The 112,276-nt window shown below is 38.9% G+C and overlaps 12 protein-coding genes, 1 long non-coding RNA gene and 1 other non-coding gene across 19 annotated transcripts; 5 read left to right on the top strand and 9 right to left on the bottom strand.

Moving 5' to 3' along the window:
- Positions 1 to 4,974: 4,974 nt before the first annotated feature.
- On the bottom strand, positions 4,975 to 5,724 carry LOC103712932. Its single transcript, XM_008799646.4, has one exon. The coding sequence runs from the start codon at positions 5,663 to 5,665 to the stop codon at positions 5,237 to 5,239; it is 429 nt and encodes a 142-aa protein (XP_008797868.1). The 5' UTR covers positions 5,666 to 5,724; the 3' UTR covers positions 4,975 to 5,236.
- Positions 5,725 to 6,913: 1,189 nt separating this feature from the next.
- On the bottom strand, positions 6,914 to 15,800 carry LOC103712941 (DNA (cytosine-5)-methyltransferase 1-like). Its single transcript, XM_008799658.3, has 21 exons — positions 15,199 to 15,800; positions 14,994 to 15,034; positions 14,794 to 14,890; positions 12,135 to 12,242; positions 11,906 to 12,037; positions 11,699 to 11,798; positions 11,399 to 11,607; positions 11,241 to 11,306; positions 10,807 to 11,052; positions 10,539 to 10,597; positions 10,397 to 10,463; positions 9,950 to 10,279; positions 9,773 to 9,841; positions 9,518 to 9,604; positions 9,341 to 9,428; positions 8,706 to 8,827; positions 8,494 to 8,598; positions 8,376 to 8,419; positions 8,239 to 8,308; positions 8,059 to 8,162; positions 6,914 to 7,348 (listed from the first exon to the last, which is right to left on the bottom strand). Exons 1-21 carry the CDS (start codon positions 15,658 to 15,660, stop codon positions 7,168 to 7,170), a joined length of 2,787 nt encoding a protein of 928 aa, XP_008797880.1. The 5' UTR covers positions 15,661 to 15,800; the 3' UTR covers positions 6,914 to 7,167.
- A 3,806-nt stretch (positions 15,801 to 19,606) lies between these two features.
- LOC103712949 lies at positions 19,607 to 24,039 on the top strand. Its single transcript, XM_008799671.4, has 2 exons — positions 19,607 to 20,278; positions 23,718 to 24,039. Exons 1-2 carry the CDS (start codon positions 19,642 to 19,644, stop codon positions 23,933 to 23,935), a joined length of 855 nt encoding a protein of 284 aa, XP_008797893.1. The 5' UTR covers positions 19,607 to 19,641; the 3' UTR covers positions 23,936 to 24,039.
- A 3,255-nt stretch (positions 24,040 to 27,294) lies between these two features.
- Positions 27,295 to 40,932, bottom strand: LOC103712958 (dentin sialophosphoprotein). 2 transcript variants are annotated; one of them, XM_008799681.4, is made up of 8 exons: positions 40,460 to 40,932; positions 39,314 to 39,658; positions 38,645 to 38,904; positions 34,062 to 34,203; positions 33,495 to 33,866; positions 33,221 to 33,352; positions 30,162 to 30,290; positions 27,295 to 30,019 (listed from the first exon to the last, which is right to left on the bottom strand). In XM_008799681.4, the coding sequence occupies exons 1-8, from the start codon at positions 40,589 to 40,591 to the stop codon at positions 27,629 to 27,631; spliced, it is 3,903 nt and encodes a 1,300-aa protein (XP_008797903.1). In that variant the 5' UTR covers positions 40,592 to 40,932; the 3' UTR covers positions 27,295 to 27,628. The 2 variants fall into 2 exon arrangements, with proteins under 2 accessions (XP_008797903.1, XP_038983051.1); XM_039127123.1 differs by lacking the exon at positions 40,460 to 40,932 and adding an exon at positions 40,434 to 40,452.
- A 4,407-nt stretch (positions 40,933 to 45,339) lies between these two features.
- On the top strand, positions 45,340 to 55,625 carry LOC103712966 (casein kinase 1-like protein HD16). Of its 5 annotated transcripts, none has more exons than XM_008799717.4 (17): positions 45,340 to 45,551; positions 45,657 to 46,208; positions 47,361 to 47,498; positions 47,653 to 47,726; positions 47,817 to 47,886; positions 48,042 to 48,097; positions 49,168 to 49,239; positions 49,392 to 49,486; positions 49,716 to 49,782; positions 49,892 to 50,021; positions 50,136 to 50,354; positions 50,469 to 50,599; positions 52,462 to 52,636; positions 52,720 to 52,810; positions 53,875 to 54,032; positions 54,797 to 54,985; positions 55,303 to 55,625. In XM_008799717.4, the coding sequence occupies exons 2-17, from the start codon at positions 45,750 to 45,752 to the stop codon at positions 55,360 to 55,362; spliced, it is 2,184 nt and encodes a 727-aa protein (XP_008797939.2). In that variant the 5' UTR covers positions 45,340 to 45,551; positions 45,657 to 45,749; the 3' UTR covers positions 55,363 to 55,625. The 5 variants fall into 5 exon arrangements, with proteins under 5 accessions (XP_008797939.2, XP_008797922.2, XP_008797930.2 ...); XM_008799700.4 differs by having other exon boundaries at positions 50,457 to 50,599; XM_008799708.4 differs by having other exon boundaries at positions 47,650 to 47,726.
- Positions 55,626 to 58,291: 2,666 nt separating this feature from the next.
- On the top strand, positions 58,292 to 65,706 carry LOC103712991 (calcium load-activated calcium channel-like). The gene is made up of 2 exons (XM_008799731.4): positions 58,292 to 59,061; positions 65,417 to 65,706. The coding sequence occupies exon 1, from the start codon at positions 58,414 to 58,416 to the stop codon at positions 59,029 to 59,031; it is 618 nt and encodes a 205-aa protein (XP_008797953.1). The 5' UTR covers positions 58,292 to 58,413; the 3' UTR covers positions 59,032 to 59,061; positions 65,417 to 65,706.
- A 421-nt stretch (positions 65,707 to 66,127) lies between these two features.
- Positions 66,128 to 72,204, bottom strand: LOC103712998 (metal tolerance protein 4-like). The gene is made up of 7 exons (XM_008799744.4): positions 71,833 to 72,204; positions 70,409 to 70,581; positions 70,077 to 70,275; positions 69,313 to 69,491; positions 69,047 to 69,197; positions 68,342 to 68,475; positions 66,128 to 66,695 (listed from the first exon to the last, which is right to left on the bottom strand). Exons 1-7 carry the CDS (start codon positions 72,041 to 72,043, stop codon positions 66,516 to 66,518), a joined length of 1,227 nt encoding a protein of 408 aa, XP_008797966.1. The 5' UTR covers positions 72,044 to 72,204; the 3' UTR covers positions 66,128 to 66,515.
- A 4,443-nt stretch (positions 72,205 to 76,647) lies between these two features.
- LOC103713703 (probable protein kinase At2g41970) lies at positions 76,648 to 79,635 on the top strand. The gene is made up of 7 exons (XM_008800716.4): positions 76,648 to 76,845; positions 77,691 to 77,944; positions 78,053 to 78,179; positions 78,259 to 78,532; positions 78,823 to 78,955; positions 79,031 to 79,117; positions 79,343 to 79,635. The coding sequence occupies exons 1-7, from the start codon at positions 76,761 to 76,763 to the stop codon at positions 79,460 to 79,462; spliced, it is 1,080 nt and encodes a 359-aa protein (XP_008798938.1). The 5' UTR covers positions 76,648 to 76,760; the 3' UTR covers positions 79,463 to 79,635.
- Positions 78,109 to 80,595, bottom strand: LOC113463138. Its single transcript, XR_003386877.2, has 2 exons — positions 80,402 to 80,595; positions 78,109 to 78,576 (listed from the first exon to the last, which is right to left on the bottom strand). It is a non-coding gene; the product is annotated as an uncharacterized LOC113463138 (long non-coding RNA).
- Positions 80,261 to 80,342, bottom strand: TRNAS-GCU. Its single transcript has one exon. It is a non-coding gene; the product is annotated as a tRNA-Ser (tRNA).
- A 412-nt stretch (positions 80,596 to 81,007) lies between the features above and the next one.
- LOC103713005 lies at positions 81,008 to 81,658 on the top strand. Its single transcript, XM_008799755.4, has one exon. It carries the CDS (start codon positions 81,057 to 81,059, stop codon positions 81,330 to 81,332), a length of 276 nt encoding a protein of 91 aa, XP_008797977.1. The 5' UTR covers positions 81,008 to 81,056; the 3' UTR covers positions 81,333 to 81,658.
- Positions 81,659 to 81,873: 215 nt separating this feature from the next.
- On the bottom strand, positions 81,874 to 87,698 carry LOC103713013 (serine/threonine-protein kinase GRIK2-like). The gene is made up of 12 exons (XM_008799770.4): positions 87,592 to 87,698; positions 87,140 to 87,500; positions 86,773 to 86,847; positions 86,616 to 86,660; positions 85,973 to 86,047; positions 84,638 to 84,725; positions 84,394 to 84,518; positions 83,395 to 83,490; positions 82,933 to 82,999; positions 82,714 to 82,829; positions 82,553 to 82,631; positions 81,874 to 82,277 (listed from the first exon to the last, which is right to left on the bottom strand). Exons 2-12 carry the CDS (start codon positions 87,392 to 87,394, stop codon positions 82,129 to 82,131), a joined length of 1,170 nt encoding a protein of 389 aa, XP_008797992.1. The 5' UTR covers positions 87,395 to 87,500; positions 87,592 to 87,698; the 3' UTR covers positions 81,874 to 82,128.
- Positions 87,699 to 90,733: 3,035 nt separating this feature from the next.
- Positions 90,734 to 100,438, bottom strand: LOC103713020 (extensin-like). Its single transcript, XM_008799776.4, has 7 exons — positions 99,838 to 100,438; positions 98,941 to 98,996; positions 98,812 to 98,857; positions 96,684 to 96,767; positions 95,300 to 95,419; positions 92,576 to 92,655; positions 90,734 to 91,215 (listed from the first exon to the last, which is right to left on the bottom strand). Exons 1-7 carry the CDS (start codon positions 100,393 to 100,395, stop codon positions 91,107 to 91,109), a joined length of 1,053 nt encoding a protein of 350 aa, XP_008797998.2. The 5' UTR covers positions 100,396 to 100,438; the 3' UTR covers positions 90,734 to 91,106.
- A 3,336-nt stretch (positions 100,439 to 103,774) lies between these two features.
- LOC103713710 (peroxidase 15-like) lies at positions 103,775 to 106,289 on the bottom strand. The gene is made up of 4 exons (XM_039127121.1): positions 105,909 to 106,289; positions 105,420 to 105,611; positions 104,503 to 104,665; positions 103,775 to 104,406 (listed from the first exon to the last, which is right to left on the bottom strand). Exons 1-4 carry the CDS (start codon positions 106,134 to 106,136, stop codon positions 103,985 to 103,987), a joined length of 1,005 nt encoding a protein of 334 aa, XP_038983049.1. The 5' UTR covers positions 106,137 to 106,289; the 3' UTR covers positions 103,775 to 103,984.
- Positions 106,290 to 112,276: the final 5,987 nt, after the last annotated feature.

Here is a 112,276-nt window from a genome sequence, read left to right as displayed (position 1 = left end):
CATGCACAACTATCGCATCAGCGTGGGAAAAAAAAAACCCGTAGCGTTCGTTGTTCCCGTTCCATTGTTTCGTCGCATGTTTGTTGCTTCCGTCTCTGCATAAAATCTTAACAGGAAAGCTGCAAAACCTCTGCGTCGGAAAGGCTATCAAAGCAGGCACCATTATAATAACATGGATCCATTGGATGAAATCTTTGATTGCTGTGTGTGAATTAAGAATTCGAAAGGCATCTTGGGTTCGTCCCATTAGCAGGCTTGTTCAAGCTAATTCCCCTATGGGGCATCTCAAGCTTAAAGGACTCAAGCCAGATGTTGAAGCCAGGTTACGAATGAGCTTAATGAAGTTGTTTATTGATGAAAAAGTGATTGGTGGCTTGGGCCTGGGTCGACAATCAACTCTTTCTAGCTGATAACTATATAAAAAAAAAGCGTGTATACTTAACTTTTCTATTGAATCTCTTACAGAGTATCTGACATGGCACAAGCTGTTAAGAAACAGGAAAATTATACGTGAACTTTATAATTTTGTTATAGTATTTCTTTCTGATTTCCTGCCGCTACAAAAATTATTGCAAGAATCTTATCGCTGAGAGTGAGGTGGAAACAAGAAGGATGAAATCTAAAGATTGGTCGGGACAAAAATAAAGCTCAAAAATGTCGAATTAATAGCGAAGTCCCCAAAAAGGCGGTACCCAAATGAAAAAGAAGAAAAATAACACTAAACAAACAAGGAGGGGAGGCGGCGAACATAAACATCGAGGAGGGGGCAAGCAAGCAAGGGTGTATTTTGGATACCCGGGTCGAGGTTGAGGCTATTTTCAGGTGATGCGAGAGGGGTATTGTGTGGTTCCTCCAATATCTCAGCCGGCTGCCATCAAGGATTGAAATGACCGAGTTTTTGTAGGCATACACAAAAGCTTTTGAATTATATTGGCAGAAGAGGGTCCATTTTCCCACTACCATGCACATAGTTTTAGTGACAAGGTGTCTCTCGCTGTTTGCATTTTGTTGCTTCCAATGGTTGTTCAGCATATGCTCTTGGTAGTCCGAGTTTGGTCGTCCGCATGATCGCCACAGTGAGAATGAGAGGCTTCGTACATTCATGTCATCTAAGTACATTCATGTATCCAGAGATGGTTACTGGCCAGCAGACCGGCTTGTCAAGAAACTACTAAAAGCCTGTAAGTTGTCAGCATCTAGATTTGCTGACGAAGTTATGTGTCTCAAGTTAAATTGCAGTAGATATGTCAGCATTTAAGATATCTCTGGATAGAAATAGTAGTCTTGATGTTCACAGTGCGTCAATGGTCATGACTTTGAATATTGAAACTATTAAAATATAGAGTCAGAATTTTCATAGAGTCATCTCGAACTTTTGATAAGTCATAATGAAAGGAAAAAAAAACAAAACAAAGAAATCTTCAAGGCGGCATCACTCGTGAGAAATTCATCAACTCTGCTAGTGTCTTGCAGGACTGACTTTCAGGATTCAAGAAAACTTGGATTGCAGGGAGACATTCAACTAAGATAGGTTAAGAAACTCAGAAATTTTGCATCATGATGTAATTTCTACAAGCACATGACTCATACATGATGGAGCTGAACAGGTGTAGTTATGTAGTGCCTGTCCACTATGACTTTCCTAAAGCTGCTGGAATCAACGAGAGTTTTGGCAACTAGGCTAACCCAGAGTCACTTTCAAAGAATTTTGGTTCCTCCAATTGGTGAACCCTCTCCTGGATCTGCTGCAATGTTACTGTAGATAAAGCTCTTCCAACAGATTTGGATTCATTGCAATTGTCTCATCCAATGGTTGGACATGCATACATGCATGAGAAAAATATACTTGCAAACAGCTTATGCTTGAAAATTACTTTCCAATACATTCAGACCTTGCAAACCGTTGGATGTGATAGGTGTCGCACGGCCAAGCCTATTTGAAGGCAACACTTGGAACCAAGACATGCACCAAATTTGGCTATCAACTTGGGCCATCACACTCTTCTCATGGAGCCCTACGCAAGAAATTCTTTACTCTATGCTTTTTTACCTCCTTTATTCCTCATCCAACAGCATGGTCGGTGGCATGTGGCACCATGCCATTGGTAGGTTGCTTTTATACCTTGAATCCTAGCCATGGAAGGACTATGGTCCATGGACTGTCAAATTGGAAGGATTTCTCCAAGCACAAGAAAAGCTAACACACTTTCTTCCAAAGGATGTTTTGGTTCTTAAAAAGGCATGAAGCATCTAGGTAGTTAAATCTACTATTCTTTTATTCTTTATTGACAAGTTTTACAAAATGCTCCTTATTGCTCCTCTATGTTTTGCGATCATGAAGCTGCATTCCAAATCAACATTTGAACAATTTAATGTAATCTAATATCTTAAGTATTCCGATTTTCGGATGTAAGCAAGGAGTCGGGTCCTTGCAAAAATTTTCATACCTTAATATCATCATCAACAAGCAATGTAAAAGGGTTTGAAAACAAGCATCCTAAGTATAATTAAATAGCATAATTTGACCATCCAACTAGGGTCGGTCAGCCTTCCTAGATATATAAGATACTAGATGGCAGGCAATGAGATGCCTGATTCCAAATTTCTAATATGTACTATATAATTTCAGAAGCAATTAGGTTTATAAAGCTAGATAAGCACTACAAACAGAAGTGACTTAGAAGTATCAATATACCGACCGACTCTTGTACCATTAAGGGAGGGAGCAGGGGTAACTTTTTGAATGTTAAGCTCTTATTAATAAGGTGCCGAGCAACTATGCTAATAGTTATCGGCCATTAAAATCATGAAATCAAAAATGCGCGAACAACTTAGTACAAAATTGAATTCATTTTGGATCGATTTAAGATCATCAAGCCAATCAAAAGTAGACTTGTATCTAAGATGATTTAAAACTAAACTCAATCAAACAATAAGGAGCCAAGCTAGAATTTCTTATTTCAAACTGGTTAATAAATTTCAAGCTAAGCTTGATCGAGCTCGCCTCAACTACACACCTAAGTGGTAAATGACTCAGACAATTCGAAGGGGGAAGTTATTAGGTTCGAGGTTCGAAGATCGATTTTTGCAATTCTGACTTAACCACACCAGAATTTGTTTTAAAATAAAAATCAAGCTTTAGACTAACTGTAGATTATTACCCCTTAAAGTAAAGCACAAGCCTGTCACTATATAAGCTCACTGCACTCACCTCCTCCCTCACATGAACTTAATTCCCACCACCCTGGTTGCAATCCTAATGCTCTCATACCCAAGCCCCTCCCATGTCACTCCACCTCTGGCTCCTCCTTTCCATAGTATTCATCTCCCTTGGCTTCTCATGGTATGCGAGCTATGAGTCAGTCTTGGAGAGCCTGGTCGACCAGCTCAGGCTCGCCATCATGGTGCTGCCGCTTGTGCTGCTGCTGGCCGTCCACTGGCTATCGAGCAGTGATAGAAGGTGGGTCCCGTTCTTGATCCAGCTTCCGGAGAGGGAGTCATTCCATCGAGCTGGGGGCTCACCGTGGGGCGTCGGGCTGCTTCTGGTGCTCCTCATCTTCTTGATCTCCTACCAGTCCTACTTCCAGGACCGTTGGTTTCCGCTTCTTAGCCGGCGAAGATGATGAGAGTGATGGTGTTTGGAGGAAGAACAAGAGTGGAGCTGGGAAGTATTTAATGTAATTACGTACGTATGAAGGTGAAATGGAGGAGTCTCTGCTCGCTTATTATTAATCTGTAACAAAGCTTGATTCCTTTTGTTTTCTTCTATTATGGTTTGCTATCAGATTGGCTGCTGTTTTCTTCTTATTATAATTACATATGAAGGTGAAATGTAGGAGTCTTGTCGTTTATAATCTCTAACGAAGCTTGCTTCTTTTTGTTTTCTTTTGCTTTTATTATTGTTTGCTGACAGATTGGCTGTTGCTCGTTTCTTCTAGGGTGGAAGATTCTTACTCTTTTTTCTTTCTTTTTTCTTACTATTACTTTAGAGGATTCCAACAGGATCCAAACCGAGCTTTTAGCTTTTAGTTTAAGCCTCATATCCAAGGAAGAGGATCTAATTGCTTGCCAGCTCCAAGTATGATGCTCGATAAATAAATATTTTTGACAGAATCACTTCCCAAATATGATTTAAAGTCGTTGTCAGTTTCTCAAATTCCTTAACCCTTGCTGAATTATTCAATATATGCATGTTTTTAAGGTTTGAGATCCTCTTGCCAGAATTAGGACGCTTTCATGTTTCCAGTCCCCACATGCACGCACGTACATGTGTGTATGTACGTATGTATGTTTGTGTGTATATATATATATATATATATATTATTTATACATATTTATAAAGAAATTAATTTTTACAAGTCACGGTGAGCCCCCACGGTGAGCTGGGGCATGCACCCACGGTGAGCACAGCTCGATGGAATGACTCCTGGCTCATAAAAAAGTAGATTTTACAAGTCCCACATAAATTTTAATTTTTCTAGGAGGTGAAAAAGTCACTTTTCCAACTCTCTTATTTGAAAATTTTACCATACTCTGCCCCTTCTGATTTTATGAACCAAACCACATTTATCTCTTTCCTCTTCCCAAGAACCAAGTATATGCTATGCATCATTAGGTGCCCAAACTATTTCAAAAAATAACATCAATAGATATACCTGCATATATCCGGGACACTTCTACATTTAATTCTCTATTATTTTATTTACTTAGTAATTTAACTAATTGCTGATCTAATATATACTCTTTACTGATTATTTTATTCTAAATAAATTCTACTTGGCTCCTGATACTACTTCGTTCTAACATTCCCCCAGTCTTGTGCATGCAAGTGCCACACAAGTGTTCATCCAAAGAGAGACATTTTAACGATGGCTAAGATCCAGTGATCTAGTAAGGAAGATTTGCCAGTTCTCAGACGAATTTCATTTAAGAAGAAAATTAAACTAAATCCCATTAAATATAAAAGAGGAGCAATAGATAAAAGTTTGATTTATTTATTTGAACATAATTGAACTTGTAAGATAGGTGCACACACATACACACACTATTATTAATAAGTACACGAACGAAGAAGCGAGGCGAGCGACGCATCCCACCGGCCATACATAAAAACCTCCATACATAAAACTCGTACACGTACCCTTCCCGGTCCCACAGACTATATATAACAACAATAATACCAATTTCCAAAACGATCCAGTACTCCGCGGTGAGTTTACGTGACAAGCAACGAAAGTCACTTCGCTTCGCCGGCGATCTTGGCGGCCTCGAGGTCGGCGGCCTGCTGGAGGAAGTTATGGCCGTCGTCTTCGACGGCGATCTGGATCGGAGACGAGCCGAGGCCGTCGGCGATGGCGAGCATGATCCGCCGCATCTCCCGCCGGAACTCCTCCCGATCGACGGTGCCGCTGTGGTCGCAATCGAACTGCTCGAAGATGGAGTCGTAGAGGGAGGCGACCTCCGCCGGGGGGGTCACCACGTCCACCCCGAAGTGAGTCTCCAGGAGCCGGAACGTCTCCAGAGCCCGGCGGAGCTCCGCCCGGGAGAGCACGCCGTCGCCGTTGAGGTCCAGGGAGGCGAACCGCTCGTCGACGCTTTTCTGGAAGGCCGCCTCGTCGCCGACGAACTCCCGGACTGTGGAGCCGTCCAAGACCAGTACTCCCATCTCTCTCTCGCTCCCTCGAGAAGGCTTGGTCTTATCTTGGAAGAAGAGGGTTTGCGGTTGGGGTTTTTATTTGGGTGTGGGTGGGGGGATTATCTTGTGGGGGGAGGATGTTAGTGAAAGTACGAGAATGCCATTTTGGGATCCGATGCCATTACCATGGGCGACGGCACTACCGGTTTCTTGTGCCGTGGGTTTCGATATCTATATTGCATGGATAAAATTACTCAAGTTTCTAGCGATACACAGAGGCACTCCCCTTCTTTAAAAAAATTCTATTAATTTTTTTAAAATTTTTAATTTGATCCAATGTCATCATTTCCCTCATAATGCTCTATATAACATCATTAAAGGTGTTCATAAAATAACCAAATTACCCTTGCCCTTGTTTTTATTCTCTCAAATAACCAAATTAAGAGGGTTCATATCGTTCTTTCCCTGGTCCGCTCTTTGCTATCATTAAGGGTGTGTTATAAAATAACCAAATTGCCCTTTCACGTCGTCGTACTCCGCTCCCTCGGCTGCGCCTCCGTCTCGATCGCCGGAGATCGGCAGCAACTCCTGTTCACCCTCACCACGACCCACCCCCTTCACCTACTCTCTGCCGATCCCTCTCCCGATTTCTCTCAATCAAACCGTCTCGTGCTCTATGGAACGATGCCTCATCGATTTTGGAGTTGCACAAAAGCGGCGGCGCGTTCCATTTGGTTCGACTCCGATCGGCGCCCAAGATCCAGGGAGTCTAGCCGACTTTCGGCAGTGGTGATGCCGTGAACTTGTCCGCCAAAAGCCTCAGACGGTGACGGCGACGTGCGCAGCGATGGATTTGAACGGAGCGGAGTCATGGTGGAGGCAGGCGCCGGGGACGGCACAATGGATTCGACATCATCAAAGAGACCACCTCTCACTCATTCAAACCCAGCTAAAGTTCTTTCCCCCTAGATTCGACATCATCAAAGAGACCAACAATTCAACTAAAATATCCTTTTGTCAAATAAGGTCTCTCTTTGCCGAACGAATTTAATTCCTACTTTTGTTCTGGTCAAGCTTGCTAAAAATATTGAATTGACTGATCTCCTACGAGACTCTGTTGAAACATTGTAAGCTTCAAACATAACTCATCTAAAAAAAATAGTAGAAATATGATGTTTGAATTCTTTAGTACCCTGTAAATGCCAAAAAAGCTCTTCAATGAATAACATAGGACTAAACATACACCCGTACGGATTACACTAAGCAAACAATGGCAAATGATCAACAAGATGCAACAGTAGTAAAAGATCAACAAGATGCAACAGTAGCAAAAGATCAACAAGATGCAACAGTAGTACAAGATCAGCAAGTTGCAATAGAACAAGATTAACCAGATACAACAAGGCACTCTACTGTCAGACTGCTTGCAGTGCCATATGAATGTATCAAAATAATTAAAACAATGCATGGCAAACAATTATTACCATGGACTGAAATGTATTTGGAAATAATCACATATACACCATCCAAGTTTATTCTACAACTTCATCAGCTTCCACTCTTCTCTCTGAAGAGGACTGATCCAAGCGAGGAAACTTTTGCGGAAGCGTAAAGACAGGCTGCTGGCTGCATTTGCCTTGAAAAGCCAATCCCAAAGAGTATCCAAGTGCTCGAGCAACGGGTACAGCAACAGCATTTCCAACTTGTATATAGCTGAAACAATTAAAGAAGTCAAACTTAGTGAGGCATTAAGCATTAAGAGCAATATCACAACCACTAAAAGATTTGAAATATATATATATATATATATATATAGAGAGAGAGAGAGAGAGTTGTCTGCACTTAAGTGAATCACTACTCAAATCCAGTTGAATCTATACTGACCAATAAAAATCCTGCATTGCTGATCCAAGCCGTTAGTATGATCTACTACCTCTAAACTACTTAGAATCAAATATTATATGATTTAAAAACTCCTAACTTATGCATCAAATGATTAATGTGTGTGTGTATATATATATAATTCAGTATTATTTAGCCTATCCATTATTGGATCTTTTAATGCATAGACTAAACATTTCCAAATCATATAATTTTGGTATATCAGTAATCTAGAAATAGTCGATGACATCCAATCGCTTGGATTATCCAGATCTGACCAAATCTAAGTGAAGATCCACTGAGGTGCAACCCAATCTCTCTCTCTCTCTCTCTCTCTCTCTCTCTCTCTCTCTCTCTCTCTCTCTCTCTCTCTCTCTCTCTCTCTCTCTCTCTCTCTGTGTATATATATATGTGTGTGTGTGTATGAACAAAATATATTTCTATCTCAAAGCTAACCAAAAGTTTTAACACAGCAACAAGGGAGGAATAGCTCTCATGACCAGACAAGTTGAAAATAACTCATCAAATGGAAAAGTAATTACCGCTCTTTAACAGGGCCACGAAGTCTGTAAAAATCAGGAAAGCCCTGGAGCCTTGCATTCTCCCGAATTGAAAGTACTCTATCCTGCTCGGGATGTAGCACTGCCTATTGACACTTGAAGCATAAGAAACATGATAATTCATAAGCAAGAAAATAGAACATGCATTTTCATTTAAGGTACCTGATTGTGAGGCTCGGCTCTTGTTACAACTGTAGGGACAGTTTCATCCCACCATAGACGTCCAAAAGGTCTGTAGCATATTTCAAAAGTGAGTTCCAATGCAAAAGAAGAGAATCAAAGACAGCATGAGGACTTACTTCAAAGATTTCCCTTTTATAAAAGTCATAGCATAGTCAGGGACCTGGCATTGAAAATTCATCAGACACCACAATACAGAAATTTTAGAACCATAACACGAAGAAACAAGAAAGTTACCAAAGGTTTCCCCGAGGGTAATAATACTCTCTCAATTTCCGGATCCCATTCAACAGCTTTGTCAGGCCCAACCTTAACCCCAGGCAAATCCCTAAAGTTTGCACCCTGCAAGGGAGAGGCAAACCATTAAACAGACCCATCACAGGAGTATCTCGGACAACAAATAAGACATGTCAGCTGCAATACTTGATTCAGAATAATTGACAACTGACCTTCCTTTTGGGAATCCGGCAAACTCGTAAGTAATCATCTTCATTCAACTGAAGGGCCCTATGATCGAAAAGAGTGGCCTTCTGTGAAGGCCTACCAGCACCAGAAGCAGAATTGACCAGTTCTGCGTGTGATACCAAAAAAGCTATCACAAAAATGTAGGGCGCAGGTGCCGGACAATAACAGACAAAACTTTCAAGCTATGATACAGTATTAAGATATTGTGTCACACAGGAATAACTACTAGACTGCAGTATTCAATTGCAGTTACTATATAGATTTATCATAAAGGCAGATAATTGGAATGCCAAAAAGTAAAAAGGTTATAACTAGAACATTTTCTTCTAAGATAACAAGTTTCTTCAGAATAAACACAGGAAAATATGGAAAATATATACTATACAACTCCAGTAACCAGAACTACACCATTCGCACATCTCACATTCATTATGTTTTTGTCTCACAACCACATTTACGGGTATAACTGAAATAGCATTATATCTTCACATTCTACAGCAGACTCTTGAACTAGTGCATTGTTAAGAAACAAGTACATCTATAGTTTACATATATGAACATATTATTAGAAACTAAATGGCAAACTAACAATTTTTTTCCATTGGTTGAGCTAGCACACCTTCTCTTGTAAGCCGAATAAAGTGTTGAAATACCGTCCTTGGAGGTCGTCCATATGGCATTTCATCCCTTGTTTCATCATTGCCAACCTAAACATACAATAACATTGGAAATGAATAAACAAAGAAATAAGTTCATTAAATACTATTCCAAACTCTTAAATATAGACATTTTTTACCGGAGGAAGATCAGATATGGCATCCTCAAGTAACAAGGCACGTTCAAGCTGCCGATGTTGATTTTCATCATATGCAACTATATTTTGCTACAAGAACAATGAAGGTTGGTGATTGTTTATAACGTAATGAAAACGGCATTTGATTTGTAGTCAAACCTCAAACTCATTGAGCTAATAAAATAATGAAATAGGCAGTTCATCTGCAATCATACCCCCAAACTCATTATGAAAAGGCATTATAATTTCAAGTCATACCTCAAACTCACTAGGAGTAACACCACGCACAACAACATCATGCGTAGGTAATGGAAACTGAGGAAGAATCTGATAATCCAAACAAATTAACAGAATAAGACATTCATTGGAAGAACACAAAACCATGGTGGCATGAGTACCCCAAAGAAAAACAAGCCTTGTCTAAAGAAAACAAACCTCAGTGGGACGAGCACCCCACAGAAACACCCGCATCCGAAATTGTGGAAGTCCATAGCAGCCTGCAACCATCATTCCCAATCTGGCTTGGTAATTCATTGCAACTAGCCTACTCAAAGCATATCTTCCCAAAAATCCATGAGCAAACTTGAGGATATCCACAACATTCTCCATGAGAACATATTTTGGCATAAGAAAATCAACAATATCCATGAAAACAACCATTTGTTGATTTTTTGGGTCTTCTAGTGGAGCTTCGTAATTTCTAAACCGATTAAATCCACTTATTCCTTGGCACGGAGGCCCTCCACATATCACATCAACCTTGCCCTGAGGATTGAAGACATAAAATGAAGCAAATTATTATCAGGAAATGAATTGACAGAACGCTCAAGAAAGGTCTGTCTGATTATGAGTTAATAGCAGGAGAAAGACAGCAATACTTACGGGCAATGGTAAGATATTTTTCTTGTATCCATTTATCACAAAGACTTTGATATGTTCTTGACACTTGCTGAAGCATAATAATTTTAGAAATTAGAAATGCACTGGCAAAACAAAGGCAGAAGACCATATGCAACATCAGTACCTTAAACCATCTATAGGTTCCCATGTGTCTTCACTTGGACCGTAGCCCTTCCATCGAACCTAAACAAAAGAATAGTTGGAAAAAATTAATGTTAGCACGCACTGCAGTTAAAGATGCTATTTTGAACAGACCATGTCCCCATCTATTTTCATAATAAAGAAAACTTTTGTTCCACATTGAATTAGCAATAGACAAAGACATTCAAATTTGAACAGGAAGGACATGAAATAAGCTATGAGGACACTATGCAATTACACCACTTAATTACCTTAAACTTCAGTCCAACTTTGCCTATGTTGCTGGGATCACCATAACATATCCCAACTAGTTTTCCAACTTCAAATTCTCCTTTAGGAACTTCAGAAGAAATGCCAGACACATCTTCATCATCTGAGCTGCTTGATTCAGACTCTTGGGCAAAAAAATTCTCCATTCCAACGAGATTGTACTGTGTGCACAACTTCTCCCACTCTCTTAGAAGAGCCAAAAAGTCTTCTGCCTTCTCATTTCTTACCTAAAAGAGTTCCATACATATAACATGGCATATTATATATAGCATTCAGAGAATTCAAGAAATAGAGGAAAATTCAACAGAGCAGCTCAAATCAAATTCCAATAATCAAACAACAATACCCTAATCAAAAACAAGATCTAAATTGAAGTATGGGTATAAAATAAGAAAAAACCGAAGCCCAGCATTACCTCTGTGTGAGGATGATTTAATTTCAGACTTTCACATGCATATGGGTTTACATCAACAGCCCAGCGCTGCATGAGACTAACATAAATAAGCTACAAGAATAACAAAGGCAATAGTAGAAAGCAGAAAATATACATAAATGTAGACTAAATATACTCACTGTTTCAAGTTTTAAACCAGAGAGATTTGTGCCAAGACATAACCCTGTTGACATGGCACCACAACCAGAATATAGGTCCAGAAGTGACAGTACACGCTTTTCCCCGGAGGATGATGCCTCTGAATCTGATTGACATTTGCCTTTGCAATTATTTGATGCATCCTCCGAAGATATAGTTGATGATGTCTCGCTGCCAGCCCTCAAGTTTTCTGAAAACAATAACACAGATCACCATGAGTACAAAAACTACGGGAAAAACAACATCAGAAATAACAGAAGGTAAGAGATATTAAACATTACCTGGGGGTAAATTTCCAAAGGTTGAATAAGGTAAAGAATAGGACATATCATAATAAAGATCACAAGGTGGGATGCTATCCTCCTTTGCCTTCAGATCAATCTAAGATGATTTCAAATCACAAACCACTTAGTATGACAATCTTGAAAACAAAACAGATAAAAAAAGAACTTATTTCAGGCAGAAAATATTGAGCACTTTATAATTACATTTGGTTCCACATGAACAATTCTAATCTTAGAGACAATGCAGTCCAATATATTGTCATTTTTCTCCTCTGACAGAAAAACTCTTCTAGGGTCATGAACTGTTTTAGGGCCATGAGCAAGCTCCTTGATAACCTAAAAACCAAAAAAAGTAATGAAACAATTGACGTGCATTTCTTATAATATTGAGTTTTTAATATAGTAAGGAATAAATAATGAGGAGATTACTTACAGTATCTTCAGCCCTAAAGAACCATTGAGCTGTAAAATATAATTGCCTATCAATTGTTTCAAAAAATTCAACAATTCGGCCAATGTAATCTGGCTCCCCATCACCAGCCTGAATAATTGCAGATTAAGTTAGCAAGAAGGCATGAGATGGAGAAACTGACAAGAACAACCACAACTAAAGGCCTTTTGTTTTGAGAATTCAAGCCAAAAAAGTAATTTGATTATACAACATGCAGTAGCCTATTCCCCTTATTCTACCCTCAACCAGGTATACAAAATAAACCAAGTTTATAATTGGCAAGCAATTGATAAGAACTATAAGTAGAATTGTCACTAAGTAGCAAGAAGTAAACCTAGACTCTTAGTAAACCTATCAAAAATTTGGGTAGATCATATTTTCTACATTTGCTTTGAAAAGAAAAGAAAAGAAAAGACAGAAATATAGGAAAAGATTCCATATTCACATTACCAAATCTGCCATAGCAAGAAAACCATCATTACAACAGTCCAATTCAGATATTCCAATACAAACTACACGCAGTGACCTAAGGAAGCTCATGAAAAAAAAAACAGATCCTAGAGGAAACTGAATAAACCCAAATGACACGAAAAAAATCCAGTGAGTTGAAGCCATAAAACCATCTGAAGAAATACAATAGTACTAAAAAGGAAAAGGAAAAACAATACCATATGGCATCTGTATCACATCAACTATCATAAATCCAAAATAGTATGATAAACGTGTCATCGACTGTCATAAATCCAAAATTATAATAAAGAACAGGTTATCATTGCCACAATAGGAAAGCTACTTTTTATGACCACATGTCACATAGCCACACATCTATGTGCACAGGAATAGTTCATAAGGCCTACCATTTGCTGATATGGCAACTCCATGATCTTTTTTAGGGCATAGACAACCCTACAATCAACCAACCTCCTTCCTTTTTGCAGCAAATCCCACAAGCTGAACCAATTTTCTCTTACACCATGGCAAGAGAATTGTTTGTGTGCACATGACAGAGACCAATAGCATTAGTCTACATCTATTAATTATGTTAATGGGGACTTATTACTTAGTATTATCGTCATGCACCAATTTTGTGCATTCATATTAATGGATTTTAGCAAGGTTTACCATACCAATCGATACTGGTGCATACCAACCATACCAGTATCAAACGGATATATAGTACGAAAGATATACCGACACTCAGAACATCGAACCAGACCCTATGCTAGGTATACCGATACTCTAATAGGATGGTACCGGTACAAGGTCCAGTACTGAAATGGCAACCTTAGATTATAATTTTTCTTACATTATATTATTACGTGTATCATAATTTGTGACTTAAGATATTAATAATTTATGAACTGTAGATAATTGACTATGAAATATAGATAATTATTTATGAAATGTAGAAAGTAAGGGTATGCCTTGATGCAATGGTAAGGTCGCTTCATTGCGACCAAAAGGTCACATGCTCAAAACACAAGCTCTTCACCCACATGGATAAAGCTGCATATATCTAACCCACCGCAAATCCCGCAAAAGTAGGAGTCTCATGCATTGCACCGCCCTTTTGAGACAAAGATTGCAGTATTTAGATTAGTTTGTACAGATTTAATACTTAAAGACTACAAAATACATACAAAGAGAGAGATGTCTGCCAATTTAAATTTAAATCCACCAAATATGGATCAAGTTATATTTGATTGACTACATAAGTGAAAGTCCTTATTTCTGCTAAAAACCTTAAATCTTGACATAAATTCATTCTAACATATAATGCCAACTTTATTAACATTAGCACACACGAAGCGTGTCATGATGTCTGCATTTCCATGCATACCCACTCTTGCATCTCATGTTTCCCCACTTCACATGCACTCCTTATGCCTTTCAATCCCCCATCCCGCATGTCAGTTGAAGCATGCAGCTGTTAACATATGGACGAAAATTCAAACCCTTCTCCTTGCATTTTTTTCCAAAAAACACACGCATCACACATACCACACTCTGGTAGGGCCATAGTTATAACAAAGTAGCAGTTACACTATAGGCAGCGACCTTTTATTAAGAATACGTTGATGTGATAATTAAGGAAAAATGCTAACAAGTTCCCTAGGGCATTGTAAACAATAATTGCCATCAGTATAGAATACAATATATTTTCTGATTGGACAAATAATAGTATATTATGATCAATTAAAAATTCAATGAGGTAAAGATTTTAAAATTATTCAAACATATGGATTAACATGTCTGCTCTTCCTTGACTACCTGATCATAATAGTGATTCATTTCAAGTCCAAGGAAGAACACTCAACCGCATTCAACTGTCTGTTATTGTCTCAGTAAATGGATTTTTAAATTTGTACTGAATCTTATTTTAAGAAAGCATTGATGATGAATTTGAAGAAGATGGATATTGTCCAGAAGTTAAGAGGTAAAGCACGAGGGATTGTAATGGGATGCCATTTGAGCATCAGATATTAGAGATACCGAACTTTGACAGATACATCAGTTGCATCTCATAACACATCAAAGGTTTGGAGTGATTATACTGCTAAAAAACTAGTGAACTCATATGGAAGGGGTGTCAACTAAAAGCAACTGAACAAAAAAAATCTAATGCTGCGACAAAACTCACTTTTATGTAGGCGTCATCATTTAGATTGTAAATGACATTGTCTACCATTGCTTGCCAGTAGTGGCGCCTAGCTTTCACTACCTCCTCTTCGTCAACCCTGAATTAACAGTAAAGGATTCAGAAATCAGCAAATAATGGAAAATAATATAAATGTGAAGATACAACTAGGAGGATCCGAGTCATTTATCTCAGAAACTTACTTTTTACTGCTCCCAGAAGCTGGTGCCCGCTTCCCAGCATTCTATCAATGCAAATTTTAAAAACGGCAGCAATATAAACTCAGCAATCATATGAAGATCGTCTCTTTAATCCAAGAAGTGCATGAACTTTGTTGCAACTAAGACCTAGATGGAAACGGAGGGAAAGAAGTGGAAAAGGAGAAGACTCTTTATTTTCCGAACCTACCTTCTTGTGGTATCTTTCAGGCCATCGCTTCTTAGCTTCATCGTCAGGAACCGGGTCGCCGACAAAGCAGTGCTCCACCTCATTGCCATCCCCTTTTTTCTTGGATTTCTTGGCCGGCGCCGCCCTTTTCTGGGGCGACAGGCTCTGTTTCCCTCCTGCATCCTCCTCCCCTTCATCAGCACCAACCGTCTCGACGTCTCCCAAAGCCAGGATCGGCGGCGTCTTTTTAGCCGATCGGCTCCGTCCGAACTCTTCCACCTCCATCTCGACTGCCTCCATGTTCTCTAGTAGCAAAGGCTCCTCCGACGAAGATCCGCCGCAGGCGGCGGCGACGGAGGAGGAGGAGGAGCAGGCGCGCGTTCTCTTGGATATGGACGCCTTGGCAGGGACCGTATGCCCCACCTCCTGCTCCGCGGCCCTCTTCATGCGGCGCACGCGCTTCTCCGCCGCGGCCGTGCTCATCGCCGGCTGGAGTTAGTGGGGCGGAGAGAGAGGTAGAGGGATAGATCGGCGGGGGAGAGCGAGCTCTGGCGTGGGCGGAGGCGGCGAAAGGAAGGGGGAAGAAGGATTTCTAGGGTTTTGGAATGGGATTGGGGGATCGGAGATGGGTCGGTGGGTTTTGAAGGGGTGGGCGACTGGGATCGGATGGGCGGGAAAACGGAAATTTTGGACGGGGTTTAACGAAATTAAATTTTCACGTTGGAGTCCGACGTTTCGGGGTGGCAGCCTTTTGGCGAAGGGGTTGGCTCATAACAGGCGGGATCCTCCGCACGATTCAAATTTGAGTTTTTTATTTTTTTTTAATTTCTTCTTTTTATTTTGCAACATGAGGAATTTGGTCGCGACTTTCAAGGCATGAAGCGACTTTCCAAAAATTGGGCCCATCTCAATCACAACGCGGGACACTTCTAGCAACGCTAGGGTCACGTTTTAAGGGATGAAATGGCCGTTAATTGCTAGGTTAAGTGTGGATTTGGATTATTTCTAGAAATAAAATGGCTCCCATGTTGTCTTGGTTGTTTTCTAATGATAGAAAAGGAATTTTTTTTCTGTGAATGGCAAGTAAAAGGATAATAGAAAATTTTTTTGTATGATAGGTGAGTAAATTTGACTTTATATATATATATATATAGTGGTCGTTAATCGTTACAGTGAGATAGGCATGAGGCTCCTGCCATCACAAGAGATGGAAAGTTCAAATATATACAACCTTATCCTCATACAGGGATAGGAATATATACATAACTAAGACCAATAATAGACATATAAAATTACAGTTATTAATTTATTTATATAGTGGTCGTTAATCATTACAACAATATAGGCATAAGGCTCCCGCCATTAATGGAAAGTTCATATGTATACAAAATTATCTTCATGCATAGATAGAAATATATACATAACTAAGACTAAAGGAAGAGACGTAAAATTACAATTGTCAATTCCTTGATATAGTGGGTGTTAATCGTTACAACAAGATAGGCATGAGGCCCCCACCATTACGGAATATGGAAAATTCAAATATATGCAACCTTATCCTCATGCATGGATAGGAACACACATACATAACTAAGACCAATGGTAGATATGTAAAATTATAGTTGTCAATTTATTTATATAATAGTTGTTAATCGTTACAACAAGATAGGTATGAGGTTGCCGCCATTACAGGATCTAAAAAGTTCAAATATATGCAACTTTTTCTTTGCACGCATATGCTATTTCTATATTTTGAACCTCTGATGTATAAATCATAACAGAACAATCTTACCGTTGCATTAAAGCTTACTTTTTATGTATAGATCTTGTAAAGTAATAAAAAGCTTTCGACTCTTGACGTAGATTCTCTATTGTCGGGATATAAAGCATTACTCTCTATCTCATTATTACATACACAACATCGATTCATACTATTTGAGTACATTAGTGGTGCAATCAGCTTGTATTGGTCAATGCACAATTCCAGGGCAAATGAAACACATGTAACCATAAAACATGCATGCCCAAGAAAGGGGTGGTTTTAACAACCCAACAAAAAGATAATATCACTCCATTACATTATACAATATAAAATAACACTTGTCATCCTATTTATACAATAGTTGTCAATCATAACAATATGATAATAGCTAGATGACAACTACGATCTAAATGCCCATTATTTATGGACTGCATGATTCTTTATGTATGGATTCTCTCTTGCTAGGGCATGAGACGTTTGCGTGCGCATGCAGGATAGCAACCCTAGCAACATAATCATCCCATTTGCATAACAGTCATTAATTGTTAGAGTAGGATAATAGTTAAATGATAGCCATAATCCAAAACCCTGTTATTGTAGAATTCAAAACATAATAAAAGACTTCCAACTTTCAATGCATGTTTGATATTGTCGAGAAATAGTCTGCTATCTCCACCTCCTAGCTAGGTGCATGTTGTTGTTGCTTGCAAGATATTAGTTATGCAATGTGTTTATGCTTGCGAATGCGCAATTAGGGCTGGCAAATTCTAATATGATATATATCCAACCTAACATAAGCAAATTTGGGTTTGGGCTAAATAGGTTTGAGTCGTAAATAGGTTAACTCATTTTAGCTTGTTTACCTACCTAAATGGACCGAACAGGTCCCATGCAAGCGCCCGCTAGGCTGCTACCCATTTAGTTTTACCTCGGAATGGCTTCGTGTTGTAGAGATTTTCGGTCTTTTCGAGCGATTGAGACTTCAAGTCTTCTTATTCTGCTTTATGGTTATGGTTAGGGTTTCTCGACGAAAGGAAGAGCACCCCCTCTTGGTGAAAGGAAGAGCCCTCACACGGCACTTGAGCTCTTCATGGTAGGGTTTGATTGCTGCATTTCTCTATCCTTCAAGGTACTTGAGCTCTACCCCTCTTATTTCCTTCTATCACTTTTTTCTTGCTCCATATCTACATTTTTATGATCTAGAAATGGCGGATCCTTGTGAAATGCTTGATGTCATATTAGAAATTGAATAGAATGAGCTTGCACTTCCCTTTTTTTCTTCTTTTTTTTGCTTATATTTTGTGTTTTAGCCTTGGATCATTGTGTCTTTCCTTTTGAATCTGCGTCTGCAAGTTTGATCTCTTAATACTCGATTTTCACTAAGTTTTGCTTGAAAAACACTTCCAATTTTAGAGGATTTGGTCTCTACTTGTGCATTTCTTGTAACCGACTATGATGATTTACTTGTTTCTTAGATTGTTTTGTTTTGGAAATGTTATTTCGAGGAGTTGCTTTTTCATTTATCAACTCTGCGACTTTCTTTTATTTATTTATTGGTAGCTCTTGCTTCTTTCTTATAAGATCTTGTTGCACATGTTATGTGTCTAAATATGATGCTATTGATGAATTGATACTTGAGTGTCGGTGAAGCTTTGTAGAATTAATATTTTGGAGCTTGATTACTCTTGGATTTTAAACTCTGTTTAGATCTCTTTATATGAGGACCAGTGGAGATGTTTGTTTAGTCCTATATCGGCTATACACTGAGTAGATCTTTAATACTTATACAAGAACACAGTACCTAAATAATACTTTCCAGCTAGCTTTGTTTAGAGAATGTCCTGAGTCGTTACAAATAATATCAGAGCAAATCTAGCCCATGGTTCATATGAATTAGGCGAAACTATAGTATAAACCCATTAGAGCTAACCACAAGCCGATTGCGGTACTTGTGATTAGATTTGTAGTACTTGTATAATTAGATTCGTGATTCTTGTGAATGGATTTGTGATTCTTGTGAAATGCACAAGTAGAGACCAAATCCCCTAAAATTGGAAGTGTTTTTCAAGCAAAACTTAGTGAAAATCGAGTATTGAGAGATCAAACTTGCAGACGTTGATTCAAAAGGCAAGAGGCTATGATCCAAGGCTAAAACGCAAAATATGGCTAAAATAAAGAAGAAAGAAAAGGAAGTGCAAGCTCATTCTTTTTTATTTTCCTTTTTTTTGTCTCGAGGGGTGGGGAGGTGAATACGGGAAATTACATCTCAAAATTTCATCCTTTTGAACCTCCATCTATACGCATGAGCTGAAATTTTGACCCTCCCAATTTTTACGTAATCTAGAGTGAGAAATAAAAACCTAATATTGATGAAATCCATCTTTTATTATTCGCCATTAAGTGTCCAGAGTATAGCTTGTGCCGTCGCCCAACCAAGCATGCCCGGTGATCAGCTATCTAGTTGCCCTCCTAAATACATGAATGATCTTGGATCCCATCACAGTTAAAATACATGGCTGATCAAGGATGAAGAGGGGATCCAGGTTTCTTTATCCCCTCCAGCCAAACTCTTGAAACTTATAGAGAAGCAAGGAGGGTGATCAAATTTTATCACATGCATCTCACGTGCGATAACCCCATCGGTTTATCAGAAAGGAAAATAGAAGGAAAACGAAACCGGACTGCGTTTTCAATCAGCCCCGATGCTCATCGACTCTCTCTCCGTCTCTCCCATGGCTCCACCCCGCCTCGCCTCCTCCTCCTCCTCCTCCTCCTCCTCCTCCTCCATCGTTCCGCTCTCTCAAACCCTAAACCAAACCCTAACGCTAATCTACCCGCATCCCCGCCGTCTCGCCTTCAAATCCCGCCATCCCCCACCTGGGCTCTCGTATTCCCCTCCCCTCCGCCTCTCCTGCACCTCCGCCGTCGCCGCATCCGCCTCCATGTTCCCGTCGGAGGACCTCGTCGAGAGGGACTGGTCCTTCCTCGAGCCCGACTCCGTCGGCTACGACCAGGAGTGGGCCGAAAAGGCCCGCCGGATTATCGCGGCCGGCCAGATCCACGAGGGCTCCCGGGTCCTCGCCGCCCTCCCCACCATCGGCTTCGCCGGCCTACTCGCTGACCTCTCCCCATGTGAGCTCCTCCTGGCCACCCACGAGTCCCTCTTCGTGCTCGCCATGATCAAGGAGAGCCACGACCGGGTCCGGTGCTGGCAGGGGGAGATCGCCGCCGTGCCGGAGAGGTTCTCGCCCTTCGATGTTGTGTTCGCGTGCTACTTTCCCGGGTTGGGCGTTTCTGTCGACCAGCTCTTGACCTTGCTACCTGGGAGATGCTCTCCAGGTCTGATTCTTTTCTCTCCTTCTTCTTCATTACCTAAAGCATCGGTCTCCAGTCTGTTCAAAGTTGGTTTCTTTAATTCATATCAGGTCCAAATTCTCTGCATAAACTCCTTGAGATCCTAATTCTGGACTCAAAAGTTTAAAACCCGGACCCTTGACTGACTCGCATATGAACTTGTGACAACCACATTCCAAAACTAAATTAAAAATTCATTTGTTTAATTCTTTGTATTGTTTGAAGTTGGTTTCTTTGATCTGTACTCTGTAAAACCAAGAAATCTCTTATAATCATAATCTGAAACTAAACAAAAGATCACAAGATAAGTTACTTGGTTCTTCTTTAATCTGCATCAGAATTGGAACCTGATGGTGGATGGTATGTAGAAATGTGTGTAAGCAAGACTGAAATTTGTGCATTCATGACGAAGAATGAGTAATTTTTGTACTGAAAAAACTAAAATTGGGACTTTATTTACTTCAGGCATATTATATTTTCTTGCAGTTTTATCCTCAATTTTCATGCTACTCTTAGTAGATTTTGACCCTGCCTTAAATAGGATTATTACCGATAGATTCTTTAAATGAATGTTGGGTCATGAAAGTTTTTAAGTCATCATGATTGTCTTTTGAAGTGCTATCAATGGCTTTCTATGCAGGCTTCCATGGGTGACTTATATTTTAGAATTTTTTTAGTTATGTTTTGTTAGGAAAGTGGATTATCATATTCCCATAGTTGTTTTAGTCAAATTTAGATATATAGGAGGAGAGAAGAAGGTGCAAAATCAAATTATGAAAATAAATTCCAGACCTCTCCATCTCTCACAGTCCCTCTCTCTCTCTCTCTATCTCTTGTTTCGGCTTCAATCCGGGCTCATGATTGTTGAGGAATTCCTTCTTTTGTTCACTTATCGATTTCTATCCTCTAACCAATATAATTTCTTTCTCAATTCTGGAAAAAGAATCATCTTATAACAATTCTAGATTCAACTCTTCAAGGTATTGGTACCAGAGCACAAAAGATCCGCTGTTGCAAGACCACATTCTTGTCCTAATTGAATAAGCTTGGAGTCCAAGGAATCTCTCGTGTGACTCCACGGGAACTTTAGTGTGTAATTTATGTTTCAAAGGTCTTATCTTTAAGTCTTAAGGAGTCTTTTTGTCCAACAGTCACATGAAGCCATTTTGCAGAGATTTCTTAATATATGAGCTGTATAGTTTATCTGCATGAATAATGTAGTTGCTTGCAAGTATATTGTCCCTCCACCTTCTTAAACATGGAGAAAAAGATGTCATTTTCCCTTCTATTTTTTCTTTTCCTGTGGTGCTCTATTAGGGCTTTAAGGAGGAGAAACAAGAATGTTCGTAGTTTCTAACATTGGCAAAAAATAATTAAAAAGTAATGTTATTCCTCTGCTTAGTCATTTTTCATAAATGTGAGGCCTTGTTTTATAGTCCTAGGTGCTAATGGTATTGCATGGACACGGATATGAGAATCAAGTTTAGACAAATATCCAAGTTTTTGACCCGGCAAGAGGAAAGACACGGGGATATGTAGGACAAAATATAATTTTATCTCTAAGTATCATTTGTTTAAATATTAAAAGGATATTGTTGGTTAAGGTCTTTTGATATACAAGTTTCATCCAAACTTTCTAATTAACTTAAAGGCTACAAGAAAAATGATATTTTGGATGGTTATTTCCATATCTACATCTTTGACTAATTTCTGAAAAAGAACAAACACTCTCGTATAATGTTAAAGTGGAGGGTCAAATTCATAGTTGAAAGAGTCCAACTCGCCACTTGTCTTCAAAAGCCGCAACTTGAGAACTTCATAAGTGTCCAAGCGTCTTACATGTATCCAGTTCGGATACAATCCAATGACTTTTTGAGCTGGACGCCGGTGTCCAGATAACCCAGGGATGCTAGTTGTTTACCCCACCATTGGAAGTTTGAGGTTTATTAAAAGAGATTTGTATTTGAAATGAAATATTGATCTTGAGTCTATATGTGATGTCCGATCAAGTCACATGAATTGAAAATAAAGGCTTTTATTTATTGGAGTCTGTTAGCTCATTTTAGTTGGTGTGTACCCTTATACGTGATGTAAGTATGGTAGCTTACTAAATTGCATTTTCATGTTAGCAGTTCTGCATTCTTTGACAAATTTCCTTTTGAAAGTGCACCTAGGTTATTTTCTTATAATTTTGTGATATGCGACAAGTGAAACTAATATTGTTGGCGTGCATGCTAACGTTGTTTGGCATGCAAATACGGTTCAAAAGTAGTTCTAGCAAGCAACTTGGAAAGTTAGAGCATACTGAAAATTGGAAAAGGGAAAGGATGGTGTGAAGTGGGGGTTGCAGTTGTGAATGTCTAGATTGTGGTTTTTTATATGGTGTAATGGATTATGAGTAGACCTATTATGATGAAGAAGGTTGGCTATTTCTACTTTTTGACCTGTTATGATTAAGAAGGTTTAGAATTGAGGCATAGAAGGTGGCTATTTCTACTTTTTGCTGTGAAGTGAGGGGTTGTAATGTCCAGCCTAAGGTTTAGTCTCATGGTTTTAGAAAATGACCAACTTGGCTGCCTAGCCTGCCTATCTAGGGCTCTATGGGCCACGCCTTGGGAGTTCACATCATTTATGAGTATGGAATGAGATGGATTTATAAATTATCATCAGATGTTCCTAAGTTAACACTTGCCATTGACTTACTACATCTTTTCGGATATGTTTTGCCTCACTTATTGGATTATAAATATTTTTAAAACTATTTTTTAAGATTTTCTCCACTTTTTTTTTTTTTACATTTACTATTCTTGGGCTGCAATGACTTCGGTACTTACCCAGGTGCTTGTGCACCCCTCCCCATCCTCCAAAAGCAGGCCCACTTGCCTGCCATATACAATCTTTCAAAACATGAGTTAGTCTTCAATGAAAATAATTTCTGCAAACATGGGAGCTCAGTGAAATTTTTGGGATTCTTTTCTTAAGGACTTTTAATTGAAATGCACCTATATTCTTATGTGCGACAGGTTCTTTATTTTGATTGTGTGCCCCTTGGGCACAGATTTGGTATATGCAATTTGCCTTTAGATTTTACTTTCATACTGTCTCCTCAGTAAACATTGCCTCCTTGGCGATGAAAAATTGATCAGCTATCTAATGTAAAAGTTCAATTTATATAGTTCAAAGAACTTGAATGATCTTAATAAAAAATGCTGAAGCCTATGCCGTGTAACCTAAATCTCTATCCCTACATTATTGAGAACCCTTGAACTTCAAAGCTTAATTTACAGTATCCTTCTTTATTGACATGCAAATCTTAGATGTATAACTTTGCATTCAGAGTCCTGCAACTTGATTCCGACAGCAACTTCTTCATTCTCAATTTATGGATTTTATTGTCCTACAATTATGATGAGATCTTATATAGGTGCAAGACTGGTCATTGGCTTTGATCGAGGGAGGGAAATCATCGAGCAAAATCATCGGCAGCAATATCCAGATATGGTCACTTTTGACTTGCCTGACAAAATAACTTTAGCCAAGGCAGCCACTGATCATTCGTTTCAGATAACAGAATTTGTTGATGAACCTACGTTTTACCTTGCTGTATTGAGACTTCAGGAACGGGGAATCCCAAATCAGTAAATGCTGTGTATGTTTTTTTAACTTGATGTCTAGTGGATGTCTTTTGTATTGGAAATACATGATCTTAACTGTAATCCAATAAAACTATGTTTCCTTTCCCACCATCTTTTAGGTGAAGATTGGCCATAATTTTTAAGAAATTGGCATGTCTTAAGAACATTTAAACAAAAAAAAGGAAAAAGAAAGAGAGCAATTTGACCACTACCTCCATTTCGTGCATACAAAAAGTTCCTCCTGTACGTGTGAGGATTGGTGCTACTCTTCAATTGAGGAGCAGGGCAGCATCAGATGGGCTCAAAGAACCTACCACATGTATATCGAGACATCTCAAAGCTTAAAGTATTTTTCCTTTTTTCTTTTTTTCTATCAAAACTCAAAAATATCTTCCTTTTGTTTTTTCATTTTTGGTGTTGCAAAGAGGTGCACTCTCCAATTCTCTACTTCCAAAATATTTCTTCTTAAAGAGTATACTTGGCTGTCAGAAAAATTATATAAAAAACATGTTTTCCTTGAAAGACTTGCAAATTCAGAGAAATTATTACTATATTTTAAGATTTTTCTATATGAAAATAATTTTATTTTGCCCTTCTTCACGTATTTTCTTACAACCAAATATTTCCTAGTAGTATATTTTCTGTGTTAAAAAAAATTTAAAAAAAAAAGAAAAATCTAGTTAAATTTGAACAATCGTTTTCTATATCATTAGTTATTCCCATCAGCCATCCAGCCAATGAAATTTAATATTTCCAAATTTTTTAAACCTTTTCCAAGGAACCACCCTAAAGAAAATGTCAAAACTTAGGAACCTCAAAACTTGTTGGCTCGTAAACTAATCCATGAAGCCGATGCTATATATAGATGGTATAATGCTTGCCGAGATTTCTTACCTGTCAAATACCCACAAAATAGAGCAACATTTTCTTTTTAATAGAACATAGAGAACAATGTCTCTGATGGCTTATCGTGGCTTAATTGGACACTATATGATATGAAACAAAACTCACACCTTTCGACTTCCCGTTGTCGTGAGGGAAGAAGATCAAAATGTTCACCCCTTTGGCGGGACTCCTATAACAGCACTCATGGCATCGGAAAAAAAAAAAAAAAAAGAGTTTGAGACACTCTTGGTGGGACTACAATTATGCCTGTAGGATATATTAATAATATTTACTACCTTGTCAGAAAAATTGTCCAATAACTTGGAACGTTTGTTTTATAAAATATATCTATGGGAAAAAAAAGGTTTCTGAATCCTTCACAACTAGCATGAGATAGCCGGTCGATGTTAGCTCAGCTAATTGACACCCCACTCCAATTGTCCCTAAAAGCTCATCATATATGAACTACCAAGCCACGTAATTCATGCACCAAGAATTCCAAAGGCAAAACTTAGGGATCTTTTCCTGCCCCTTTCCTTTTCTTTTATTCTCTCTTCTTCCTTTGGTTTGAAATAATGTTATCCGACGAAAGTGGAGCACAACCACCATCCTAAGCCATAACCATTAACATGTTGTTTGTTAAAAAAGATTCTTAATGAAAACAGAGGAAATCACCATTCTACAGGTGCCAGTCCTATTGTAGGCATTTTTCTGAAGGATAAAAAGACATCAAACTTAGCAAAGGGTAAAAACTGATAATCCCATTCCAAGTATCTTACGATACATCATTGTGAGTTGTTGCAAGTCATTCAAAAGGGTTGGTTTGCTGCGGTCCAGTAAACAGCAAGAGATTTTCTTCAGTCTAATCATTGCTTCCTTACGAGGCTCTAATTGTCTACTGTGTATAGTGAAAAACAACATCCATAAAACCTTCATTTAAAATCCCAAACCCACCATTGTGAATGCTGCACCGAATATATTAACAACTTGCACCTTTTTAGGGGCCTAATCTTGTCTGGAATCTCCATTATAGTCCAGGTGCATGTGTTCAAATAAAAAATTTTCAGGTGGCAATCCGCTCCAGCGCATGATTTAGAAGAAAAAGATATGATGCCAAAAGTGCTAGATTTTATGACCTAGGTCCTGGTTGAAGAATAAGTTAGGATTTAGGAAAGAGCCCATGAAAAACTAAAAGGGAAATAAGAAGTTTGCTTGCATGCTCAATTGTCTCCACAATATGTCTTAACAGGAGACAAAGCAGCTTGCCGGAGATGATGGAAGAGAAGGGTGCGCTAGCACCCGGCGGGGAGGCAGGTTCGTGCACCAGCCAGATCAAGTTGTTAGCGGACAAGTGCTGTGCTAAAGTAGCGGCCGTTAGTGCCGTGAGCTCCCAACACGGCCCCCCAACACAAAAAAAAAGAAGGTAAAAACAGGAAAAAAGTTTAACATTCAGTGGTACGGGTGAAATTAGCTTACAAGTTACAACAGATAGCAGAAATTGGTCAAGGAAAATTCTGAAACTGTGCTGGACATGGAAAATTTATATCAATGAAGGAAGTAGGATTTCAAAGTATAGCCATCGTCAAATCACATAGAAAACACATAAAGATAAACTGCAATCATTTCAGAACACATTGACAGTTTATTTTAGAACCAATTGATAGTTCAGCAAGAAGAAAGAGAGTAAATCTTTTCACTAGAAATGGCTATGTATCATCAATTTATAGAGTTCTCTCTGTGGCAATAACATTCCTAGAGAAATCAAAGAGGTATTACGAACACCTAAAGATGGAAAACCCATGAATGATTTTTTTTTTTTTAACAGTCAACACAAATGTATATTGATGCAGCACAAAGTGCACCCAATAGAAACTACAACCACGTGGAGCATGCCAAACTTCTTAGGAGCCAGCGGATTCATAGACGTAGACTTTGACAAGCAAATATTTAATTTATTCTCCATCCTATGAGATAGCGTGCAAGCAAACAGAATTCCGGGTTTTTATGTAAATTGCCCATTATGGACAATATTGAATTTTAGTCAGATTTCTATATTTGTAATAGAATAATTCTAGCATATTTCCTTATTGTTGATTCCTATTTCGAGTATGATTCTATATCGGGTTTAATACGCGAACTAGAATTAGGGATCATTTTCTATATACGTGCATCTAATACATTGTATACCCTTTTGATATATTAATAAAATTTCTTCGAGAGAATTTTCTTCACCAATGAAGGGCTTCAATCCAGTTTGCTTCTATTTGTTTGTTAATCTTCAAAGTGTAATCCCAACAATCAAATCACCCCATCACCCCCTTTCCTACTATATGCCTTCATATTTTCACAACTTAAGAAAGTAGCAAGAAGAATATGAACTCCTTAGAAGGCTGTAATCTAAGCACATTGTCTAAAGTCTAAACACACATTAACATGTGTTCATGATGAAGGTAATCTTACAAGAACGTATCCTCTCAGATAATACAAAAGCTAGTTCTCCACAAATAAACTTGCAGAGAAATGAGTTTTTTATGATTTCAAAGAATGTCTACAGCTCGAATGTCAATCAATATTCCATTCATAGCAGAAAGCTTTCCTCACTTAGCGGTAAAAACAGAAAAGCTATATCACTCGCAATTTTTTCTACAATCCGAAACAATAAAGCACAAATTGGAAGCATCGACAAATCAAAATAAAATAAAATTTTTGAGAAAGATTATTTTACCACATACAAGTGCTCACACTTTTCACAACCGAAGCAGTGAAGCAGACAGAATGCTCCAGCAGAACTCTTGCAACCACTCTAGAGACTGCACTAGAAGAACGAAAAGCTAACACCATTTCTAGCAGAAAATAAGCTGTATTCTTCAATCTTTGTCTCTTCCTTTGAGCATGTATGAGCCTGAGCTGCAGGTAACTTCGAGACAAATCCTCCAGTAGTTTCTTCTTTTATAGAAAGTGAATTCAGATTGGACCCGGCAGCAACCCCATCCACCGGACCACCAAAGTGAAACAACGAGAAGGATGGACTGTCATTATGGGATCTAGAAGCATTTTCAACACTATCATTTTGTCCCCCTGATGGTGTTTTTGAAGGCACCTGTCTAGTTGGAAATGACTTTTCCAGAGGATGGTTACTTCCTGTCAGCTCACCAACAGCATCGACTTTCTGGAATCCACATGAACCAAGATTCTTGTATCGCTCCTTTGAGCTTGCAATGTTGACTCTATTAGCAGTCCGATACAAGGAATGTTGGTTTGCATCAAATGCAGGAACTGATAAAGGTTGAAGGGTACTGTACTGCATACAGAAATCCGAGGATTGATATCCAAGTGGGCTAGGGAGTATATATTGGCTGGGCTGGGAAAATGGCATCAATCCATTGGTAGGAGTAGCTGACCAAGAAGTTGCACTATGATTATGATACCCCATGGTTGGAGAAGGAAACAACGGCACATGGATGCTTTGATTATGCGCTGATAACATGTGCTGCTGAGAAGGGCCCATATTAAATCCAAATTGACCATTATCAGAATTGTGAACAGATTTTGTTGAACTTTCTCTTGAAAAGTTTGGCACCATACAGCTCTCTGCTGCAAAACCTGCAGTTGTCCTGGTGAAAGAATCATATCCATTTGTTCTGTGATTGCCGTCTGCAGTTTCATCGTGATATTTGTGAAAATTATTGCCATCACATATTGATATATCTCTGCCATCTGATTGTTGGCTAGCATCTTCTGAATCTGAAGTTGATGATGATTCTGCATTTTGAGTACTTGAGGAACTGGTGCTGGTGTCCCCCTCGCTAAGACATGATGAGCAGTTATCCGAACTAGAAGAGTTCGTTACAGGATCACAAGCATTATGCATCAAAAAGGTAGACATGATGGGGCATGAGTCAACTTCTTCCTTTGCACCATTCTTGGAATAGCAATCCGACTTAGCTGCTGGGACAAATCCATTCTGGTTACCATTCTGGGAGCTTGAAAAGGATTTATCGGAGTCCTTCATGGTATTCTCATGAAGTTGATAACTTTTCAAAGTTTCAGCTTTTCCTGAACTTACAGAATGCTCGGATGAGCAGAAATGAATTGCTTCAAGTACATTACAAGGTTGCTGGCGTTCATTCTTATCCTTATCAAATCTAGCTTCTTCAGATGGAACAACCTTAATAGTAGCTCCCAAGGTAAAGTCAGGATCAGAACTGCTTCTAGAGCACTTTTTGCGTGTATTCAGTGGTTCCCAAACCTGTTTTGTGTGGAAACTATCCTTGCCATGTGTGCCTCCAACATGCTTTCCCTTTGAAATTAGTGTACTATCTGGCACATAACAGCCATTATTGTATCTAACACTTCGATTGAATGACCTAGGCATATCCAGTGTAGCTTCTGTTTTATTTGCAATCTTGATCTCGCTACCTGACCTGACTGTAGAAATGTGATGCCCATCCTTTCCTTTGTAATCAGCCTGTTGGATGCAGCTACAAGCCTGGAAGTCAAATCTATCTCGCATTCTGCTGTTTGAACCGTGGAATTTATCACTGTATTTCATATTGGAATTTCTAGCACTGCTCTTCACAACCCTTTCCCTTGATGGCCTGTGAAGCCCATTCATGCCCCTAGATGAAGACATCATGCATCCATTTGAATCAGGCTCATCTTGCTGAATGCTACTCTCATTGCTCATGCTAGATTGGCACATGTCATACCAACTAGAAGCCTGATCCACAAGAGAATGAGAATCTTTTCCGAATCTCAATTTTCTCCTCGATGATTTTGACTGCTCAAGTACAAAAGAGCCATTGCCATCCCTAGCACCAAGCTCTCCATCGACATGACACTGATGCTGCAGACTATCATTCTTCAGGTTCTTCATACTGATGTTCTCAGTTGAGGTTTGTTCATCTGTACCATTAGGAGAAATAGGCCTGGGAAGCAGAGTGATATCTCCTGGTTGACTAACTGAGTCCCCAGACTCAAAAGGATTTGGTGATTCATCATGTGAATTTGTGGGCGAGTCATTCAAGAAGGAAGCTGAATCCTCACTAAGTGATTTTGACTCAACAAGTTTCTTGTCTCTTTCCCTTTCTTTTCCTTTAAGCCTCTCTTTTCTTCTAAGCTTTTTTTCTCTTTCTTTTGTCCTCCTCCTCTCCTTGCGCTCTTCTTCTTCACGTTTCTCTTTTTCTTCCTCCTCTAGAAGCTTGGTCTGTAAGACAAATCAGATGAGGTTGTAGAAATTCAACAAGAATGTGATGAACTCGCCACTTCATTGAAATTTTGCCCCTTATTTATAATGAAAATAGTAACTTAAATTTTTCAACCAGATAAATAAGAAAACATCAAATTACCTGCTTTTCTAAGGTAATAATCTCTTTGCAGGCAACATGAAGACGTTCTTCCAGCAATTTTAGGGCAAGACAAACAAACATACTGTGTGCATTTTGTCGAGCTGTACCTTCTCTGAAAGCCTTTTCTACCTAGAAGAACCTGATGAATTAGTTGCGAGACATACTGTGTATGCATGATATGAAATCGAGAATTACAAAACTGAAATCTTATTGCTACGGTTTTGCTTTGTTCCTTTATTATTTTCTGAATACATTATATAATACTGCTAAGATATATGTGTATATAGTAACAACAGTGAAGGTAGAATGCTACTGCCTCAATCAGCCTACATAAATTTACGAGGGGATCATAATCTAAAAGAGATACAGCCCATCAAACCAGATGAAATGACATATTAATCGGCAAGATCAAATCTGCAGATATAAATAATTAACATTAACTGATCATTGATCCAACTTACATCACGGCCATAGTCCTTGTGCACATTATAAAAATATGAAAACTTACATTATAAAAATATGAAAACTTATAAATTCCTAAATCTAAGTCATTGCTCAATTTTTGTTCACTAATTATTTTTTGCTATCCGGATGGTTTTCTTAAAGTCAAGACACAATCTCACAGGATTTGGACATTAAAGGCATGGCCAGGAATAATAGCTGCTTCCTTGCCTGAATTCTCCATGGTTGTAACTTTTCCGCTTAAAGTTCCCCAGCTAATGTTGCAGGAGAAAATGATTATGATGTCCCCATAAACATTAAGATTAAGTTACAAACAAAGAGCTTTTTGGTTCTTAACCTACTCCAAACTTTGTCTGCCATATCATGTGCAGCCTACAAGGAATGAGTAAAAATAGTAACACCAATACTCGTAGTATCTCTGTCACATCTAATAAATTGCAAGTCACAAGGATTTTGCTTAATCCTTAACCCAAACAGAGACCTTTCTTCCGCCTTCTTCACTATCATCAACTTATTGATGCTTGTTTAAAGTTTCTACAGCATCATGTATTTTCTTATTTAAATTCGATGCATTTCTTCATTTTAATTCTTCAATTTGACACAAAAAAATAAAGGCAGAGCAAGCCACCATCATCCACAACAATCAAAAGTAAAAAGGTCAGGCCAGGATTTCCAAAAGAATTGATAACAAAATTCAAGTTTATACTCAGTCAAAAGGAAGTCAACAAGGTTTGAAGGTGTTCTTGCTTTCATAGGTTGGATATAATCATTCCACTTAAGACAATGTCATGAAACTGTGCTCTCTAAACGTATCAATCTACCCATGTTATGTTATATATTTGATCACATCTATGAATTATAGTTCATGCTGGCTTTTACATGTCTCCTATCTTTATTCCTCTTCTCCACAATTCCTCGCATCACTACCTCAATAATACCTAGCTTAAACCATTAAAAAAATCATAAAATCACAATTATGATGCCTAGAACAGTTTTATTCAAGCACACCAATAGCAGGAAACGAGAAAACATCAATCCATACATGCAGGTCAGCAGTATAAGTTAACATTATTTTTACATATGAATCCACATTTCAGTCACAGCTTCACAACGAGTAATAAGCTACAAAAACTTCACAGCTTCTTAAAGTCGGATCTTCCAGACACAGTAACTATTTAAGATCTTATTTTGCTTTTTTTCTTCTTCTGAAGATCCCCCCGGGGGGGGGGGGGGGGGGGGGTAAGAGTCCTTATTTTGGTTTACCTGCTAAGAAAGCATGTTATTTCCTGATTAAAAATAAAAGTAATTCCAAAATGTTATCCACTTCTAAATTTTCGTAAGTGGAATACATCATCCCTACAAACTTTGTAAAAAGCAAAAGAGGAATAAAACCAACTTCATGTGGTTAGGATAAGGATTGTCGGTCACGGTAGTCTCTGAATCTTTAGGTAGCAAACAATTTAACTGTTATGTGAGTTCAAGTTGGACTAGCAGATGAACGATACATGCATCTATTAAAATCATCAAAGTTTTCACTTGCTAATAACCATTTTTTTTTGGTGCAAGCTAAGTTCATCACCACATGGATTGAGTAGCCAATGTAATCTAGACAGCTAATGTTCATCAGCAATCTCATGCATCCACAAGTCAAAATGTGTCTTATTTTTGGAAATTGTGGAGTCAATTATCAAGTTGACAACAGTGTAAGTCTGCAAGTCAATACAGTGAATGCATTCTATTGCTATAAAATAACAAATATGATAATTATGAAATAGAATAGACATCTGTATAATTAAAATCCAGTTTAGAAATCATTTATCTTTAATTTTATCAATGGAATAGATTACATAATCTGCCCCCGTGTCATGATGATCTGCTCTTGAAGTCTAGGCCCTCAACACAAATCAAGGTCTGACACTCAAATCATAGTCCACATAACAGTACGAGATGTTGTAGGAACTTCTATAAAAGTTTAGAATATCTCTAAGAGAGAGTGGATAAGATGACTTGGAAGAAAAAATCCATTTTATTAATACTCAAATCAGCACATTCAAATCCACGATAAGGACTTGCTTTGCAGAGAACTCGGTACAGTTCACTAATTGGAAAGGCTAAATATATGCAAATTGTACCCCATTTTGAAAGGGGCTAGGTTATTTTAATAGAGTACTACTGCAACACTACTCATATAATTGTCTAATGGTAATAATGTTTTGTTCTTGGCACACAGTTTCTCCATCTTACACCACGAAGATGCTAGTACCAGTCCCACATGAAGAAGGTGGTGGGGTAACATTAAGTGGACAGTCAGCCACGGAAAAATGAAATGGATCCAAATTCAATACACAGCCAACCCTCAATAGATCGGACGAGGATTGGTGGTTGTGACTTGTGACAATGACTGATGACATAGTTTCTTCATTCAGGCTGTACTTGGAATAGCCTCAGAATAATACAATTTGCCAGATCAGTAACAGAATAAAAGGAGATTACAATGATGGTAACAGCAAACGGATATGAGCTTGTAAAAAATTTACAAAAAGTGGAAGAAGAGTGTAGCATGTGGAGAGAACAACAAGCTGCTCTGCTTAAAATACCTGTTCTTTGAATATAACTGTCGCAGCATCTAGAAGAAATTCTCGTGCAAGTTCAGGACTCTTGGCATGCTTCTGTGGACGGGTTCCCTCACTGTCAAGTTCATTTCCATCCTTGTCCATAGCATCATCATCCTGCTCTTACAAATCAACAAAAATCAGCTAGCATGGACTATTGAAAAATCACACCCTTTTTTTCACATCATCATCCACTAGTACTATTAAAGACAATTCGTTCTATAAGCATTATATACAGCAGGCCCTCAATTGAACATACCTCTTCTTCCTCAGCTTCTTCGGCATGCTCAAAAAACCTTCTGATACTTTCCCCCTTAGTTATTGTTACAAAACCATCCCCTACTATTAGTCTGCGATGGACACATGGTTGTCCCTTCAATGCATGTGCCTTTACACAGAGCTCAGTGCAGCGACCATCAAGCTTCCAAGCCCTAAGTGTAATAAAGCATGCACTCAGACCACCAAGATCAAGTCCATTCACCTGGACCTTTCCATTCATTCCAACATCTTCGAAGTCTAAAATGTCTGATTTCCCTTCTCCTGTTCCAACTGCCCATTCAAAATGATGATATGTTCCAACTGTGTCCGTAAATGACTGGTGCCAATCAGCTTGGATGGTGTCCTCTGATACCTGAAAATGATATGACAAAAAATCCAGGTCATCTGATGGCTCAATGAGGAAGAGTTTTTATTCTTGCAATTCTCATCATGCTTCTGTAGAATAAATCATATTTCTCCTAAGAAACTGCCTGTTAAATTGTTAAACAATATGAACAGGCAAGTAAAATTTAGACATGCATCTTTGAAAACACTGGCAAATGCAAACCTCATATTGGAAAGCTGTATCTGCAACACAAAACCAACTAGTGCATCGGGGTTCCCTTCGCATGCGCTTTAGTTCCTTCAACTCTTTGAATTCACGAATGACATTTCTTCGGCAATCTCTGCAAAACCTCTTGCTCTCAAACCTGTGAAAAGAAAATTGAATTCACAATAATGTTAACCCGTTCTAACTGTGCATATAATTCAAAAAACATTTACCCAATAATGGCAGTTGGACGAAATTCAATTTGACATTTAAAGCCACTTCAAGATCATTAGCACTATTAACTTACTACTAACACTAGCCCAACCATATCAGCTAACAGAATATTAACTGGAAGTAAGAGAGAACCATCTCATGGCTAATATCTGGAACCAAGCTTCATCATGGCTAGTTTTCGAAATGTCCAACCTATATATTTATATATTGAAGAGTTCCACATTATGCATCTAATGTCAAAGGAATTGATCGTCCTATCTAGATTAGCAAGGGAATAAAAACAAATGATACCCCATTGATTCTCATAGGTAGGTCAATGTATGCTTCTGCTAGCATGGATTGCAAGCAAACAGTAATCTTGGCGTTCATCCTAAATTCAACAGTCCAACTTCTTTAGCAAACTCAATAGGGCAAGTAAAATAGTATAAATAAACGATAATATGACCGGTGGGTGAAGAAGAAAACTGAACAACGGCAACCAACAATAGATAATCTAATCTCTTGATCTTGGCAACACACTGCTTCCACTGAAATAATACATAATTCCTGAAGAAGATTATACAGTATAAAAAACTTGGATTAGCATCAATATGGGACAACTTAGGAGTTAGTAGGACTGATGATCATATCATATTCTACCTTACCTATATTGTATGTTGGGTCATAAGAACCCAAAGTTTGTAAACATTGGACTATACAAGTAGAAACTACACATCCAGCTTCTCTTAGGCATGAGGCCAATAAGTTTGTTCTTTGACAACTTTCATTGACAGTGCTCAAGGAAACAAAAAGTTTTGAAGATGAAAAAACTAATCCCAGTTTCTTCCATGTTAACTCCTCCTTTGGTATGTGCGCTCCTGTTTAGTCTTATAAGGGAAGGCTGAGAACCATCTTTGGATGAAAGAAACTGGAGGATAAAGTAAGCTAACAAAGGAAACGCAACTACCCTCTTGTGTTCAGCTTAGAACATGGCACCACCTACTGGTTTTTCTTGGCAACAAGGAAATACTCCTAGTATAATAAAACAGGAAGCCATTTAGTGCATAAAATAGTAACGCATATTTCAACCAATTATTCGAGCTTATGTTTTCAGTATGCTATATGAAAAGGCTTAGAAGGAGGGAAAACCAACTTCAAAATCAAGGTGGAATTTATGGGGTCAAGGAGTGAGGGGGGAAGTGTTTTATAGAAAGTTCTAAAAGATTATGCGGATTTAAGAGATGTTAGCAATTTATAAACCCAACGCAACTCATAAAAGATCATATTGATTTAGGAGATTTACTTGTGGTAGGTGCCACCAAATTAGTCACAAATCCACCATTCGCTTCAGCCCTTGTTTTATTAAAGCTACTATGGAAGATGCTTGTTATACAGGGACCACCACAGTACCTTCAATCAATCACATTTCCAGTGACTCGAGCCATTGAGAAGTTGGTAACGCAAAATCTTACAATATGTTATTGCAGAAGGAAGATGATATACCTATGTCATGCATGAAATTGTGGCTAGCTCATCTATGTTCTCTGTACCCAACTGAAGATTGCAACTTTTGTGTTTCCTACTTCCATATGTTGTTGTCATTTTCATAAGGATTTTAAATAACATGGCCTTTTACTTGTGACCACAATTATTACCATTGCTTGTCCATAATTTGATGTAAGGTCTACTGTTATTCCATTAAACTCTACTGATTCAACATTCTTGGTTTTTCAAGCAAGTAGTTGTTTTTGTGATTGAAAAATTCACATCATCAATCACATTCTGTAGCTCCATTCAGAAAATGACTTAACAGATGTGCTTCTTTCAGTATGAAGGCAAGGAGAGCCAACCTAAGACAAACAGCAAGTGATACAGGAATTCAATGTGGTGCATATCAGAGTTGAAAAGTATGGTACCTAGGAAAAACAAAAATGACAGACAAGATGTAAAAGACAACAGCCAAGCAATGAAATTCCTTGTAAGAGGAAACAACGAAACATAGCCAGAGTGATGATGAAGTCAAAAATCTATCCCCAATAATGGCATCACTAGGGATCCAAACAATTGGATAGTAACAGATGTGAAGACACCACAACTACTCCGTTCAGGATAATTGTGTGTGCCAAGTACGATACCCTATTTTGAATTTCAGAGCTTCAATGAGCAATAACCACATAAACTGATTTTATCAGAGAAGTTTAGAAAGTAATCTCAATGACTTCATCCAACCTTCTCATCTTAAAGGAACAAAAGCCCTAGCTATGCCCTTGATAATGTGTGGCACATACATCAACTATTTCAATTTGGTGTCTTCGTTGACCTGATTGTTAGTTCTAACAAGTAGGCTCTCTGAAAATAACAAAAATACCTGCTTAGAATACATGCACCTCTATTGACTGTATCCATTTCTTGTTGCAAGCACTTTGAACATTAGACAGTTCTGATGCTACTTCACAATTTACTGGGAGAACAGTTCTGAGTTGAAATTCAGAAATTGTAAGAGTTTCCTATGAACATGTTTGGTGAGAATATTCAAAAGTGCCATGTATGCTTGCTCCATCAGTAACCTTAGCCCGAATTAAAAGAGGTCAGTCATTTATGTTTGACATTCTATTATAATATTTGAGCATTACAGGTGATCCACAGCCCATGTAGCATGACGAACAGTACTAAGGGTCAACGGCAACAAGGCTTATTGTTCAACAATCTACCTCATGAATGGGATTAGACAAAATTTTTGACATAATAACGAGAATTACATGACTGAATACTTAAATGACTTCCAGATATTCGAAGACCAAGACAGAATATCTGATCTAAGTGCAGTGAGGGTCAAGGGAAACTAAGATTTATTCTCCGACAATCTGCCTCATGAAATAACAATAGACCCAATTTTGGACATAATAGAAGTGATTCACATGGATGCATATTTGATTTACTTCCCATATTCAATGAGGCCGACAGTCTATCTATCTAAGTGAACTTTGATCTCCAAAATGCAAGTGCTTCACTGATGAATGCGGATCATGTTAGTGAAGGAACTATATCAAACAATGTTGAGTGGATATCAGCCACCAGGGAACAGTTTCATAATGAGTTTGTAAAGTGCATAAATTTAGAATTTCTTTTTAAGCTAGATAAGTGGAGAACCACATGGACTTTTTTTTGTTTAGGTAATTGAGAACCATATGGACTTTCAATATAAAAGGCATGCCCTATACAGTCGTTTATAGTTATACTTATTCCTCCCTCATAAGAAAGCTTAAGGTATCACTCAGTTTTAATTCTTATAGAAGATTAAATTATCCAGTAAATATTAGATGAAAAACAAACCTCCTCAAGCCTTCACAGATTTGATGAACTTCTAAACTAACTCTACACATCTAGCTAAAAACTCTGCAAATGTTACCTAAACAGAATAGTACTTCTGTCATAAATGAGTAAGTCATCTCTACTTCTTGAGAATATTATCAACAATGAGCCAGATTTTCATACTGAATGTGTGCTCAAAATATGTCTTACCAAGACCTTCACATATACTTCCGCACTGCCAATAGAAGATTTTCATGAGGTCCTTTTCTACTCTTAGTCCTCTGAAATTATTTTATTTGCAATGGTTGAAATTTGTTAATTCTGCAGGAACCTGTTTTGGATTACAAGAGTTATCTTTCCACCTAATACCATGTCCAACCTAAATAAACATGAATGACAAGATAGCAGCAATACTATCTACTTTAGATAACTACGACATTCTTCCATGATAATTCCTTGTTTTCTCTTTCTTTTCCAGACAGACTAGAGCCTCTAACAATTGCTTGGACACAATGGTTTCACAAACAAATGCCAGTTTTGTGGAGTTCTCACTGACAAGTGGTTCATAAAAGCTTCTTCTCTTATAGAGACAATTGCTAAAGCAGTGAGCATTTACCTTTAAGCTTGTGTAGAGCTACCTTGGTCGAAATCTAAAAGAAATGCATGTAATGTTCTAGTGTCATCTTAGCTAGCTTAGAGATAAGAAGCATACTTTCTAGGCCTTGAAGTTTGTTTTTGGCATTCTGCTTATGTTCTGAGCAACTAAGAATTGATCTTTCCCTCCTATGTAGTATGACCCTGATAATAAATTTTCTCATGACCAATTATGGAAAAAAATGCACATTCTTTGTTGGGGCTGATTGTACAAGCTTTCTTTGGATGCCTTTCCACTAACCAACCAAGCCCTTTTATCCCTATTTCTTGTAATCAAACAACAAAGAATTTTCAGTACCTAAATTATTCATTTTGCTAGCAGTAGTAGGTTCACTGTCATCAATAGCTCATCCTTTATGCAAATAAGATTTCTTGAAGATTAAATATCTTAACATAAAGAATCTAAGACAAAATATACTCACCTGAACATAAGTCTATCCATGAAATCACCCTCCTTCATCCTCAGAAGAGATAATCTAGTTTCATCACCCAGCGCAGACCAAAAATCCACTAATGTATCACAAGAAAGCCTGGCAGTGTGCAAAGCACAGGTTTCTCGACTTCCGTGCCCTCTGCCATAATTAGACATCCCTTGACTTATCCATCCCCTGCCTCCCCCACCACATGCATCAGGGTAGAGCAGCTCACGTTCACGTTCCCTCGCTCGGGCACTGTCAAAAACCTACACGAACCAGTACAGCAGACTTCAATGATCATATAACTAAAATGGTGAAACAGTTAGCAATTTCATAAAGTGGAAAGTTCAGTCTATCAATGATAATCATGAAGCAGGATTTGAGAGAACTCCAGAACAAAGTGCAAGTCTCATAGCAGAAACTTATTAAAAATTTAGCAAGAAATGAAGATGTGAAGAAAAAGGGACACGGCATGGAATGGAAGCACTAAACAAGACATCAGAAATTGGAAAGCTTAAGAGATTGACACAGAACAATGTGAAAAGAGTTGGATGCTGCAATGTCATCAATGCAGCACACAACATGAAAATAGGGGATAGTGGGGCTAGCTTATTTGCTGAATGAAAAAAAAAAGAGAGAAAAAAGTGAGAGTTGTGATAGTGTATTATGACTTACATTCTGGAGCGTCTTCAGTGACTTAGCATATGTAAAGCAGTCAAGAAGCGTTAGTATGCCATCCTTGGTTGCTATCAGGCCTCCCCAAGGGTGTACAGCCGGGTCCTGAACTTCATCTAATTCACTATCATTCAGAATCTTGGAGGCCCCCATTTTGTTGGGCAGGTGCATGCCCGCACCTTCCAGCTGCAATGACTTTGCATACATGACAATCTGTGTGAAGCCATCCAGAAGCAACCCATTGCACCTGGAACAGTAAAGGTTTTTGCGGCCTTGTTCAAAGAGGGCATGCTTATCAATCCTCAGGAGCTGCTGTCGAGCTTTACGAGGTAACTCACTCCAGAACTAGTCCAAATGCATAAAAAATCCAATTACGATTTGTTTTTCTCATATCACAATCATTTAAAACATAGAAAATCACAGGTACGAATTAGATTCTTTCAGTGAAGAACATGAACCGGAGCACATTTCTTCAACTACAGTATTCTCCGTTGCTTCTTGAATCTGACATGAATTATGTCAGAAACCCATTCTTGAAGTAAGATTGGTTCATTGTCACGCTAAATTCTCATGGCATACATTTTTTTTAGCAACTGAAGAGGCTTTGAAAAAAAACAGCAGGATTACTCACACCCGGATTACTCACACCAGGAGTTTGGAATGACGAAAGAAAGAAAAACTTAAGAAAAAAATTTACAAGATAATACAAGCATGCTCGGCAATAAGTACTCATATCAACGAGTGAAAAATGTGACTCGATGCAAATTTCCATTCAAAAACAGGATCATGCTAAGGTTAATTATCGAGCTACTGACTTGAATCACACGCACAAAAAAAGTTGCGTATGAACATTAGCTTGTGCTTTCAAAGATATTTCGAACCTCTTTACATATTAAAACAAGAAAATAGGATAAAAACAAAATAAATTTGTTTTAATATCTAAATCTACATCCAATCCAGCTGCAAATCCAATCAACACAAAACAGGACCGCAAACTAGATCTATCAAATCAAGAAACAGAAAATCCGATCAACATCGCACGTGAAACCAATCAAGAACCCGATAAAAACCAGGAAAGACCCAGAAACCACGAGGAATCCAATCAAAAGATCGAACGAACCGGCGCCGATCGATCGGGGCCGATACCTTCTGGAGCTGATCAAAGGTGATGTCGTCCCGGTGCCTGGACCAGATTCCGTAAATGGACGCGGATCTGGGGGCGGCGGGCGTGGCCGGAGCATTGCCGAATTGGGCGTTCCTCTGCAAAAGGCCGGGCATCTTCTCGTCTCCCCTCAACAGCGGCTCGTCGATCCCTCCCCCCTCGAGCTGCTATCCATCCACGGCCGGGGGATCTTGGTGGGATGATCGGGGCGGAGGAGGAGAGATCGCCGAGTCCTGTAGCGGCGGGGGCGCAGGGATCCGAATCGCGATCGCGGGGCCGCCGGATTCGGATCGGACGGGTTGCCGGGGATCGGATTAGAGACGGCGGCGGGGGCGATCAGATTCGGCGGCGAGCGTGGGTTGGGGGATTGAGGGCGAGAGACGACGGGAGGAGATGGACGAAGGGTGGGGGTTTTGTTGATGAGATTTGCTGGTCTCTTCTTTTGTAGAGAGAGAGAGAGAGAGAAGGTTTACATGAAGTCCGCTATCGTGGGGGTGGGCGCAGGGGTTAAAGGTAAAAGGAGTGGAGGGTATATGCGAAACTGCCGTCATTCCCTTCCCCGTAGCGATCGAAATGTAAATTATGATACGTACGAGGGGATTCCTGTAATTCTGGGCGAGAGTTCGTCTACTCTTTCTAAAAGGACCCGTATAACATTGGCATTGAAGGAAGGAGTGCTTTTAAATTGTATCTTTCCCACGAAAGTATGATCGCTCATTCTTTCATGATATCATCCATTGGATCCCACCCCATACAACTCTCAATGCACTCTAAACTCTTTCATTCATCAGCTTGCATAGGTTTTAAAATAATATTTGCACAATCTACTAGCAAATTCATGCAAAAAAAGGTGAATCATTCTATCGTGCGGAAGATACAACTTTTTATCTGTTTTTAATATTTTAGGCAAGGAAGCTTATCTAGACCTCCACTGAATAAAAGTAACTCAATCTAAACTAGCGAGTTGTATTTAAAGAGGCATGTGCGAATGTGTGTTGATGGAAGAGTTCCATGCATGGTTTGTTGACATCCGAGGGAGCGCAGGTTAGTCGGTGCTCGTGCCAGTGATTTCTCGATAGAAATATAGGAACCACGCCAAGCTAGGGGCATTGGGCATTACTATTGTGAACCGAACATTAAAAATTCTTTGCAAAAATCTGTTTAGCAATTTTATGCCAATCATTGGACCTACTATCAATTTTACTATGGTCGTGATAAGCTTTGAGAACAAATGAATGACGGATCTTGTATATTTCGTATTAATTTCTATGCAAATAGAACGGCATCATATATATTCGGTGGTAGCAGATTCGGACAACATGCATAAATACAAGTCCAAAAGCACACCTAATTTCTAAAACACACCAAGTTCAAATCCTGCACTGAGAATAAGAAGAGAACTTTGAAACCTAAGATCTAACCTGCACCATCTAATAATGACCTATTTCGAGGCTTTGAATCATCTCAGCCGTCCAAATATTAAATTTTTCATGACAAAAAATATAGCTGTTCATCCAAATAGAAAACCTTCAATTTACCGTACACCCACTTTGTATCTACTTAAACTTTTCCACGGATAAAGGGAGAGTATAGCTGGAAAGGAAGGTATAGCGATGAATGTGCTAAAATTCCGCACTTCTTTACTAAAAACACCTCCACTATAATTAGTTACGCAAAACTCCCTTAAGTTCCAAAATCGTATTACCTCGGTTATTAGTTCGCATGATGAATTTCCCAGATGTAAAGGGCATTTTTGTTAACTTGATTATCTTTTTTGTCCTTGGAGGGGCGATGTCGTTATCTTCGGGAACAGTGTCGTCATTTTGATTGACCAGATTCTTCCTCCTATGAATCGCGATGACGATAACATCCTGACATTATTTCGTGAGGTTGAATGACGGTTTTGATTTTGATCCGTTGGATTGGAAGGTGATGCGATGAGGTGCGGTATCGGTGGATTATGAGATGGATGGCTGTTCTGATTCTTTGATTTGGATCACTTGTCATATTTTAGTGGATGTTGGAAAATATTCATGAAAAATGCTAAAGATTATCACCTACTGGATCAATGCTTGGGTCACCAAACTTATATGGAAGTTGGCAGTTGGTTGAGTGATGGATAGGATCTAATTGTCCCCATTAATTCATCCGGGTATTGCACCAATCTTGGATTGCCACTTTAGCCTGAGGGCAATCAAAAATAGTACTCAATATCGATTTATGATGGCTGTGTGATTATACTCGTTGTATGATGATTCGATATCAAAGTTTTGTAGAATTCAATTTTCATGTAACAAAAAAAATCTATTTTTGAAATTATAAAGGGCTCGTTATTTGCTAGGAGATAGAAAATCATGATATCGAGCATCGAGCATGCCATATGCTTGGTTTAAGTTGCTATCCTATGATTTACTTTAGACCAATCCACAATAGTATTAAGAAAATATCTTACTAATAATGGATGGTATTTTGAGAAAAATGATTAGAAAATGCTATATGGAATTACTATTGATTTGATTTATTGTTTATGGAAGAAATAATATCATGCATGATCATGGACCATCAAGTCTCATTTTTATTGCATGCTCGATATGTATAGCTATTGGATGATGATTGTGATACTTTATCTATATTATTTATTATGTTTTACTGAATTTTAGGAATTTTTCGTGAAATATGCACGTTGGATCCATGCCTAGGTCATCGATTTCATATGGAAGTTGGTAGTTGAGTAAGAGATAGGGCCTAACCGTCATCCCAATCTCTGATTTCCATGTTAGCCTAGTGAACTGAGCGATAACTTGACTACGATCGATAACAATATTCAATATCAATTTATGATAGCTGACTGTGTGATACTGCTCACTGCATCGTAACCCAACATCAAATTTTTGTAGAATCCAATTCTTGTGTAACTAAGAAAAACTATTTTTGAATTATAAAGGATCCATTATTTGCCGGGAGATGGAAAAACATGAAAATTGAGCATGGAGCATGCCATGTGCTTGATTTAAGTTGCCATCTGATAGGTTGCTTCAGAAAAGATTTTACTAATAATGGATAATATATTTAGAAAATGCTACATGGAATTACTATCAATTTGATTGATTGTTTATGGGAAAATCACTATCGTGCATGATCATGGACACTCGAGTCTAATTTTTATCACGGATAGTCAAGTCTAATTTTTATCACCTATTTGATTTGTATTACTATCGGATGATAGTTTTGATTCTTTGACATGTATTACTTATAATATTTTAGTGGATCTTGGAAAATGTTCATGAAAAATTCTAAGTATCATCACCTGCTAAATCAATGCTCAGATCACTTATCTAATACAAAAGTTGGTAGTTAGTTGAGTGTTAGATAGAGCCTAACCGTCATGGCTAATTCATCATGGTATTGCACCAATTCCTAATTGCTGTGTTAGCCTAGTGAACTAACCGATAACTAGAGGGCAATCAATGATAGTACTAAATATCAATTTATGATAGTTGGTTATATGATACTACTCTCTGCATCGTGACCTATCATCAAACTCTTATATGACCCAATTCTCATATAGCCCAATTCTTATGTAATTGAAAAAAAAAACTATTTCTAAATTTATAAAAAGCTCATTGTTTGTTAGGAGATAGAAAATCATGAAATTGAGCATCGAAAATGCCACATTCTTGATTTAAGTTGCTATAATGCTATATGAAATTACTATTGATTTGAATGTTTTTATTTGGGAAAATGCTATCATGCATGATCGTGGACAATCAAGTCTAATTTTTATCGCACTCAAGGTGACTATACTCTGTAGACATGTCTGATTGTTATGCATATGATAGGTCTAGTGAAATGCATATCACAGTTATAATTTTATGCAACAGTATATGTTGCAACAAAGATAAAATTAGGCACAATCTTTGCTATTCATGATTAGGCTAGTCTGGCTTAAAAATACCCTTAAACATGCACTTTGTGATGCTAATTATTTGGCAAATGACCAACAAGTTGGCTTGTGAGATTTTGTACAAGCGACTTAAGCTTGTAAATTATAAGAAATGGTATTGACTGGGAAGAACTCTAGACTACTTTTGGTTCATCAAAGGTTATTTGCCGAATATAGGGTTCATTTGGATGTATTAGAAAATAATGATATCTCATGAATTTTGAATTTAACCATCTAGATTTTGCGATGTGGGGTGTCAGGTTGTGCCGTGAAATCTTTAAATATTCTTAAAATCATGAAATCAAATTTTTTTATGTTGAGTAGAAATCTTTGAATTCACCTTTTTTTTTTTTTTTTTCTTCCCCCCCTCTTAGCCATCTTTAAATATTTATGTTCTTAAACTTTGTTTGTGTAACCACCAAGCACTTTTGGAGACATATTAAATTTTAAAATTTTTAAAATTTAATCAATGAAAAAAATGGAAACATAATTTTTAGATTTGCAAATTTCAAAAGAAGCCATAGATTTATTGGCTAATCTGCATTCATGATGAAAGGAGGACTGCAAGCAACCAAGTCAGCAAGGTTTTGCTGGCAAAGTAATTCATAAATTGTTAGATGTTAACATAATGTATTTGCAAAAGCTAGAAATCTTTTTTGTTTTTTTTTAAATTTTAAAGTAATTCATATTTTTTATTTTTATCAATTTCTCATTTTCATCCGCGTCAAAATTCACGCTACCTGCCGTCAAACGTGCTCGCCAACCCCCATCCCCTACCCCCACCGCACCCACCGCACCCAATTGTAAGCCGCCAAGGAGCACTCGTGCGAGTGCACACGAGCTGAAAACTCACGTGTTGGCCGCCCACTCGACGAGCACCCACTCTGAGAGATCATATGTAGTTCCATCTTCTATTTTATTTTATTTTTTTATTTCACAAAGATTCCACGCGTCGTCTCCAATCTCCTCTCAAGGGTTTAATCTCTTCCTCTCGCTCCTTTATTTATCTCTTCGAGCCGCTTCGTGGAAAAAATATATCCCCAAATCTTCCCCCTTTCGTCGGCGACCGATCGCCCAAGAAGAAGGCGGCGACGAGAAGAATAATCGATCAAATCGATTCTTCTATATTTCAGGTCGTTCTTCGATCTCTTCTTGTTTATTTTCTCCCGATTCTTGCGAAACTCTAAAGATCGAGGTGTTTTTTTTACCCGATTTGGACTTGATCTGGGGTTTTCCAGGGTTGGGAGACTGAAATGGCGGAGAACTTGGGGCGAGATTGAGGAGATAATGGTCGGAATCCGAGGCCGGCTTCGCGATTGCATGGGTGAAGAATGCCAGAGCTGCGGAGCGGGGCGCGTCGAGGAGGCCGTGCTCCACCACCGGCCGCGGCGGTAGATCGCCCGGCGCGGAAGCCGAGGACCCGGGCGGCGAAGAAGCCGGCCGGGGCGGCGGCGGCTGCTACCGGGGTCAGGCGGCGGGTGAGGACCCGGGCAGAGGCTCGGCGGCCGGCCGCAAAGGGGCGGCCGAGGGCGAGGTCGGCGAAGAGGTTGGTTTTGGTGGACGAGGAGGACGGGAAGGGGGAAGGGGAGGTGAGAGTGTCCGATCAGTCGAAGGAGGTAGTGGTTGTCGAAGAGGAGGAAAAAAGAGGAGGCCGAGGGAAGCGGGTAGAGGAAGGGGTAAAGGAGGAGGTACGGGGGAAGGGGATGATGGGGGACGATAGCGGTGGATTGAGTGCCAATCGGGTTGCAGCGCAGGAAGAGGAAGGGAGCACTGCTCCTTTTCCGGAAAGGGTATATGCCTCCTATTTTCTTTATAGATCTATCTTTAAAAAACCAGAAATTTCTTCTTGTTAAAAATCATTATTGTTTATGATGTTTTAGTTCTTGTTATATAATTCGTAGGGTCTGTTGTTAATCTTCTGAAATCTTATCGGCAAAGTCTGAATTCTCACCGTAGATGCTTACATATGCAAGGAATCTGTTTCAAGCCTAAATTTTTGTCCGCAGAATTATTCTTCCAATTGCACAGCTTTCAATGCTTGTTACAAATTTTGAGTTTTAATTTATTCATTTCCCTGCATCCCCTTTCTCTCTAAATTTGAAGAGTAACATGAACTTGTTTTCCCCGTCTCGGGTGCATAATTTCTAGGTTTTTATCTTCCTCTTCAAGCGTAATGCATCCCGTTTTGTTATACTGCTGGTCCCAGGTCTTTTTCTTTGGTTTCTTTAAATGCATAATCTGATACACGCATGTTAAACATAAACATAATTAAACATAAGATCTTCTTGTCAATGTAGGATCAACTATATTGACCATACTCTGCTTTGGAATCTGGCTAATGTCATCGCAAGATGAAGAATTAATCTGCTTCTTATACGCCTTGTTCACGGGGCATTTCAAGCCAACTCTAGAATATATTCATATCGTCTAATTTAACAATTTAACATCATTAATCCTCTGTAGGTACCTATTCCGACCTTTCTCTATTATACAAATTTATAATGTTAGACCTTTTATGTGCATTCATCTAATTGCTTATGTTCATAAGCCCCAATGATTTCCTGAAATCTAAGAAATGCAAGCATGTTCAAAGTCAACTTATTATCTAGTTGTTGTTGTTGAATTATCAATATTTGTATAGTTCTTGCATGCTATAAATCATGCTCCTGTATTTTTTTAATATAAACAATAGTTCTCCTGATATGAGCTATGTGTCTGTAATTCTTTCTTTTTTTGTTGTTGGATCTTATTGTTGGGTTTTGGGTCCATGTGGTTTATTCTTCTTTCTCGTCATAGTTGTTTTTGAATATTTACCTGTTGATTCATTGCTTAGATATTTTACTCTCACTATTTCTTATACCGCCTTCCCTGAGTCATGGTTTATCTAAGTGCTATTTGTATGTGAGAGTGAGGGTTAATCTTTAGTCAAATTTGTTTCTCAGGTCCAGGTAGGAGGGTCTCCTCTTTATAAGATTGAGAGGAAGTTGGGCAAAGGTGGGTTTGGTCAGGTTTTTGTCGGTCGCCGTGTTTCTGTTTCTGGAGGAGGCAGTGAACGTACAACAGGTGCTGGTGCATTAGAGGTATTTTTTTAATAATTATTTTCTTATCTGTTTGTTTATTTTCTGCAGGGTAGATGGTAAGTTTTAGATTTAAAGAATTATGTAAAGATTTGTTTCTTTAAATAGTGTTTTCTTAAAAGGTTTGCTTCTTACTGTTGCTTAATTTTTTCAGCAGGTGGCTATAAAATTTGAGCACAGAAGCAGCAAAGGCTGTAACTATGGTCCTCCATATGAATGGCAAGTTTACAGGTCTGTCTGGCTCTTATCTTTGCAGAAGTCATCTCATGATTCTTTCTATCCACTGATACCACTGAACTGCTGTTGTTCGATTTTGGACAGTGCTCTTGGGGGCAGCCACGGTGTACCTAAGGTGCATTATAAAGGGCGGCAGGGAGACTACTATGTGATGGTATTATCTAATATGGTTGTTCTTATGACATTTTTTTTTGGCTGCTCTGCATCATCAGATAGTGTTTTTTTCATTTCACATCATTTTTTAGCAAGTAACTTTTCTAAAAGCTTTTCTACTTCTTATCTGCTTTCCCTTTGTCTTTTCACTTACAGATTATGGATATGTTGGGCCCTAGTTTATGGGATGCATGGAATTCATCAGGTCAAGCGTGAGTATCTTGCTGGCATAGTTCTCTTATCATCTTGAAGTATTTAAGTGTTGTATAGTTAAGGTATTGCAATGTGAGTGGATGATGCATGGTGATGCTGTAGGACAAGGATTTTTAGCATCTTATTAATATATTATTGTTGCTTCATCTATTTCTTTTTGTACATTGTCAAAGATGTATCTTTTACTGGGGTCAATTTTGGCAATGGTGTTATATTTGGTATGAGCTTGACCAGTGTAATTGATGCTTGTGGTGAAAGTAGTTTGAAACTCATGTATGTTCTTTTTGTAGTTGCTAGGAGATGTATGTTAGGGCAGTTGTTTCCAATCTGGCAATCATGGATTCTCTCCCTCTTTTGATTAGTTAAATTGGAAAAAAATAGTCAGTTGTGATTCAAGTCCTTGTTGCTTATTTCTGTGGATTGTACCACAATTCCATTATTTTTGCATCATCCAGGACCTCTTGCACAAAACTCAAATACGCCAATCTTTGTTGTGATATGAGTGGGATCCTTCGTTCCTTTTTTTGGGTCTCATGCATCAAAGTGGAAGCAATCCCCTACTAAATTTAGCAGTGTCTTTGTTGCAGATTTGACACTCTTCTAAACTTTGAAATACAGTGCATGCCAATCTATATTTATTTTTCATGTATATACTTTCCATAGTGCTGATTTCCACCTGCCCTGCATGTTCAATTTTATTGCCACTATATTTGGTTCTGTGTCTGTAGAAGTGAAGTGAATTTCTTTCATACTGTTTTAGTCAAATAAACTTACTTCTACAACTACTAAAATCTGGCTTATGGTGCATGTTTGAGCGGCACTCTCGTTATCGAAAGATGGGCTACTCAACTTCCTTTTTGCTTTACCTCTTCTGTTTATGCAGACATTCCTGATATGTTTTAGTAAGTGTGAACTTACATTCACGCATGCATATTTGGTTGGTTAGCAAACAATGATTATATTAGGTTGGTTCTTTGTAATGGTTGATGGGTAAGAATGCCATAGCTTTTGTGAAGGACCTAACAGCTTATCATTTTTGTGCCTTATGGTTGTTTCTGTAATGTTTCAGGATGTCATCTGAAATGGTAGCTTGTATTGCTGCTGAGTCCATATCAATTCTTGAGAAGATGCATTCTAAAGGGTGAGCTTGCACTTACATGGATGTTTTTATATTGAGATGATCACATCTTTGCTTGACTGCAATATGTGGATGGTGTATTGACAGCTATTTGATAGAAATCTGCCTTCTATTCAGTTCTGTTCTGATAAATTTTATGCTGTACCTGTTATTAGATATGTACATGGAGATGTAAAGCCCGAGAATTTTCTACTTGGCCAGCCGTCAACACCTCAAGAGAAGAAGTTGTATCTTGTTGACCTTGGATTAGGTTAGTAGAATTTTATTGAATAGATGGCGATCTTTCGTTTTTTGTGCTCCAATTCATATCAATGCCTTCTATTATCTTAATCATGCTTTCTATGTTCCTGTAATTGTTTTTTCATTACCTGTTAGTTAATCTCCTTAGATGACTATTCCTGACTTTTTCAACTTTTTCTTAATGCCTTTTTCTCTTGTCCATGTTCCCTTTAACTGATTTTACATGAATTACTTTATAGCGACAAGATGGAAAGACTCTGCTAGCGGACAGCATGTTGAGTATGATCAGCGCCCAGATGTGTTCAGGTATGCAATTTCTTTCTTATGTGATAATGTCAATCAGAAATAATCTTCCCTCCCTGGATATATTATAGTTTGAAGTTTCATTCCTCAAACTGCGATTTAATTCTTGTAGAGGAACCGTCCGATATGCGAGCGTGCATGCACACTTAGGAAGAACTGCAAGTAGGAGAGACGATCTGGAGTCTCTTGCATACACACTTATTTTTCTACACCGTGGGAGGTTACCATGGCAGGGATACCAGGTAATTGAATTCTATCTACTGAAGAATTGTTAGAGCACTTGCTATTGCATTCTCAAAATAACCTGTTCATTTCTTTGAATTCATTATGTGCTTACTTGTATGTTATTATCACAGGGTGATAACAAGTCATTTTTAGTTTGCAAGAAAAAGATGGCGACATCTCCTGAGATGCTCTGTTGCTTCTGTCCAGCACCTTTTAAGCAGTTTCTTGAGATTGTAGTGAACATGAAGTTTGATGAGGAGCCAAACTACTCTAAATTAATATCACTGTTTGATGGGTTAATCGGACCAAATCCAGCAATCAGGCCCATAAATACTGATGGTGCTCAGAAGGTGATACATGGCTCTGTGCGAATATATCTTGATATTCTTTTATATATTGAAGTTGAAATCCCTTATGGTATCTAACATAATCAATCATGCAATCATGCTAAGATTATCTATCAGGTTGGCCAAAAGCGGGGCCGACTGACTCTTGATGAAGAAGATGAAGCTCATTTAAAGAAGAAGATCCGTTTAGGAGTTCCTGCCACCCAGTGGATTTCAGTATATAATGCCAGGCTTCCTATGAAACAGAGGTACATCTTTCTTGCTTTTCAACTTAGTTTGCTGGTGATTTGAGACCTAAAGAGATCTGTCATTGTATCTTGACTTGTTTCATCTATATCTACAAGAGCTGTATATAAATATATAGAACATGGATTGTTTAGGGCCTGTTTGGCACCATTGCCATTTCTGTTTTTGTTTCTCTACAAATTAGTGAAATTCTTCTTGGAGCTTGATGTGGACGACAGCGTTCCTGCACTATTTCCACTGTTCCTTAGTTTTTTATTTCATGCATTTCTCAAAGCAATAAAGTTTTGCTTCCGAACCCTCCAAAATTGTTTACAAAACAATTTGAAAACACGAAAGCGATTCAGCATATGGGTGTTGGTACAGTACATTCTCTTCTTTGGTTTCTAAAAACAAAAAAAGAAAATGAAGGCAATGCCAAACAAGCCCCTATTATTTTTTTTAAATTTTTTTCCCTATCCTTAACTTTTATGTGCTAGTATGGACAATTTGGTTAGTAGTATGCACCAATATCTATTTGAAATGGCTAGCTAATCATTAAGCATTTGTTTGGCTAGAAAAGATTGTTAGCCGTCTTTTAAAATACAACCAATATTGATAATTTCCTAGTTTGATGGTAGTAGATTAGTTACAAGTTGTATTGCAATTTTCGATTATGTTACATTTTGAGTCCTCCACTATAATCTACCAAATCAAATTAAATTTGAAGAGGGTATTTCACCAAAATATCAAAGTAAAACCCCAAAACATCAGAATGTGATTAATGTTATTTCTTTCCAAAAAAAAATGTACACAGAACAGACAAGGAAAAAAATTCATTTGGAAAAGAATGGGTAAGCTGATTAAAGATTTTTGGATATGAAGTTAGAAAATATATACACAACTTGTAGGAATTAAAAAAAGGAGATGGAATTTAGAAGAGAAAGTAGTTTTTATGGAAATGATATGAATTAGGTTCTGGAGTAATGAATGATATAAATTATCAGGGATCAATTTAAATTCCAGATTTTAAATAAAGGAGACATAAGAAAGTAATTTAAGGTTGAAATTGTAAGGCTGACAGGAGTTAGTCTACCATAGTCAAACAAGTCCTAAAGAAGAAATCATTCTAAGTAAAGTTGATGATGTGAGTGTAACAAAAGTTAGTCTGCCATAATCATAACTAACGGGTCTTGAGTGAAGTGTTGGAGCTGGTTTTGTTCCTCCTAATTTATTTGATCTTGTTAAATGCATGATACTAGATCAACTAGATCTTTCTGGACTCTTTATGATGGTCTTCATACGACTTTCTTGTGGTCTTTCTTCTATCCTGTGTCTCCTCTTTTTGCAGTCCCAGTCCCACAGTGCAAGTTCTTCTGGTTCATAACCATTTTACTCTACCATTTCTCTGTATATTTTGGTATCTCAGACGTTCACTTGGACCACTTCAATATCTCATTTGCAACACTCATTTTACAATTTCATTTAGTTGCTTCACAGGAGTTCACTATAATTGGAAAAGAAACTGTAGGTTTTTAATCAGTTCTTCATAATTTTTCACAAACAAATGCTTATCAACCTCAATTCTCCATAATTTTTGCAAAAGAATGCTTTCAAACTGCTATCCAGTGAGTATTTTTTTTTTTTCTCTCTGAAAAAGAGAGTTCTTTTAAAGCGAGTTCCCACTGTTATCTGATTACATTTTATTGTTTTAACTCTGGCTAAAGTTGAGCGAGGAAAATGACCCAGCCTATTCTTCTATTTTTCAAACATCAACTCATTATTTTTCATGGCTTTTTGTTGCAAAATAAGTTGATGTGGATTTTAAGTTGTGCTAAACTAAAATATGCACCTCAATCTGGCTTCACCACTTGCATACTTGCATTAGGTATCATTATAATGTGGCTGATTCACGGTTGGCGCAACATGTGGAGAGAGGAAATGAAGATGGTCTGCTTATAAGCTGTGTTGCATCATGCTCCAATTTGTGGGCGCTCATTATGGATGCAGGAACTGGTTTCACATCTCAGGTTTATGAATTGTCCCCTTTGTTCCTTCACAAGGTATGGAGTCACATTATGGAATTTAGCTTTTTAGTAACTTCTGAGTTTCCATTGCCATTATTTGCTTAGACCCTCTTCTGCAGGAATGGATTATGGAACAGTGGGAGAAAAACTACTATATCAGCTCTATAGCTGGTGCTAACAATGGAAGTTCTCTTGTAGTGATGTCTAAAGGTTAGTCTCTTTCGTTTTGGGGTTTGTGATCATTTGTCTGACTTTCTCATTGACATCGCCGAACATTGATCAATGCAAAACCATTGTGGGATAAGTTGAAAATGATTTTTAGAAAGCAATGTATGGGGTCAATTTTGACTAATAATTGTAAGCAAATTCGAATCAACTGTTATAGTGCAATCCATTTGTAACTCTTTGTGAATGTGGCCATGTGCAAGCTTTACTTAGTTTTACATTGTCAAAATGGTCTTCAGAGTGAAAAAGATAGGTCTGTAAATTTAGAACAACCAAACTCTGGGAAGGATTTACCCCTATGACTATTTTGAGACTCAAAATATAACATTAAGGATGGAGTCATAAAATTGAATATGGAAACATCCAAACACAGCCTAAATGACTAGTTGCATCCTATTTATTTGAGACAATTTTCGTCCCGGTATTCCAAGATGACCTAAAATGTCAAGATCATTGGTTCATGACTTTTGTCCATATAAATTTTGGATAAGAACTATGAAGGAGATATTCTCCATTTGAACAGTTCTGATTTCTGAACTGCTGGCGATGGTTACTGCTGTGCCTTGTGGGATGACATATTTATTGGGGTCTTAGCATATCGAATAGATTGGCTCCTTTCTGGTGTAATTTATAACATCCATGACTGCAACTAACACTAGTTTAACATTCTGTAAGACAAAAAAAAAAGAGAAAAATTTCCAACCAGATGAGGTTCATCGTCTTTCATGAACTGGAGCTTGTCCATACCCCTCCACCTAGCAATTAGAGGTTCTGGGTTCGAATCTTGGGTCGTGTATCCCAAGCAATTGGGACGTACAGTAAGTATAGTGCAGGTGGATTTTCCACCCCTTCTCTTTCTCTCTCTCTCTCTCTCAGAAAAAAAAAGGAAAGGAGAAGGAAAAAGTAATGTTCTTTCATATTGTTGTGTTCATGTTGCAGTTTATCTTTCTAGTTTTTCTGTATCAGCCAGATATATTGAATTCTCCCCATATATTTCCTTTTCAATTTATATCAGATCTCTAATTGAATCTGCAATCAAACTCTTTCAGGCACTCCGTATACACAACAATCTTACAAGGTTAGTGAATCTTTCCCCTTCAAATGGATAAACAAAAAGTGGAAAGAAGGATTTCATGTCACATCGATGGCAACTTCTGGAAGCCGATGGGGAATTGTCATGTCCCGAAATGCTGGCTTTAGTGATCAGGTTTGGTGGCATTACTCCTACACGTAAAATTACTTGTGGTGAATAATAATCTTCTTGTCTTAATGTTGGCCTAACCATGAAGCATTGCATTCAACTTTTACCGTTCATGTTAGCTTATGCTTTACAAGACTTTGCAGGGGGAAAAAATTACCAATTTTCACTATTGCAAAGAAGGGAAAAAGATTACCAATTTTCAGTATTGCAAAAAAGGGTCAACATTTTTGCAGGAATAATCTGCTTACCACTTGGGACCATTATTGGCGTGCCTTGAAGAGTACTGCCTAAATGCTTAAAGTTGACATGCTATTGTTATGAGGGCAGGGGCATAATGGTCCACTAGAGTCCAAATGGACCATGTCCACAAAAACGAGATAATTGTTGCTTTTTCTGCAAAAATTAAGAAAATTACGGAGCATTTTCACAAAATTCTCCATCTTTTATAAAGATATACGAGAACGACTACTGCTTCTTTCGTAATTATCCTTTGATATAAGATGTTTAAATGCCCTGGTCCAATTCAGCTAGATATTCTTTTTCTCTGATTGAATGGAAAAACTTATCTAATTTTTGCTGCTGCCCTTATGGTGCCCATCATGTGTCTGGATTTTTGAGATACAATTCAGATAAGCTTATGCTTTGTGGTTATCCTCCAGCACATGCTTGAAACCTTGACTTTCCATTGTATTGGCTCTTTCGTGGTGCTATCTTTAGCTTTCAGATGTAACAGAATCCTTCATGCTTCTTGACCCCTCTCTTTTCCCCAGGTTGTTGAATTAGACTTTCTCTATCCCAGCGAGGGAATCCACAGGCGTTGGGATAATGGGTATCGCATCACTTCAATGGCTGCCACTTGGGATCAGGCTGCCCTTATTCTAAGCGTGCCCAAGCGAAGGCCTGGAGATGAGACTCAGGAGACCCTTCGAACCTCGGCATTCCCAAGTGCTCATGTCAAGGTAAAGTGTGATTACATCATTTTTACATGAATAAATTTGCGACATCCACCAGGAAGTTGGATTAATGGCGATTTGATACTTCAATCTCAATTAATGTAAAGACAAATGACGAGAAAATAGTAACATCAATCATAGTATCTGCATCATTTGCTAGATGGTTACGTGCTGGTCTAGTGCAATTGAATGGCTGTTTTTAGTTATTATTTTTTTAGTTTGGATGAAGTAACAAGTATCTTGACTGCTTTATCCATACATTCTTCGGCTAATTTTCTTTATGAGTTTTAATTTAAATTTCATTTTATTGTTTGTATTGGCAGGATAAATGGGCCAAGAATCTTTATCTTGCTGCTGTGTGCTATGGACGCACTGTATCGTGACATTTATGCCAACCTTCATTTCAGAACTAGAGAAACCAAGCCATGCAGCCTTATTTTATTTAGTGCTCTCTTTTTGATTGTAGATTTTTCATCCAGCGAAATTAACTGCGGAGGACTGAGATTCCGTTGTATGATGTATGTTTTATATATACCATGAAAGGGCCTAACTCTGAAGGCCCGTTGCATGTAAGAAACAAACTCTGCACTGAAACACCATTCAAACAGGTAAAAAGGGGCATGCTATCCATGGTTGGCAAAGGTCATTTGAGAGTCTGAATTATTGAACAAAATGTCAATTACTGCAGCCCACGCATGGGACGTTTAACATAGCCCATGGGAATTGAGATGCGGACCAATTCTCTGGCCGAGTCTAAAGAGCCACGCTTTTGTGTTTCATGCCGTCTAAGAGAGAAGAAATGTCGATCATCTTGTGTTTATCTTAGCTTAGATGTCCTTGATGTCACTTTGCAGCAGGATTATATAAGGGGTAGATCATTCGAGCGATTGGATGATGGTAATTTGTCAAGGCTCGTGGTGGAGAGGCTCATTCTCATATGTGCTAAACTGATTCAACAAGACAAATAAATAAATAAGTAGAGCTGATCATGGGATGGGCTGGCCTTCGGCTTAACTTTTTTGCGGTTTTAATGGGTTTTGGGCTGTGTCCAAGTCTGGCTTATGATCAGCTGTGGACATAATGATGAAAAGATGTGATTCCGTTGGATGGTTGTGGTCCCTCGTTTAGCGGACCGTGCGGAACGAACATGCTTCAAGCCAGGAGAAGTTGTGGCTCTTACGGCTGGCATGGGAAGTTTGTCCTTCGTTTCCAGCAACTCTTTACGGCCTGTTTGGGAAATACTTCGAGATTGGCTAGAAGCAGCGTACCTCTGGGTGTCGTGTACGATTTTGTTGAACTTTGTTTCTGTTTTTGAGAACGGGAGGGGGAGAAATCTCCGGTATGCAGCTGAACTCGTTTTTGTTGGTTCATGGAAAAGTTGTATATTGATGTCGGTTCCCAATTACTACTTCAATAGGCACAAAGCTGCATTTAGATTTCAGTATGTAAGGGGAGGGATTAAGCAGATGGATGGGAGGAATGCAAGTTAAACAGTTGTAGCATGGATTCGTGAACCTTTTGATCTACCTGACAAAACCCAGCTAACATTTGGCTTTTTGATTTTACCTAGTAAAGCCCTCTGGACCAGCCAACTTTTTAAAGCCCCGAGTTGGGCAGTCAAAAACTTTATTATGGAACCAGTTTTTCTTACTAGATGTTGAAGGACATGCAATTGGCTTCTCGGGCACAGAAACTGGACTCCAGACTCTTACGAGCTTGCTATTAAATTGGCTTTCACACGATTCATCGTTTTGCTTTCAGCAGCAGTTAATTTATCTTGGCTCCTTCTACTGTTATCGTTATCTACAATGCGACATGATGTGTTTGATTTCTTAAACTCTATATTTCCATCTCAAGATACCACTAGGACGAACTAACATTTGTTTCTGCTTCATTATTGGATTTTTTTGTATGGCATTTTTATGTTCTGTGTTACTTTGAACTCGAAGTTCTTGCAACCAAATGGGTGAATAAATTCTTAAAGCATCGAGAATTTGTGATTACGTTGGGGGAGTTTCTGCTGAGACATTTCCACTAGTTAAAGTGGATGCTCATCAGAAGTTGAATGATTAGGAATTTATGTAGAACATGGATGAATTCTAATCCGATACATGTGAAATCAAAAAAGCTGTTGGACTTTCCGAGAGCTTCTTCAGATGTTACAGTACGTTTCTTCTATCACTTTTAGGGGTTTTTGCATGATGCATGCTGGCTTTCACCATTTCTCTTTGCTTCATTACTTTTGGGTGGAATCTTAGATAGTAACAATCTTATATATCTCTCATATTGGTCTACTTTAGAATCATTCTTTGCACTTACAAAAATTTTCAGCATTTCTTGAAATATGAGAACCAACTCATCTCTCATTCTCAACAAGAAGTGAGCTCAAAAAATCAAAAAAAGGTTCTATTCTGTCCTTGAGGATGCACCGATCAGTAGTCTTGAGGTTTTTTGCTTGTCATCTCGAGCCAAGTTAGGAGCCTAACTCACAATTCTCCCCCATTCCTCTCCCACACACTCTCCGCTAAAAGCACAATTAACAATTTTATTGGAAATTTTCATCTACTTACCCATGTCCGGCATGAAGATGCATATGAGAGAAAAGAACGATGGTTATGACTCTCATCTGATCAATTATTTTTCTTCATTATTCAACCATCTAGCTCGTAGTTACATGCATTCTCATTTTTCGCTGTTATATAATCTCTGGTTTCCTTCATGGAGTAGCAAAACGTGAACCAATATGTTGGTGTTCTCCTATAAAATCATGAAGGGTGGAGACACATCTATTTTTTTTCATTAACTTCTATGTATAAGATCATTACTCCTATTGATTCGATAGAATACATTACATAAATATAGTCTACAACACTGAACAGTTATATATTTTTCTCTTCTCCTTTTCTTATCCTAGATTTTATTTCTATTTTTCTTAATTGATTTGATGAGACTGCTGTCAACTTAAAAAAAAAAAATCTGCAGCATAGTAAAATTCTTGAGATGGTATAGATCTTGAGAAATCTTTTATTTAACTAATACAAGAGACACATATTAGTATTTACACTTCCCCGGGGTTGTGAACCTTGAACAAAAGTCGGGGATTGAAATACCGACATCAGTTCTAATAATAACTGAACCGCGCGATGTAGGGCCGCGGAACAACCAAAGCCGTCATCCAAACCGACCGCTCCATGATCGCGATACCCTTACAAGGTTGCACGGCATTTAGTTCCTAATGATGACCCCTCCTCGCCGTGAGCCCGTGAAGCATCATAAGTAACGTATGATTGCGGAACAATCGAACCCATCTTTCCGGATGTAAGTAGACTACCAAACCAACTCGACTTCCCGATCGCAACCCCAACAAGAGACGGGACGAGGACTACGGAGACCAAGAGATCTCTTCGATCGTGAGAGCTCCGTGCTCGGCGGCCATGGCGACGGTCCTCTCCTCGTTCCGCTACGCCGACAGCCTCGTGGTCGTGGGGATCTCCGTCTGCACCGCCTTCCTCTGCGAGGGCATCTCCTGGCTCCTCATCTACCGCACCTCCACCTACAAATCCCTCCGCTCCTCCATCGACAAGGCCTCCAAGAAGCTCGAATCTATGAAGTCCACCTCCTCCTCCTCCTCCTCGTCCGCCGGTGGCGCCGTCGGGGCCCCCGCCGCCTCCTCCAAGAAGCCCTCCTCCCGGGCAAAGAAGATGGACCGGGTTGAGACCAGCCTCAAGGAGTCCACCCGCGACCTCTCTCTCTCCAAGTTCAAGTCCGGTGCCGTCGTCGCCGCCGTCCTCTTCGTTGTTTTCGGCCTCCTCAACTCTCTGTTCGAGGGACGGGCCGTGGCGAAGCTCCCCTTCTCGCCGATCCCGTTGGTGCTAAAGATGAGTCACCGGGGGCTTCCGGGGACCGATCCCACTGACTGTTCCATGGTGTTTCTTTACTTCCTTTGCTCCATTAGTATCCGGACCAATCTCCAGAAGTTCTTGGGGTTCTCGCCCCCGAGAGGGGCCGCCGGAGCAGGGCTCTTTCCCATGCCTGATCCCAAGACCAGCTGATCATAGGAAATATGATGATTTCGGTTCATGGTATGACGACTAACCCTGTCTCAAATTTAGGGTTTTTTATTAATAAATAAGAGATGTTCTTTTGTTTGATTATCTGACTTTCTGGTGGTTAGGGCTTTCTTTTATCGTTTCGAGTGAGTTGTTTTATCGAGCCACTATGCATTAGATTAGCTTTCGCTTTTGGAGGAAGCTTGTGCGCTTACTAATCCCCTTGCTTCAGTCCATAACCAGTCAAAACATTCTGTTGGCCAATCTAATCCAAGTAAAATATCACCTTGATGAGGAATTTAGAGTTCTTTTTCGTGGGGTGGGGGTGGGGATTCATATTTGTTTACCTTTTCATCTTGGGGCCTCTCTTGCGCAAGAAAGATTTTATAGGGTTGCTTCCATGGATAGCATATTCTGAAGAACTCAAAGTTGGCTTCTTGGTATGATTCATTGTTGTTTGTCGGTGATCTTGGAAGACCATATTCTCTTCTAGTTGTTTGCTGAAATCCTCTTTCACCAAGTATGGTACTATAAGTCATGATGGGACATAAGTTGATAGTTGATGGAAAGACCTTCGAAGATTTGACTTGTGTGGCATTATGGATGACAAACTTTGGAGATCTATTTATCTATGATAACTATATTGCTTTTGGTTATGCATTATGAACACGTTATTGATCTAGTCACTTGATCTGGATAAATGACCACAGGATTTGGTAATTATGAAGGGAATGTGCATAGGCATGAAAAATTGAGAGGGATTATAATGGTCATTAAAGCATCTAATTGTAGCTTGTCTATTTCTGCATGAAGAGATGATCTTAAGGCCTTGTTGTGATCATTGGACAGTTTTTCCATGAAATAAATCCATATATGGCCTAAAAAAGAGATTTTGAGGAGAAGTACTGCAATGGGGGGAGAGAGTTTTACGAATATAGAGAAGTTTGATCCCTATGAGCTAGTATAATGTAAATGGCTTTCCAAACAGAGGGAAGTATCCTATGTTTTGTGGGATTGCTTGATCCAGGGACTTCCCGAATTAACTAAGATTCTTCTCTTCTCGTCAGTGTGAGACAGTATCCTCACCTTCTGTAATATAAGAGGCTATTCTAGGGGTAATTTATCCAGGCTTCCAAACAGGCCCTAACTTAATAATAAGTGTTGTAAGTATCTGTTGCACTATGCTGGTGCTAAATTTTTGAGGCTTGGCTCTTTTTACCTATATATGAAGGCAGAAAAGCTTTGGTATTGCCTTTTATGTTTAAGACTGATGTTAAACTGAGAAATAATCATTGAAATAGGAAGATCAGAAATGTTTTATAATGCCAAATATTGTAGAGTACTACTTTTAAGTCCTACAATTATTCAAGAGTGTAAGATGAACCATGCAACTTTCTGGTTTTTGAGCATCGAGTTGTAGCCAAATATAGTGGCACGACAGACAAACAAATATTGCGTAGAGAGTATCATGGTTATATGTCACTAAACTTCACCCTAAAGTTATACACCATTTATTATTATTTGAAAAACTTCATTGATTTATGTTCTTTGTCATTAGAGTCTGCTATAAATATTTTTCTGGTCTTGTATTATACTCTCTCTCTCTCTCTCTCTCTCTTGTTTTGAGATCAGGAGGGGCCAATCTCCATCTTTCTGCCTTATATCCATGGCACCCCTGAGGGCTGACTCTAACTAGAAACAAACCCACAACCCCGTTCTTAAGTGGCAAGGGTGATACCATCGGTGTTTATACTTGTTTATTATGATGATCTTTTTTCTCACATAAAACATAACAAGGTTAAATGCCAAACTCACCCAATGAAACAGAAAATAAAATAACAAAAATCAAATGCCCACTTAGAGGGAGAGGATTTCTACTCATATAAACCATGTATACATATTACATATATTTGTGTATATTAAGAGAGAAGTGGACCTACATTCTTAGAAGGATAGAATATCTACTCATATTAACTATTGGAAGGTCAGATATGTAGTTGGATAGTATGGACATAGAAATCTTGGCTACATTAGAGAGGAGACAAAAAGGCAAAGCCTTTGGTTGTGCACTTCTCCTTCTCCCAGTCTCCCTCTTTTGATCTTGCTACTCGTGATCCCTCTCTCTATGCTTGCATTTTCATCCTCCATGCATGCCGTCTTCCTATCTTTGCTATCCCATCCATAATTAGCATTGTTTTGACTTACCCGCCAAGGTCCTCTCTTCCTGTTTTTGCCTTAACCTCCCTCACATGATATCTCCACTTCCATAGGCCTAGGACTCCCTCACTATGGTTGTTGCTTCATTGCACAGTGATCCTTGAGATTTGAGGTTGTTAATGGCCATGGTGGTGCTTGTGGTTGACACCAAGATTACAAGGGATTTTTGGTTTAGTAGGGGTGATGGAGAATAAAGGTGCTGGAGGAGATAGGGGAATTTGGAGAAGAAAGAGAGGGACGGAGCAGGTGCAGTAGGTGATGGATCAGGATTGGGCTCGATTGGGGGTGGGGTTGCTAGGTGTAAATGGTGTCTCTTGCTCTTTCTCTCTCATCATATTCAAAGTGGATGCTTAGGGGACCATCTGGATTTAAATTTAGTAGCTGGCAAAGTAAGAGGACTGGATATGTTCTCCTTTGAACTGGAGGAAAGCAAACTAATTTATGTTGCCTTGTGCCAAAACAGATGGTGTGGGCATGCAAGTTGATGATTCAAATTGTCCATCTACTTCTACATACCTTAGAATATATGTGAACAAAATTTCAAGTGGTTCGAATAGATCACAGACCCAAATAAACCTTTCTGTCGAATAATGAAAACCGATTTAAAAATTATTTCATACATAGGTTACTCTCCAAAAGATTTAATTGTTTTCATGTGTACTCATCGAGATAGTTGACTCCTGTGTCTTGAATTAAGTATCCATACAGTTGATCTTTATTTATGTGCAAAATGTTTATAACCAAAATTCTATGTCTACAGGGTAGTTGCCTCTGCATGAACTGGTCAAAAATAGACAGTTTTAATGGCTTGATTCAATATTTTTATATTTGATTTATGGTTTAGAAACACCCGAACCAATTTATTTTTAGTTTATACATGCTTTCATGTGTACTCTTCGAGATAGTTGACTTCTGTGTCTTGAATTAAGTATCCATCCAGTTGATCATTATTTACGTGCACAATATTTATAACCAAAATTCTATGTCTACAGGGTTAGTTGCCTCTGCATGAACTGGTCAAAATAGACAGTTTTAATGGCTCGATTCAATTTTTTTAATTTGATTTATGGTTTAGAAACACCCGAACCAATTGATTTTTAGTTTATACACGCTTTAAAATGCAACAATGTGGATCCCAAACTTTATATATATTATCCTCTATTTTAACATGATAGTGCTATTAGTGTTGTTTATGTTATGTCCATATGGATGAATAACCTCAAAAAGTTTTTGGTTTATAAGTATTTTAGATTTAAGTTATGATCAAGTGTGTGGATCCTCAATTTAAAGCATCATCTTGATTTTTTGCCAATTGGTTCGAGGACTGAATACCATCAGAATGAGTGTACTCTCTCAATAAGCACACACATAGCTCTCTTGGGTTGCGATGTTCGGCAATGGTCATACAGCTTATACAGGGTTCGAATCTTTGGTTTTGTTGTTAGTTGACCACTTCTTTATTTGTCTAGGAGGACTTGGTGAATTTCCTTTTAAGTTGCTAAGGTTGGGGATAATATGTGTATACAGCAAAAAAACATGGGAATGTTAAGAAGAAGAAGTCTTACGGATCCGATGTTAACCATCGAGACCAGTCATCATGAAGAGAAAACAACGGCATGATCTTACCATTGATTCTATGGACTTATTCAATATTTTAATAACATCAGCTGCAGCCTCAGCAATTAGTTTTTGTAAGATAATATTGAATATGAGATAGCAATTCCACTGGATTTGTATAGGTTTCTTTTATGTTTTCCTCAGGATTACGTAAACTTTCCTGGGTGTAATAATTAATGGGGAAGAGGTAAAATACATGATCAATACAGTCAATGTAAAACAAGCTGTTGGGTTTGTTGAGATACAATTTTATTTGATGATGTACATTGCTATATCTGATTAGTTAGTCATATCCAACAGGAAGGAAAAATTAAATTTCAGTTGCTTCCCAATGTAGCATTGGGGGGGGTGGGGGGTGGGGGGGAAGACAAATGAAAGCTTATATTTGTTTTTTTTGGCATTTTAATCTGCTTCTTTTTTTTTAAAAAAAAATGTGCATGCGCGTGATCAATAAATTGAACAAAGAGCAATCCAGAAAATCAATTATATTTGTGCTCTTTGCATGGTTTAGAACTTTGAAGCGAACTAAAAGTAATTAGCTAAATCTCCAATTATTTTTTTACTAGTTTCTTTTCTTTTCCCCCTATGTTATTAAAAGCACCTGAGATTTGCTCATGGCAATCAGTGGACCCTCATGGTCTATTAATCCTTTATCTGCTTCTTTGCATGTGTCATTTACCTTTTTTCCCTGCTAAAAAAAAAACCTTGAATGTCACAAAAGATGTTTCTTAAGACTGATAGGAAACATCAAGATCAGCATGCCAAAAATATTATATCATATCATATTGTTGAATGAACTATATTGGGGATTTTACTTTTCAGTGTAGCTGCCATTTTCTAGGATATTGCGACCGTCTTTGGATAATAAATAAGCATCTGCTTTTAGAAGCATCAATTTGCAACTAAACTGAAGTGGTTTTTGTTCCCATACTTGGCCAGTTTGCATCTCATTTTGCTGGAAGACTGGATCCAAAAACTCTCATTGGAGGACACAGTGAATTAGTAATTGTTGAATAATACTTATTTATTGTAGTAGTCAAGAATTTTGTTGAAGTATGGCATGGATTTTATGCAAAATGCCTTTTTGCTAATTACATGCATCTACTCAAAACTCAACTTGCATTGAGGCTACTCATCACATGTATCAACCTAGCATATCTGGGGGTCTGAACCATTCTTTTCTTTTTGCTGCTTCTCATTTTTCTTGCAGCAAATAATTCTACTCATAATTTCGTATGTCTGAACCTTGCACATTTGTTAGTCAACAGATTGAAAATTAAATTCTGTTCTGCAAGTGTGTACACATTGTCTTTAACACATATGACTGATGAAGGACTCATACACCAACCACGATAGTCAGGGTGAATTGCATTATATGCTGAGACTATCAGTTACTACTGCCACTACATCAATGCCACTTCTAGCTTTGCATGTTTCTCCATTTCCTTTTTTTCCTTCTCTGTCTTTGTAGTCAAGCCCAGACTGTACAGATCCTGGTAAACACGATCACCAAACTGACAACCTTTTCAAGCTATGCACGATTTTTTCTTTTTCTGTTGTTTCTTTTAATATGCATGCTTGCTTTTTTATATTCATGAAATTTCTACCCAAGTGTCGGCAGGCCCTATGACATAAGAGACAAATGCCATCCCTATGCACAGCCAGAGTAATATCAACCACTGCAATCCTAATAAGTTTCATGATATGGAATTTATTTATTTTTTTCGGAGAGGGGTGGCGGGGGAGGCGGCGGCACGAAATGGACAGCCAGAACCAGGCATGATGGATTTGGTTTAGGGCTATTGTGATGGATTTGGTATTAATTTTCAGACTTTGTGGGCAGTGAATGTAGAGAAACAGTGGGCTGCAACAGGAATTATGCCAATGAAGTTGGAAATCTTTCTAATGGAGAAAAAGAGTTTCATGAGATGGTAGAGAGGTTCAGGAAGTTGACTATATGATAGTGAAAAAAAAGAACTCTCCACATCCTTGACGTTGTAATTGGTCACAACCATGAATGTTTTTATCAAGATGATACAACAGTAAATTTAATACATTCTAGTTCAATTTCTTTTTTTTTTTTGTTTCAGTATTTTTCCACCAACTGCTAGTATGTATATCATTCATTGGATTTGTCATTGAAACAAGAGTGGGCACTATGATTGATATGAATGATCAGACATCAAGCATATTTCATGATGAAGCTTATAGTTTATGCTTTGGTGAATTGTTTAAAAATCAAGATATATTAGAAGGGTTTCTAAGCTATATACACAATGATGTATAATCTTTGAGGCCAAGGATGTAACGGAGCTTACTGGTTCCTGCATTCTTAGGGCCATTTAAAATGACTACATATGGCTGTTAGCAGACTATTGTTATATAAAAAACAAGCGTTCAGAGTGAACATGTTCCCTCTGCGGTGACTTGCAACAATTTGACTTTTCCTCAATGAATGTATACATGCCTAAGTTTTTTTTACTACTTTACAGTGTTTACTTACTTTCTTCTAATGTCCTTCCATAGTGCTGATCTCTGCTTTGCTTTTTTGTAGTGCAACAATTAATCAACAAGAGGGCATCTTACTGAGGTAGCAGAATGGATCTTTTAGGGATAAGCAGCCAACAAAAATAAGATTTAAATAGGAAGGACAAAGTATTTCAATTTGTTTATTTGAGCAAGCATGGAATTTCTAAGGTTTCAGGTTGTAATGTTTCTCACTTTTAGCGAGAATATTCCTCAACTTTGAATTTCTGATGGAACTTTATGAAGACCCATTTCTAGAAATACAGTACAAAAATCAGTGAGGTGCTGTCAGATTTCTTCAAATAATTTCTTGGTTCTTGTTTCAATGTGGAAAACTTGATGCATGTATTCAAGTACAAGGAGTACTAACTAATCTGTTATTAAACATGAGCAAGGAAATGAAAAGTTCTCCCGCGGGGGGGGGGGGGGGGGGGGGGGGGATGACAGTGAAATAAGACCGACGATGCACTTATAATTCCTAATTTTTAATGGAATTTGGTGCAAATGCTAGTTCAAGGTTTATTTGTTGGTTTACAGTAAACTTGGAAACACTAAATTACATGGCAAACAGGTCCTGTGTATGGTATATCATTGCAATCCGTAGTATGCTTCTAAAATGTTGTATTGGCTTGGTGGTAAGCATGGGGAGACGTATGGGACAAGAAACCGGATCTATAGTTTATACGGGTCTATAACAGAGGTCATTCTCGTCTGAAATAGTTACCTAAAGGAATTAGAATTAGATGCAGAACAATTGAGAATTGTGGGCTCTATATTTCAAAACTCAAAAGAGATCTGTCAGTCCTCAGAGGACGTTTAATCTCAGTACAAATCAAACATGGTTATCATTAAAACCTTCCGACTTACGACATACAATATTGAAGATCAGATGACGTAGTCTTTATACGCATGTTCTCATTCCGAAAACTTCTAGTCTTGCTTAACCTTTTAGAATAACACACTACAACCAAGCTGGTGAAATTAATTAGCATTGGCTTCAAACAGCTGAAATTTGATTAATGAAGAACCTTTCACGTACGCGCACCTTCATCTCTGGTTAATGGGTTGGACGTCCCACTATGATGTGTAGAATTAAAAGACAGCTAAAAATAAGCAATGCTTGGAGCTCAAGGCTGTCTGCTGGGCAGCTTGACAAGAATAGAATGCTCTGGCTTGTGGCTGCATTCAAAATCAAGATGCACAAATGCCCGTTCGACTTCTGGAAGTTCCTCAATCTTTATCTGTAGCGATTCTCCTATGCAATGTGCTTCTTTCAAAGGCAAATCTTCTGGAAGTTCAATGTCAACCTATCCCAGCATGTAGAGCTCAAACAAGTTAGATTAGAATGCAACAACTATAATATCACAAAATTCTATTAAGAAGAGCAAGAATGTTATGCTGCTGGGGTGCTCGGCTCTTTGACATGCTACTCAACATTTTCATTCCCTAAGATCAGTTGTAAAGACATATCTGCACTGCATGCAAAATGAACAACCACAAAAGATTTCTGAACTGGACCCCCAAACATGTCATAAATATGGTTATATCAATTGTAGGAATATACGATCTATGGACAAGATTTGAAATCGCCATATATATTTTTGTAATATGTAAGTTCGAAAGATATAGGCCTGTAGGTAGCGTATCTTTTATTGCTTCTCTCCTAAAACATAGTTACAGAGGAAGAAAATTGAGAGGGACTGCAATCTGTTCTAGATATAGATAGCCTCATGTGAAGCATCGGTTTAATATAGTAGATAGAATACATGTTATATGAATTCAACAAACACCTGTTCTTTTATAACCTCTTTTCTTAATACGCACAAATGTTACCCCCAACAACACTAACATATGCTTTTTCGAAATCAAGAAAACCATGTATAAAATCTTACTCCTCTTTAAAGTAGCTACCAATAGCACAAGCAATGACTAGCCTCATAGTGACTTCAATAAGCACAAAGCCAAATGGTTCTTGGTCTATGTTTATGATTTGTGTTCATGTTCTCTCTCCTGCAACTTTATCTGCGAATTGTTTCAGCAATAGGTTGGGTAATTTCATCTAACATTTCTTTTAAAAAAATGGTACAAGTGATTTGGCATTCCAGTTAGAAACAATATTTTATCGTATGAGCTACTTAACTAAATTAGCCATGGTTTTTCATATTTTATATGCCAAAATGGTTATTCTAGTGAAGTTTCTTATTCATAACTACGCCATTTAATAAGATAGAAACAACATAAAAAACCAGTAAAAAAACAGCAATAAACTAGTTTTTTGAATCACAATAGCATAGTTACACTCCTAGTATAGCAATTGTATTTCTATGTTTTGAATGATGAAACATAAATAGGTTTGTAAATAATCTGTCTCTTAAAATTCTTCAGTTAGATTTAGTATTTGGGTTTCAATGATAGAAAAGACTGTTATATGGCATCAAAAATACACTAACATTGCAATGAGTAAACTTCTAGCAAAGAAACTATGAAGACCAAAAAGACAACATTTATGTTCTTGCTTTCAGGAAGGATCACTAGAAACTCTCAGATTGCTTCATTAGTTGCGTTGAATATACAATGAATTAAAACGAAGCCAACATTTCAGTGGTCTATCTTGTTTGATATTTACTTCACTGATTGCCTGTTGCCCAAATATGTTATTTAGATATATCCAATGATGATATTGTAGCATTTACTACAGGGAAATAAAGCTTAGACTGAGAGTTTAGAAGCTAGTATAATATGCGAGTTTAACTTTAGAATATGCAAATATCAAAAATATATTTTTGATTTATTCTAAGTTTTGTCTTCCAATATCACCAAATTTCTGCTAACAATTGATAGAAGTGAGATAAAACAAATAAAATACACATTTTACCATCTTTATACCAAAAACATATCCTGTTTGCATATTCATCTATTTGAGACCTTACGAGAACAACAACTATTGACTAACCTCCACAAAGTAGAGGACTCCGAAAGTATAAGCTCGAACTGTGTCAACACGTTTAATTTGAGGATCATGCCTTAGAACAAGATACGTCAATTTCTGCAACACCTCTGGAGGAGCTGATTGACCAACCAGTGAAACTGCATGAAGTAGTACAGCACAATATGTTTGAATTATGCATGATTGGAGATATAACAAACATATGAGAAAGGGAAGAATTAAGTTCACGTGCAGATATTAAATAGATGGCGACTTGCCATAATAAAAAGTTTCCGATATACTAATTGTTCAATAACCAGGAGCTGTCACAATTTTATTGTTGATTCCCTGCTAGCAATAAACATAGTATCTCTTTGACATGTTTTTATTCTTTCTTCTAAAGTTTGTGCACTGAACACATGCATACCATACAATTTCAGGTCAAGTTCTTGAAAGAAACTTTCTTTATAAATTTTAAGAATTATTCTTTACATGATTCAACAAACTTCCTATTGATTGGCTAATGTAATAATCTTCATCATGGACTAAATCATAGAGAAAGTACATTTCCAAATAAAAGGGCAAGGTATAATAGGACTACTATTTGACAACATCATGATGTTTTAAAACTTCAAGAAAATATCTTAGAGCAAAAAGCTTGAATATAAAGGTAGTTGATAGTCCATAAAAGTCATGTTAGAATAACCAGAAGATCAAGTTACGAAAAGAAACCTGCATTTTCCCAAACAGTACCAGACCAATTTAAAATTGTATAAATTGCAAGGACAATTGCCCCAGTAGGGTCCATCCACCAATAAAAGTTATCGCCAAGAACAGCAGCAGCCAAGCCCAGAATATTGGTTACAACATCAAAATAGTGGTCCTGGATAATACCAATGATATTTAGCCATTTAAAACGGAACGAATGTAGTTGATGTCAAAGAAATCAAAATAAAAATGTCACAGCAACTTAAATCAGTGAGTGTCATTGGCAAAACCTGAGCATAGGCCCGGACTATCTTGTTCCCTGAGGTTCTGCAATAAAGCCAGAGAGCTAGTTTTACCACAGTGGCAGACAGCATGATTGAGTAGAGCCACACAAGTTGCGCACGGGACATTTTCTCAGGTGCTTCATTTTCTATCAAGCGTTCAAGGGCTTGAACTAGAACTTGAAATCCTGGAAACATGAGAAAAATAGCATTACTGTTTAGATTATAACATTTTTGGGAGAACCATTAATAACATATAAATCATGAAGCGCTAACCATTTCTGTGCTTATTTAAAGGGTATTACAATATTATTTTTTATAGACAAAATTATTAAAGTGCTGGAGCTTAGGGTTCTCACATGGCATGGTGCAGATATAATAGGCCTTCACTTGCCAAGTCACATAAAACCACTCTTAAACGTGAATGACCTAAGAAACATAGAATGCAGTACAAACTTTATTCATAAATGATAGCCTTGTTCCACCTATATTGGGTTTCTATCTTATCCTTGTTTTCAAAGTTTATTATTGTCTCTCAACCATAAAAAGCTTTTTTACATCCCGTAAGTCTTCTATGGCTAGTTATGGGTTCCGAAGTTTAAAGCTTGTTTACATCCCATAAGACTTCTATGGCTAGTTATGGGTCTGATACTTATAACTAGTCCTACATATGAGAAACTAAATTCCAGTAATCCCTTTTGTGGTGTCATGCTGAATATGTAATCCATCCAACTAGAATAGTACAAAGGCCACGTAAGAAGAAAAAAATATACCTAATGTAGCCATGACGGCAGCAAATATAATGATGCCTACTGGCTGCACGCGCAACTTGCCAATTGGGTATTTGTAAATATTTATATGCTTCATTGATAGATGAGTAAACCAAAGAATTCCACCGGCCATAAGATCCAACAGGGAATCAAGTGTTGAAGCAGCAATAGCAATGGATCCACTTCTTATAGTAGCATAAATCTGCATTTCGTTGTAAATATTGAAGTCATTAGATGAAACAACAAATACAGTTGCAAAATAATAAACTCGAAACATCATGCCATAAATCAAATCTTAATAGCTTAATGAAAAAAAAACAGGAGAACTACATTACCTTTAGTGCCAACAGAGCAATATTTGCATAATTTGATATTCTCATTGCAGATTCACTTTGGGCTTGCTCCTGAAGATCTTGATCGCTGTTGTATTCATTGGGAATATTTATAGTCTCAACTTCCTCAAAAGATCTAAGTGTAGCAAACTGTTTTTCATAGTATTCTCTCTCTCCTGAAAGAAATAACAAAGAAGAGGCATCTCAATTGACAGTCGGGTGAAAAAGTGAGAAACAACATCAACTTTTGAGCCTAAATGGTGATCAAAAGATAAAGCAATTTTGAAAAACAAAAGCAACGCTGCAATACTGAATTACAGGTAGAAATGAGCTTATAGTTGGGAAAAGAATCACAAATCTTAGGCAACTCAGAATAATGTCGAAGCAACTTATTGGACAGAATAGGGAGGAATGGCAGAAGCTTGACAGAAAAAAAAGAAGGAAACCGTTAGAAAAAGATCATATGATTTTGAAACTCAAGATCAACATTACAAACATTACATGAAAGATATAAAAATTCTTCCAATAAACCAAAGACAAATTCTTGCAAGCATTAGACTGTTAATAGCACATCATATAATTCTAAAAACCTACAACTGGTTTCTGAACTTACAGATAAACAGGCAAAGTCAAGAATTCCAGCGGCCAGCAGAAGCTGATTTTCTCCAAAAAAAAAAAGTTTTTTTTATAGATAATCTGGATTTTTATGACAATCAATAGATGGACAAGATGATGTTTCAGGACAATATCTCCATTCCATTCTTATGAGCATCGTCCTCCTCTGTTCTACCTGCCTTTCCCCTTAGTTCTTCCTTCCATTTAGCTCATCTCTACTCTCCATTTCTGCCGTTAATATCTTCTGATTTTCAACAAAAGCCGGGTGACTCTGTTTTAGCCTCCCTTATCATAAAAAAATACTATATGATTTTGAAAGTAAGATGGGAAACTCAAACCATTTTCTCTATTTTCTTTTTTTTTTAAATACTGAAACGTAGGCGGTCCCCGACAAAATTGGACTATTTGCTTTCAGAAAACCTGTTCAATTCAAACACCCAAAGACCACCAGAAGAGCAAAGAAAGAGCAATTTTGAGATGCTTCTTGAATTCCCACACAGCAAATCCAAAACTGTAAATCAAATTTCAGATGGAGAAATAAGAAAAGCAACCATGAAACTTCACTCCCACAAACATTAATAGAAGCACATTTTATAACTCGCTAAGACTGCATTAAACAAAACACAAATAGACCAAATGAAAAAAAAAAAAACTGAAGCTTTGAGCTAATTAGAGCAGGAGCAACTATAAATCATTATAAAAGAAGTGAAATTTCAAGAAAACACCAAACACATGTTCCAAAATTGACCTAAAAGTCGAAAACTTTGATCCACTCTTGTAGAAATCTAAAGACATTTATCTTTGGCACTAACCATCCCTCAAGCCTTTCATCCGGGAGACATCGATTTGGAAGGGATTCTCCGGGTCGACCCCCTGCTTCACCTTCTCCGGCAACCTCGCCATGAACACCCCTCGCATTGAGTTTACATTATTTCTCCGTCCCCGGTTCTCTGCCGCCCCCCCGCCGCCGGCGGCCACCCAGCCCTCCAACAACGGCGCCCTCTCTTCCGCCCCTTCTTCCATCCTCTCTTTCTCTCTCTCTGGCCCTAAGAAATTTTCCGAGCCGAAGAAGGCTCCAAAGATTTCATTCTTACAGGGGAGGAAAATTCCAAAGAAGAGAAGGATAAGAGTAAGAGGAGAGAGAAAGAGGAAACCTACTGCATGGAGGCGCGCTTCTTATGTTCTTTCCCCCTCCTTTTTGTTATGGTTACGTCGACCTGCCCCCTGTTTTTTTATATGCAAGATTTTCTCCCTTTTCCCTTCTATATTTGATATTTATCCTTCCTTATTAGGTTTCTTTTTGGTGGGAATGCTTCTTTATGTTTTAGGTATGAGTGGAATATTTTTTTATTAGTTGACTGGTCGAATTAGCAACCTAACGTTCTTTATTTATTAATATCATTTTCTTCTATAATTAGATGTTCTAGTTTTTCATTATTTAAGTTGGTCAATCACCTAATATTCACCTACCATTATATGTTTCGATTTCTATAACCAATATTATTATACATAAGTTTTTGAATATTTTATTATTGATCATAATATGTTAAATGATATCATTGGTTGGTGCATCATAGATTTATCTTACATATTTGTTTAGCATCGAAGACTTTTTATAAAACTATAAAACATCAAAATCGACTATCAAATCCAATAATCGTCCAAATGGATGGAGATTGATGATTGATTAACTTGATGATTATTGGAAGAAAATATTAAGAAAGTAATTAGAGTTGGCATAATAAATTTAGAGCTAAATATTATGGAAGAAATAATATAAAACTATATATTTATTTAAAATAAATATGAGAAAGATGATATCTACAAAACATGATGAGCATCGAACAATGAAACCATCGTTAATTTATTGTTTATACAAATTAGACATGGTTATGAATAAATTAGAAAATTTGAGAATCATAAAAAATCTGATTAATTGACTCTTCGATTATTATTCATAAAGTTATTCCAAGTCAATATATAACTTGAGGATAATAATTTTCCTATTTGGTGATTGACTGTTTCACCAATTTTTTGGGTCTTCTGGCTGGGTAAGAAGATCAGCATGGGTATGAATAAGAAAAGGCTCGAGTGGAAGTATCAATAATCCCACGCCATAATAAGAGTTTGAAAGGTGAGGCCTATCCGGCCATCTGGGCGTCGCGCCAAAATACTAGTGTAAGCTAACGGTCGGATCGGTCGACGGGGCGGAAGCGAGATTTCCTCCTGTGCGTCTTCCTTCCCACTTTCTGACCGGACTCTAAGGGAGAGGTCCAGAGACACGTGGTGCAGTGCGGCCCACCTTGTTTGTTTCCTTCAGGAGGCACCGAGAACATTGAGTGATAGTGTGAGAATTCGTACAGACATGAGTTTAGTTTTATATTAGTTATTCATCAGGTAGATTTTGGATATTTATGTAAAATTAAAAATTTCAAATAATAATATCTTTTGGATAGTCATTTTGGATAGAGTCCTGAGTTGTTACAAATAAATTTCGTTTATGATAAATGTTCCCAAGCTGCTTCTTCCTTCCCTAAAAATTGAATGAATGTGTGACAGCAATTGTTACGAGAAAAAAGTGGATGATTGACGACATCTCATCCTTGCATATGCCAGAATTTATAAAACAGCATGTATTATGGTTATTTCTGGTTTGAGCCAAAGTGGAACATCATCTTAGCAAAAGGTAGGCCAAGACCTGGTTCTCATCTCATCCAAGATATCACTTAATCTCTCTCTCTCTCTCTCTCTCTCTCTTTCTCCCCCTATATATATAGAGAGAGGGAAAGTAAATTTAATTAAAAACATAGTGAGAGGAAATCAATCCCGAGACTGGAAATAATAATAATAACACATGGGCAATTAGAGTTTTGGATATTACTAATTGTAGTTGTTTTTTCAACTAGGATGAGCAAAAAGTGTGCAATTCAATACTATTGTTAGTGTGTCTGGTATAATATGAATCTTAGTTTATTGTATGATAGTAGCTACCATGTGGAAAGATATCAGCAAGTTCAATATATATAAATGCATAAGTTATATCTTGGATTGAGCCTATCCCATATCTGGCCTAGTCCGCTCGATAAATAGATCTATATATATACACTTCCCATTCCACAGGTTTTTTTTTTTTTTTTGGTCAAAAAATGGTTTTTTATTTCATATAACTCTAACGTCAGTGCAATTTGCCAGATTAAGTAAAAGTAAATATAACAATGGGTGTGAAATACAAGTTAAACTTGTCTAGACAATTTCTCCAAAATGTCAGATGATATAAAAAACGACTCAGTCGACTGAGTTATGTTTCCGCTGCCGTTGGGTGGCCGCTGGAAAACAAAGCCTAACCTTCTCTCGAAAAACTGAGGTTGGGTCCAACAAGCACTTGCAGCAGAGAAGGCCCACAGACAAGCATCGGGCAAGCTCCTACTTACTCAGTAAAGCTGGCCTCTTTTCACCAGTGCCGACACAGTGCACACGTAGGTAAAGAAAACAAAATTTCAGTAGGGGTCGGTGTCTTTTTGCGGCCTAAACTCCTCTATTTGTCGTGGAAAATTACTTATTTATGTCTGAGACGAGGGAGAGGGATATATATAGGCCTACCTATCTTGATAAGACCCCCATAAAGGAGGGACCTAAAGGTTTCATACTACTGGGCCAAAAGGCAGAACTTCTGAATGTAATCGTACGCAGTATATATCATTTCATTTCATCGATCCTTGTATATATATATATTTTCATCGCTACGCAGAGTTACTGTATTTTCCACTGTGGGCACCTGATCATCCCACCAATCATTAAGCATGGGAACTCGAGCAGGGATGATGGTCATGCAATGAAGTATTTTTAATATATAATTAACAGATAGCTTATTTAAGGTCTATAAGGTTTTTTTTTTTTTTTTTAAAGTAAATGGGCCACTGAGCAAATGGTGACCCATTGTCCACGAGCCAACCCAAATCAACTCATTTACGTTCTATTTGGTCACATGTAAATGAAATCGGATCTGATCATGAAAAATTGTGGTCCACATTCAGTACTTATTTCGGATGGTCACTGTGTTGTACATGCAGATGAAACATTGTTATCCTTACCAGCAACTGAATTCCCTTGGAAGGCAAATATTTTGGATAGGGTTGTTAGTCCTGAAAACAAAAAATTCAATATTTTCGAGTTAGGTCTAAAACTATGAGCCCAAATTAGGGCTGGCCATACTTAACTATCTAGTCTGTTTAACTTGATTCGATATGGCCAATTATCTGTTTAATAAAGGTTGGGTTTAGATTGATAAATTTTTAATCCGCCGATACCTAAGAAAAAAAAAGGGGAACTTTTTACATGAATACCCTTCTAAAATTCAAATTTGCATGAATACCCTGTTATAATTTATATGTATTTTTGTATTCTTATACAATACTGTTTTTGCACAAATGCCCTTAATATAATAATTCTTCTAACACCGTTAATAAAAATTATATTTATTTTAATTAAAAATAAAATAGGATTTTGAAATTACTTTTTTTGTCTTCCATCGTGATTGCCTTATAAATATTTTTTCTTTACACATCTACTCATTAAAAGTATTTTAGTTATTTTATTTTGAAACTGTTAATTTTTTAACGACGTTAGATGACATGGGTACATATGCAAGACAAGGATAAAAAAATAACAGAATAGCAAAACAAGTGTTTTAGGAGTGTATACATACAAATATCAATATGGAAGAATATTCATGCAAAATTTGATTTTTATGAGGGTATCGATGTAAAAAAAATCCTCAAAAAAATTAATGAGATATATCACCCATGCCCTCCAACTTGCGCCCACTCTCGCACCCTATTGTAGTACTCACACAGAGCTCCCGTGTCAGTGGTGGTGAAAAATTTTGGTGTGGGTTATGAATATAAAGCAGCTAGGATTTACCGAAATATAAAACAGCTGGGCGACGTGGGACGTGCATGCACGTCCGATGGCATGCCTCCATGCTAAGGTGGCGGTCGGTTAGCGGTCGAAAGCCGCTTCGAAACCAAAAAAGCCCGATTTTCCCGCGAAACGCGCGACGCCACCCCTCGCCTCTCTTCCTCCCTCTCTCTCTAACCAATTCCTCCTCCTCCACCACCTTCCCTTGCCAACTCTCCTCCCGTTTAAACTTCTTTTCTCTCCTTTTCTTTCTTTTACATTTCCTTTCCTCTTTAGGCGGGGTGGAGGTCTTTGATATTAGATTCCAATTGTCATTTCTTTTAAATTCCTCCTCAAGTTTTGGTTTCATAATTTTGTTTTGGAGCCTTGGTTCAATATTGAATCGCTCTGCTAATTGATCCTTGGTGAGTTTTGCATTCCCTTTCTCTATAGGCTGATGATTGTTAGAAGAATCTTGTTATGGCAATATGGTTGGCTGCACCTACACTGCATTGTTAAATTCTTGGGATCTCAATGATTCATACCTTAGAGACCTTTCTTCTCCTTTTAGGTTTCATTGAATTTTTGGGTGTTAATAAATAATTAACGTTAGGTGATAATTGGTTGGCTTGACAAGTGGGTATCTCTTAGAGGCTTGTATTGCATTGGAAACTATATAAAGAAGGGATGGATTCGATACTAAGTTCTTGTTATGTTTGCAGGATTGATCCCTCTTTCATCAATATGGGAATTGGTTTTTTTTAAGTTGCTCTGGCGATCAATTTTTAAGTGATCTTGCGAAGGTGTTCATATTGTGGATTTTTGAGTGCAGACAACTTTGGACATGTTCTGCTGTGGAGGTGCCGAGGAAGAGAGCTTTGGTCCACCGGCTAGCCAACATGCTGCGCCACCAAACCGCTATGTTCCAGGTAAAATCCCTCCTTTGCATATCGGCTCATCTACTGCTTTCGAGAGCAAACTGTTTAGAACCAAATCAGCTGTTCATCATAATTGAGATCGAGCTTGTTTTCCTTTATAAGCACAAAGATTTGATGGAAGCTATGATAACTTGGCGGCTCTAATGATGGTAATATAGATATCTAGGTGCAAGCAACTAATGCTTGTCTTTTGAAAGATCTTTTATTTCATATGGAATGATGCTTCGGGGTTTCTTGAAAAGGGAGTGAAGAGGTTGTTCTCAACATAGCGGCATCATTGAGATACAGAGCCATCTAATAACTTTCTAAGTATCAAATATGTAATGTTGGTTCTTGATTGCTGAAGGTATAATCATGATAGGAATGCATCAGGCCGCCGCTATGTGACCGTTTGGGACATGCTTTTGAACCCTTTAGAGACTCTTGGAATTTCCTGATAAATATGAGCCACAAGGCTACTGATGTTGTTCAGACATTCTTGCATTAACCGATCCAACTTGGAAATACTGAAGAGAGCTCTGTTTGTATACTTAATTTGCTCATGAAACTCAAATGTGGAAGTAGCCACAGTTGTTAGCTGAACAGGTGCTGCATGCTAAATGGTTATCCATTTGTTATAATACTGATGGGTGCCCAATGTTTGTTACAAACATGATATGCATGCTTCCAGATTAATTATCAACCCAATGCATGCATTTAGCCACTATGAAACATGCTAGATTTATGAGGATTCTCAACTTATATGGATTGAATTGGTAATTGAATCGATTCGTACTGTAGGTGTTTGCAAATTTTAGATAATGACTTACAGGCATCATTGCTGACTGATTATTTAGGTCATGATAGAGATCCAAGAGGTCCGAATCCTGCCAGAAATGGCGCCCCACAAAAAGCTTTGCCAATCGAGATACCTGCAATACCGTTGGCCGAACTGAATCGACTAACCTCTAATTTTGGCCAGAAGGCTTTGATTGGGGAAGGTTCCTATGGTAAGGTTTTTCATGCAATTCTGAGTACAGGAGAGCCTGCTGCCATAAAGAAGCTCGATCCTAGTGTCTCGAGCGATCCCGATTCAGATTTCACTGCTCAGGTAATTCTTGCATAGCAGAAACTGTTCCATTATCCTCGTCGCAAGTGCATGGTTTGGCACTAACTTCACCTCAATCTGATTATCTCCTTCTTATCATGGTTGATGCAGTTATCCATGGTTTCAAGACTTAAACATGAGTATTTCGTTCAGCTGCTGGGCTACTGTTTAGACGCAAACAATCGGATATTAGTATATCAGTTTGCAACCAATGGGTCTTTACATGACGTTTTACATGGTAGTGGATTTATATCCTATCAACAGGTTGCGCGATTTTATCGATCAAGGTTAACATTAGGGAAAATTTTCTGGCACAGGGAGGAAAGGAGTGCAAGGTGCTGAACCTGGACCTGTCCTGAGCTGGAATCAAAGAGTGAAGATTGCCTATGGTGCAGCAAGAGGTCTTGAGTATCTTCACGAAAAAGTCCATCCATCAATTGTTCATCGGGATGTCAGATCCAGCAATGTTCTTCTTTTCGACGATTATGAATCCAAAATTGCTGACTTCAATCTCACCAACCAGTCTCCTGACACAGCAGCTCGTCTACATTCGACTCGAGTTCTAGGAACTTTCGGCTATCATGCTCCAGAGTAAGCTTAGCTTTCAGTACTCCCTCCTTCCCCACTTTTCTTTGCTATCGATGGAAACAGTAAAAATTGGTGAAAATTTAGCAAATTGGAACAAGTTCAGACTAACATTCCCAGACCTTCATAATATATAATAATGAAACAGAGAAACTTCTTATTCAAAGTTCGATCAGATGCAGGGCCTCCAATATAGACTTTGTGTAGCTTTCACTCATAAACTAAACTCATACAATAATAAACTGTGGATGATGATAAAGAATTTCTTCTATATTTCTTATATGGCTAAAGTGCAGGTATGCAATGACAGGACAATTGACACAGAAAAGTGATGTTTATAGCTTTGGAGTCGTTCTTTTAGAGCTTCTAACAGGAAGAAAGCCTGTAGACCATACAATGCCAAAAGGACAACAGAGCCTTGTTACTTGGGTAGGTTCCACTCTCCACAGTGTTATCATCACTATAGTTATTTCTTCTTTGCTCTTGAATTATGTGATGATGCAGGCAACTCCAAGGTTGAGCGAAGACAAAGTGAAACAGTGTGTGGATCCTAAGCTAAACAATGATTATCCACCAAAAGCTGTTGCAAAGGTATCTGATTGTTCTCCTTTCTACTTGTGGATTGAAGTGTAATCTACTTACTACCTGTGGATGCAATCTATATGTATCAAAACAAATGCAAGGCTCTCTATATCTTAAGAGGAAGATTTTTTTTTCCTCCCTCTTAGTTTTATCCACTTTGGGGATTTGCAATCCTCGAGTATCTAACATGTTCCATGGATACATACATCATCTGTGTGTGTTTGTGATGTTCAGATGGCAGCAGTTGCAGCACTATGTGTTCAGTATGAAGCCGACTTCCGGCCGAATATGACGATCGTTGTGAAGGCTCTGCAGCCTCTCCTCAACAAACCGGGGGGAGACAACCATAACTGACCTCATAGAGCTGTTGTTCCTTCCCAATTATTATTGGTCATTACACCATCCTGATTCGGTTCTCTGTGTATCAAGCAAATTTTGTGGATAAAAACCGATAATATGCCCTAGTATATCAATGTATCACACAAGTAATTAATTAAATAAAGTAATACTATTTCTTCTTGGATGAAGCAAATTTTTGGTGATGTTGGTTTATTGCTGATTGAATGTAGACCAAACCTTGTATCAAAAACAATATGGCAAGGGCATCGATTTGCGAATTTTATGTGGTTCTTGTAATCGATCCAAACGCATGCAGCTTCGCTTGCATCTTACTTAAAAATAAGATGATTATTGACTCAAGCATGATCTTGTTGGTGTTTTACTATTTGAATGATGTTCCAAAAAGCCTAATCCATCAATTGAGCCTTAGAGGCCAAGTTCCGTTCATTTTTCTAATCCAATGAACAATTTATGGCATTACCACCAAGGTGGTAGCACGGTTGGAATGGGGCTAAGATTCTACCGGAGTGGCTCAGGTTCAAAACGTGCGGGCGTCGATTAAATGCGGGGACTGGATGCCCCCCCCGCATAGTTTACTCGGTGGAGTCGCCATTTGGTTCGCCGGTACTGGCCCCCCCCCCCCCCCCCTCCTTAAGCAAAAAAAAAAAAAAAGGAAAAACAATTTATTTTATTTGCACATTTAGAGAGATCAAAGTCGCTATTCCAGCTATGTTAAAAAAAAAAAAGGGGTTAAGATATTATATTTAAGAGGAAATATGAAAATAAAATAAAAAAAAAAAAGCCAAGGAAATCCGTCGCCTGAGAGATTCGAACTCTCGCGGGGAAACCCCATGTACTTAGCAGGCACACGCCTTAACCACTCGGCCAAAGCGACGAGGCGTTTAGCTTCTTTCCTAGTATAGTTTCTAGATGTTAAAAGAAAGTAGAGCTTACTTCCCTCTCCGCCTCCACCGGAAACTCCTTTGGACCTCGATTCCGCCCTCTCCCCGGCCACCGACTCCTACGACTCCGTCCTCTCCGCCCTTCCCACCGGAATCTGTGCTAAAAGAAACATTTCTTGTGATGAAAAAACCGTCGGTTACACCCAAGAAGACGAAATTTATCTCCAGGTCGCGTGAACGGTTCTTTTTCCGGTGCCGTGCACGCTTAAACGTTGGAAGCCTCGTCTGATATTAAACCGAGCCGCGTCTGATCCTATCGTCCGCATCCGGGAATTTTTCAAACCACTCGATTTTTGCTCTTCCCATTATTCCATTATTATTTATTATTAATTGTTATGTTCCATTACGTGGCCAATAAAAGATTGCTTACACCACAAGAATAAATTGATAAACAAATATATCGAATATTTGAGCTAAGCAAGCACAAAACAAAATTTGTCGTGATGGTTTCAGGCGATGGTCGTTGTAAAGTTTTATAACGTCACTGCCATAATCACAACCTGCCAATGTTTAGACTTTCACCGTGGTCAAGATAATTACTGCTGACGTGGCATTCCAATGGACGACTTGGTGAGAGCTATATAACACCTCGGATGGTCATCTCGTCACAACAAATTCCCAGATCCTAAGTTTCCATTCCGGCAACCATGTTCGGCCTAGATGGGTTGTTTTCCCAGCCAAGCGACCTTCTGTTGAAGGTGGCCATGTTTGTGTTGATCCAGGCTCTGGTTTATCTCATACTATCCAAGTCATCAAACATCTTCTCAACTACTAAGATGCGATCTCTTAGCTTCCGGACGGTCCGATCGGTGAGCATCCGGCGCATGTTGGCTGCTCTCTCCGACCTACCTCCCGGCGGCGAGCCCTCACCATCATCTTCGCTGTCTCCTGCCAGCAATCGATCGTCCGATCGAGAAGATTAACGCATACTGGATGGCATGGCCATGTCCATCATCAGTTTGGAAGGCTTTGATTTTTACAGCTGAGGATCGTTTGATCTTGATATAGGTTATGTAGATGGTGCACCACATTTGTTGGTGATATATTAGGTATGGGGGAGATTTTGTTAATTTGATGTATTGAAATTGGTGGTGCTGTAACTATTGATTGATTCCTAGGTTGTAGCTGTTGTCTCTTTGATCATGGATATTTTTCTTCCTTAGTTGATTATCAGGGGATGATGGGCAGATTTCATATAACTTTGATATGAACATTGAAAATTTTGATAAATATTTTTTCCCCCATACTATCTCTATTTGTTTAAGACATACAGATACCAATGAAAGCAATATTTATATCTATGATATCTACGTATTCTTAAACAGAAATAGGTCTGGTGCAACCAATTAGATCTAGGCATGGTCATCCCAGAGTTTGATTCAGGCTACAAATTCAATGGCCTGGTCAGAATTTGAGCCAAGCTGGGGCTGAGTAAAAGTTACCTGCATGCAACTAATAAACAGATAGAACATCACGAATACCATGATTTTGTAGATGAAATGTTTCTCTCTCTCTACAAAGGTTAAGATGTACTAAATCTAATGTAAATTTCATGGTGTAGAACAAGTAAGGCAGCCATCATCTTGTTTTCCTCTCGTTGGACAGGAAGGTTGAGGGACACCATTGATATCATCACACTCCCCAACAATAAGGGCTTCATAGAGGCCAGCTACAAGCATTTACGTCAACAAATTGTAATAAATTATCTATGAATAGGTTTCAAGTGCAATCAGATTTTTCTCCTGTAGGACATTCCTTTTGAAAGGTACTAAGTTTGCATCTGCATGATGTCAAGGGAATTGGTCCGCAGTCCCTAACCACCCAGGGATGCGCAGCTACAGACTCTAATGTCATCCTCTGCTTTGGATCTGCCAAGGAATTCAGAACCGTTCCAGTCAAACTCTAATGGATAAATAAGACAAGTGCATGGCCAGCCACATAACCGCACAATACTAAAGAAGCAGTTGAAAAAGTAAATGACCCCATCAAAATGGAAACACCGCAAAGAGTTTTTAGCTCATTCTGCAGTGTGTTCATTCGTGTGGAGCAAAGTTCCTAAAGATTTGAGGACTTCTGGTCCTTGGATGTTAAAAGATCAGGGCCATAAAACTAAGTATAACATGGTCGACGACACAAAACTGACCTTTACAAAGAAGTCCTTGTAGTAAATCCTTAAGATCTGGATCAACTTCCCCAGGGAGATACAATGGACTACTGAGTATCTGAAATGAGAAAGAGTACACCCGCAATGAAAAAATATGGTAAAAGAGATGCAATACCAAAGGAGCCTTAAGAAGTAACTACCTTGTCATAAGTATCTTGCAGACAGTCCCCGACAAATGGACAATATCCAAGTACCATACAGTATAATGTAACACCAACAGCCCATATATCAGCAGTTTTACCATGGTAAGTACTGCCTGCTTAGAAAACATTCCAAACTTTAAGATATGTATGACCTGAGAGAAACCCCACGTGTCTTAAATTTATCTAATTTTTGAAAGTGAAGGATGGATGTCTTACCCAGACAACATTCAGGTGCAGTAAAAACAGGGGTTCCAGGTGACCTCCAAAGCTCATCGTTGCCATCCTACAAAAAACACAGAAGTCAATAAGGCTAATTGCATACTATCGGCACCACTGATCGAGATGGACTGAATATTCAATCTGATCTTGGACATTCAAAAGACATAAAAGCTGCATGGAGAAATTTAAAAGAGCAAAGATCAATCATTAGGAGAAATTATATCTAATGGCAAAAGGCTTGACAATGACACCTGTCCTTGCAAACACACTCGTTCTAAACTTGTTTTCCCACAAGGTCATCAGCCTCAACTGGGCTCATTTAAGATAGAAGACATACCCACACAAAGTAAAGCCACCAAAAAGCAAACAAATTCAGAGTAGTCTCAACTGTCAAGAAAAAAACTTAGGCTTCAAGTATATATAAATAACTAAAATAAAAAAAAATGAGGTCCAAATTACCTCGAAAGCATGGCTAACACTGAAATCACCAATTTTTACTGTTCCACTACTTGTTAGCAAAATATTTTCAGGCTTGATATCCCCATGCACAATACCCTGTGAACAGAAAACATAAATATATTTTCACCACCAAATCGCAGTATCTGACATGCCATTTTGTATTTAAGTCTGTACAGCAAAACTGACTTTTATCAAGAAAGTTCCTTCATATGTATGAGCCTGAGAATTTTTTTCTCTACTTTATCTTCATATGATTTTCACAGATGTGTACTTTTTATAATTCCTGATATACCTTAAATGATTACGTGCCAGTTGGCTCAACGTCACAGTCTACTCAACAAAACATGACTATAGATCATGCTTGTCACAGTGTAACCTGCCAAAATTCCATACTCAAGCAAACAATATCTGCACTGGAAAACAATAGTGCTTCACAATAGCACCAAAATTAATGTTACAATTTCTCCTCTATTACACTGTTTCTTGTCTTCTCTTTTCTTGCAACCAACTGATTCACAATCTGTTATTATCCTTATCATCCAGATTCTTGACTCCATGAAGATCATCTACACCCCACTCATTGCATCTAAAAGCTCTAAAGATATAACATTAGCCTCAATTAAGGATAATATGATTTTCTGCCAGCTATATAACTAGTACCATATGAGACAATGGTCATGCTAGCTCTAAACTTAGCTTCCACTTTCTTTCAGTCTTAAGAATCAGTGATGCTGTAACTTAAAAAATCAGGTTGCTTATTAACCAGTAATGTCAAATAAGCTTTGGGGGAAAAATTAGCTTCTTGAGGCGATAAATAAGTATTTCATTCTGAAGCCATTAAGGAATGATAGCTATTTGAATTATTCAAAATACTGCACTAGCTATGTGATTAAAACGGTCAGATGAAATATTGTGGTGTACAAATAAAAGGGAGCTGCATGCCCCAAATTCACAAGATACTTGTACCTAAAGAAAATAAAAAAGCAAAAGAAAACTTACATGAGCATGTAGATACATAAGCCCAGAAACTATGTCTCTCAAATATCTCCTAGAGGTATTCTCCCCCAACCCATCACATGTTCCAGATGCATTGCAAATTGACTTGCCTTCCACATACTCTAGAACTACATGACAAACAAGCTAACGTAATGAAATAATAATTCATAAGTACATATCCTTATAAAAAGGACATTCAAATATGGCCAGAATATAAAAATTTGCAGAAAATGTATCATCAAGATACCTATATAAAATTGATCCGAGTCTGGGTCATCAATCACCTCAATAAGATTGATTATATTTGGATGTTCTAATATCTTCATGATTGAAACCTGGAAAAGGATAAAAAGAAAACAAAATAACAACTTTAAAGCCTTTATACATCAGAATGTGCAGAATAAAACTCATATACAAGTGATTGCACCATAAAGTAGAATAGCTAGAGAATATTTTAGCAAATAAGACTAACAATATGCATAAACAAAACAGCTGTTCCAACAAGCTATGCTGAATATGTTCCAAAGTTTATAATAGTTTCTAGAAGCATTACTACATTTCATCTCATTAGTGTTTCTAAATAGGATGGTCTACAAAATGCATACCAACATTTAGCATATAACCTAATAATCAAATCTGTCAATAAATGGAAAATACCCTCAAAAAAGCATAGACCGTCTTAGCATTTTTATAGTGTCATCTAAGTCATTATTCCTGGTTTCTGGCTCTGATACTTGTTTAAATTTCCTGATGGTGTAATGTCACATCAAAATATACAATATGAACTAAGGAGCTTCCAGATAAGTAACAGTAAGTGGGATCTTTCTTTAAAATTATCAGGGATCAGAGGTATGAGATATTTTGGGTTCTATTTTGGAAAACAAAGTTGAAAGCTAAACAAGGAGTGATGTGGAAAATAAGGCCAGCAATCCCACTAACCCCAACTTTCCCATCCCACTAATTTAAACTACTTACTCAACCAAGGAAGTCTAATAGTTTTACGTTACCTCTCAACACTGACCCATGTCCCTTCTTCTCCCATAGAAGCTAAGTAGATGCACCGCTCCATTTCCATGCATCCCTCTCTCTCTCTAAAAAATGCTTTTTATTTTCCTTAAAATTGTTTTATTTTTTTTATTGTTTCTTTTTGGTTTTCATGGTCCCTTTGGGTCTTGCAAGGTGTTATGTTCTTGATTGGTTTGGATATTGCTTTATTAGATACAATATTTCACTCATAATCTTTGGTAGTAAATTAGTCATATTAATATTAATATCACCCATTATTTTAGGAAAGCTGTACTGCCAATGACATGTACAAGGGAGAATAACAACTTACATAGGCAATATAAACTTTCCAACGGGCATGGGAGTTAGAAATAACATCTTGCTGATTCACACTAGTTATGGATGTTAGCTACTGATATTTATGAAGCCCGGCCCCGTCATTATAGCATGAACCTTACAACTTTGGACTTAGGTAAAGCACATGATAGCATTGTACTTAAAAACAGAAAAGAGCACAGAGAAATTCAATACTTTCAGCATCTAGAAGCAATTAAGATAAAAGGGAAAAAGTAACTACCTCCCTACGGGCATCTGCCAAAGCTGTTTCAAAAGGAGTGACTCTCACTCTTGATAGCCGAGACTTGTAAAATGCCTGTGCAGGAAAGCAAACCAAAACATTATAAAGGATAAAGAAATTATTTCTTTTATCTTCTTGTTGATCAAACTCTTAGATCATGATTAATGATATGAATTTTCATTTGAAGCTGCTATTATTGACTTTGCCAACAGTTGTTAGGTCAGCTGGTTGGCATCTCTTTCCTGAGGTGTTGCCCTGGGGATGTCAGGGCTCAAACCCTGAAGGTGGCATATTACCACGGTATTGCTTGCTTGCGCGCATGTGCACACAAGAGAGAGAGAGAGATGGGGGAGGGAGCGAGAGAAAAGGGGGAGGGAGGGAGAGAGTATTTCGGGGCAAATAATAGTGGGCAAATTAAGATTTCTTTACAACATCAAAGAAAAAGCAAGACAAAATTGTGAGCTTACAGCATGAAAAAGACTCCTTATACTATAACTCTTCTCGAGTACATATAATAAATACATAAAAATATTAAAAAGCATTAGCAATGAACGTTAATAACTTTACCCATGAAATGCATATAAAAAATTTCCAATTGAAAGAAAAAAATTATACATGTTGCGATAAAAAATAAAATACATACCTTGACTGCATATTGTTTTCCATCGATACTGCTTCGGTACAAAACCTACCAAATCATATGAAAGATCTAAGTATCCTTTTAATGTTCAAACCAAAAAGTTTCCTGATGATCATCTGAATATTCATACCACTCCACAGATCAAATAATAAATTCATACCACTTTGCCATAGCTCCCACGACCTATAGTACACTCTCGAACATATTCATTTATCATTTTCCGACCACAAGCAGTCTGCACATATACATCGAACAAAACAATCAATATATTGGTTTTGCATGCATCCTAAAAGTAAAGTATCCCAAGCTATCATACAACTGAAATATGATACACCGAAATGGGATGAGTACTAATTGTAATTCTGAAACCACTGTAGGCAAAAATAAATTATCAAACTCTTCCATGCCTGTAGACTAAACTCAAATCCTAGAATTTCTCAACAATCACATTGTAACAATAAGTTCAAACATACGAGACAATCTTTAAAAAAAAAAAAAAATTTAACCATCAGAGTTATATTTCATACCGCACCCCTTGTGATATGGGTGGTTTCCTTCGCAGGGCTTTCTCTACAAATCACCCGATTCTTTCCCGGAAGAAGAGGATCAAACTTTCTATATCCCTCACAAGAATATCCATACGAGCCATCGAAATCCTCATTTAGAAAGCGTTCCTGATCGAACCGGTCGTCGAGATCAATCTCCTTGTCAGGCTTCCCAAGAAACCCAAGGCAGCCGCAGCAATCCATTCCCCGACTAGAATTGGAAAACAACCAGGACATTGCAAGAAATCCAACCAATTTCAAGGAATTACCGACAAAAATCCGCCCGGAGAAATCCAAAATAGGTTGCGGTAGATGGAATATTCTCGTAGAAAACTCCGTCTTACTGCGCAGAAGAGAAATTAGGGATTTCAGAAAACCCTAGAAAGAGACGATTTTTAATTGGAGAAATCCATCCTGGGGTTTGGGGGGCGTACCTCGGAGGGGTGGTTTTATTCTTAAATGAGTCGTTTAGGGCAAGTTCACATCGAAGTCTTTTTCTCCCCCTCTCCCTCTCTTTCCTTTTTTGAACCGTCCCTGTAGATTCCGTAGAATAATCGGCAGTTGGCCTGAACCGCTTTATAACTGTTTGTAGTTGTAACCATTACGCCTGTACCTTCTCCGCCACCGGCAGCTGCGGTTAAAAAAATATTTTTTACAGCGATGTTAGTTATAATAATTAATATTATTATCATCATTATTATACTAATAAAAGCTGCAAAATATCAAGACATATCCATCCTAACAGGTTTCTGAAAGCAAAATTTTTCTGCACAAAAAAAAAAAAGGTTGACGACTTTTTGAATAAAAAATATGGATGGTGTTAAAAAATGAGCCATCATCTTCACAACCATCGCTCTTGAAGGGCAGTGAACCATACCTCATGTGGAAGAATTAAAAGATTTCTAGTTATAAGGTTCCAAAAAGGATAAGATGGTTTGAGAAGGATATGGATTTTGAGAAATACTAAATGTAATTTTCAATTATGATGTATCTTTCTCCTAATTGGATCAAATAGAAATATTGATACAACTATACAACTTAATTTTGTCCATATAGCTTGTACTAGTACTTGCACTTGATTGAGCCCAGTAACCTTCATGACATGGCTGACTACATCATCCTGACTTTTGCTTGGCATTGAGGATTAGGATTCCTCCTCAAGAACTATTGAAATTTGAAGCAAAGTAGATTTCAGGCTTCCTGATGGGAACCCCACAGTGTTATGTTGCTGTCATTGGTTGACTCTTCTAATGATGAATGGGGTTCACAAAAATCAAACTTGTGCCCTAACATGATTTATTAGACCTATATATTTGGATTGGAAAAAAAATTGTGGGTTTATTTTTGGACCCATACCCAACCTAGGAGCCTATGGGTCTAAATAGAATTCTGATAAGAGTCTTGTATTTGTGAGTCTTAATGATAGGCCTAATTGAAAATAATGCATTTCTAATAAAACTAGTCAGTTCAAATCATGATTCTGTTTTATCAGATTATGCCGTTATATTTTCAAATCTAATGCCATCTATGATATAGGAATTCGCAAGCACGACAAAAACCTGTTAAAGTTCATTTTTGTTATTTTTTTACATAAAATCAACAATTTGGACATCCATTTATTTTTGAATTTTCATTTCAAGCACTCACAATTAATCTATATGACTTGTTATAAAATTTTGAACTTCAAGACTAATAAATAGTAATTTGTCATTTACGAACATATAATTAATTTTTCTTAGTATTTTTGGATATAAAGTGAAGTTCACAAATATTACGAGTATTTATATGAAACCCATAACCAGGGACTTATAAATAGTTAAAATGTTCGTTTGAGAGCTTATAACTTATAAGTAGTTTAGTAAAGCTAGTAGTTTTTGTTGACTTGATATGAAGATGGTTAAAAGGTTCGATGAGGTTCTACAAAAAATAAAAAAGGGTTCCATGAAGGACAAACAAATAGCTTTTTCTCGTTTTTGGTTGTTCTTGAAAATCTAGCTATTTATTTATTTATTTTATAAAAAAATTAATCAATTTGAAAAATTTATAATTAATTAAAACACTCTCTCCTTTTCTAAGGAAAATTTTTATTTGTCTTCTTGTAGATTTTTCTACAACCAAACTTAACATAAAAGTGAAGTCCGTCTAATTTTTTGACCTTGTATAGAACTTCCAACTTCAAAATCTATCTACAGAAAAAGGAAGAAAAACTTGAGCACCTGTAAGTAATTAAGGACTTAATGAACGATCTACAAGTCGTTTTCCCAATAAACTCAGAAGTCCAAACAGAACGAAGTTGGTAGCTTGCGACTTAGGGACTTATAAGTAGCTAAAAACTCCACATAACGAACAACCAGAGCTTGCAGGCTAGGGGAGAAATAGGTGAGGAGTCGTTTCTCCAGTATGGAGCCTATTTTTCAGTGCGAGCCACATGAAAACTTAACTTTTTCTGCTTTCCATGATGATTTGTAGTAGGAGGCAAGAGTCCTCAATTACTGAGGAAAGAACAGAAAAAGCTGGTCCAAAATGGGAAAAGTTCCTTGTTGATGTCTAGCCACAGATGAGATGGGTTGCGGATTGAGTATCTCATCCTCATACTCCAACATTTTTCTGGCATGGCACGTAAATTGAATCAGATTCTTCCATCTGACATTGGGCTCAGGTTTCGATAATTTTTATGCCCATCTGGTTAGCATAGAGCTATTCATAGTTTTGATGTCCTTGATCCCCCAACCTCCTCCTTGCTTTTCTTCACATGCATTCGACCATTTCGCAAGGCATTGAAATCCACTAATTTATCACTCCCTTTCCATAAGAATAATTTTCACAGTTTTTCCATCCTTTTAACCATCTAAGCAGGTAAAGAGCACTATTATTAAGTAGGTTGGCAAGGTAGAAAGGATAGCATTTACCATCTCCCAATGAGCAAAACTTCCCTTTTCCAAGATGCCAGTCTAGCTTCCATCTTTTCAATGAGAGAGAGCCAGCGCTCTTTTCAGAAGTACATTCATCTTGGCATCCAGGCCGCTAGAGATGTATCATAGAGCCATGCTATATACAAGAATGCTCGGTATAAATGCTGTCTCTTTGTGCAATTCAAGAAGTCAAGAAATTTTTCAGGGCTAATATAACTTTGCCCCTAGAAGTTAATGAGAACCAAAGTCACTATTCGTTCTTGAGCAACCACAGTCAGTCATACCAATTCCTCTCATGCTTGTCTAGCAACTGCAACCAGGAGGTGAAATCAGATGCAAGAAACAGAGAGTACCACTAAATAATGATTTGGTCTAATATATTTCAAGTGTAAATTTCTGGCTGCCTCAAGGCCCTCAACTCTCAACTCAACTGCACAAAGGGTCCAAGACAAACTTTTTCCCAGCACATCTCCAGATGGTTGGCTTCCTGGATCAACATCCCAACATAAGATTCAGCCAACAAGAAACAAGAGTTCCTGCACATGATCACGAGTTCTCTCACACAGACGTCTTATATATAACATGATACAAGATCCTGAGCTTTGAAAACAGATGCATCCCTAGACGCGCTCCATTAAAAGGTAACATATTATCACAAGAATACTGTAGGACTAATTAATCAGCCAGAACCTTTCTTTTCCTTGGATAAAGTACTCCTCCAAATATACATTACTTGCTACACAAAAGATTCCAGCTTAACAACTCATCTAGGGATTACATTATCAGAGAAAGCAGTACAGAGACAACCCCAAAGGCACAAAGCAACAATAAGAACTAAATATGCAGGAACATTTTATACTTTTCTCTGTTATCCCATTCATATTCTGGAGCCAACTAAACCATTCTCACATAACTAGAGCCAGTTATCCGAAATGCTACACAACTTCACTGTCTGGGCGAACACAACAAACGCACAGTTGATGTAGCAAAGGGACATCAAGGAGTTGTCTGTTTATGCAAGTTCGCTCGGTTGTGCATCAGTTTCCTTGAGCAGTATCGTTCCTCCCTAGTTCACTTGGTGGTGGAAGGAGAAGGGCAAGTCTTTGTTTATATCTTTCAATCCGCAGTAAGCGCTCTTTTCTCAACCTGTGGTAGATAAACAAAACAAGATTAAAAATTTTCTGTTTACCAGCCTCTGGTTATCGCCATGTATATGAAGATGACCAAAAGCTCCACCACTAGATATGTTGCAAGGAAATCTGAAGCTAAATTGTGTCAATGCAACTTAGGTATGGCAGTGCAGCACACAGTTCCAATGCGCTATAACCGCTATAAATTGACCAACCTGTTAGTGGTTTGTAATTTGCAACTTGCAGTAACATCTGCATGTGCTGTGTTTGACACATCAGTTTCATGCCCCTCGTATAGTAATATCACAAACAATCATATACATACAAATGCACAAGCTAATGCATCACACTGGAATGCGCGCACACTCCATATTGTAATTTAACACACTTGAATGAATGGAGTGTCAACAAACAAGACAAACAAGGAACAAGCTTAGGGAGTGAAACATTTCTTTAATTGATAAAGTTCAGCACTGGCAATGCCAAGACAACAGAGCAAGAAAAAACAATTTATGAACAACGGACAGCCTGTTATTAGTAAGGAGTTCAATTCTAAGCAATCACTGTCAACATAAGGAACAATTATGATTTTTCAAACTGGCTACAGTGGAAAGATGGAGTTCACATAAGAGATTAGCTTTCTTCATGTCATCTTTGGTAAACAGGGTAGCTGTGATCCTTTAAGTTCATTATATATTAAAAAGCACTCTCTGTATGCCCACACGTAACCATTTGCATTTAATGCATATGAAACAACTAATTCATTTCATATCCACTTGATCCTAATGTCACACACTGTATCCAACAACGTGATGGTGCCACATCCATTATCAGGACTATGCTATACAAATTTATGCGTTAGCATAGTAGTAATAGCACAAGAACTGATGCCAATAACTAGTATTAACTAATTCTTTTTTAGCAAAATTTGGATTTAAGGGTTTGTTTGGATGGTCAATTAGTGGATTCCAAAATAGAACATGAGAGGAGTTAGCAGAGATGAAGTGACAGGGAGGGCAAGAGGAGAATTGAGGCCAAAGGACCCCCTAATCACCATAGTTTTAAAAACTGAAATCCACCTGAAAAGATGATTCTTAGTGTCCCAATGTTATTGAAATTCTAGGGATTGAGTAGCCTTGCTTATCCATACAATTCTCTTTTCCACCCATGTCTCTCCTTCTCAGACTCCCAACTATATGAGGGCAATCTGTGGACATGGCAATCAACCATCCAAGCAGATGCAAAATGTGCAACATTATAGTTATATCAAGCATGATGCCAACTGTCAATGAATCTCAAGGTAAATTCAGCTCTGAAAATTGTAATAGGTTTAAGAACAACAAATAATTATATCCGAGAGAGCACTGAAAACTCACTGTGCCCGAACCCTTTTGGCACGCTTTATATGCCCTTCTAACAGACCACGTGCTGATAACTGCTCAACAGAACCAACATCCTGCAGAAGCCTTCAAGTTAAAATTCATTCTCATCTCTAAGACATAATATCTTATATATGGCTTAAATTCATAAAATAAACAAGCAACAAACCAATGGTACTTCCAACAACACAGATAAAACACTACCGAAAACTAAAGCGCCAGTCAAATAATTCAAACCAAAACTATGAGTTTAGTTAGGATACAGTGTAAATTCTATATCTTCATGCTAGTGTTTTAAAAGGTTATTGCAGCGTGCAGGTAGTGAAGGGACTGTATAGAGTACATGCAGTATGCAGGCCACATGTGCGGGTGCATATGCAGTTAATATTTTTCTAGCTATTTAAAATACACAAAATAGATTGAACACAATAAAAGACCAATAGAACAATAACAACTAATTATCAGTTATTATTTAATACTGAATACCGAATGATAATAGCTGTAACATACTTAACATATCAACATTCTCCGTATCCCATATCAAACCCATCTAAACTGACATTGTACCTATCCATCAGTTTGAATCTAATCCATTTGCAAAGGTCCACATGAGAGTGGACCATATATATAGCCCCAAAATGCTAAGTAGGCCGTAGATACAGCTGCAGAATGCTAAGTGGACCACTTTTGCAAGCCACATGCAGTATGAATTCATAAAGTAACTGCAAATAGGCAACACGGAGTGCTCAGGGACCATATCTGCAAATACAGCCATATACATTGCATTCCAAGAATGCTAACCCTTACATCACCACCCTCGCTAATGGTTCAATAATGTGGCCTATCATAGCATAAACAGTAATAGAGAAAATTCAGGTCTATGTGATATAACTTGGTCACGGTTCATTTATTGGCTTTCTAACATCCAAACCAAGAATTCTCATAATCAAACTATAATAAGTTTAGAAAATGGTCAAATGCTATGTTCATTCCGAATTACAGAAACAACAAAACACAGGATTCTTGCAATAGCAGTCTGAGCAAATTGATAGACTTGTCTAGCTTGCTCACTGTAACATCATCCAACTCTTTCTCTGAGACCAAAGAATGGTGCAAAAAATGCACCCTGACCAGATAAGTTGTCATTGTCTCGTGCCACAATAAATCATGAGAATACTCGTAGCCTTGAGCCAACCGGCTTCTTACACATGATCTAAATAATATGGTTAAACATCTTTTCTATTCTCCTTTACAGCTCCAAACTTCTACAAACACAACCCACCCCTTGTGCAACATTCAAATTTTGGTGTCCTGCAACAGCTCATAAGCCTCCATGGCCCCCTGAAGTTCCCTACACCTGAGTGGCTAACCTTTGTGCATATTTTAAACCTCGAAGGTTATAGAGGGTGTAACATAATTCAGGCACTACATAGTACTATGCCTCCTCCCTCCTACCCAGCCTTGTGTACTCCACTTCCTCTCCTCATTCTCCTTCCCCACTGTCTTGCTCTTCCTTCGCCTCCTCAACCCTCTATCCTTCTCCCCCTCCTCTTTCTTGCTATGTCCCTCCAGCTCCACCACCTGTCTCTCCTCCTCCCCTCCTCTTCTGCACAGGCACCCACACTGCCAAAGCACTATGCAATCCCCTGTACTGTCTCCCTTCCATGGCAGGCATGGTTCCTGTTTCATTTACACCCCTACATAAAAGGGTGAGGTGATATGGATGCATCTCAATGTATCTAATATCATCTAGCAATAGTGTAATGCCTGACAAACCCACTTTCACATTCCCATTAATCAATCTCGATGCTCGGGCAAATGGGACACCCCATGGTCCCACCTGTATTTAAAACCTGGCCCGAGCAATTATATTCCTTGAGTCCTTTACCCATGATCTTCTCAATGTCAATGTAGTGTCTCTAATACCATCTAGCAATAGTTCAAGGCCTGCACACACCATATCAGTTATCATTTCCTACCACTTGATCAGGTCCGCAGAGAGTTAAGGATGACATATGCTGATGCTAGGGACTCAACTAATCAAGTTAGGTCAACCTTAATTTGATCATGACCTGACCAATTTGCACCAAAAACACTTCTGGTATCAACCCACTCATATAAATTCTGGGTCAGGTGAATGTGTCTTATGTGTTGCCACCCTTCAAGAGTTTATAGAGAGCCAAAGATCATATAAAAACATATGATGGCTGCTTTCCCTTATTGTTATCTGCTCCTTTTCAAAATTTTGTTCTCCATCTTGGAGACAACTCATCAAATAATAGAAGATAAACCAAATTCTGTTACAACTCATTTGTTTGAAAGCTACATGCAACATATTCAAAGTTGGCTCAGCTGCAATGATGATTTTTTCACTCTGCTCAAAAAAAAAGCATGCATCACATAAGATTTAAGAGCAATTCTGGAAATGAAGGATTAAAACGGAGTTGCATGACAAGTTCGTCTTTGCTGATCATAGCTCAAAACAAACTTGTTAATTCATTAAGGATCACATGCAGTCTAATTTACAATGTAAGCTAGAAAGATCATATGACATACTAAATGCAACCTTAAGCCTAAGAACCTCCTCCAAGATTATGCTGTACTCATGCCCAAACATGTTCTGTTATTGCTTTCAATGATGCATAAATGTAAAGCAAAAACAGGTTAACATAACATGCATATGACTAGTTAGAAAAAAATAAGTATTTTGTAAAAATAGACCTCTTCCTTGATAGGATCTTCGCCTTCATTGTTGTCTTCACTCTTTTTCAACATGTGAGTGTCAACCATCGATGGAGGCAAAGGTCTCGGCAGAAGCTTCACACCATCCCCGAAATTTGGCTGCACGAAATAGACATGATGTGAAAACTTGATGGAGGGGCAAACAAGATGGAGCCAAATGACATAAAAAAATCATTAGAATACAAAGAACATAAAAATATGCATGTAAAAGAAATGGTGCGAAAGCAAAATTACCAACCAGTTAGAAGGGGGGGAAGCCAAAGAAAAAAGAAAGTGATTCTTGCAATTAAAACAAGAAATTGATAATGACCTATTTCTGCATTGAAATCACAAGATATACGATGATTATTGTACAGAACTATTGCTTTATGTTAAGCAAATTGACACATTCATCAAGAAAATATCATCTTATCATATTATTTGCACTTCTAGTACAAGGCAAGCTGTTGCACAAGTGCAGGTACAGTACTTTTTCCAATACATTTTTAGCCAAAGAAGACTTGGTACCATTAACGAGCTATACTAGTATGTGCTTGCATTTATGCCTTAGCACAACTATCATAACCATTAGTTATCAGAACATATTTCTAGACAAACCTGTCATGAAGATGACTGCGTAAGTATCAAACTATATATCCCGGAACAGAACAGAAAATTCAAAGGGCATGTTTGGTTCACCATTTTTGGTTGGAAGTGAAGGCTGTAAGTCACCAAAGTGACTTCAGACTGCCACAAGCCAAAGTCCCTTCAGCACCTTTTTTGGAAAGTCAAGCATAACAGAGAACTTCTGTGAACATTTCCCCTAAACCAAACACAGGAAAGTCAATTTCATGATATGACTTCCTTTCCCTTCCGCTCGCTTGTGGCAAAACAAATACATCCAAAGTAGACTATATAGCCTGCCTTCTGAAAGAATGTACACTTTTACCCAAAAAAATGGCATCAATCAGTAATCTCTTAGAATCTAAATTGAGGGTTGGAGAAGGAAGGGAAGGCCTCTATGACATTCAGGAAAAAATATTCATATAATTGACTCCATATATTTGGGACTAGGCTTGATTGTTAATGCAAATATATATCACACTGGTGATACCTAAGGCAATTTCTGTGCCAATTTACAGACAGCTGATCTTGAATCTTGACAACCAAGAAAACTGAATGCCAATCATCATCGAAAACAAGTAATCATGAACATTCAAATTAGAGGAAAAAAAAAAAAGCTGCCGGATGAAGAATATCAGCACCATGAGCATGAAGGAACCTTGTTCGGCAATCTGGAATAACTTAAAGAACAACAAAGTATTTGGTCTAGTTAACATGGTACCAACAAAACACATATGCAGCAAAGAGGATATGCTCAAACCTGACTTTCATGAGGCAAACCATTTCGAACCCAAGATCGGCAAAGAGCATATAAAGAGCCTGATTCACCATCAGATAGTCTAACCTTCAAACAAATGACAAGAGGTAGGTAAGTAACACTAGTAAAGAGCATTTCCTTGTCAAGTACACTAAACCTGCCATGAGTTTGAGCTCAATTATGTATCTAAGTCCAATTTTTCATCAGCAGTTCATGCATAGCTAATTAATTATTTTTAGACAGTGATTTCTAATTTCATAATATCAAAGAGCAAGTTGCTGTAATAATGCAGGTTCTCCGGTCCCTTGGGAACACAAGGATATATCCTTTTATACACTAAAGAAACATTATGATTCAAGCCAAAACAATTTGATGATGCACATGTAATGATTATGGGACAATCTAGTAAGATCTTGGGTACCAACAGCACATGTGCTCTCAATTTATGTAAGAATTCTCCCATACAAATAAGCCAAGTTCTGCAGCTGTTGAAATGTTGACAACAACACAACTAATCTGCAGGCTTCAATTAAATTCTAAATTTGCAATCAATTTGCACCTTTAATTTTGGATGGATAAACAATAGTTGGTACAAGATAAATCTTATGCATGCTGCGGGAGATCTGAAGATTAAAGTGATCATTTTTTTTAAAAAGCAGTTTACTGGAAAATGTTCCTGACCATGTGATCAGATACCTCATAACAAATATTAAAATGCTGCAGTTTCTGACCATGACTTGTAATATATCCAGTGACACCTAAAAGCTCAAAGATGTCCATGCAATGAGAAACTCATTACAGAGAATATCAGAACAAATATAACAGCCATGTTATCTGATGGTTCTGAACTAAAGTTGAAAAGTCATATTTCAACCATCAGCACAAGATAGCTCTCTGAAATCTAGTATAGTTTTTTCAATCACTTTGAATCCCATGAATTTATCTTATGCAAATCTTAGTCTCACCTGTCTCTGCTGATTTAAACACTGCAAGCCACATGAAAATGCAAGCTAGATAACCATCACAATTTCATAGTTATGTTTGTTGATGGTGGTTGGCTAGATTAATTTTGGAGAAGCATAATTAGGCATACACTTGCAGTCTTGCACTGAATGCTTTTTTCCGAATTTTGCAGCTTTAGGTGCTTCTAGTCATAGTCTTCTGTCCTTTTCTAGTTCAAAATTATTTGTTGCTCTAACATATTAGCAACAACAATCAAGAAAAATACTTGCTCTAATATATGCACCTCAATAATATCATAACAAGTAGGAAGTATACATCAAATTTTATCATCATTTTCGGAATGTATATCTCTTCCAAGCCATAAACGTCAGCTTTCAGCAGCATGCGTCAAAAGATGACACCATCCTTTTCCACCACTAATTCCCATTTAATGACATGCTTGCATATAATGCTCCATCAATCTTACACATAATTTTCCATAAATGCCCAGAATTGCATTTTTCCTATATTATGACACATCCATCAGCAAACAAGCTTTTTACATTATGCAGATCCCTTCTACATTGCCAGAATATCCAAATTCTTTTAAAGACAATCCATGTCTTATCATTTAAAAGAATTTAGAGGAATGACCTTGGTGCGATAGTAAGGTTGCTCCATTGTGACCTGGTGTCACAGGTTCAAAGCATGGAAACAACCTCTCCGCATATGTGGGTAAGGTTCTATACAAGGTTCGCTGTACCGGTCGGTACCAGTCGGTACCGAGCGTACCGTACCCGTACCGATGGGTACCGGTATCGGTACACCAATGTCGGTACGGTCGGTACCGAGCGTACGGTACCGTACCGACACTCGGTACGCCTATACTGGTGCGGCACCGGTACGGGGTTCGGTACCGGTACGGCGAACCTTGGTTCTATATATCTAACCTTCCCCAAACTTTGCAGTGGTGCGAGACTTGTGCACTAAGATGTCCTCTTTTTGTATCTTATTATTTATAAGATGGTGATCAAGAATTTCAGTTATCATTATTTTGAAATAATCCTTCCGCTCACTTCAAAGAAGTGCAGTTCATATGCAGAAAGCACATCTTAAAAAATTGTAGAAATCAAAATCCTGCAGGAAGAGGAGGAATAGGGAGGGAGGTGAAGTCAGGTGGTTTGCTTACTTTCCGGTCGTTAATCATGACAATTGTATCTTCTCTAGTCTTGTCCCTGAAATTAATTAGATATCACTCACTGCTTGTATGTGACAAAATATATCTAAATCCAAAACAAGCACAAGTACTGCATGTTACCTCTCCTTACTGTTGTTATACTCATATGTTGAAGACACCGCTGGGAACGAAGTAACCTAAGCAAATCAGGATGAAGGAGCATGCTGTTAAATGAGATGAAAAAGTATAGAATCAAATAATGGCATATGGCCATGTTGCAAAGGAACATTACAATGATGAAAGAAAAATATAACAAAGATTTTAAATAACATATTCAAGTGAAAAATATAAGCTTCCTAAGGCAAACATATGATATATCTGTCATAACATCATTTATATATGCCCCGTACACCTAATGTTATTGCAGCTGATGAATATATTATGATGTATTAAGCATCACTTGGATGAGGTAAGAAAAGGGCTATAGTGTTGGTATAGTTGGGAACTAGTGCATATCTTAAAAGGACCTTCAAAGGAACTAGAAAACATACAAATTAAGTCAAACAGCATCCAAGCAATAACACAGTAGCACAGGTCGTCAATATGGCTTGTGGAGGCTTAAACCGCTTATGCTACACTAATTCAGGCGATCGCTTAATACAGAAACCCAGTCTAATGCCTAATAGCCAATATACGAGTATTGGTTCAACAATTGCCCTAATTAGAATATAGGATCGCAGTACATGTCTGTGACTGTGAATGAGTAGAGCAAGAAAAGTTATGATGCATCACTTGAAAGTGCCGACAAAAAGATCAATGACGAGTAATTATTTGGTAGTTCTAAAAGAAGAATGTAGTAATGAATGAATCAATATCATTATCAATATGTCTATGAGTTATAAAATGAGTTATTGTGGTTCGCGAAACATATACCCTTAAAATTCGATGGTTGCACAAAGAATGGAATCAATCAAACAACAACTGCTGCATAAAGAGAGAGTAAGAGAGACTGGGAGAAAGAGAGATGAAAGAAGAAACCTTAGGGTGAGTAGCGGCCGGATTAACGCTCTTGGGAGTACCAGCCACACCAACGGTAGCAGCGCCGACCGACCTCGGGACTACGAAGGCCGGCGGCACGGGCAACGCCTGAGGCGGCCTCATCGCATGGGGCGGCGGGATCTGGGCGGCATGATCGGCGGCGGTGGCGGCAAAAACAAAGGGTCTGGCCTGGGCGGCGAAGGTCATGACCGCCGTAGGGCTCGCATTCCTGATATACCCGGCGGGGTTGGCAACGGTGACGGTCTGATCGGCGGCCGGCGGACGGACGGTGGCGGTGCGAGGGGAGAAGGCGCGGTGGGCGGCAGGGAAGAGGACGCCCTGGGGAGGCGGCGGGGGCGGCGGAGGGTGGAGGGGTTTGCCGAGGAGGGGTTGGGGCGAGGGGGAGAAGAGGGGGCTGGGAGGGGGGCGGAGGGAGGAGGGGAGGGGGGAGGAGAGGAAGGGTTTGGGAGGGGGCTGAGAGGATGTGGGGGGAGGGGCGGTGGCGGAATCCGGGCCGGTGGCGGTGGCGCAGGAGGAAGAGGATGGGGAGGTCGCCATGGCGGGGAGATTTGGGGAGGTTCAAAAGCTTTCGGGGATGGACTCAGTCTCGTCTATTTCAGCCAAACTGGCTCGCGTGCATGGCACGTGTGTAAAAAAAATAGATCTGCGATTGATTTAAAGGAATATTTGAAAAGCTACAACTCCACCTTAGGCATTAACATGGAGGTGGAACTACTGAATTTCGAATTATAAACCTAGCGCTTGGTAAGGGGGGAGCCAGGACTCTGGAATAGGAATAGAATAAGTTACTCCTATTCCAGTGGTTTGGTTTGGGATAGTCTTATTTCTATTCTTATGAGGAGAATAAAAATATCTCAATTCATCAAAATCCAATCTCTACTCATATTCAAATTCTATTATAATTCTGATTCTAATTTCGGTCGTGAACTAAATACATTGGAGGATATGTCCATTTCAATTCTCATTCCGATTTCGATTTTAATTTCAATTCTAGTCAAACACTTTTAATATTTATTTTTCAAAGACTGCAGCAGCAAGTAGCTTTTCAACATTTGTTTATCTCCAACAAAAAGTTGCAACTATATCTCATCTCTTTGATTGGTCATGTAAGTGGGATATCTCATCATCCTGAAATGAAGTAGTGAGCTTACCTCTCAACCTGTCATATTTTTATAAAACTACTCAAGTAACCATTAAATCAAACACAAAATCTTGCATTTAAATCTCTATAAGGCTCTAATCTAATAAAATTAATATCATGCCAACCAACAATTTAATCCACCAGCTATCATACTTCAACAATGAGTCATGCCTTTTTGGTGAGGTCCTGAGTTATTGTAAATGGTATCGAAGCGAAGCTGGCCCATAACCTATGTGAACTAGGGGATATTGTAGCACAGCTTTCTTAGGGCTGACCACGAGCTGATCGTGATGCTTATGATTAGATTTGAATGAATTTGAACTTTTAGCCTGACGAGAATTTTAAAGCTTAAAAATGGGGAGTATGTGAAGATCCGTGTGGGTGTATGTTTAGTCCGACGTCGGTTATTCACTGGGTACCTTCCGACTAGTCTTTTTAGATGAGGTTCTGGATTATTATAGTTTAGTAGTGAATTGGTTGTATTTTTCCACCTCTAGTATGGCACCTACTTCCTCACCATTTGCAGGTAACCGAGTGAAGGGCGGTGACTTGGTAAGCCTCAGATGCCGGATAAAACATTGAAATTGGGAATCACTGATCTATTTGGTGTTTTGCATTTCAAACATAAAAGAGACCCTTGCTTTAGTTTCACATTGGCTGATAGAATTGGGTGTTGGTTTTTAAAACTCTTGGGCCACGGGTCTTGCATGCAGGTGTGAATGCATGGGCCAGAGAAGTTGGGCCGCTTGTGCACAAAGCATAACGCGTGGACCGGGCCAGTGTTCACTGATGCTGTGCTTCTTTTTTTTTGGAGGGGGGGGGGGAGTTGGTGAGTGGTAAAACAGATGGTCGAGATCCATCTAGTTTGAGTGCAGCCAATCATATCAGAAAACAAACAATACTGAATAAAAGGCAAGGTTTAGTATTACCGTCTGTTAATTTATAAGGTTCTGCCCGAATGATCGGCAACATAGGATGCCATCTAGTCTGCTGTCTTGTTTGTCTTTCTGTAAATATGTGGAACACTGAATGATACACATGTTCCGGAAAGAAACCATATATCTGTAGGCAATGTATCTCTATCTATAGTCGAGCTAGATCCAGCCTATCACTAATGTTGAATCACCTTCTAGAAGAGCTATGCTATTATTTTGCTCTGTCGGTGTTGGGTTTGATTAACTCCGGCATGTGCTCGATTTTTTTTATGCTATAGAACTGTTTAAATTCTTTTTAAAATTTTCCTTTTGGTAGAGGAGGCCAAGCCTCAAATAATAGAGATCTAATCGAAAGCAAAAAAGAATCAATCATGGAAAGAGCTCCATTGGCCAACCAATCTACTGGCTCAGCAGCTTATCTTGGATGTCGACTGAATGCAGAATGCTCCAAATTTCCTGCAGTGATGGACTGGGGCTATTTGTTTGTGTCCCACTGGACTATTGTCATGAAAACTCCCTTCTAGCTATACATTATTGGAGTCCAGCTTATTTTTTATGTGAAAGAAAACAAAGAAGGCACCGAGTGTGGATCCCCACTCACCATCAGGCCATCTACTGCACAAGCAAAAATCTTACTGTTGTTGGCCAATATATCAATGGTTTAAATTGTGATATTTTTTAATTACAGGAAACTCCAACTGTCCTAATTAAGTCTGAAACCTGCAGTCTTCTTGAGGTCGAAAAACTATGGAGGAATAGAAGTTTTTTATTGAAGACTTTTGAGAGAAAACTAAATGCTACAATTGTTAAGGCCTGATATATATTGTCACTCCCTTCCTAACAGCTTAGGTTTTTTACTCCGGCAGTAAGTCAACAAAAATAACTTTTAGCAAAAATTTTGAGAAAAAAATAATGATGGCCGACCTTCTGTAATGACAAATATGGTACACTAAATCTAATTAAATTGATAGAGCAGTTTTTACCCTAAAAATATTATTTTCCTTTTAAATTCTGCCGTAGACTTTAAAGTTGCATGAGTATGAATTTGGATTTAAGCCATAAAGGTATATTGCACCTTGTAGTAATTTGGGCTTTGGAGGCCATGAGGATGCAAAATCATTTCGCATCTATAGATTAAATACCATAAGATCATAACCATCATTTGTCCACCCAAGGTTTTGTAGAGCGTGGCTAAATGAATACTTATTTGCTCTTGGATTTCTATGGATGGAAAGGAAAAAAATCCCTAATAGCAAGAAAGAGAAAAAAAAAGTTGAATATTTAAATTTATCTTTTCTCAAAAAAGAGTATTTTTTTGAAAGAAAAATATTTAAATTTATCCTAAAGTTTCTGTCCTTTTATAATCTATTGAATAGCTCAAATCGAAATATATCTGAACAAACCTGTACGAAACTTAGAGAGTTCCTAGATCTGGTTTAGTATGAGCTAAAATTAGTCCGTACTGGTCCAAATTAAGTGGAACAATTCCGTATCATCCTGCACTGACCTGTTGTACCACAGTTGATGACAAGAAAAAAGTGTTGTGGCGTTAGTGCAATCATACTGGTACGGTTTTTAATACTGGCATGGTTTCTCGGATCTTGCTTCCTTGCATTTCTTATTTCTAATGGGCTCTTGATTTCCATCAAAAGAGGATCTATCGTCAATGGAGAAAAGCTAAAGAACCAGTTATGAACATTTTTTTTATTTAAATTGGGAATAATCTTTTTTCATTGTCTCAGAGAAGCTCTGACTTATATTGACATTATTATTGTTTACATGCTGACATGAGATGCCAGGTAGATAGCTCATTACTTGACACCATGCGTCAACTTTAGAGTGCTTGGCCAAATTTTCTCCTATTTATTTCATTAAGGACGAGCAAACAGGCATTTTGCCTTGTTTTTACTCTTAGCTGATACAAGTTGAGCACTTGGCTCGCATAACCAAAGCCTTGCAGAACAACTGCTTGCCACACAACTTCTTGTGGGCTTTATTCGTATACTATCCCTGCTTACAACCAACCCTCCTCCTCCAACTTCAAAAATCCTCAGCTCCCATTGACCTTCCTGCAGTTGCTCCTTATCTGCCCCCTGCTCCCTGTGAGGGGACTAATGTTCCCCATATTTATCATCGACCGAACGAAGTTCTGGAAGAAGACGGTCTGGCTGCTCGCAAAGCTGTTGACGATCGAAGCGGTGGGAGCTCCACTTGTTGAGAGGAGCTCTTGGTCCGACTGTAGAAGCCCGCGGTTGCCCTGAAGGTTGGTGAAGTAGTTCCTGTCGAAGGTGTTCGGCGTGGTCGGGTCGAGATTGTTGAGATTACTGCTACCTGCCCCTCCCTGAGGGCAGTTCTGCTGCAGTGTGGCCCGGTAAGAGGGGTTCAAGGTTGGGTCCGGTTTGCCTGTGCTGCTGAAGTTATAGAGCCGGCTGCTAAAGGTTCTGCACTGTGCTCGACCAAAGGTGTGGGCTCCTGTGATAAATATTAAGCATTCACAAGAAGTTTTCGTCAGAATTATGGACACACTAGTTAGGATATTGTGTGTGTTCTTCTTCTTCTTCTTCTAACCTGATAAGGCGACGAGATCAGTATTGCTGAGGCCGACGGCAGAGAATTTGGACTGGAGTCCAGTTAAGCTGTCGAAGGGGCTGGGAAGGTTGTTGGCAGCGTTCATGTTGGCGGTGGTGCTATCCCTTCTTCCAAGTAACACAGACCATGAGGGACCTCCTGACTGTTAGCAATAGTCAGTGTGTAAGTAGACTGGAATTCTTCGATCTTTCACTTATGTTGGCCTATTTCATAGGCTGATTTGATTTGGCTTCGAAACAACTGAGTCAGGTCATGAGGCAGTACGAGAATGTTTTCACAAACCTTGCTTTGATGTAACCTTTTCAAACTTCTAAGATTCACCTTTTCTAGTTGTAAGAGATCTTATTCCTACATGGCTCTGTTGATCAGTAAGTTCAGTCAACTTGGTCTATTTTGATTTTAATAATCCAATGAGGTCAGCTCATGCTATTTATTTGGTAGTCGGCAGTGCCTTATTAACCGAGATATATACTAAGTAAACGCGATAAAAAAGGACTTTATGAAGGTCTTCATGTTTTGTTTACAAAGAAAGATAAAAAAGGATGAAGGAAATTTTTTGGGATAAAAATAAAGTGGTTGTAATTTTTTAAATAATCTTTGTATATTTTATTGGAGAAAACTAATAGAGTGCTCCAAAGATAGAAGCTCTCCATTGTCAGTGGACATTAATTACCAATCTATCCTCTTAATTTTCTCCTCTTGTGGAGAAAAACCATCTAGATTTTGTTTGTCTATAGCACTGGAAGAGCCAGAATATATATATATAAGAGAACTACTGCAATCATCTTTGTTTTTATTGCTCTCATTTAGAAGAAGAAGTAGGAGGTATTAATAACTACTAATAAGTAACACAAGAAGGAAGAATCAAATGGAAAAGATCAGTAAAAATGGCTTACAGATCTAACTGAAGCTTCGGCAGCAAGGGCAAGGATATCAGCGCACGAGACTACTCCTGGGCAAGCTCTCTCCACTGCAGCCTTGATGTTGTCAACCACATTAAAACCCCGAAGCGAGTTGGCATTCGGAGCGGCACCCTTCTCACTCACTATGGTAGAGCTGCTGTCCAGCAAAACAGATCCATCGCAGCCCTAACACAAACAGAGTTCATTTAGCCTAAAAGAGAAGAAAGCCATATGTAGCCTTTCGTTTTATTTGTTAGCTAGAACATATAAGATAGATATATATATATATATATATATATATATATAGCTTTTGAATTCTATATTTATGGACAAAGAAGTCGTTCTTGCATATATCAGATTGCGCAAAAGATATAGAGCAGCCATATATATCTATTAGCCAGCAGCGTCAAAATGAATGAAAAAAAAGAACTGCAGCATATCTTTCAAGGAAGGAAGGCATGGAGGGACGAGTTGAAGGTTTACTTGGACAAAACAATCATGGAAGAAGAGTCGAGTCAGGCTTGCAGTGATCCGAACATCGGACGTTTGGGCTTGTCGAACTACGCTAAGCACAATGGCTGACACATTAGAGCATGTGGTATTGTAGAAGGAAGGGCTCAGTTGAGCTCGGGATCCTTGGAATAGCAAAGCCAAGCAGATGGCTAAGGCAACCGGAAGAGAAGAAGAAGAAGAAGAAAACGAGGAAGACATCGATCCTTCTCTCTCCTATGGATGATGAGAGCATAAATAAGGCTTGCGTCCCTTTTTGCTTCTAGGTTTATTGTAGGTTTTCTGTGGTTTAAGATGGCCTCCAAGTGCCATGTTTATAGCTTAGAGGAACGGCCTGGCAAGTTGAGGCCTGAGCTAGCTTGCGGACGATAGAAGAAAAGCCCGTGAGGTAAGGTGAGGTGTTGAAATCATCACTTGTCCTAAAAGCTTAAGCTAGAGACAAAATTTGAACTTAGGACCTCTGCTCTCATATCATGTCGAAATCACTATTTTTTTCATAAACTTAAGCTGATAGAATAAAATAAAATTATTTATATATTTTATATTTTTTTATTGAAGAAAGGCATAAAAAAATGTTATTGCCACCTTAAGATTATAAAATTGTGGCAGCCCATTTTGTGTGTCGTCGGGTCAGCAGTCAAAATCATGCACCACTCAGGAATAATCTGCTCACCTCCGAGGGCTCGTATCCCCTCCCTTGTTCGCGCAAGTCGCCACGCGCGCACACAGAGAGAGAGAGAGAGAGAGCGCACGTGGTTTGGTAGATTCAAATCATTGCATGCATTACGACCTTACGAGGCTGGCCCGGGTACTGTTTGGGTGGGGCCGGACCTTTTTCGCTGGGCAAAGCAATATCAGCGTAGGATAGGGACCTCCTTCGAAGATGTTTGGCGTCCAGCTCGGCTACTGTGATTGCCAATTCAAAATTAGCAAGAGAGAGGTGCACACCAGCTGGATGATGGATTCTTTTGAGCAGCATTAATCCATCAATATATACTATCATCCTTGGATAGAAATTTTTCACCAGCCATGCTGTTGGGGGGAAAAATAGACCACCCCACACGTATAATTAAAGCACCTAAATCTGACAACAAGCCTGAGCTCACCATGCAGGCCGAGCTCATCATGCAGGCCGAGCTCAGAGAGCCGTGCCGAGCTCATCATGCAGGCCGAGCTCAGAAGCTGCCGAGCTCATCCAGGCCGAGCTCATTTAGGCCGCCGAGCACAGAAGGCTGCCGAGCTCATCCAGGCTGCCGAGCTCAGAAGGCTAAGGCCCAGAAGGCCGAGCACAGAAGCTGCCGAGCTCATCCAGGCCGAGCTCATCCAGGCCGCCGAGCACAGAAGGCTGCCGAGCTCATCCAGAAGGCTGCCAAGCACAGAAGGCTAATCATAGAAGGCCGAGCACAGCAGGCCGAGACCAAAAGGCTGAGCTGACCTCAGAAGGCCGACCTCGTCGTCTATATGCTGCGGCCATCCCCTGCAACAGCCTCACCGCACCATGCTTTACTTGCCGGCCACGCCACGACATATTAATCAGGGACCATACCCTGCTACGACTGTCAACACCTCACCATTCCCAAGAATGTACTGCACTGCGCGCCACAAGCAAACTCTGGCTACACGCCATCTCCTCCCATGATGGAAACGGGCCATCCACGGCAACTCATTATTTCACACGCCCACGTCCAATCGTGACGGTAACCCATTAATTCGTCTAGTCACATCACAGGTAACCCTGCCACTCTCCCTATAAATGGGGAGCTTCTCCCTCTAAAAAGGGGGCTGGAGGCTTCTTCCTCCCAAGGGAGGCTTCGGACTTGGAAATACAGTCCCTCTCTCTTCTCCAAAATTAAGCCCCCCTCTGACTTAGGCATCGGAGGGCCGGCGCCGGAAAGCCCGGCCACCGGCTTCTTGCAGGTTCCCCCGGAAGGAGCCGCACGCCGACGATCCACCGCCTGCCGTTCTCGCTCACAGGCCACCTCCCGGAGGACGCCGCCAGACGACGAACCGCCGTCCGCCGATTCTCCCACCGGAGCTCCTCCTCCTCGGTTCGCGGCCGCCCCCGGGTCCAATTTCCAGCAACAGTTGGCGCTAGAGGAAGGGCCCGAGTTGTGGCCATGAAACTAAGGAGCAGAGGAGTCTCTGATACCTCCCGGCATCATGCTCCAAGCTCCGGGCGCTCAGTCCAGAATCCACCACCAAGACCTCCGGCAGATCAAGCTCCACAAGTCCAACCCGAGCACTTCGACGCGCTAGTGCAGCAAGTCCAAGCGCTAGCCATTGCAGCCCAAAGCCTGCAACAAGTGGAGGCTCCTCCTGTGCCGCCTCCACGGGTTCATGTTAAGCAGAGGAAGAAACTTTCTCCCGAGCCATCTCGAATCAGGCATGGCTCCCGCTACAACGACGTACGTGGGGGCAACTAGTGAGAAGTAGTAGCCCAAGTCTCACATCAACGAGTTGGAGGGAAAGAGAAATAAAAGCTGAGGTCTGGAGAAGGAGAGTTATGTACTCCCTCCTCATGGGTGTAAGTCCTTACGACGGCGCTCGTGACGTTGCTCTCCTTCAGAGCGTCGCCATCACCGAAGCCCCGGCCGTGCACAGACGGCTGCCGAGCTCATCCAGGCCGAGCTCATGCAGGCCGAGCCGAGCTCAGAAGGCCGAGCTCGTCATCCACATGCTGCAGCCACGACCTGCAGCAGTCTCATCCAGGCCGAGCTCATGCAGGCCGAGCTCAGAAGGCCGAAACCAGAAGGCTGCTGAGCTCATAAGCCCGAGCTCAGAAGCCCGAGTGCAGAACACCCCTCCCAGAAAATCGAGCCAAAGAAGGCCGGTGCTGAGCCAAGTCCTGAGGGACTTCGAAGCTCGAGAGCCATCAAAATATCTCCAAAAGGTACAGGATGCCACTTTGGCTTCAAATAATTTCAATATTTCATCTATTTTCAGATCGGAGAATCCAAAAAACGACCTACGGGTATCCCTATCTCCAACGTCGCCCCGCTCCGAATAAGGGCGCACGATCGCCAACGAAATCCATCTCCTGCATGCATCTCCAATGATGCCCCGACTAAGTTCGGGATGCCCCGACTAAGTTCGGGATGCCCCGAGTGTCGACAGTGCGTGCCCAGACCCCTCGACACTTCGGGAAGACGGGGTAGTACCTTCGCGGCCCTCCGTGGCGCTCAACACCAACAACGGGGTAGTACCTTCGCGGCCCCCCGTAGCGCCTCCTCGACTAAGGTCGAGATGCCCCGAGTGTCGACAGTGCGTGCCCAGACCCCTCGACACTTCGGGAAGACGGGGTAGTACCTTCGCGGCCCTCCGTGGCGCTCAACACCAACAACGGGGTAGTAGCTTCGCGGCCCCCCGTAGCGCCTCCTCGACTAAAATCGAGATGCCCCGAGTGTCGACAGTGCGTGCCCAGACCCCTCGACACTTCGGGAAGACGGGGTAGTACCTTCGCGGCCCTCCGTGGCGCTCAACACCAACAACGGGATAGTACCTTTGCGGCCTCCCGTAGCGCCTCCTCGACTAAGGTCGAGATGCCCCGACGAGTCGACAGTGAGCCCGAGCTCCCTCGACCTCGGGATGACGGGGTAGTACCTTCGCGGCCCCCCGAAACGTTCGTGATTGACAACAAAGCACCCTCAAAATGTTCGTGGATAACAACAAAGCAACGCCCACACAGATCTCCAATGCTGGGAGAAGTGCGACGCGGAAGATCTGCCGCGTCGTCTCGACGTTCTCGAGAGCTGAGTCGACCTGAAGCACTTGACTCCAACTGCATGAGAGGTATACCCTACTTGGCACGCACATCTCCATATATATTTGGCTATATCACAGGATGATCAACGACTGGACTACTTCCTTCGTCCGAGCCAAAAAGCAGCTCAAACTCGGAAGTCGGGGGGTAGTGTTGGGGGGAAAAATAGACCACCCCACACGTATAATTAAAGCACCTAAATCTGACAACAAGCCTGAGCTCACCATGCAGGCCGAGCTCATCATGCAGGCCGAGCTCAGAGAGCCGTGCCGAGCTCATCATGCAGGCCGAGCTCAGAAGCTGCCGAGCTCATCCAGGCCGAGCTCATCTAGGCCGCCGAGCACAGAAGGCTGCCGAGCTCATCCAGGCTGCCGAGCTCAGAAGGCTAAGGCCCAGAAGGCCGAGCACAGAAGCTGCCGAGCTCATCCAGGCCGAGCTCATCCAGGCCGCCGAGCACAGAAGGCTGCCGAGCTCATCCAGAAGGCTGCCAAGCACAGAAGGCTAATCATAGAAGGCCGAGCACAGCAGGCCGAGACCAAAAGGCTGAGCTGACCTCAGAAGGCCGACCTCGTCGTCTATATGCTGCGGCCATCCCGTGCAACAGCCTCACCGCACCATGCTTTACTTGCCGGCCACGCCACGACATATTAATCAGGGACCATACCCTGCTACGACTGTCAACACCTCACCATTCCCAAGAATGTACTGCACTGCGCGCCACAAGCAAACTCTGGCTACACGCCATCTCCTCCCATGATGGAAACGGGCCATCCACGGCAACTCATTACTTCACACGCCCACGTCCAATCGTGACGGTAACCCATTAATTCGTCTAGTCACATCACAGGTAACCCTGCCACTCTCCCTATAAATGGGGAGCTTCTCCCTCTAAAAAGGGGGCTGGAGGCTTCTTCCTCCCAAGGGAGGCTTCGGACTTGGAAATACAGTCCCTCTCTCTTCTCCAAAATTAAGCCGCCCTCTGACTTAGGCATCGGAGGGCCGGCGCCGGAAAGCCCGGCCACCGGCTTCTTGCAGGTTCCCCCGGAAGGAGCCGCACGCCGACGATCCACCGCCTGCCGTTCTCGCTCACAGGCCACCTCCCGGAGGACGCCGCCAGACGACGAACCGCCGTCCGCCGATTCTCCCACCGGAGCTCCTCCTCCTCGGTTCGCGGCCGCCCCCGGGTCCAATTTCCAGCAACACATGCTATTGCAATTGGAATTAATCCAAGGACTTGTTTCCTAAGTGTTTGACCTAGATAATTTTGATCGGTATTGCTTCAACTAATGTTTACAAAAAAAATTGTTTATATCATATTGAGAGCAAATATTCGGTAATTAAATATATTCAAGGGGTAGTTAGCGATTCGGTAGCCAAATATATATCAGTTACTAACACGTTATCAACTTAACTGGCCAAACCCATGCCAAATAGTGAATGTTAGAAGATATTTGGTCAAAGCTCCTAAAAGCCATTTAGCCTGTACCAAGCGCGTTTTCCTCGCTTTCTTTATTTTTCACTTTTTCTATAACTTTAACCTATTGGTTAGCTGGTCAGCAGGTGGCCGTTAGAAATAGTTAAATCTATCCATCCCCTAGTTAGCTTTTCAATATTAAAATTAAAATGGTGTAAGAAATCTATGCTCACAATAGCCATGTATATATGCTGGTCAAAATAATTAAAGGTGTTTACAAGGTTTATAGATGATATGTTATATGCATGGAATTTATAGTAGGCAAAAACCTGTCTTTGTTCATTAAATGGAAACCAAATTGATAGAACTTTAGAGTCATGTGAGAGTGCAACCGGTTCAAAATGATGAATACAACTTTGCAAGTATAAAACAACAAGGACGATCCTTGTCTTCGTGTCTAACAATTGCTAATTGGAAGTAGATTTTCTAAAGAGCTATCGGGTGGATTTAGTCGTGCTCTTGTTTGGCTTCACTATGACTTAGCTTTGGTTTGCTCCAAGATGTGTTATTTGCATAAAAATGGGCAGCCAAAGTCACATTACGTATTAATAGCCCAACTGAAGTGTTTGGGAGCTCAGTATGACAAATTTTCAGCAAAAAATACACAAAATGACTTCAATTTGTAGGGCTCTGACACGATTTTGGCAAAATTGATTCTTGTTTCCCCTCTTACTTGCAATCGGACATCCTTTTAACTTGTTCTTTAAAAAACATGCTCTTAACTTGGACTAGTTTAGTTTGTATCTAGTACTTAACTTTGATTAAGACCGTTCAATTTTTTGGCTAGTTCAAGATTAGGCCTCTTTTTAATTTGTCTCACTTATTTAGGGTTGTATCCTGATCCAAAATTTGAAACAACATTTCATCAAGTCAAATCATCAAATTGGATTAAATCCACTTTTTCGCAAGATCAATATATCTTTGTAATTAATAAAAAAAAAAATCGAATCTTTCATGATTTTGTGAGCTCAATTTAGTTTCCAGGTGAGAGAGAGAGGGGGTGGTCCCCTGCACAAACCTGCTTTCCTTTCATGCCAGTTCCAGTAGTACTCCACTTGGTTGGTAGATTAGACATTAACTTTTCAAAAGATTCCATCATTAGCGAAG

Source organism: Phoenix dactylifera, chromosome 6, assembly GCF_009389715.1.
Source record: "Phoenix dactylifera cultivar Barhee BC4 chromosome 6, palm_55x_up_171113_PBpolish2nd_filt_p, whole genome shotgun sequence".
NCBI lineage: Eukaryota > Viridiplantae > Streptophyta > Magnoliopsida > Arecales > Arecaceae > Phoenix > Phoenix dactylifera.
The sequence above is the reverse complement of the archived record's forward strand: the minus strand, read 5'-3'. Positions and strand labels throughout refer to the sequence as shown.

Excerpts from the sequence above, each read along its gene's own strand:
- LOC103713710 (XM_039127121.1), bottom strand. The coding sequence starts at position 106,136 with ATGTCTTCCTCGTTTTCTTCTTCTTCTTCTTCTCTTCCGGTTGCCTTA. Across the intron at positions 105,612-105,908 it reads TCCATGATTGTTTTGTCCAA|GGCTGCGATGGATCTGTTTT; the intron begins GTAAACCTTCAA and ends TGTTTGTGTTAG. Across the intron at positions 104,407-104,502 it reads TGATCTCGTCGCCTTATCAG|GAGCCCACACCTTTGGTCGA; the intron begins GTTAGAAGAAGA and ends TATTTATCACAG.
- LOC103712991 (XM_008799731.4), top strand. The coding sequence starts at position 58,414 with ATGGCGACGGTCCTCTCCTCGTTCCGCTACGCCGACAGCCTCGTGGTC.
- LOC103713013 (XM_008799770.4), bottom strand. The coding sequence starts at position 87,394 with ATGTCCTGGTTGTTTTCCAATTCTAGTCGGGGAATGGATTGCTGCGGC. Across the intron at positions 82,830-82,932 it reads TGCACCTGAATGTTGTCTGG|GCAGTACTTACCATGGTAAA; the intron begins GTAAGACATCCA and ends TTTTCTAAGCAG. Across the intron at positions 82,278-82,552 it reads ACAAGGACTTCTTTGTAAAG|ATCCAAAGCAGAGGATGACA; the intron begins GTCAGTTTTGTG and ends ATTCCTTGGCAG.
- LOC103713005 (XM_008799755.4), top strand. The coding sequence starts at position 81,057 with ATGTTCGGCCTAGATGGGTTGTTTTCCCAGCCAAGCGACCTTCTGTTG.
- LOC103713020 (XM_008799776.4), bottom strand. The coding sequence starts at position 100,395 with ATGGCGACCTCCCCATCCTCTTCCTCCTGCGCCACCGCCACCGGCCCG. Across the intron at positions 92,656-95,299 it reads AAGATCCTATCAAGGAAGAG|GATGTTGGTTCTGTTGAGCA; the intron begins GTCTATTTTTAC and ends AGGCTTCTGCAG. Across the intron at positions 91,216-92,575 it reads GCCAAAAGGGTTCGGGCACA|GTTGAGAAAAGAGCGCTTAC; the intron begins GTGAGTTTTCAG and ends TATCTACCACAG.
- LOC103712932 (XM_008799646.4), bottom strand. The coding sequence starts at position 5,665 with ATGGGAGTACTGGTCTTGGACGGCTCCACAGTCCGGGAGTTCGTCGGC.
- LOC103713703 (XM_008800716.4), top strand. The coding sequence starts at position 76,761 with ATGTTCTGCTGTGGAGGTGCCGAGGAAGAGAGCTTTGGTCCACCGGCT. Across the intron at positions 78,956-79,030 it reads AACAGAGCCTTGTTACTTGG|GCAACTCCAAGGTTGAGCGA; the intron begins GTAGGTTCCACT and ends GTGATGATGCAG. Across the intron at positions 79,118-79,342 it reads CACCAAAAGCTGTTGCAAAG|ATGGCAGCAGTTGCAGCACT; the intron begins GTATCTGATTGT and ends TGTGATGTTCAG.
- LOC103712998 (XM_008799744.4), bottom strand. The coding sequence starts at position 72,043 with ATGGAAGAAGGGGCGGAAGAGAGGGCGCCGTTGTTGGAGGGCTGGGTG. Across the intron at positions 70,276-70,408 it reads TTGCTCTGTTGGCACTAAAG|ATTTATGCTACTATAAGAAG; the intron begins GTAATGTAGTTC and ends AACGAAATGCAG. Across the intron at positions 66,696-68,341 it reads GAGTCCTCTACTTTGTGGAG|GTTGACATTGAACTTCCAGA; the intron begins GTTAGTCAATAG and ends ATGCTGGGATAG.
- LOC103712941 (XM_008799658.3), bottom strand. The coding sequence starts at position 15,660 with ATGAGCACGGCCGCGGCGGAGAAGCGCGTGCGCCGCATGAAGAGGGCC. Across the intron at positions 11,307-11,398 it reads CTGGTTTAAAACTTGAAACA|CGCTGGGCTGTTGATGTAAA; the intron begins GTGAGTATATTT and ends AGTCTCATGCAG. Across the intron at positions 10,280-10,396 it reads AAAATATCTTACCATTGCCC|GGCAAGGTTGATGTGATATG; the intron begins GTAAGTATTGCT and ends TTCAATCCTCAG.
- LOC103712949 (XM_008799671.4), top strand. The coding sequence starts at position 19,642 with ATGCTCATCGACTCTCTCTCCGTCTCTCCCATGGCTCCACCCCGCCTC. Across the intron at positions 20,279-23,717 it reads ACCTGGGAGATGCTCTCCAG|GTGCAAGACTGGTCATTGGC; the intron begins GTCTGATTCTTT and ends GATCTTATATAG.
- LOC103712958 (XM_008799681.4), bottom strand. The coding sequence starts at position 40,591 with ATGCCCGGCCTTTTGCAGAGGAACGCCCAATTCGGCAATGCTCCGGCC. Across the intron at positions 30,291-33,220 it reads CAGTTATATTCAAAGAACAG|GTAGAAAAGGCTTTCAGAGA; the intron begins GTATTTTAAGCA and ends AGGTTCTTCTAG. Across the intron at positions 30,020-30,161 it reads TTATTACCTTAGAAAAGCAG|ACCAAGCTTCTAGAGGAGGA; the intron begins GTAATTTGATGT and ends TTTGTCTTACAG.
- LOC103712966 (XM_008799693.4), top strand. The coding sequence starts at position 45,750 with ATGCCAGAGCTGCGGAGCGGGGCGCGTCGAGGAGGCCGTGCTCCACCA. Across the intron at positions 49,240-49,391 it reads GAGAAGATGCATTCTAAAGG|ATATGTACATGGAGATGTAA; the intron begins GTGAGCTTGCAC and ends ACCTGTTATTAG. Across the intron at positions 49,783-49,891 it reads CAGCGCCCAGATGTGTTCAG|AGGAACCGTCCGATATGCGA; the intron begins GTATGCAATTTC and ends TAATTCTTGTAG.